Consider the following 141,344-nt stretch of genomic DNA (forward strand, 5'->3'; position numbering starts at 1 on the left):
CTCCCCGCTCCCCCAGTTAATTTCCCTCCGTTGCTGGCGCTGCCTTGTCCCCTCAGCCGCTCGGGTCGCCCCCCTCCGCGATACCCTCTGGCTCTTTGAGCATCAGTTCCCCCAAGGGGCTGGGAGAGGAATACATTAGGAGGCTCCCCTACTCTCTTCTCCTAGCCAGAGAAAGGGAGAAGCGGGAAGGAGGCCCTGCTGAGTTCGGCTCCTGCGCGGGCTCTGCGGTGATAGTCGTCTCCCGAGACTTTTGGCGCCCGGCACTTCGCGAAGAGCCCGGGTGATCCGTGCCGCCCATGTCTGCGGTCCAGACGGGCCGCGAGGGGGCGCCCCGGCTCTCCGGCCCCGCAGCCCCAACCGGGCGCTCCCGCGCTCCCCCTAGTGGCCGCCGGAGCCTCGCTCCGTCCGAGGCTGGTTGGTGGGGCAGCTCACGTGACCGCGCTCCGGGCCAGCGGTTGTTCTCAGCCGCCGCTGTCACCGAGCGAGAGGGAACAAACAAGATGGCAGCTAGAGGCGATCCGGAGTGGGGCTCCAGCATGCGGATGAGTCTTCTCCCTCCACCCGCTGCCGCCGGCTCTGCGGGACTCTCCACCCGCGCGGCGTCCCCAGCGCCACCCTTCCGCCTTCCCTCCTCCCCGCCTCGGCCCCGACAGGACGGCCGGCGGAGCAGGTGCCCTAGCAGCCCGCGGCTCCCGCTGCGAAGCGCTGCGTTGCGGCCGCCGCCCACGTCCGGACCGGACCGGTCGAGGCTCGGCTCGCGGCTCCGCGGCAGCAGCCGGGACCGGTGAGCAGCCGGCCGGGCTGCGGGGGCACTCACGCCGCGGCTGCGCTTGCCGCCGGGCAGCAGTAGCCCGAGAAGCCGCCGCCGTCGCAGCCCTCGCCGGGCGGTTTGAGACGGTCACACACACCCCTTCTCTTCACACCGCTGGCCGCGTGGTTTTAAAAACGAATCAATTTATATCAGTACAAAGCCTGTCTGGTCCTGTGTGCTTTTATTCTTGAGTGCTAATGGGCTCCTGCAACAGTTGCTGGTGAATGGCTGATTAAAAAGCAAAACGGTAAACAAAACAAAACAAACGTGGTAATTCATCCGATTCACAGTAATTTGGGTAAAATCCAAAATAAAAGTACCAAACCATAGGAACACGCATCTTACTAATTTGCTCCCTTTGCTTCGCCTGAGAAATGCAGTCGTGTCACCTGTTGCAGGAGACGTACAGTTGATCATGCAGACATAATTGAAGATGGACCAACTTCTAAGCCCCACAGCGAAAGTACAGGGTAATTTATTAGAAAATGACTTTTTCTTTTTATCCCACTTCAAAGGATAAAAGTCCTTCTTCGATCAGTAACGAATTTCTCCATGGTGACTCCAGTTTTCTCAGGGAAAGTTTCTCTAGGCTGGTGCTGAACTGCATCTGTTTTTAACCACACAATTGCTGCTTTGTATTAAATACATAGTTGCATCTTAACTAAATTGTGAAAAAAAGTATAATTTGTAGTAATAACCTACAAGATTTTAAATATATATTTGTTCATCTGCATTAACTAAATTAGAATCCAGTATTAAGACTTTTTACAACCCTGGCCGGTTGGCTCAGTGGTAGAACATCGCCCGGCGTCTGGAAGTCCCGGGTTTCATTCCCACCCAGGGCACACAAGAGAAGCGCCCATCTGCTTCTCTACCCTTCCCCTTCTCCTTTCTTTCTATCTCTTCCCCTCTCACAGCCAAGGCTCCACTGGAGCAAAGTTGGCCGGGGTGCTGAGGATGGCTCCATGGCCTCCTCCTCAGGCGCTAGAATGGCTCTGATTGCAACGGAGCAAGGCCCTAGATGGGCAGAGCATCGCCCTCTAGTGGACATGCTGGGTGGATCACCGTTGGGCGCGTTCGGGAGTCCGTCTCTCTGCCTCTCTGCTTCTCACTTCAGAAAAATACAAAAAAAAAAAGAGCTTTTATAGTTAAGTTTATAAGGAAATAGAATCTTTTAAAAGGTGTTATGTCACTTGTTTTACTTCTACTACCCTAGGGAAGTGGTTAAATAAATTTAAATATTTTCGTTTTTTTATGCATGCTTACTTACTGGAGGAGTTCAGTATTAAGCCTATTAAGCCAAGTGTAATCCCACGTGGATTGTTCTAACAGCACATGAAAAAGGTAACTTCATTTGCCTGACAGTAAAACATCTGCCTGTCTTTTGAGGGGTGGGGGGTGGAGGGGCTGGCTAGAGAATGAAGAATGAATTGTCAAGTATTGCATGTAGAGGAGACTGTGCCACTTTTCATTTCTTGCCAACCTGATTTTAGGACATCTTTTATAGTTACAGCTTTAACCTTAAGAAATCACACGTGGTCCTCTCTCCAAGAGCCCAGAATTGGAAGACCTGTGGAGACTGAGTTACATTATCCCAGGGCATTTGGGCAGGACAGTTTAGCTAATGTTACTATATTTCCCCATGTATAAGACATTCCCATGTATAAAATGCACTTTAATTTTGGGGCCTGAAATTTGAAAAAAAAAAAGTATTACATAAAGTTGTTGAACTCAAGTTTTATTCATCATAAAATTCATACAACTCCTCATCACTGTCAAAACTCCCATCCATTAGCTCGTCCTCATCTGTGTCTGATGATGAATCACTGTCTTCAACAATGAGCTCAAAAACAAGCATGAAAAAGTGGGACATGCAAGTAAAAAAATCTATAACCGCTGTTTTTTTTTTCTGTTTTTTTTTTCTTTTTTTACAGAGACAGAGAGTCAGAGAGAGAGGGAAGATAGGGACAGACAGGAGCAGAGAGAGATGAGAAGCATCAAGCATCAGTTTTTCATTGCAACACCTTAGTTGTTCATTGATTGCTTTCTCATATGTGCCTTGACTGTGGGCCTTCAGCAGACTGAGTAACCCCGTGCTCATGCCAGTGACCTTGGATCCAAGCTGATGAGCTTTGCTCAAGCCAGATGAGCCCGCGCTGGCAACCTCGGAGTCTCGAACCTGGGTCCTCCACATCCCAGTCTGACGCTCTATCCACTGCGCCACCGCCTGGTCAGGCTGTAACCGCTGTTTTTAAGACACACCCAGTTTTTAGATCCCAAGTTTTTTGAAAAAGGGTGCATCTTATACATGGGGAAATATAGTAGTTTGCTATTCTTTAGAATAGGCTTAAGAATCATTTTTATCCTTTCCATCTCTTTAGGAGGTTTTTTGTTGTTGTTGTTTTGTTTTTGCTTTTGTTTTTACTCAGAAAAGAAATGCCAGATTATGGCTATAACAACAATCTTATTGTGGCACTACCTGTTACTATGGCAGCAAGGATATTTATTTTAATTTTTGTCTGATTGTGGTAAGACAACAGTTAATTCAGGTTTCCAAAATATATTCTGTCTTTAGAATAGATTCAAACCCCACAAAAATCAAAGCCGCTTTCCCTCCTACTCCTACTTGATATTCCTCTTTAGTCAGGAGCACTGAGATATGCTTTGCTCTTTTATTACAAACTGTATTCCAGGGATTTTTAAAGGGAACCCATGCCCAGAGATCTCTGTGGAATTGGAATCAAAATAACAAGCCACTAGACTATTTTGAGAAGTTAAGTTTAATAGGCCAGAGTTGACATGATAGCAAAATTTCTTCAACTCAAAATGAATGAAGTCAATTTGATAAACTCACCAGTCACTCTCTTTCTACCTGATTGCATTCCTTGTTGGCTGCAATGAGGGGAGGTACAGGATGTCCACCCTCGTGGAGCTCCATCGCCCTGGCAGAAAGGACATAGCTAAGAGTCAAAGTGTGATCTTGCCAGCTCATTAGATTCGCTTAGCAGTTTTCTTCCCCAGTGTGAAAGGCACGGTGTAAATAGTTCAGTGAAAACACTGCCACCTAAATCCTGCATCCAGCCTCTCTAAAGCACATCATATTTAAGGTCAGCTGTTCCTGGTGTTTATCTGTATTCCTTTTATTCAGTTACATAATGGTTTATTTTCCCAACAGGCAGGAGCTAACATTAAAAGAGTGATTTAAAAAGCTGACTATCTTGACTACTAATGCAACCTAATTTACCTTCCTGCCCTTTTCAGCGGTCATAGCAGCCTCCATTCCAACCAAAGCTCCCCTCACCATAACCTCGCACACCATGCCCACTCCTACTTCTGTTTGCACCTTTGCCCATCTAAAACCCCCTCACTGGGCTCTGCCTGCGGAGGTCCTATGAACCCCTCAAAAGCGAGCTCAAGTTCACCTTTCCTCGTAAAGCCTTCCCTGAGTACTCCAACCCCCCTGGTCCTCGTCCTTCTCTGGGATTTGTCACCATTGGGGGGGGGGGGGGGAATGGTGAGGCATTCCTCTCCCCTGAGAACTTAAGAATATGGTGAACAATTTTTTAAAAGGTGGCTCCCCAAGTGAGAAATACCAAGGTTAACACATGGCGGCGCAGAGCAGAGATGTGTAGGGACCAAATGGCTTCCTGGTCTCTCAGACCTAGCAACCTTCGGACTGCTCTAGTGTGCCATGTGCCACGGTGGTCTCCCTCTACTGAATGTACTTCCCTGCCCGTGTAGACACAGCCGCTGCCTGTGGAACAGATGTAATTCTCATTGTCAGGTCATGATCTGGCATTCTGATTTTCGATTGATCCTGTGGTATGGATAAGGTGAGACTTTCCCAATAGGAAGAAGTGAGTTCTCTCTTGGTGAGAAGAGAGTCTGATCTCAGCCTAGGAGGCTGGGGACTAGAATAGCATGGGGTCAGCTTGCCAAGGCCTCTGGGAAGAAAGTCATTGGCCCAGACAGAGGGCCATATCCCTCTACATCTCCAGGTGGCATACGGCCTTTTGCTTTTTTGGAATTTTTATAAACTCCTATACTACATTTAATTTCTATGTATCATATAGTTTAACCTTGCATTTGTATCTATGTGGTTTCATTATTTCTCCTCCCCACTGAGATGATAAGCTTTTTGAGGACATAGACCAGGCTGTGTTGTGTTTTGTAGGGGACAGTCATGGTATTCAAAAAAAGAAAGATGAGGCATTTTGTTGATTCCACAATAAGGAGTAATGCAACCTAATATTTATTTGAAGTACCATACAGAGTAAAGCAATAGACTGACCTGTGTGTTCTTAAGACTTTTTAAATGTCACCTTTTACTATTTTACTCAATGGAAGAAAATGAATAAATGGTTATAGAACAGCTAACTAACTGTTTGATATGGAAATAATAGCAGATCTCTGTTTAAACAAACATAGTCACATAATTTTTTTTTTAAATAGCCTGTGAAAGTACTAAAAGAAAAAAGCGGTATTTTTATGATCTGGTGCTGGGAAGGATCTGAACTTGATACCATAGGCAGAACCCTTGGATAGTTTGGACCACCTTGGCTGTGACACTGAAATTCAGTGAAAGCCTCTGACAGGAGTAGCAAGCTAAATCAACAGGAAGAAGACAACCAATCAGAGGGAGAAGAGGGCCAGGGCTGTGAAGAGTTTAAGGCAGTGGATCCCAACCTTTTTTGGGCCACGGACCGGTTTAATGTCAGAAAATATTTTCACGGACCGGCCTTTAGGGTGAGACGGATAAATGCACAAAATAAAATTATGCGACCGGCGTAAAAACTGTGGTATTTTTAAATATAATTGTCGAACTTACGATATTTATTGGGCTAAGTTAAAGGAGGAATAAGCATGTCCTCATTATTCAGGCTGTATTTAAATTTGTTATTCTGACAACATTTCATATTATTTATTCTTTCTCTGCGGACCGGTACCAAATGGCCCACGGACCGGTACTGGTCCGCGGCCTGGGGGTTGGGGACCACTGGTGTAGTGTATGTGTTGACTATCTGTCATTGTATCTGCCAGTATCATCTCATATGCAAATATGTGTTGTCTCTTTCTTCCCAATTCTTCATTTTTCTTATTAAATTGACAAGGTCCTCCTCAACAGTGATGAATAGTAACAGGAATAACAGGCATCCTACTCTTGTTCTGGACCTTAAAAACAAAGCTGCTGTGTGGGTTTCTGGTTCTGGTAGGTACTTTTCTTTTCCTACTTCTAAGAGTTCTTATAAGGGATTACCTGCTGAATGCTCTCTAAAACAGCCAATAAAAGGCATTGCCAGCTGCATGTGAGACCCTAAGTTAGAAACTGTGGAAGAGTCAAAGGACTATTAAACAGAGTTCCTGACCTCAAAAAGCTTATCTCACTTAAAAGGGAACCAAAAGATTTAGAGATAATGGCCATTTGATGAATAATCACGATGTTGTTTTCTTCCAAAACAGATTTATTGTCATAGAAGAGCATCAAAGGAAGGTAAAGAACAAAGCTCAAGGTAAATATTAGGCAGTTTTTTTCTTTTAAAGCTTTTATTTATTGATCTTAGAAGAGAAAGGTGGGGGAAGTGGGAAGCATCAACTCATAGTAGTTGCCTCTTGTATGTGCTTGAACCGGGCAAGCCGGGGGTTTCAAACCTGCAACTTCAGCGTTCCAGGTCGATGCTCTGTCCACTTCGCCACCACAGGTCAGGCTAGTCTGGTAGTTTTTAAAGCAGAATTTTAGAACTAGAGGAGCTTTTTCTTCTGGTAGGCTGTGAAGTGACCTCTGAAAATGGTTTGCTATTCACTTGACTCAAAACCCCACAAAACCATGCAAATCAAGAGGTTCAAATCTTTGGGTTCATTTTAAGAACACTCATGAGAACTGCAGATCCAAAAAGCCACCAAGTAGCTGGAGGATGTCACTTTACAGAAGCAATGTGTGTCATTCCAAAGTTACAATGATGGAGTTGGTAGGTGTGCCCAGGCCAGGAAGTGGGGATGGACACAGGGTCAGTGGCTCAAAAAAAGTGCTAAATTTTTGGTGCACATGCTTAAAAATGCAAAGGGTAATGCAGAGCTTAAGGCTTTAGATCAGGAGTAGTCAACCTTTTAATACTTACCTAGTAGTAAAATTTTCTAACCGCCCACTGGTTCCACAGTAATGGTGATTTATAAAGTAGGGAAGTAACTTTTCTTTATAAAATTTATAAAGCAGAGTTACAGTAAGTTAAAGCATATGATAATAATTACTTACCAAGTACTTTATGTTGGATTTTTGCTGTTTGGCAGAATAAATCTTTTTTTTTAATTTTATTTTATACAGGGACAGAGAGAGGGATAGATAGGGACGGACAGGAATGGAGAAAGATGAGAAGCATCAATCATCAGTTTTTCGTTTTGACACCTTAGTTGTTCATTGATTGCTTTCTCATATGTGCCTTGACCACGGGCCTTCAGCAGACCGAGTAACCCCTTGCTCAAGCCAGCGACCTTGGGTCCAAGCTGGTGAGCTTTTTGCTCAAGCCAGATGAGCCCACGCTCAAGCTGGTGACCTTGGGGTCTTGAACCTGGGTCCTCCACATCCCAGTTTGACGCTCTATCCACAGCGCCACCACCTGGCCAGGCCAGAATAAATCTTTATAAAACAACTTACTATAGTTAAATCTATCTTTTTATTTATACTTTGGTTGCTCTGCTACCGCCCACCATGAAAGCTGGAATGCCCACTAGTGGGCAGTAGGGATCAGGTTGATTACCACTGCTTTAGATGAAGATTCTCTGGTCTTTGAGCACATCCACGTGAACAAAGCTCTCAAGATCTGGAGGAGAACTCACAGAGTTCACAGGCAGAGTAACCCTTACATGAGTTCTCCCTGCCACACTGAGATGACTCATACAGAAAAGAAAGCAGACTGTTCTTAAGCCAGAAGAGGAGGCTGCATAGAAAAGAAGTTATCCCAGAAAAAAACTGAAGAAACAAAAACTTATGGCCTAACAGTAAATTCATCATAAAATAAATGATGATAAAAGTAAAAGAGAGAGAGAGAGAGAGAGAACTAGAGGAGAACTTAGAACTCATCTATTATTTTGTACTGAGGAATCAAATTTGGAAAGAGCACTAATTTACCCTGATGCTTTGCCTGGATTTTGCAAAATTAGCTTCTAGCCAAAGCTGAGATAGAATGAGACTGGCCCAGATGTGTCTGCTGTCACTAGTCCTCTCAGGAGACAAGGCGCGGGGGGAGAGGTCTCCCTCAAGGCTGATGATGAAAGGCAGAATATATGAGTCCTTCCTGTAAAGTAGCAGGAAAGCTTCCCTTATCCTCCTGATCTTTAGGCCCCTGCTTTTTTCTGTTCCCTTTATCCAAGTATCATAGAATTTTAACTGGGAGAGACCTTAGACGGTAGTTTGTCTTTCCCTTTAACAATAAGGAAATGAAGAGAGGAAGGGAAAATATCTTATCCCCTGGTCACACCGCTAGTGAGTGTCAGAAGATGGTTCTTTTCCAGTTGGGGACTTCTCCTTTGATTGTACTGTGCTTGGGCTGTGAGCTACATTTTATGTCACAGCTCAGTACACACACACCATATAGACAGAAATAGTTCTCAGACAAAATTATTATACACTCTGACTTGTTTCTATTCTCTGTGTATTCAAAAAGAATATCATAAAAAAAGAGTATCTTGTATTTTAGTGCTGGCTATGAGCTCTAAGCTGATTTCACAACTCACTCACTCATCAGTGACAGCCTGCAGTATGGAAGTCAGCAAGCTACATAACTTTGCTAGTTGGACTTGGGGATTTAGTTAGAGTGATTTAACTACAGGATAAAGCAACTAGGAAAATAAAAGCACCTTCTCCCCACCTCCCACCCCCAGTGAATGATGCATGGAAGGCTAAATCCACAGGGTCGGAAATAAATGCTTCTGGAGAGAGTAGTCTGCCTCTGCCCGGGGTGGCTGTACATTTCTTTGCGCTGCATGAGGCTCTTGGCCAAAGGTAGGTGAGTGGGGCTGAAAATCCTGCCTGTTCTCCATGCCAGACCACATACAGAGGTCTCCCCAGGGACACTGCGGGCACATTTTAAACAAAGAACTTCTGGAAGCCCAGCATGCAAGGAATCATTCTCAAGGTCCCAGGTCTGTGGTGATTTTGCTAGTGGGTATGGACCCAGGTACCCATTTAATCTTCATAAGACCAAGCTGGACAAGAAATGGCATAAATCAGTGGTCCCCAAACCCTGGGCCGCGGACCAGTACTGGTCCATAGGTCATTTGGTACCGGTCCGCAGAGAAAGAATAAATAACTTACATTATTTCCATTTTATTTATATTTAAGTCTGAACGATGTTTTATTTTTTAAAAATGACCAAATTCCCTCTGTTACATCCATCTAAGACTCACTCTTGACGCTTGTCTCGTAAATTCGACAATTATATTTTAAAATACCACAGTTTTTACACCGGCCGCATAATTTTATTTTGTGCATTTATCCATCCCACCCTAAAGGCCGATCCGTGAAAATATTTTCTGACATTAAACCGGTCCGTGGCCCAAAAAAGGTTGGGGACCACTGGCATAAATGACTAATTGTCGGTATGCATTTTCCTCCAAGGGGCTCTTTTGTCCAATTCTCCGGCAGGAGAGATGCTCACCGGAACGCAATGTGGAGGTAAACTGAGGAGGAAGTACTGTGGCGGAACAAACAGGGGAGACGCAGAGTTCCTCTTTCCCTGTCTGTTTCCTCGGAGGACGTCCTCTGGAGAAGGCAGCCGCTTTGGCTTAGGGATCTGTACAGACCGGTCAGTGCCACACACATAAAGAACATGGCACAGAAGCTGTGTGACAAGGATACGGCTGCTGAGGACGAGCTGTTGATTGGGAACAATTGAGAGTTCTTATCTGAAATGAGGAAATAACAAATAGTTTAATTGTTCCTTTCCATGGTGAATTCTCAATGTTAAGGGTTGCTGCTTCAGACTCAGCTGTTAAGAGTCAGGTGAGTCACAGCACGTGACACTGCCACAGTGGTGGGTTTAAGCCAGTTCACACCAGTTCAGCAGAACCAATACCTAATTTTTTGTTGAGTTCAGTGAACCAGTTTTTAAAATGGCATTTGTAATCAGGGTTCTCGCTAAGGTGGGCGCCTGGGCAGTCACCCAATGTGGGAATCACAACTTTATATTCCTTACTCTTTTTTTAGCATTCATCTGTGCAACAGCATATTCTAAGCACCCTTAGTAATGTTCATTCCATCCAAAGGTGAAAAAAACTGCAAGAGAGGGTGCCATACAGGAAGCAATATAGAAATATCTTAACAGTTTTATTGTTTTTTTTTTCAGGTATTATTTAATAATTTTTTTATAAATATTTTAAAACTCTTATAATCTAGTTTTGTTACCTCTTTTATTATTCTTATTTAAGTATTAAATGCATGAAATAAACTACCTTTTGGTATATATTTTTTTTATACTTAAAATGGCCATTAGGGCAGAGAACCGGGTGGTAAATTATTTGAATCCCACCACTGCACTGCCACCAACGGAGCCCCATTCTCAGGCTACCTGCAAATTTTATTGAACTATGTGTACAATAAATTGTGTTGTTGTTGTTAGTTCATTATGCTGTGATTTTTTTCTAGCTTTATTGAAGTATAATTGAAAAACAATAAAAAGTTAACTCCATTTTTAAAAACAGAGAAACAGCTTCCTACAGCAGAACCTAGAACATTAGCTACTCCAGTATCAAGAGAGAGAACTGCATTAACACAGTGATGGATTCCCATCAGATGGCCAGGAACGGTATCTCTGGGATTCAAGCAAGATAGGATCTCACTCCAGTGCTCAGAAGAGCAGCTAAAGGCAGGAACTGACTGGCCTGGAAAGGAGAGAATTGCCAGAGCTGTAACAATAATAACTAGTCATCTTCAAGTGCTTGCAACAGACCAAAAACTGTCCTGAGGATATTACTTTATTTAATCCTCACATCAGCTGATATCTTCCCCAATTTACAGATGAGGAACTGGGGCTCAGGGACATTGTGGAACTTCCCTGCATTCACACACTCTGACCCCTCTTCCTGAGGCTAAGGGGCCGTGGGTGGTGAGACTTGACTTCTCTTTTCTGATCTGAACATCAAATTCAGTGACCTATGAAAACTACAGATACTGTGGCAGTTGTCTTAGCCTCACACTTACTGGGTTGCCCTAGGCCCAGAAGACAGCCTGGAGTAGAGCTGGGATTCAAACCTAAGCATTCCTGGCTCCAAAGCTCACTTGCTCTGTTACTGAGGGAACTATACCACTTCTCCAACTAGAATCAGGAAGAGCTGGGTGAGAATCCTGCTTCTACCATTTATTAGTTGTGTGGTCTTGGGCCCCAAGTCGCTCCTCTCAAGCCTGTTATCTTATCCACACTAATGGGGATAAGAAAGGCACCTACCTTCCAGGTGATTGGTAAGGACAAATCACTGTTCTTACCTGGCAAACAGTAGAAACTTCTGTTTTCCACGAATGTTAAATCTCTGGCCCTCATCTCCTAGGTCAGGGCAGAGATCGTCATTTTACTAAGTGTTTATTTCTAATCTTCCTGCTCAACCATTAACTGTAGTTGAAGGCACTGAGCACTCACTTCTCTAGCCTAAGACCTGGTGGGGGTGGGGAGCGGTTTTCATTCTCGGAGAGAGAATTAATTACTCCAAGGGAGTCAGGGCCCAACAGTTGATTTTGTAAGTGGAAACGCGCACTGGGACCTCGACCTTCGCGGAGACAGTAGGGACGCTTCCCACAAAGGCCGATGGCGCATAGGAGTCCCGGGCACAGATCAGTGTAGCTTCCAAGAACTGGTCTGTTCCTCAGCCAGCCCTGAGGCCACCCACAAGGACCCCTGGACCTGCCTCCGGCGGGACCTCCGCATCTCTGCTCACACTTGGGTCCCAGCTGACCAATTCCTGAGTCCCTCTGCGTCTGAAGCACCGCGGTACAGCCCCTGCTATTTTTGAGTCCGTTTGAAAGAGAACTGTCACTTCTACGATGGATATCAAATTGATCTGCACAGCCACTGGAGCTTAGTGTTTCCCTGCTGATGGGCGGGTTGCCAAATGCCCAAGGGTCCTCAGGGCGCTTCTTTTTGGTGTAAGCAGTGGTCAAAACATGTGTTTTCCCTGAGAGCCTACAGGGAGCTCCAACCTGGACCTGAGCTCTGCCCGGGGGCTGCGCCCACGCCACCGCGGAGGCTAAAAACACGGTAGGCGTTAGTGTCCCGTTCCACAAGTGGACAACCTTCGCCGGAGGCAGAAGGAGAGCCGCACAGCGACGCAGGCGGTTGCTGGGGCCAGGCGAGGTCGCGAGCCCCGACACCAGAATGTAGTCTGACGCAGACGCAGCGGGCAATGAGGGCCGGACGTGGGCCGCGGCTTTCCGCATCCCGCTCTGGTAACGGGTGCTGAGCCTCCTTAATTCACTTGGGAGCTGGGAACCCCGTCGTTTGGGAGCGCTAGCCCCGCCCCGCCCCGCCCCCGTGCTCCTCGAGCCCCGTGATAGGCTGCGCGGCCGGGGAGGGGCGGGGCCGAGCCTGCGTGATGGCGTCAGGCGCCCTGGGTGCAGCTTGCTGTTGTCAATAACCTGGAGGCCGCAGCGTCCCGGCTGAGTTTCGGGGGCTGCCGTGGCCGGGAGTACGCCCGGTCCCACTCCCCGCACCCTTTGGTGAGTTAGGGTCCGGGCCTGGAGGGCAGCAGAGGGACGGCGGGCTGAGACGCGAACAAGCGACGGGCTGGCAGCCCGCGCCGTGATCCCAAACCCCTGGTTGCTTGACACTACCCTGCTTCGGAGCCCTCACCCTTCCCAGCCCAAACCGCGTGCTCCCGACTTCCCACTCCCACCCTAGCGTCAGGCCTGCAGTGCCACTGCTACTCGTCCTATCCCATCGTCCCCCACTCGTGACCTGACCCTACCCCTTCACCACCGGTCTTGCGTAAATGCAGCCTCACCCTTGACCCCACTCTAAGCCAGTTACAACCCCAGTCTGAGTCACGGCCCTCCGCCACCAACACATCTCATCCTTTGGCATTCCTAAGGCCACACACGAATCTACTTGAGACCCACCATTCTGGTTTGCCTTTTTCTGGATTATCTTTCTTGTCCCAATCTCCCACACCCCGTGGTCAGCTCCCCAAGGTCTGCTCATCCTAAACACCCACCTCTATCCCACTCTCATTCAGGACCCACCACTAAAGTAGATGTGCTTTGAGTTCACCCCTTTCTTCTTGATACCTCTAACCACAGCCCTGTCCCAGGTCTTACAAGTATGTAGCTTCTTGTCCTCACAGACTCAACCCTAACCTCCTAGCTTATCATCTACTTCCTTTCCATCTCCAACCATCCTGAGGATTTTCTCCATCCATAAGTCCTGGTTAAACGGCCTCCAGCTCATGCTGTCCCAGTTCCTACCACTGTCACCCAATCTTATTTAAAACGGGGTCTCTGTATCCTCTCACCTCTGCTGTCCCCACCTCAGCTCTTCACCTCAACCCTGCACCCATTCTTCCTTTGACCCAGTCCCCATTCAGTCTGAGATCTTCGAGTGTCCTGCTAGCCCCACCAGCTGCCCGTCAGCCAAATCTAGGAGCTTTCTCAGAGCAGGGCGGTTAGACACTGGACAGCCTGGCTGGTGCGTGCAGGGCCTCAGATGGTGAATAAGTGTGGAGGAGCAGAGATGCCCTCTTGGGCCAGGGGCTTTTCCTAAGTGTCTGGTCCTCTGTCCCAAGGATTATGATTCCAGCACTCATATTAAATTACTTGTGCTGGCTGCTAGAATGGTAGATATCTTCCAGATGCCTAGAAGGTGAGTAATGGCCACTCGTCCAATGCACTCAGCCTGGGGCAGCAGAAGCCTTCACCCCCCTTTGGCTTCTTTTGGCCGTGAAGAAACTCAGTACCGCTATGCAGGATTGGCTGTGGTTACAGAACCATGTCCCCGTGTCTTGTCCTGGCACTTGGAAAGGACACTCACAGAGCTTTCCTCCGCACCACACCTGATACCAGACCAGTCCCGGCACTGAACACGGGACACTACGGTACCAGAGGTGATGTTACATGTTGTAAAGAGTGTAGGTGAGTGGGTCCTGGGGAGGTGAGGCCTAGGTGGGTATGGAGGCTGTTGCTTCACTTCCTCTTTTGGCCGGGGCTGCCTCATTGACTTTGGCCACCTTAGTTACCTATGAACACAGGGAGCTGAGTTACTGCAGAGTAGCTGAGGTTGAGGGACATTCCTGAGGCATCCAGGCCCCATGCTCAGCACTTATAATCTGGGCTTTTTCAGTGCACATTACTTCCAAATTCTGGTGACCTGGTTTCAGAGGGTTGGCCAGTTGACAGCAATTATAAAGAGCCCCAAACAGGACCATTGCCTTTGCTCGCCATTTGTAGTCTTGTTCCTTTGAAAACTGAATGCCCTTCTTCCTCCAGTATCTCCCCGTTAAGGTGTGATAGATCTGAATGGTTTTCAGCCTGTTGGTAGCTTGGTTTAATGGAAGGAGTCCCCACCTCTGAAGAAGTGTATACATAACTTTCTGTAGTCTATGAACTGGAGATACTGCCCTGAGCCTTATTTTTATTTTATTCATCAGTTCGTTCAGCAAGTATATTTTTGAGCACCACTGTGTGCCATGCACTGTTCTAGGCACTAGAAATGCAATGGTGAATGAGTTGGGCAAAGTATCTGTTTTTATTCACTCAGAGTTTGGCCCCTACTAGAATCCTGACGTATGTGGGACAAGAATACGGGGGAGATGGTCATTATTGGGTGGAAGGAAAGAGGAAGGAAAAAAAAGATAGCCGGTGTACACTGACTTTACAATGTTAGCGAGAAGTTTCTTTCCTTCCAGCTGGTATTCAGTTGCTTCTAACCACACACACCATAGGACATTGGACCAGAAATGCAATTTCCTTGGTGTAGGAGGTACTGTTTACTCACTCATCACTCACATGGCTGAAAGGTCAGCTGCCTTTCTGAATCAGAAGATAACTTTGTCGTTGTTTTCCAGTTGAAAACCATGACTCATCAATTAGTACAGTTGTAGCTGGATGGCTTAAATGCCAGGCTGTTGTCTGAAAAGCCAGGTACAGGATTAAATTCAGGCTGCAGAGAGGAGACTGTTGGGAATGACTGAGAAGTCTCCAAGGAGGGGAGGTTGCTGTTTATTGATGAATGGAGTGTTTTGAAAGTGATGAAGCTGGGTCATCCATTTCTGTTTTTAATGTAAGTCTGGTGTAAGCCATTTTTCTCTTTTCTTTTTCCCTTGGTTTCTGGAGGAAGTGAAATTGGACATATTTAGAGAGCCCGGCAGTGTAACGAAGAAAAACAACCAGAACAATGCTTCCTAATTGTGTGTTAGACTGTTTAAGAAAGGACAGCTCTGAAACTTGGGTAAGGTGGACAGAACCTGGCCTCAGCTGGTTGGGGCTACATATCTGATCAGCAAGATTGTTTCTTGTTGATTTTAAGCCTTATTTGATGAATGGAGTTTCTGAGTGCCTCTGAAGGGTCTGTAAGTAATAAGGTTGCCTGAAACTCATTGAATCAAAGCCCTGAGTCAGTTTGGTCTGGTGAAAAGCACAGGACTTAGAGCAAGGACACCAGAACTCTGTTCCTTACCTGGGGCATATTTGTAGTGAGCCTCAGTCTTCTCTATAAAATCCTCTCCCAGGACTGTTGTAGGAGCTAAAGAGATTACAGAAGCTTGAAGGGCTGTGTCAGGGTGAATCAATACTTAGGGGTAGAGGTAGCTTAGCAGGGTTTGGGGTTTCCTAAAAGGATGAAGTCACCCTTTCTGGTCTGGTAAACTCCACTGGTGCTGTTTGAAGAGCCCTTCGGTGGATTGCTCAAGTTCTCTTTGCTCCCTTCGGCCTACGTCTCCTTGAAGCCACCTCTCTCTTTGGCTTGGTTCTTGGTGTCAGTGAAGAGTGTTGTGAGGACAGGGAATGAAACCAGCCCTATAGGACAGTAGACTGGGGTTGGGGCCAGCAGGAGAGTGATGCAGCGCTGACTCAGTGGTCAGGAGATCCGAAGCCCCGATCCGGTTCCACCAGCGGGTTCTTAGTCACAGGTGGTCAGCTTCCTGCTCCTGGGAGGTATTAGGGAATGCACGCCACAGGTAGGGTCCTTTGCCTTCCTGCGACAGAAGATGTGCCCTGGATTGTGACCCGAACTCCAGAGTTCCTGTCCTATTTTGCGAATTGTCCAGTGGCTTTCTCCTGTATTCCTCTGTGCTGTGGTCCTTTGTGGCTTTTCTTACACTTTGTTTTGGGTGATAGTTACCTGTCTCTTATCTGACCCTCTTTGACCTCTTAATGTCAGTTTACTTTGGTTTTTTAGTCAACTTTTACTTGGCCAGAACACCCACTTGTTCATAAGCTGCCCTCCCTCCAATGAATACACTATTATTTTCAGCTAATTAGTTAATGAGGCCTTCAGAGAGCTCAAGCTGAGCAGTCTGGTCCAGTGCCCAGTGTGCCTCGCTGGTTAACGGCACATTGAGATTAGAACCCGTGTTGTTCCCCTTTGTACTAGTTTCTGTGCTGCTCAAGTTTGACCCTCACCGCCCAGAGGAGAAGCAGATGTGTAGGAAGAGAGTCTCCCCTCTGAAACTGTTTCACTTGTACTTTTCACTGCTGTGCAGTAGAACCTGGACTGGGACAGGAGTCGGGGTGATTGCGACGCCCTGGCCCTGAATGTGACTTGTGAGGCCTGCTTCCTGGTCCCTGCGGGTTCTTTGCACCTACGGCTGCAGCATCCCCTTGCACCCTCGGCTCTGAGTCCAGATCCTCAGCCTTTCTTTTTTTTCTTTTTTTTTTAAATATCCCCTAATTTTTATTTATTTATTTACAGAGACAGAGAGAGTCAGAGAGAGGGATAGACAGGGGCAGACAGACAAGAACGGAGAGATGAGAAGCATCAATCATTAGTTTTTCTTTTATTTATTTATTTATTTATTTATTTATTTATTTTTGTGACAGAGTCAGACAGAGGGACAGATAGTGACAGACAGGAAGGGAGAGAGATGAGAAGCATCAGTTCTTCGTTGTGACACCCTAGTCGTTCACTGATTGATCTCTCATATGTGCCTTGACCAGGGGACTACAGCAGACCAAGTAACCCCCTACTCGAGCCAGAGACCCTGGGTTCAAGCTAGTGAGCCTTGCTCAAACCAGATGAGCCTACGCTCAAGCTGGTGAGCTCAGGGTCTCAAACCTGGCTCCTCGGCGTCCCAGTCCGACGCTCTATCCTCTGCGCCACTGCCTGGTCAGGCAATCATTAGTTTTTCGTTGCACATTGCAACACCTTAGTTGTTCATTGATTGCTTTCTCATGTGTGCCTTGACCACGGGCCTTCAGCAGACTGAGTAACCCCTTGCTCGGGCCAGCAACCTTGGGTCCAAGCTGGTGAGCTTTTGCTCAAACCAGATGAGCCCGCACTCAAGCTGGCAACCTCGGGGTCTCAAACCTGGGTCCTTGGCATGCCAGTCCGATGCTCTATCCACTGCACCACCACCTGGTCAGGCAGATCCTCAGCCTTTCATTTCCTACTTTTTGTGCCAGCAAAACCCCTTTCCGCCCACTCCTTGGGGCGGACCAACCCCTGGCACACAGATCCTCACCTCCCAAGATCGTGCCCTCAGACTTTCTCCCTTCTTTGTTTCCTCCCTTAAAATCCACTCTCAGTTTTCACCTTCGTATTCAAAGGCCTTTTTTCCGTTGCAGTTGGAGTAAAATGGGCTGACCTCCTGCTGCCTGCTTGGGGGTGTGGGGATTGGCTGGGGGTAGTGGGTTGGGAGCTTGCTCATCTGGCTGCCATCTGTCTCAGCAGGTGTCATGTGATTCTCCTGGGGAGCTGCTGCCTGAGTGGAAATGCTCTCAGTGCTGGAGAATGGACTGGACCCCCGGGCTGCCATCCCGGTAGGTGGCCGGGGAGGCCCAAGGGTGGGGAAGGGCTGCACAGGACAGCCACTGCATGGGCACTGTCTGGGAAGAGAGGCCTCAGGAGGAGAAAAAGTTACTGTAGAAGCAAGCTCTGAGGAGGTCCTGCTCTTTCTAGATCATCTTATTGGTGATAAAATGTGAATTTACAGAAAGAAAAAAAAAAAGAAACAAAACAGTTGGGATCTAATATAGGTTCCCTGAAGATTAAGGATTTATCCAGAGAGATATACAAGTGACCAGTAAGTGCATGAAAAGATGCTCACCATCATTAGACAGATAAAATGTAAACCAAAACCATAATGAGGCCCTGGCCAATGCGTCATCCTGAGACATCAACATTGCAGGCTTGATCCTCAGTCAGGGAGAGACCAGTGAATATACAACTGAGGCACAACTAGTGGAACAACAAATGAATGCTTCTTTGTCTCTCTCTCTCTCCTCCTCCTCCTCCTCTCACCCTCCCTCTCTCTCTCCCTTTTCTCCCTTCCCCCTCCCCCTTTCTCTATCTCTCTAAAAGCAAGAAATAATAATACTTTAAAAAAAACATGCCTGACAAGGCAGTGGCACAGTGGATAGAGCATCGGACTGGGATGCAGAGGACCCAGGTTTGAAACCCCAAGATTGCCGACTTGAGTGCGGGCTCATCCAGCTTGAGTGCAGGATCACCAGCCTGAGCGTGGGGCTGCTGGCTTGAGTGTGGGATCATAGACATGACCCCATGGTCACTGGCTTAAGCAAGGGGTCACTCACTCTGCTGTAGCCCCCCCAGTCAAGGCACATATGAGAAAGCAATCAATGAACAACTAAGGTACTGCAACAAAGACTTGATGCTTCTCATCACTCTCCTTCCTCTCTGTCTGTCCTTCTCTCTTGTCTGTCTCTCTCTGTCTCTGTCACAAAAAAACCCAAAAAAAACAAAAAGCATAATGAGATAGTTCTTCACACCCCCTACTATGGCTATAATGGTGACAATAACAAGTGTTGGTGGATCATGGAGAAATTGGCATTGCTGGTGGGGATGTAAAATGGTGCAGCCATTGTGGGAAACAGTTTGATAGTTCCTCAAAAAGTTAAACATAGTGTTACATACTACCCAGCAATTCCACTTCTAAGTATTATACATACCCATGAGAACTGAAAACATGACATATGTTTTCACAAAAATTTGAGCATGAATGTTCATAACAGCATTGTAGCAAAAAGTAGGAACAACCCAAATGCCTATTAATCTATGAATGGATAAATAAAATGTGGTGTATCTGTGCAATGAAATATCATCTGGCATAAAAAGGAATGAAGTACTGCTACATGAAGAATGCTACAACATAGAGGGGCTTGAAAACAAGCTAAAATGAAAGAAGCCAGACACAGAAGGCTGCCTACTGTATGTCTCCGTCTCTGTGAAATGTCCAGAATAGGCAAATCCATAGAGACAGGAAGTAGATTAGGGGTTGCCACGGTTTGGGGCAAAGGAGGGTAAAGGGAGTGACTGCTAATGGGTACAGTATTTCTTTTTAAGGCAACGACAGTGTTCTAAAATTAGTGGCCATGGTTGCACAATTCTGTGACTATACTAAAAACCATTGAACTGTACACTCGAAACCAGCGGACTTTATACTATTGTAAATTATGTCTCATGAAAGCTGTTATAAAAAAGGAACATTTAACTCTTCAAAGACCGTGAGCTGTTTTGTCTAAAAGAAAAAACAAAACAATAAAATATTTATTCAGAATCCTGTCACCTAACAATTCAAACCAGATTTTGTTTTTTGCAATCCCTTCGAGTCCTTTTCCAAACACTTAGGTAGTTTTGACACACATATTATGACAGAACTCTCTTTATATTTCCAGAGGACTTATATATTTTATTATTTATTTATTTATTTATTTATTTATTTTTAGAGATAGAGAAAGAGAATGAGAAAGAGAAAGGCAGGAAGGAGGGGTGGGAAGCATCAACTCCTATGTGCCTTGACCGGGCAAGCCCTGGGCTTTGAACCAGCGACCTCAGCATTCCAGGTTGATGTCCTATCCACTGCACCACCACAGGTCAGGCAGGACTTAAATATTTTATAACTTATTCATTTACAAACATTTATTGAGGAGCCATGCCAGTGTTGAGGACAAGTTTGAATTAAAACCTAGTCCAGTCCTCAAAGAGGACACCTCCTCAGCCCCTGTGCTGTAGGTCAGGAAGTATTATTTCCATTGAACGGGTGCGGAAATTGAGGCTCAGAGCGGTTAGATGAGAGGTCTGCGGTGATCCAGCTGGTGGCTGACAGGGCAGAGACTAACCCTCAGCTGCCAGATCTAGGATCTTTCCGGATGCCGACTGCTCTTGTTTTGTTGATCTTTTCATTGTTCCAAAGCAGCACTTTTTGCCGCTTAGCTCCTTATTTTCGTGTGGAATCTTGGTCACGTAACTAAGGTGGAAAGCTTCACCTCTGTACTAGATGGATTTACCCAAGTCCCATCGCTATGACTATGATGGAGCCAACATTTAAACATTTATATGGTGTCATTTAATTGACATTCGGTTTAAAAAAACAAAACAAAGATACATAAATATCTTTGCACAAAAATGACAGCAGTACCTTTGGATGGGTGTGATTTTCCTTTTCTTCTATATGCTTTGTCTTTATTTTCTATAATTGACACACGCTAGTTTTGCAGAAGGCATATACATACATACAGGTGTGTGCATGTGTAGTTGCGCATGTATTTTGTGACAGAGTTATATTCCAGGGGTCGCCATAGGACCTTCTAAAAGCATGTGTTATGTCTGACCCTGCCTAGGTCATCAAGAAGAAGCTAGTGGGATCCATGAAGGCATTGCAGAAGCAGTACGTGACCTCGGACACCGTGGTCACTAGCGAAGACGGAGATGCCAACGCCATGTGCAGCGCCCTGGAGGCCGTGTTTATCCACGGCCTGCATGCCAAGCACATTCGAGCCAAAGCCGGGGGGAAAAGGAAGAAGAGTACCTACCAGAAGCCTCTGCCTCAGCCTGCCTTCTGGTCCCTCCTGAAAGCTGTCACCCACAAGTGAGATCAGCTGGAGTGGTTTGGCTTTGGGAAGGAGCTCTGGGGTGTGTGACATTGGGCTCTTCATCCCCAGCTGTGTGGGAAAGCAACAGGCACTCTGAGTTCTAGAACAGAGATGGTCGAGGTAGGGGTTATGGTTAGACCAGCCCTCATGAGCCCCTCATTTCTCTGGGACTGCTTCGAGCCCCTGGGCTGGTCACCTTCAGCAGATGCCGTCTTTTTGCCATACCCTGGTGGAGTTCGGTTGTTGCATAGAGGTTATGTGGCCTGCAAAGCCTAAAACCGTTACTATCTGGCCCTTTACAGAAGTTTGCTGACCCCGCCTTAGAGTGTTTGAACATCTGTGTGCTAAGTATTATACTCATCACAAGGTATGGGGGGTTTGTTTTGTAAACAAGTAGAATCCAGATGGAGCGTCTGAATATTCCTCTGAGACACTTGTCTTTGTAGCCCTGACCCTAACTGCCTGGGCTCTGGAGCAAGTAGCAGGCTGCGCCTCCATGGGCTCTTAAATGCCACCTTCAGCTAACGGTGCCTTGTCAGTCTCTAATATTCCTTTCCATGCACCTACTGCCATTGTCCTATCTCAGATTTTGGGTTTTTTGTTGTTTTTTTCCCGAAGTGAGAAGTCGGGGTGAGGCAGGCAGACAGACTCCCGCATGCGGCCGACCAGGATCCACCCAGCACGCCCACCAGGGGGTGATGCTGTGCCCATCTGGGGCATTGCTCCGCTGCAATTGGAGCCATTCTAGTGCCTGAGGCTGAGGCCATGAAGCCATCCTCAGCGCCCGGGCTATCTTTGCTCCAATGGAGCTTTGGCTGCGGGAGGGGAAGAGAGAGACAGAGAGGAGGGAGAGGGGGAAGGGTGGAGAAGCAGATGGGTGCTTCTCCTGTGTGCCCTGGTCGGTAATTGAACCTGGGACTTCCACACACCAGGCCGATGCTCTACTGCTGAGCCAACTGGCTAGGGCCTATCTCAGGTTCTTACCTCACTCTTGGGTAACAATGGCTTTCGAATTGTCCGCCTTATGTCATTCTGTCTTATCATTTACTGAGCTTAAGCTAACTGGAGCCAATCACCAAGTCCTACAGAGCATGGTCTGCCCTCCCATGGGGGAGACGTGAGCAGGGGACTATGATAGTCACAGGAGGGTCATAATCAGGTCGAAGCATTCAGCAACTGAGTTTGGTACACCTGGGGTCTGATCTTATCCACAGCAACCTGACTGCAGGAGTGAGTACCTCTCCTCCACTCCTGGTGGAAGTCTGCCTAGCTGAGGTCGAGTCACTTTCCTGTGACTCAGTTGGGGTCCCAGAATCTGTATCCTGATCAGGTTCCCCAGGTGAGGCACAGCCAGGTGTGGGGACCATCGCCCCGCTCCGCCTTACCTGGCTGTGCCACCAAGTCACCTATCCCTCCTCCCTACTCCTGTTATGGGTCACCTGCTTTTCTAACCTTTATGCCATTTTTTCTGTTAGTTCCATGTGCCTAGAAGCCTAGGAGGTCCTCCTTTCATCTTGAAATCCCTCGCTGCCCGGCTCAGATACGGCCCTCTCTGGCTTCTCTTTGTACTCCAACCCGGAAATGATTACGCAGTCCCCACCCCAGCTCTTCAAGGGCAGCAGGTGTGAAAGCAGTTACCTGGGCAGAGGGCAGGGACCATGTCTTTACCCTGTGTCATCACAGCTCCGAGGACCTTGCACTTAAGGACCCAGCAAACATGTTCTGGATGCAAGCAGATGTTATCCGGTGCCCAAGGGGTAGTTGTAATGAAAACGGCAATTTTCCTTCATGACACCAACCTCAAAACGTTGAGGATTATTGCTTAATATTTCTCAATGCCCCTTAAAATGCTGTTACCTAAGAATTTTTCATGTCTATATATATCTGCAGTCATTGTCATTGGCTCTTGCCAACCAGGGTAGGAAAGGACACTTCAGAGATTCAAAGTCATTTCTTGAAATAATTCTGTTCTCCCCACGCCCAGACACACCATCTCGGAACTGGAGCACCTGGTGTTCGTGAGCACGGACGTGGGCCGCTGCCGGGCCTGGCTGCGGCTGGCCCTCAACGACGGCCTGCTGGAGTGCTACCTGAAGCTGCTGCTGCAGGAGCGGGCCCGCCTGTGCGAGTACTACCAGCCCAGCGCGCTGCTCCGAGACGCCGAGGAGGGCGAGTTCCTGCTCAGCTTCCTGCAGGGCCTCACGTCCCTGTCCTTCGAGCTCTCCTACAAGTCTGCCATCCTAAACGAGTGGACGCTCACCCCACTGGCCCTCTCTGGGCTTTGCCCACTCTCTGAGCTCGACCCTCTCACTACCTCCAGCACCGAACTGCAGCGGAAGGAGTCTCTGGACTCCATTTCCCATTCCTCAGGCTCAGAGGACATCGAAGTCCAGCACTCGGGCCATAAGATCCCACGGAGCAGGCAGCTCACTGCCTCCTCCCTCAGCCTGGACACAGCCAGTTTGTCCCAGCTGTCCTGCAGCCTAAACTCCGATAGCCTCCCACTCCAAGAGAATGGCTCCAAGAGTCCAGATCATTCTGAGGAGCCCATGTCATATGACTCAGATCTGGGGCCAGCAAATGCTGACGATTCAGACCCGTCTCTGCAGGAGTGAGTACCCCTCCTCCACTCCTTCCCTCTCTTCTTTCCCTCTTTTCCTCCCTCCTTCCCTTCCTTCCCATGCCATGTGATTGCTGTCCCTGAGCACGGGACTCTGAGGGCGTAAGGAAAGGCAAAGGAGCACTGTCCCTTCTTCGGGGACTGCAGCTGCTGGGAGCTGGGCCTTGGGGCAGAGTGTGGGCAGTGAGAAGAGTGGATTCAGACAGGGCTCAGCGCTGGTCCAAGCTCCAGCTTTGTCCTGGGTGACTTTTGACAAGTTATTTAATCTCTCTGGGACCCCTTATAAAATATTATTTTCTTCTTTATCTAGAGAAAAGGACACTAATAGTTCAAATCTGTATTTACATCTTCCTTAAAATACAGTGAAACATGATGTATAAGGGTGATTTGCGACCTTACAGAGGACACAACCTGGATGAGGCCTGGAGGAAGTGGTAGACAAATGGGCCAAGCCCACATGTGGCACAGGAGCACATGGAACGATGACATTGACTAGAGAAAGGGACCTGGACAGAGCCTTCTTCGCTGAGGCTTTTTTTTTTTTTTTGTATTTAAGTGAGAAGAGGGGAAATAGTGAGACAGTCAACCGCATGCACCCCAACTGGGGTCCACCCGGCAACCCCCGTCTGGGGTCAATGCTCGAATCAACTAAGCTATTTTTAGTGCCTGAGGCTGACGCTTGGACCAACTGAGCTGTCCTCAGCACCCAAGGTCACCCTTGAACCAACTGAGCCACTGGCTACAGGTTGGGAAGAGGGAGAGAAGAGGGAGAAAGGGGGACAGAGAAGCAAATGGTGGCTTCTCCTGTGTGCCCTGACTGGAATGAATCAAACTCAATCAGGAATATACATTGGCCTTGTCAACAGATGGTATTATCAGATTTTGGATGTTTGCTCATCTAATAGGTAAAAAATGGTAACCTTTTTAAAGCATTTCCTTCCGTTGGATCCATGCTCCATCAGCCTGTACCTCCTTTGTCACTCCTGCTGTTCCCCACCACCTCCTACCTTTGGTTCAGGTCTTTACAGGGCTCCCACCTGGTATGGGAATAATACCCATTTTGGATAGTGTTGATTGGCTTGGAGCAGATCTAGTTTCAGGCCCTCTTCTACCACTTCCAAGTCCAATAATGTCAGGTTCTGTTTTTTCATCTTTAAAATGGAGTTCCCCTCGTAGGACTGTTTGAGGATCAAATCAGATGCTTGTTAGTGCGTCGCATACAACAGAATATCTGGTAGGCACCAGAAACAGCTTCTGAGCACTGAGCACATTAGATAGAATTTTCAAACGTCAAGCAGAAGGATTTAGATAGAACATATTGGGAAGGAGCTGTTCCTGCCCCGGCATTGGCTGGGCCTGTGGTGTGACTTAGGCTCATTCATGTCTCAGTCCTTTGTTGCCTCTCCCTCCTCCAGCAGACCTGCCAGCCTTCTCTTTGTCATGTATCTCGCTTTTATCTTTCATGAGTCTTGTGATTGGAAAATTCCAGCTTAAAGTCATTGAACTAGTGCCCATCCACCCCGTGAGGTTATTATGGGGAACTCAAGGGACGAGGGTCAGGATGCACAGACCAGCACTGCACAGTGATGTGAGAACCCAGCACACACTGAGCCCACAGGGGCACAAGCAGCACACATCCAGCCTTCTTGCAGCTGGGCTTGGCGTTAGTCTGTGAGCATCCACAGAGACCAGCATTTCTTGGAGTGTCTGTTTTGTTTTGTTTTAATTTTTCCATTGATTTTTGAGAGACAAGAAGGGAGAGGGGGAAGGGGAAGAGAAAGAGAGAGAAGCATCAACTCGTTTCATTTGTTCCATTTAGTTGTGCGTGCTTGGAGTGTATGTTTTAAGGGTAAAGATTCGCAACAACACGTAAGAGTTCACTTAAGCTACTTTCTTTATATTACTTAATGTAACTTATAATTATGTAAAAGTTCACTTAAGTTACTTTCTTTATATTACTTAATGTAACTTATAATTAGACATAAATACCTTGTTCTTATAACTCTTACAATGGTAAAATCAAAACATTACAAATTAAAATTAAATAAAGTACAAAACACTAACATTCAGAAGGAAATGTATTGATAAAATATTTTACTGAAACCAAATGGCAGTTTGCCTGTGAATAGAGGATTGACTGTCCTAAGTGGCTTCTTTGTGTTTGCTGGGTCTGAATTACAATTATCACTGAGAAGCGAAGGCAGAAGGCACCTTCTAGTGGTCAGAATGTGGACTCAGGAGACAGACTGTTAAGAGTCTTCTTTAACCCGCTTTTTGACCTTAGGCAAGTTACTCAATCTCTATGGCCTTGATGTCCTCACCTAAAATAGGGTTAAGAATGCTTCAGAGGAGTGCTGAGAAGATTAAATGAGTTAAGGTAGTGCTTAGAGCAGTTTCTGACACATGACAAGTGCCCAATAGGTGGTGTTATTGTCATTTACTGCTGAGTACTCTTTTTTTAAAAAAAAAAAAATTTTATTCAATTTTCAGAGAGGAGAGAGAGAAAGGGGAAGAGTAGGAAGCATCAACTCCCATATGTGCCTTGACCAGGCAAGCCCAAGGTTTTGAACCGGCAACCTCAGTGTTCCAGGTCGACGCTTTATCCCACTGCGCCACCACAGGTCAGGCTGAGTACTCTTGAGAACTGATGACACCAGTTCTCCCACTACTTGCCTCTCTAAGCAGTGCTGCAGATTGGGTTAGTGAGATTTGTCAGGTGTAATCATGAGGCCTTCCCTTGGGGGAAATGACTCTAAGCACATGCAGCCCACCTCTGTGCATTTATTAGTCACCCTTGAGTGCCATGTACCACCAATTCAATAGTCCACGTGTTCAGGAAAACCACAGGCTCAGAACCACTTGGCTGGCCACCCAGTCTCCAGGCCATGCTTTTTGTTTATTTCATACATACCACATAGATACAAATGCATAGAATACACACACTCTTTCGGATTGTTTTCTTTTGTGTGTGTGTGTGTGTGACAGAGACAGTCAGAGAGAGGGACAGATAGGGACAGAAAGACAGGAACAGAGAGAGATGAGAAGCATCAATCATTAGTTTTTCGTTGAGACACCTTAGTTGTTCATTGATTGCTTTCTTATATATGCCTTGATGGGGGGGGGCGGCTACAGCAGACCGAGTAACCCCTTGCTTGATCCAGTGACCTTGGGCTCAAACCAGATGAGCCTGCGCTCAAGCTGGTGACCTCGGAGTCTCGAGAACCTGGGAGATTCCTCCATGTCCCAGTCCGACGCTCTATCCACTGCACCACCACCTGGTTGGGCTCTTTCAGATTGTTTTCTAAGTAAAAGCACAAGGTTTTAAATTTTTTGTGTGTGTGTATTTTTCCAAAGCCAGAAAGGGGGAGGCAGTCAGACAGACTCCCGCATGCGCCCGACTGGGATCCACCCAGCACACCCACCAGGGGGCGATGCTCTGCCCATCTTGGGGCGTCGCTGTGCCGCAATCAGAGCCATTCTAGCACCTGAGGCAGAGGCCACAGAGCGCCATCCTCAGCGCCCGGGCCAACTTTGCTCCAGTGGAGCCTTGGCTGTGGGAGGGGAAGAGAGAGACAGAGAGGAAGGAGAGGGGGAGGGGTGGAGAAGCAGATGGGCGCTTCCCCTGTGTGCCCTTGCCGGGAATTGAACCCGGGACTCCTGCACGCCTGGCCAACGCTCTACCACTGAGCCAACCGGCCAGGGCAGGTTTTAAATTTTTTGAACAGAACATTTTTGAAAACCACTGCCCTGAGCCAGACAGAAGTAAAAAGACTATCAGTTTCCTGGTTTTTTTTCTTTGTTGTATTTTCTTCACATTTTTTCAGAGTTTTCTTTCTTTTGCCTTTCCTTCAAAATCTCATCTTTAGCACTTTTTCCAGTTGAGGTACCTGTCTCTCTTATTCTCATTGGGTCTTGAAGACCAGAACTGGTTCTGATGAAGCTCTGTGAACTTGATTTCACCTTGATCTTGGTTTCGAGTGGGTAGAAGTTCTAATTTATCACATGAGCTTCTTGCTTTTGGGTGGGATTTCTTTCTGCATAAGTTACTCATTCTAACACCCAGTCTACTCTAGCATTCAAATCTTTCCTATAGATTAGGATTCATTTATAACAACCATTTTGGTAATGCTAGTGAGTGTTTCCATAATTCTCCTTTCCTTCCATTATATTCATGTTCCTAGAGGCTAAGCAGTCTTATCGATGATAATAAAAACAGCTACCACAACAAATTAAGGTTAACGTTTATGGAATATTTAACTTGTGCAAGATACTCCACTAAGCATTTTACCTATACTATCTCATTTAATCTTTATGACAGTTATAAAAGTGAGTGCTGTTCCACACCTGTTTTACAGATCAGGGAATTAAATCTATGAACTTTAGGTACCTGTTGTGGGGCACTCGGCAACGTGCTAACCAAGGCCAGGAGGGCTCTGGGTCCCTGCTTTTAATCACACCACCTCCCACGAGCCCATGAGGAGCTGGGACTTCACAGGGGACATTGTTAAAAATCTGTCTCTAGTTCATTTTATAGTGTGGCCCCATTCTGTCACAGTGGTTTGGACACATACAACTGGTTGGCAAATGTACCTTCCTCCTTGGCCTGTGGAAACTGACCCTTTGCTCCAGAATGCACTGTTGCCTGTTCCCCGCAAGTTGCCCTCCTGGGTTTTTATCGGTCTGTTTTTAGAGTGAGGCCATAGAGCAAGAAGTGGCATGCCCTGCCTTCCCCACAACTATTCCACAAACACATTTACACCTTTCTCTGGAAGGTCACCTTTTTGTTTATTGAGATATGATTCACATATCAAATTCACCATTTTAAAGTGTACAGTTCTGTAGTTTTTAGTATATTCACAAGATTGTGCAACATCGCCACCATCTTATTCAAGAACACTTTCATCACCCTGTAGGGAAACCCCTTATCCATCAACCATGGATTGACTGGTTTTGGTCTTGTCATATCAGTGGACTCGTATAATACACGGCCTTTTCTGAGCAGTTTCTTTCACGTAGTAAGTTTTCACATTTTATCCATGTTGTAGCATGTATCACAGCTGAATATTCCATTGTGTATGTTTATACCACCATATGTTTATTTATCAGCCCATGGACAGTTGGGTTGTTTCCCACTTTTTGGCTATTATGAATAATGTTAAGAACATTTGTGTACAAGTTTTTGTGTGAACATATGTTTTTAATTCTCTTGGGTATATACCCATGGGTAGAATTCCTGAGCCATGTGATAATTTTATGTTTAACTTTCTGAGGAATTACCAAACTGTTTTCCATGGAAGCTACACCATTTTATATTTCTACCAGCAGTATATGAGTATTCCAGTTTCTCCACATCTTTGCCAACTCTTGTTATTCTGGTTTTTTAAATTGTAGCCAACCTAGTAAGCATGAAGTAGATCTCAGTGTGGTTTTGATTTGTACTTTACTGCTGTCTAATGATACGGAACATCTTTTTTATGTACTTATTGGCGATTTGTATATCTTTTTTGGAATAATATCTAGTCTTATCCTTTGCCTATTTTTAAGTTGGGTTGTCTTTTTTAATATTTATTTATTTTTAGAGGGAAAGGAAGGGAGGCAGACACAGAGAGTGAGAAACATCTGTTTGTTGTTCCATTTATCCATGTTGTCATTGGTTTATTTTTATATGTGCCCTGACTAGGGATTGAATCCACAACCTCAGCTTGACAAGACGTCGCTGACCAACTGAGCTACCAGGCCAGGGCCTGGGTTATTTATCTTTTTCTTACTGAGCTGTAAGAGTGCTATATATCAGTGGTCCCCAACCCCCGGGCCACGGACCGGTACCGGTCCATGGGCCATTTGGTACCAGTCCGTAGAGAAAGAATAAATAACTTACATTATTTCCATTTTATTTATATTTAAGTCTGAACAATGTTTTACTTTTAAAAAATGACCAGATTCCCTCTGTTATGTCCATCTAAGACTCACTCTTGACACTTTCTCGGACTTACTCTTGACGCTTGTCTCGGTCATGTAACACATTTATTCGTCCCACCCTAAAGGCCGGTCCGTGAAAATATTTTCTGATATTAAACCGGTCTGTGGCCCAAAAAAGGTTGGGGACCACTGCTATATATGCTGGATACTAGACCCTTATTAGCTAGATGATAAGAGTTGCATATAAAATAAGCGTGTATTTTTCCTATTCTATGGGTTGTCTTTTCACTTTATTGTCAGTGTCCTTTGGAAGTATGAAAGCTTTTTATTTTGATGAAGTCCTGTTTTTATTGGCTGTTTATGCTTTAGATGTTATATGTAAGAAACTGTTGCCTGACCCAAAGATACAAAGATTTATACCTACTTCCTTCTAAGAGTTTTATAGTTTTCACTCTTACCTTTGGGTCTTTGATCCATTTTCAGTTAATTTTTTAACATGGTGTGAGATAGGGGTACTACTTCATTCTTATGAATATTCACTTATCCCAGCACCATTTGTGGAAAAGACTGTTCTTTCCCCATTGAAATGTCTTGTCTTGGCACCCATGTTGAAAACCACTTGCCCACAAATGTGTGGTTTGGTCATCCATTGTTGACTAGAATGTCTTGAAATTTTGTTTGGGGTTAAGATGGTATAGATAAGAGCAGAGTTCGGCCAGAAGATGATCAAGTAAAAACTTGAGTTCTAAAAGTTTGGTTTCCATAAACCTCCATTAAGGCAAGTTTGATGTGTCTTCTGGACCCAGTGTAAGTTTTGTGGCAGATGTGTGCAATCTCTTGGGCTCCAGGCAGCTTTGTTGTCATCTGACCTATATTTGTCCATGATGGACTCATCTGAATTCATAAGCAGAAGAGGAGCCAGCAAATAGGTTTACTGCAGAAATGGAACTTGGGTTCTCAGAAGCCTCAGGAGAGGGAGGGTGGAGCAGCCAATAGCCAGTGCACATTGCAGATGGCCCAGAAGTATGTTTTGTATGCGTGTGTGTGCATGCATGTGCGCACACGTGTGTGTGTGTGTGTGTGTGTGTATACAAAGGCAGTAGCATTAGCTTCCTCTGGCCCCAGAAACACCACTTAAGGACAAGAAGAGCTAGTCCCACTGGGAGGAGTGAGCAGGTGCACACCTTATGTATACTTGTATGCACACTCACACACCTTGTGTACACTGATCCCCCGCCGCAACTTCCGGGAACAGGAGCCTTCTCTGACTCCGCAGCCAGTCCAGCTCTGAGATGGAAGTGGACCAGCCTTGCACCTCATCCTAAACCTGCTGCCCAGTTACTGTTCCAGGAACAGAGTGGGTCCTCCCTTCAGCTACGGCTGTGTCTCAGGGGTGTAATCTTGGTGCCTCAGTGCTGTTGGGAAGCCCAGCCCGAGACGCTCTGTTCACAGGACTGTGCCGCGGTTGGCTTGGGGAAGTAATTGCCCATACAACCATTTCTTTGGCCGAGCAAACTCTCCAGGCCCACAGTTAGCCTGTGCAGAAAGTAAAGGTGATCAGTTCCCATTCACATCAAGTCCTTTTTCTCTGCTTTGTGAACTTTTCACCTGAATCCTGGGTAGCACACTCACCTGCCTGCCCCATCAGCCTCAGTCCCAGGTGGGGAGAAACTGATGGGGGATGTCAGGAGGAGGAGGGCTGTGTGTGAGCAAAGGAGTGCAGTGGGCGATGAAGTGTTATTTCTTCTTTTTTTTTATTCAGTGAGCGGAAGCGAGGCAGAGAGACAGACTCCCACATGTGCCCCGACCAGGATCCACCTGGCAAGCCCACTAAGGGGCAATGCTCTGCCCATCTGGGGCCCTTGCTCCCTTGCTCAGCAACCGAGCTCTTCTTCAGCACCTGAGGTGGAGGCCATGGAGCCATCCAGTGCCCCGGGCCAACTCACCCCAATCAAGCCATGACTGCAGGAGGAGAAGAGAGAGAAAGAGAAGTGAGATGGGGAGGGGTGGAGAAGTAGTGGGCACTTCTCCTGTGTTCCTTGACCAGGAATCAAACCTGGGACATCCACACGCCAGGAGGATGCTCTTATTACTGAGCCAACTGGCCAAGGCCTATTGGTCATTTTTAAATCACAAAATGGCAGCTTTCCATTTTTACCACTGCCCCAGTAACTTTGGGTATTCTAGCTCTCAACCTGTCACATAGGCTTCTTTGTTTAAAATTTTCTAGGGTGTTGTCGGAGTTCAGCAAAGCCCAGGTAAACTCTGTGCCAACCAATGGACTGAGCGGAGAAGTGGAGACCCCCACCCTGCAGGACTCGCTCTCCCTCCATGGCCTCTGCCGCGACCCCAGTGCGAACCTGCACCTGGATGTGCCTGCAGGGCCCCTGTCTGCCCAGGCAGCCTCTGGGATGCCGGATGGTGGCCACAAGCAGGAGCCGCTTCCCCAGGCACCGGGCATCCTGGGCTTCCAGCATGTGGGCACTGCCCACGCTGTCACTTCAGGGCGGCCTTCTGACCAGCAGCCTCCTAGTCCTGTGAAAGCAGTCGGCCGAGGGAGCGGCCAGCAGAAGCCGTCGATGGGTGACGGAGCTGGACTGAGCCTCGTGGTATCCTCGCCCACCAGTCCGGTGAGTGGTCTTGGTAAAGTGGCTCAGAGCTGGGCAGGGTTTCCCCACCTGGTGACCCGGGTAGTCTCTGCTTTCTCCCCTTGTCTCCCCCTCTCTGCAAGGTGTTCGTGTTCATAGCATCGTGACGATGGAGCTCATGTGTCTTCGTGTGTAAGTAGTGGATATGAGCCAGGCACTGTGCCGATCACTTCCCATGGGTACCTCCTGTCATCTTCACAATGACCCTGGGAGAAGATAATTCTCATTTGGCCACAGACCCTGTGCTCTTAATAACCATTGCCACTCAACAGCTTAAGGTCTTGGGCAAGACACTTCACCTCGCTGAACCTTGATTTCCTTCTCAGTACTTGTTACTAATACATTAATATTTTTATTTAATACCTTTGAAAATACTCATTTTGCAACATGATCCAGATTTAGAACCGTGCTCTCCAATTTGGCAGCCACTAGCCACATGTGGCGACGGAACACTTAAAATGTGGCTAGTCCACAGTGAGCTAGGTGCTGTAAAACAAACTGGATTTTGAAGGCTTAGTTGCAGAAAAAAGAATGTAAAATTTCTCATTAAGGATTTATTGATTAAATATGAAAATGAAAATATTTTGATACAGTGGGTTAAATAGAATATATTATTAAAATTAAATTCACCTGCTGCTTCTTACATTTTTTCAAACGTGGCTACTAGAACAGTTAAACTGGCATATGTTACTCACATTGTATTGCTGTTGGACAGCGCTGTTCTAGAATTAGCCAGTTCAGTTGGCAGATGACCTGAGGAAGTCCGTCCCGGGAATGTCCCGGAGAGCCGTGGGTGATGAGGCTTGCGCACTGCCGGCCCAGGGGGCAGAGGTCAAAGCCATGAACCCAGGCTCTTTGGCCATTGCAGTTTGTTCTTGTGTCATGTGACGTCGAAGTCAGAATTCACTTGTGTCCCTTCGCACAGGGACACACAAGTCCTGGAGTTGATCCCAGCTGCAGTCTGAGGTTCATGTTGAGACATGGTCTTACTCTTCAGCTCCTTCCATGCGCTTCCTTCCTGTGGCCTGCAGCTTCTAGATCCTATACCTCTGGATGGGACCAGGGCCTGAAACAGACTAAATGAGGCACACACACACACATACACACACCCTTTTTAAAACATTTTTATTGAGATATAATTCACATATCATACAATTCACATAAAGAATATCATTTTTTTTTAGTACATTCACAGGGATTTGCAACTATCACCACAATCTAATTTTTTTTTGTTTTTGTATTTTTCTGAAGTTGGAAATGGGGAGACAGACAGACTCCCGCATGCGCCCAACCAGGATCCACCCGGCATGCCCACCAGGGGGCGATGCTCTGCCCATCTGCGGTGTCACTCTGCTGCAACCAGAGCCATTCTAGCGCCTGAGGCAGAGGCCACAGAGCCATCCTCAGTGCCCGGGCCAACTTTGCTCCAATGGAGCCTTGGCTGCGAGAGGGGAAGAGAGAGACAGAGAGGAAGGAGAGGGGGAGGGGTGGAGAAGCATATGGGTGCTTCTCCTGTGTGTCCTGGCTGGGAATCGAACCCAAGACTCCCTTACGCCAGGCCGACGCTCTACCACTGAGCCAACCGGTCAGGGCCCACAATCTGATTTTTTTTTAATAAATAAATTTTTATTAATTTTAATGGGGTGACATCAATAAATCAGGGTACATATATTCAAAGAAAACAGGTCCAGGTTATCTTGTCATTCAGTTATGTTGCATACCCATCACCTAAAGTCAGATTGTCCTCTGTCACCTTCTATCTAGATTTCTTTGTGCCCTCCCCCTCCCCTCCCCCTCTGCCTCCTTCCCTCCCCCTGCCCCCGTAACCACCACACTCTCCACAATCTGATTTTAAAACCTTTCAACTCCCATAAAAGAAATCCCCTTCCCATTAGCAGGCAGTCTCCAACCCATTCACCTCAGCTACCTTACCCCCCTCAACCCGTGGCAACCACAATCTGCTTTGTCTGTAGATACGCTGTTGTAGACATATAGCATAATAGATACTACGTACCTTTTGCAGTTGGTTTCTTTCACTTAACATGATGCTTTAAGGTTCACCCATTATTGTAGTGTGTATCCCTACTTCCTTCCTTTTTGTTGCTAAGTAGTATTCCATTGTAGATCTCATTGTATGGATATGTCACATGTTATTTATCCCTTCATTAGTTGGTAGTCATTTGGGTTTTCCCCCACTTTATGGCTATTATGAATAATGCTGCAATAAACATTCATGTAAAAGTTTTTGGGTAGACATAAGTTTTTAATTCTCTTGGATACATACCAGAAGTTGAATTTTTGAATCATATGGTAACTCTCTGTTTAACCTTTGGAGGAACTGCCAAACTGTTTTCCAAAGGAGCTGCCCCATTTTATATTCTCACCACCAGTGTATTTCTCCCCATCCTCACCAGCAGGTTTTATTGTCGTTATTATTATTATTGCTATCATAGTAGGTGAGAAGTGGCATCTCATTATGGGTATTTTTATTTTAGGTTTTTTTCTTTTTTAGTGAGAGAGAGAAAAAAAGGCCAAAGGCAGAGGGAGGGACAGACAGGGAGAAAGATGAGAAGCATCAACTCATAGTTGTGGCATCTTAGTTGTTCATTGATTGCTTCTCAGATGTACCCTGAATGGGTTGGGGGGGACTCAGCAGAGTGAGTGACCCCTTGCTCAAGCCAGTGACCTTTGGCTTCAAGCTAGTGACCTTTGAGGTCATGAGGTCTTGTCTGGCAATGATCCCATGCTTAAGCCGGTGAGCCCACGCTCAAGCCAGATGAACCCACGCTCAAGCCGGTGCCCTCAGGGTTCCGAACCTGGGTCCTCTGTGTCCCAGGCTGATGCTCTCTCCACTGTGTCACTACCTGGTCAGGTTCAGTATGGTTTTAATATGTGCATCCCTGATGGCTGATGATGTATGTTGAGCATCTTTTCATAGGCTTATTGTAATTGTTGTATTTTCTTTGGAAAAATATCAATCAGAACCTTTGTCCAAGGTTTTCTGTCTTTTTATTATTGAGTTATATGTTTTTGTTTTTGTTTACTTCCTAATGAATTTATTGAATGACATTGGTTAATAAAGAGTCATAATGGCTTTTTATATATCCCGGATTCTAGACCCTTATTTAATAACTATGTAAATTTCAAATATTTTCTCCCATTCTATGAGTTGCCTTTTTGCTTCCTCAGTGGTACCATTTGCAGCATAAAAGTTTTAAATTTTGCTGTAGTCTAACTTATCTATTTTTCATTTGTGCTTTGGTGCTGTATCTCTATCCATTTCCTAATCAACACCATCATGAATTACTCCTGTGTGTTCTTCTAAAATTTTTATAATTTTAGTCCTTACATTTAGATATGTGATACATTTTGAATTTTTCCCTTTTTTTTTTTTTTTTTTTTTTTTTTTTTTTTTTTGCGAGAGAGACAGGCAAGAAGGTAAAGAGACTCATTCTTTCAGCACTATAGTTGTTCACTGATTGCTTTCTCATATGTGCCTTGACTGGTGGGGGATCTCCAGCCGAGCCAGTGACCCTTGCTCAAGCCAGCAACCTTGGGCTTCAAAGCCAGAGACCTTTGGGCTCCAGCCAGCAACCATGGGGTCATGTCTATGATACCGCACTCAAGCCAGTCAGCCCGTGCTCAAACCAGATGAGCCTGCACTCAGGCTGTCAACTTGGGGGTTTCAAACTTGGGTCCTCAGCATCCTAGGCTGACACTCTATCCACTGCGCCACCGCCTGGTCAGGCTTGAGTTAATTTTTTTTTATTATTACTGAAAGACAGGGAGGCAGAGAGACAGACACTCGCATGCACCCTGACTGGAATCCACCTGGCAAGCCCCCTACTGGGGTGATGCTCTGCCCATCTGGGGCCACTGCTCCTTGCTTGGCAACTGAGCTGTTTTAACACCTGAGTCAAGGTCATGGAGCCATCCTCAGTGCCCAGGGCCAACTTTGCTCAAACCATGTGAGCCATGGCTGCAGGAGGGGGAAAGAGAGAGCAGGGAAAGGGTGGAGAACTCGATGGGTGCTTCTCCTGTGTGCCTTGACTGAGAATCAAACCCGGGACTTCCACACACTGGGCTGACACTCTACCTCTGAGCCATGGGCCAGGACCTTGATTTAATTTTTGTATATGATATAAGGATGAAGTTCACTTACATTCTTTTGCATATGGATATCTAGTTGTACCAGCACTATTTATTGAAAAGACTATTATTTCCCCCCTTTAAAATGTTTTGAGGCCTGACCAGGCAGTGGCGCAGTGGATAGAGCGTCAGACTGGGATGCGGAGGACCCAGGTTTGAGACCCCGAGGTTGCCAGCTTGAGCGTGGGCTCATCTGGCTTGAGCAAAAGCTCACCAGCTTGGACCCAAGGTCACTGGTTCAATCAAGGGGTTACTCGGTCTGCTGAAGGCCCACAGTCAAGGCACATATGAGAAAGCAATCAGGCCCTGGCCGATTGGCTCAGTGGAAGAGCGTTGGCCTGGCGTGCGGGGGACCCGGGTTCGACTCCTGGCCAGGGCACACATAGGAGAAGCGCCCATTTGCTTCTCCACACACCCCCTCCTTCCTCTCTCTCTCTCTCTTCCCCTCCCGCAGCCAAGGCTCCATTGGAGCAAAGATGGCCCGGGCGCTGGGGATGGCTCCTTGGCCTCTGCCCCAGGCGCTAGAGTGGCTCTGGTCTCGGCAGAGCGACGCCCCGGAGGGGCAGAGCATCGCCCCCTGGTGGGCAGAGCGTCGCCCTCTAGTGGGCGTGCCGGGTGGATCCTGGTCGGGCACATGCGGGAGTCTGTCTGACTGTCTCTCCCCGTTTCCAGCTTCAGAAAAATACAAAAAAAAAAAAAAAGAGAAAGCAATCAATGAACAACTAAGATGTCGCATCGAGAAACTGATGATTGATGCTTCTCATCTCTCTCTGTTCCTGTCTGTCTGTCCCTATCTATCCCTCTCTCTGACTCTCTCTCTCTCTGACCCTGTAAAAATAAATAAATAAATAAATAAAATGTTTTGAGGGATGATGTATTTAAAGCACCCAGACCCTTGCTGTACACCTCAGTGAGTAATAATATGTGGTGTACACTCTGCAGTCACCATTCAGGTCAAGCTATAGGATATTTCCAGCCCACCAAAGGAATCCATAGATTCATTTTTCCTGTTGTTGGAATCATACAATATATACTCTTTGGCTTCTTTCACTGAACATTATGTCTGTGAGGTTCATCTGTACATAGAGCATAGGGCTATAGTTTGGTCTTATAGTATTTCATTGTAAGAGGATGTCATAGTGTGTTTCTCCATGCTCCTGCTAACACATTTGGGTTGTTGCCATGTTTGGGGCTATTGTAAAGAAAGTTGCTGTGAATGTTCTTGTACTTGTCTTTTGGTGAGCCTGCATACTCATTTCTGTGGGTATATATTTAGGAGTGGAATTGCTAGGTCATTGGGTAGGCCTTTGTTTAGTGTTAGTAGATACTGCCAAGCAGCTCTCTAACAGTCCTGAACTAAGTTATCCTCACGTTAGTAGTAAATGACCATTGTCGTTTCTCTTCACCCTAGCCAGTGGTGTTGGGACAGGGCAGCTCCACTCCTCAACAAAGCTCTTCTCTGCTCACCAAGTCTTGACCCGCTGGCCTCCTTGCAGCTCCTGGCAGCAAGCCCCCTCCAAGCCCCAGGCATTTCCATCCTCTGTCCCTCTGCTGGTTCCTTCTCCCACTCGCTCCTGTCGTCTCAGCCTTCCCTGACCACCCTGCCTCCAAAGCACCAGTGACTCTCCCAGCCACCTGCTTCGCTTTGTAACACTCATCACTGTGTGAAATTATATTATCTCTTTGTCTACTTATTTGTTTTCTGTCTTCCCGAGTAGAATATTGGCTCCATGATAGGAAAGACCGTATCTTCTCACTTTTGTATTGTCAGCTTCAAGCACTGTACCTGGGGGCGAGTAGGTATCAATGAATAGTTCTCGGACTCTCCAGAGACTCCTGAAATACCAGCTTGTAAGTGTTCACTGAGAAGCGCACCATCAAGTGCAGGGGAGGGCAGGTTGGTCTGCCCAGGGCAGGCTCTGCCTCCTCTCAGGCCTCAGGGGAGTCTGCTGGCCCGGAGGGCTGCTTGGCATTCAAGCCCCTGCTGCCGAGTCCAGTGTGAGTTCTGCAGAGGCTTGTCCCTCCCAGAGCCCTGTCCCTCCCAGGGGAGTTGTGGATCCCTTCATTCTCCATGCAGTAGTCACTGCACATCACTGCGTGGCCTGTCTGCTCACATGGGCCTGGGGGGCCCCCTGCCTGTGCACAGGCTGGGCCGAGGCCCTGCACACTGCCTCGATGGGTCCCATCTTTCTGTGCTTCTGTAATGTAGTGACTGCTGCTTTTTACCACTTTGGGAAGGGGGTTTACTATCAAGTTTTATAACAGCAAGTCAGAAATTCAGTCTTCCTTTAAAATATTTTTAACTCTTTGAATAGTAAGGGTTTTTTTTATGCTCACTGACCCCCGGGAGTAAGTTTTTTTTTTTTTCAAGAATGAAATTAGGCCCTGGCCGGTTGGCTCAGCGGTAGAGCGTCGGCCTGGCGTGCGGGGGACCCGGGTTCAATTCCCGGCCAGGGCACACAGGAGAAGCGCCCATTTGCTTCTCCACCCCCACCCCCTCCTTCCTCTCTATCTCTCTCTCCCCTCCCGCAGCCAAGGCTCCATTGGAGCAAAGATGGCCCGGGCGCTGGGGATGGCTCCTTGGCCTCTGCCCCAGGCGCTAGAGTGGCTCTGGTCTCGGCAGAGCATCGCCCCCTGGTGGGCAGAGCGTGGCCCCTGGTGGGCGTGCCGGGTGGATCCCGGTCGGGCGCATGCGGGAGTCTGTCTGACTGTCTCTCCCCATTTCCAGCTTCAGAAAAATACAAAAAAAAAAAAAAAAAAAAAAAAGAATGAAATTAATTCCAGTTACAGTTTTACTAACTTAAAATCACATTTGTTTGATAACTAATTTATGGAAACAGGAAGAACATACATTTGCCTTTTTCTAATGTTGCCTTACACATTTTTAAAACAAGTCTATCATACTCTGGATGGTCAGAAGGCATGAGGATGTACATGAACGTTTGTGCTCCTCAAAGGGTTAAATAAATTCAGTTGAAAGCACGTGCTCGGTGCAGTGATGGGACAGGACAGTCACAGTGTAGTCATAACTACGCTGTGGGAAGTTCTGGGAAGGAAAATGCAAGGCGTGGCGAGCTCGCCAGGGCACTGTATTTGTGGGATCTGGGGGGAGCTCGCCAGGGCACTGTATTTGTGGGATCTGGGGGGAGCTCGCCAGGGCACTGTATTTGTGGGATCTGGGGGGAGCTCGCCAGGGCACTGTATTTGTGGGATCTGGGGGGAGCTCGCCAGGGCACTGTATTTGTGGGATCTGGGGGTGGTTTGAGTTGGTTTCTCAGCTCAATTTGCAGGGGACAGTCTGAATTCTAACAGTTGACCCTAATTACTGCCCTCAGGGACCACCCTCCTATGGCACGTGGTCCCCTCCTCCAGGTAGGGGTACAGGTAGTCCCTTTGCCTGACATAATGAGGACACACTGGACAAAAAGTGCTTTTTTGAAAGCAGTCCAGAGACCCTGGTATCTCACTCCTCGGCCAGACTCCTCTCTGGGTTTAGCTATTATATAAAGTGTCCTAATGCCTTTTGTAACCCCTAAGGGCATTCCTCTGTCTTGGGTGTCCCTGGTGGCAGGTGCCATTCTTTATCCGTGGTGACTTTTCCCCATTGTTAAAGGGGTAGGCCAGATGTGGGCCTCTGAGTGCGCAGGAGGTCGGGAGGTGGCCTGAAAGTGGAGGGAGAAGGGAGACAGTGGTGCGTTCCTCTCTCCCCCACGGCCCTCCCCACTCTATAACCGGGGACCCTGATGTGGGGCGCCGCCACAGGGCTTAGTCCAGGCCCGTGTTTAGAAGCTCCAGGGACCCAGTGTTCCCACTGTTTTTCCACGTTGCTTAAGAGAACAAAAGGTTTTCCCTGGAGTATGACTTCCGGGTGGCTGACCTGTGGTCACTGGAGCACGTCGGGCCATTTCCTGGTAGCCCCCCTCTCCGCTGCGGACAGAGGAGCCCTCACCAGTGAGCGTACACCGTGTCAGAATCTGCGTCTGTCTCCGGCCTACCAGTTTCCTCACACCACCCTTGTTATCTTATCTTAAGGATGTTGTGGGGAAGTCAAGATTTGTTCTTTCATCTGTTATAACTCTATGCCAGGACAAAGAAAAATGACTGTTCCAAACAGCTTTGTAGGTGCTAGGATGGGGCTAAGTTCAGAATGCCATGGAACCCCAGGGTGGGACAGGGGTTTCCTCACCCAGGCCAGGGATGGGAGGTGGGTGGGCTGGGGACAGGTAAGGAAAGCTTCCAGGAGGGGGTGGTAGGTGACCTCTGAGCTGAGTCGTAGGGATAGTGGTGTCTCCCATTGGTGCCATTAGCAGGGCCTGGGAGGTCACAGTGTCCCAGGTGTGTGTGCTAGGCCCCATGAGGCTACCTAGACAGCTAGGAGGTTGCTCCGGCCCCTTTTCCTTGGGGAGTTCCCCTGAGTCTCGATGACCTATGACTTAGGCAGGCTTTGTTCAGGAGCCTGTGTTGTAAATGACCCCCTGGAGACACCCTCGCTGACATGTTGTCCTATCGCTGGCAGAAGGAAGCACCTGCCAAGTCTGAGGGTTTTCAGAGGAAGCCCTGGAGGCCCAGCTCTGTGAGCCCCCACCCCCATCCCCCAGTTCCTGGCTCAGAACTCTCACTCTTGGCTGAAGGAGTCTAACAGCATCTGAATGAATTAAATTATGTAAACCAATCCTGGGGGAAGCCCCAGTCCTACTCCCCTTCCCTGTCTAGGGGAACAGGGAGGGCAGCCTGGATTTAAGGGTTGGAAATAGCAACAGCAGGTTGAGGTTGGTGGTACTCACAGAACAGCTGGGCCGGTCCCACTCCCTGTGTGACTCATTTCCTGTGTGTAGACAACCGTGTCCTGTGGCCCAGCCAGCTTCCTTACCTCTGCTGTTACACACTTAGGCACAGAAAGGCAGGGAGTGCTTGAAATCATGAAAAAAATAAAGCTAGAATCCATTCTCAAAGCCCCTGACCCCAGACCCACTCCGCTTCCCCCAGCCAGTGAGCAACTTCAGACTCGGAGAGAGAGCAGCCGAGGGAAAGGGTCAGCCCGGCTGCGGGGGCCGGGGGTCCTCCTCGGGAGTGCAGAGCAGAGCAGAGGCAGGGGTGGCCAGTGAGGACTCTCCTTCCTGCTGAGAGGCGTAAAAACAGAAATGTAGTCTCTGCTACAAGTCCAAAATCCACGTTAGCAGGGTTGATTTCTTCCGGGCTCAAGGAGAGTCTGTTCCATGTTTTCTCTTAGTGTCTGGAGCCACCTGCAGTCCTTGGCATTCCTCGGCTTGTACATGCTTGAGTCCCGTTCCACCACATCCCTCTGTGAGTCTGTCTTCACTTGGCATTCTTCTCTCTGTGTGTGTCTTTTCTCCTCTTGCAGGGACACCAGTCACAATGGATGGAGGGCCCACTCTAACCCACTATGAGCTCATCTCAACTAATTGCATTTATAATTAGTTAAATCAGTTAAATTTGAAATTTGGACCAATTTCCAAATTAGGTCACAAAGTAAGGTAGAGAGGATTAGGATTTCAAGATATCTTTGGGGGAGGGACACAAATTTAATTCATAATACCATACAAGAACAAAAATATAAATAAACCAATTTTAAAATGTACAAAGGATTTGAATAGACATTTCTCTAAAGAAGATATGCTGGTGACCAGTAAGCACATGAAATGATGCTCGGTGTCATTAGACATTAGAGAAATGGAAATCAAAATCACAAGGTTGTTCTGCGCACCCGTCAGGAAGGCTTAAGAAAATAAAAAAGAAACAGATAACAAAAGTTGGAGAGGGTGAGGAGAAATTGGAACCCTCATACATGTGTGGCTAGTGGGAATGTAAATGGTGCAGCCACTTAGGAAAACAATTTGGAAGTTTTTCAAAAAGTTAGACCTAGTTGCCACATGACCCATTGATTCCACTCCTAGGTATGTACACAAGAGATTAGATGACACCTCCATGCAAAAATTTGTGCATGAATGTTCACAGCATTATTCGTAATTGCCTAAAAATGGAAAGAAACCCAAATGTCCATGAACTGATGAGTAGATTAACAAAATGTGGTACATTCATGCATTCGATTAATACCTGGTAATGAAAAGGAATGAAGTACTGATCCATGCCACAGCATGGGCGAGCCTTGACCTTGTGCTAAGGGAGAGAAGCCAGGCACAAAAGACCACATATAAGATTCGATTTATACAAAATGTCGGAAATGGGCAAATCTATGAAAACAGAAAGTAGATTGTTGGTTGCCTAGAACCCGAGTTGAGGGGAAATAGGAAGTGATTGCTAATGGGAATGGGGTTTCTTTATGAATAATGAAAATGTTCTAAACTTAGTGGTAATAGTTGCCCAATTCTGTGAATATATGAAAATTACTGAATTGTACACTTGCAATACGTTAATTCTATGATGTGTGAGTCATGTCTCAATGTTTTTTAAAAAGTTAAAAAGCCTATATCTTTACTTCTTTCCCAACAGAAGAGCAAGAGCTGGATCTCGGAAGACGACTTCTACCGGCCTCCCCAAGAGCGACTCCCAGAGAGCCCTCCAGATGGCGCCATAGCTTCTTCCGGAGGGACTCCCGAGGCCAGGCCCAGTCTCCTCAGGCATTTTTCTCAAGGACCAAGGAAAAGCTCCTCCATGGGGGCCTTGGACAAAGCGTGTGCGCCTTCTGCAGGAAGCACAGTGGGCGGGGCAGCCACGGTGCAAGAGCCCAGGAACTTCAGGGTGGTGCACCGCAGGCAGATGGGTAGGTGACAGCAGAGTCCCGGCCTCCCGCAGGGCACCGTGGTTTCAGGAAACGGCTCTCGAGTCCTCTTTCCCAGACCAGTCGGTAGTGTCTTCTCACAAGAGAATCCTCATCCCAAAATGTAATGAGGAACACCCTTGCTGAGTAATTCAAGAAAGCATGGCAGGAAGGGTACGGTATTTCCTCATACAATCTTGAAAACTAATGCCCCAAATTGCCTACAGAATACAAAAGTACTATTTCATATATTGAAATGGAAAATGTTTTCCCAGAAACTACCCCGTAACTCTTTATTATACAGAACTCTTGGGTCTTTCTAGCCCAGAGCAAACTGTGCATCTTGAAGGCCCCTGAGTTGCACGTGCTTCTTCCCAAGGCCTCTGTCTCAGATTATTAATAACTGATCTGGGGGCTTTATCAGACCAGCTGTGTGTTTAGTGCCCTATATGTTCTGTTTATAGTGAGGCCAGCTCTGCCTGTCCTCCCCACCCACTTTTTTTTTTTTTTTACAGAGACAGAGAGTGAGTCAGAGAGGGACAGACAGACCAGGAATGGAGAGAGATGAGAAGCATCAATCATTAGTTTTTCATTGCGCGTTGCAACACCTTAGTTGTTCATTGATTGCTTTCTCATATGTGCCTTGACCGTGGGCCTTCAGCAGACCGAGTGACCCCTTGCTGGAGCCAGTGACCTTGGGTCTAAGCTGTTTGGCTTTTGCTCAAACCAGATGAGTTCGTGCTCAAGCTGGCGACCTCGGGGTCTCGAACCTGGGTCCTCTGCATCCCAGTCCGACGCTCTATCCACTGAGCCACTACCTGGTCAGGCCTACCCACTACTTTTAAGGGCTTGATGCCAACAACTCTCCAATTATCTCCAGCATGGTCCTTGCCGTTGAACTTCAGATTCAGATCTCCATCAGCTCCACACGTGTCTAATAGTTTCTCAATGTTGACATGTCCAAAAGTGACTTTCCGATTCTCCCACTCCAAACCTGCTCCCCTCCTGGTGTTTCTCAGCTCATAAAATGGCCAACTTCATCCTCACAGGTCTTGGGCTAAAAATCTTAGAGTTATCCTTGATTTTCTTTCTTCCACATCATGTACAGAATCTGCCAGCAAATCCTGTTGGCATATCCAGAATCTTCCACGTCTTACCACCTCCACCACCTCATGGGGTGCACTGGCATCCCAGCCTGGTTACTGCAGTAGCCTCCTACCTGCTCTCTCTCTCCCTGCAGTCCTTCCGCACCTGAGCGGAGTGGCTCCCCCATCTAGAATATGTCAGATCATGTGACTCTGCCTGACACTCCGCAGTGGCTGCTGTCTCCCTCAGAGCAAAAGTGGCAGGCTGTGTTCTGTTGGCCGTCATCTTGTCTGCACCTACCACAGGACCTTGGGCTCCAGAGGTTTTTTTTCTTGGGTGATAAAGGGACAGGCCCATTGTCTAAAGTGCTTCTTTCTGCCTCCAGGACTGTCCAACCCGTTCCGGGGTCTCCTGAAGCTGGGCACCGTGGAGCGGCGGGGGGCCATGGGCATCTGGAAGGAGCTCTTCTGCGAGCTCTCCCCACTGGAGTTCCGCCTCTACCTTAACGGCGAGGAGCGCACCTGTGTGGAGAACTGCTCCCTGCTGCGCTGCGAGTCTGTGGGGCCGGCCCACAGCGACGGCCGCTTCGAGCTGGTCTTCTCCGGCAAGAAGCTGACCCTGCGGGCCTCCTCCCAGGATGAGGCCGAGGACTGGCTGGACCGGGTGCGGGAGGCCCTGCAGAAGTGCCGGCCTCAGCAGGAGGACGAGTGGGTGAACATCCAGTACCCAGAGCAGCCCAGTGACCTCCCCGAAGGCCTCCAGGGTGGCCTCCCCTCCCACTCGGACCTGCTCACGGAGCCTGAAACCCTCCAGGGCATGCAGTTCGATTGGTCCTCTGCCCAAGTTCCCGAGCCAGACGCTATTAAAGAATCCCTCTTATACCTGTATGCCGACAGGACCTGGACACCCTTTATTTTCTCCCTGTCCTTGGAATCCCTGAAATGCTTCCGCGTGAGAAACAATGAAAAGATGTTAAGTGACAGCCATGGAGTTGAGACCATCCGAGATATCCTGCCAGACACGAGCCTCGGGGGCCCAGCCTTCTTCAAAATCATCACGGCCAAGGCCATCCTGAAGCTGCAGGCGGGCAATGCCGAGGAGGCCGCCTTGTGGAGGGATCTGGTGCGCAAGGTCTTGGCGTCCTACTTGGAGACGGCCGAGGAGGCAGTGACACTGGGCGGGAGTCTGGATGAAAACTGTCAGGAGGTGCTCAAGTTCACCACCGGGGAGAACGGCTTCCTGCTGCAGTACCTGGTGGCCATCCCCACCGAGAAGGGCCTCGACTCCCAGTGCTGCTTCTGCGCAGGTGCGGACTTGCCCTCCCGCTAGCCGCAGCCTGCCAGCCCCCCTCTGCCTCTGCAGGGGTTTCCTCTTTAGGCTCTGCACCCCTTCCTGTTCCTTCATGAGGGGCCCCATCCCACCCGTGGAATGTTGCAGCAAATGAGGCTGTTTGCAGCCATTTGCAGCAGTTGCAGCAAATAGCATCTGCTCCTCCTGGCAGCCCTGCTTGCGGGAGCTTCTGTCCCTTCCCCCTCCTGCCACCCCCGGTTCAGGGGTGAGACTGTGGGTGGCAGCTCCGCGGTGTGCCTCTCTCAGCTCGGGGAGTTCCAGGGAGCTAAGCTCTTCACTCCCTTCGTTATCATATTACAACATTATCACATTTTAGAGCAGGAGCATGGTACCCTTTCAAATAGTTTTGCACATTTTTACAGGTGCACACAATTCTTTTTAATTACAAAACCGGGCTCATCCTACTCAGCACTGTCCAATACAACTTTCTATGAGGATGAAAATGCCCTAGATCTGTGCTGTTCAATATAATAGCTACAAGCCACATGGGCTACTGAGTATGTAAAATGTGGCTAGTGTGACTAAGGAACTGAATTTTTTATTTTATTTAATTGAAATGGATTTAAATTTAAAAGGACACCACACAGTCTCATGGCCACCGTGTGGACAGCATAGCCATGTATATTCTGCAACTTGTTTTTTGTTTATTTTAACAAGAGAGACACAGGCAAGCAGGAAGGGAGAGAGATGAGAAGCATCAACTTGTAGTTGTGTTGCTTTAGTTGTTCATTGATTGCTTCTCGTACGTGCTAGCCAGTGACTCCTTGCTCAAGCCACCGACCTTGGGCTCCAGCCAGCAACTGTGGGGTCATGTCTATGATCCCGCACTCAAGCCAGCAACCCAGGGGTTTTGAGCCTGGGTCTTTAGCACTCCAGGTCAACGCTCTGTCCACTGTGCCACCACTGGTCATGCTGCAACTTGGGGTTTTTTTTCGAGTTAAAAATTATGGATATTATTATGGATATTATTCTAAGTCAGTATATCTGCTATATCATTATATAATCAAACCTAATTCTTCTATGCTGGGCGCTGATGAGATGCTTTATTTGGATTGTCTTATTTAATCCTCACAACCGCCCTGTAGGGATAGGTATTATTATTTATATTACCTGTTTATAGCTGAGGAAACTGAGTCACCGGGCTAGTAAGAACTTGTCCCAGATTCACACAGCTGGTAAGTGGTGGAGCCAGGTAAGGACCATGTTTGTCCCAGTACCTGTGACCTTCGCCAGGTCCCCACAGGCCCTTCTTCCCAGTTTTCAAGGCAGCTGCACATTCTACGCTGATGTCCCTCTTTAGCTCTCCTCCACCCCCAACCCCAGCCCCGCCTCCCCTCCCAGTACAGCCAGCCATTGCATGGCCCTGGGCCTTCCCGGTGGGCTGTGAGAAGCTCGCCTGCTGCAGGGCCTCAGAGCAACAGATGGGGCTGCAGTGGTTCAGAAGCTGTCCTATCAGGGCAGAGCCCGTGGGGCTGGAGGGGAAAGCCTGCTTCAGGCGTCTGGGAGGAAGTGGTCTGTGGTCAGTGCCCATGGAGGATGGAGGAAGCTAGGCAAAGCAGAGCTTCCTACGGAACACTGCAGGCAGCCCCCCCACCCCTACCCCTGCAAGGCAAGTCACGCTTGGTGTGAATGAATGCTCGCAGTCTCTGATACCCGCCAGCCTGTGGGCGAGACAGGAACTGGGGAGCCTGGGCTTTCTCTCTGTAGGCACAGCTCAGTGGCCAGGTGGACACCACTGTCCTTTGGCTTGTATTTCATAGTTTGCAGGGCACTTTCAAAACCTGTCTTAATTAAATTTTGTAATAACCCCACAGAATAGCCAGTAGTGGCTGAATTGTACAGATACTGAAATGGAACCTGGCACAAATTCGGTGAGGGTCAGGATGAGGCCATAGGTAAGCAGAGCAGCCGGTCTTCCTAGTCCTGAGGCCAGAGAGACTTTCCCCTGGCCCCGTGGGAGGCTGGCATGTGCTCAGGATTTAGGCCAGGCCTTTGCTTTGCCCAGGGCACACTGACGCCCACTCCCTCTGCTCCCTGCTTGGAGGGACCTCCAGCTGAGGGGCTGAAGCTGGGCCCCACATCACTGTCCTGGTATCCAGCAGCTCTGGCTTCAAGCTGGCTCCAGGCAGTGTCCAGACTGCCCTGCCTGCTGCTGCCTTCCTGCCCACTCTCTGTGCCTGGCCCCCTGGCCCCAGCCCCTTCTCTGCTTGCCAAGGCCCTGGCTTAGTTGCTTCTGTTTCCGGGCCCCAGTGAAGGGACAGACCTAGGAGAGGTTGGCATTTGTGAGCAAGCAGTGGGGACACTGAGGAATGCCACTAGGTATAGGAGAATGCACCTCTAGGCCCAACCCAACCCACTTAGCATCCCAGCTGTGCTACCTAACCGCTGTGTGGCAGCAGGTTTCCTAACCTCTCTGGGCATCAGTTCCTTCAGCTGGTGAGGAAACTGTGTGTTTTGTTGTCAAGATTAATTATTAGGGTTGCTTCTAAGTGGTAGCTGTTCTTCTCTTTGTACTCTCCTTTTTTACCCTTATCCTTTCCGTAAATAGCAGCCCCTTTCCACCTTAGCAGCTTCTGTGTTACTCAGGAGCTGACGGGCCGCCACTGCTCACTGTCCCGCCGTCCCTCTCCCCAGGCTGCTCCCGGCAGATCGGCTTCTCGTTTGTACGACCTAAGCTCTGTGCCTTCTCTGGCCTCTATTACTGTGACTTCTGCCACCAAGACGATGCCTCGGTGATTCCAGCCAGGATCATCCACAACTGGGACCTCACCAAGCGCCCGGTAAGTCTTGAGCCCAGCCCGTGGTGACCACACAGGGCTGCTGAATGACAGAGAAACGTGCATTCCTCTTTGCTACTGCTGTTCATCTGTTGGGAAGAGTTTGGCTCTAGGGAGGGTAGGGTCACTCACGATGTGGTCTGTCACACCTTCTGCCCCTAATTCACATGATCAGGGTCCATGCAGCCTTGACATGTGACGTGTCTTCATCAGAACCCAGGGAACATGAACCAACCAAGAAAAAACTTGGTGCTGGTCTGTAGCCCCTGCGCAGAGCTCTGTCAGTGCCTGCCCTGGTCTTCAGGCGGGAGTCTGAGGATGGGTTTCTGCAGCTCCCATTGGCTTTGGGCAGAACGGTTTAAGGCACCAGTAACCAGATGGATGGATGGATGGATGGATGGATGGATGGATGGATGGTTGATGGACGGGCTAACTAGCTGGTTGCACTTCCACTTGGAGCAGTCAGCCTTTCTGTTGTCATCATAAGAACCTGACAACATAAGAAACTAATACAGTTACCAGGAATCAAGACCTCAAATGCTCTAGGCAGGGGTCCCCAAACTTTTTACACAGGGGGCCAGTTCACTGTCCCTCACACCATTGGAGGACTCCCACATACAGTGCTCCTCTCACTGACCACCAATGAGAGAGTTGCCCCTTCTGGAAGTGCGGCGGGGAGCTGGATAAATGGCCTTAGGGGGCCAAATTGTGGCCTGCGGGCTGTAGTTTGGGGACGCCTGCCTAGAGAATGGCAGTTTGGCGCTTTCTTTTATATGTTGGAATTAAAGAGGGAAGGTAATGAAGAGGACATGAAGGTGGGAGAAAGCAAGGCAGGGATTGGGTTACGGGATAGTTAACAGGATTATGTGATGTTTTGAGGGCTGTAACACTTTAGAAGGAAGGGTTTGAAAGGAGGCATCTCAGTGTTAACCTAGATGGGCAGAAACAATAGATAGGGCTTGCTGAAGGCAAAGATAAGCCTTTTACTAAAGAAGTTACAGGCCTGGGGCATGGCTACCCACCTGCCTGGTTAGGGATTTATGATCAGATCATCTTGTGAGGTTACTTACAATTAGATTTAGTGGCCCATTTTTGTCCACACCATGCTTCTGTTTACATACACATCTACTTTTTGTAAACTTGGGGTTATCCTGGACTCATTGCTTTATAACATGCTTTATTTACTTAGTGTTACATCTTCGGTACTTTCTTATGTTCACCAACCACTTTTGACAAAGATGTATCCTAAGACCGTTCAGGTTTTCCTCTTCTCCAGTTGAGCTCACCCACTTTTCTGGCTGTGTTAACATGAGCAATTATTTCATTTCGGCCTCCTCATATGGAAATGGTGATTAATCACTGTCCATTCAGGCTTGTGTGAGGACCAAAGGAGACAATGTCCTCCAGTCACTTGCAATGTGCCCTTCCCCTCTCCTGAGGCCTGTCACACCTTCTGCCCCTAATTCACACGATCAGGGTCCATGCAGCCTTGACATGTGACATGTCTTCATCGGAACCCAGGGAACGTGAGCCTCAGAGTCTGTGCCACCCCAACCTCCACCCCCCTGGGGCGGGAACCCCAAAGATGTTAGCTTTACTTGGCTTCTTTGTTGGTTACCGCATCACCACCCCTACACTCAGCATTAAGTGTTTAACCAATTACATGGAGAAAACTAAACCTCAAAATCACCACAAATGCAAAGAACCCTTTGAACATAAAACACACTCGGTATTTATGACACCTGGATACTTCTGTTGAGCCATTTCCTTATTCATTGCTATAATTCTCTGCCACTTCCTTCTTCCCCCTAGAAAATTGCATTACTTTTCTTGGCATAGCTGAGATTGGGAAATATCCAGCTCTCCTCTCAAAGATCCCTGGTTTGGCCTTGCTGGGTAGCTCAGTTCGTCAGAGCATTTTCCTGATACGCCAACATTGCAGGTTCAGTCCTGGTTGGGGCACATACAAGAATCAACCAATGGATGCGTAAATAAGTGGAACAATAACTTGATGTCTCACCCCGCTCTCTTAGTCTCTCTCTCTCACTCCCCCCCACTCCTCCTCTCTCTCTAAAAATTAACCAATAAATAAAATTTATTGGAAAATAAAAAGGATCACTGGCTTGGAAAAGACAGGGAAATTCAAACTGGAAAGTGCTGGCTCGTGGGGTAGAGGCCTTGTTGCTCACCGTTACCACTCTGGCTGACCCACCGTGTGAGGCCTGCCTGGCACTTGGCAGGATGTGAGGCCAGGGCCGGGGCTGCTGTCTTTGTCTGTCTCCTCCACACCCACAGGATAGAAACAGTCCCTGGGAGCACAGAGCCCCTGCCCATCTGCCGAGCTTGGCAGTCTCAGCACACATTCCTTGTGTCATTTCATCTGAGCCTCACCCAAGGCCTGAGGCTGAGTTGTGGGCAGGGTGGGCCAGGGCTAGGGAACAGCAGCTTGACCCAAGTCACCGGGGTTTTGCCACTGGGCTGCCCATTGGCTGGGGCATGTACCTCTGGCAAATGGGAAAGAAGGAGTTGTCCATTGCTAGGGAGGCGAGAGATACCACTGGAACTGGGAGACAAGAGGCCAGAGGCCTCCCTGGTCCCTCCCCCACTGCTGTTACAGTCTCTTGAGGTCCCTGTTACATTTCCGACCCCGTGGAGGCAGCTGGCCAACAACAGACACTCAGAATCTGGTGGCTGCCCTATTGAGGATGTGCTACATGACGGGAGTTTACATGGATTATTTTTTAATCTCAACTCAATCCCAGGAGACAAGTGCTTTTATTTTGTTCCTTTTTACACATGAGGAAACTGAGTCACAGAGAGGTTAAGGAAGTTTTACAAGGTCCTCCAGCTAGGAAGTAGTAGAGCCAGGACTTAGATCCAACTCTGACCAGAAAGCCCGACTCCTAACTACTGCACAGTAGTTGACAGTGGGGACCATCTCATGTCTTCCATTTGTCTTGTCACAGTGAGGGGATGACTGCAGAAGAGAAGCTTCTGTTAGCTAGTGTGGTAGCCAGGTGTGCAGAGGTGACACCTTGTTTAGACCTGGTCTCCGTTTTGTACTAATGGGTTGGATAAACCACTTAGCTTCTCTGAGCCTCAGTTTCCTCAACAATAAAGTGGGGGTGATGCCACCTTCCCCTTTGGGTTGTTAGGAGGATGAAGAAAGGATCTGCTCAAGGTCCTCAGCCTAGGACCTAGCAAATAGTAGGTGCTCAGAAACTGGCTTTGGCGTTAGGTTTTGGCCTGAGGGCGGGATGTTCACCGTCCTATCAGGTGGGAGAGGCTGAGATTGATCACTGAACTCTGCACAGAGCCCCGGGGGAGCCCTGGGGGAGGCCTGGGTGGCACTGCTGGCAGAGCTGAGAGGACTGGGGAAACCTTTCTAAGCTGTGTCTGATCTGTGGCTTCCTGTGCTTGGAGCCTGACTCAGACCAGTCACCTGGTTCCTGAGTCAGCCCAGAGGACAGTGCCCGTTTCCTTTAGGCAGGAAGCTGGGGGCTGGGAGGAGAGGAAGGAGTAGGAAGGGTCTGTGAAGCCCAGGGGGAGAGGGGCCCCTCCACCCAAGCACGGTCTGGGAGGGGCAGCAGCTGGTACCATAGAGGGACAAGGTTTGGGGGTCAGGTAAACTGGGTTCAACTCTTGGCATTTATGAGCTGTGGTCTCAGGACAAGTCACTTCACCTCTCTGAACCTCAGTCTCTTCATCTGTAAAGTGAAGAAGGTGCCACCACCCTTGGAGGGTGGTTGCAGGGTGCGTGAGCAGGTACTATACTGTCCAGCCCACAGGTGCTCACTGAGTGGCCTTTCTGTTTTGCCTCCGTTGCCTGGTCTTGTCCCCAGATCTGCCGGCAGGCCTTGAAGTTCCTGACACAGATCTGGGCCCATCCCCTCATCAACCTGCAGCTGGTGAACCCGTCTCTGTACGAACACGAGGAGCGGATGCATCTCATCGGGAGGAGCCGGGAGCAGCTGAAGCTTCTGGGGGATTACCTGGGCCTGTGCCGAAGCGGAGCTCTGAAGGAGCTAAGCAAAAGGTGAGACCCTGGACGCGGACACACAGACGCGCTCCGCCATCCTCCCGGAGGAGCGCCAGGGCTGGGCGGAGAGCTGCCCACTGGCCCTGGGAAATTACCACGTGCTTTAGTAGGAGTGGCTTTTATTTGTGCATGTATTCACTCACTAACTCATTTAACAAATATTTACTGAGAACATTCTATGTGCCCAGCATGGGGCTAGGTGTATGGGCTACAACACAGAACGAGGTAGGCCGGGTCCTCCCCTCCTGCAGGGAAGGCAGATGAAGCAGCTACAGCTGGGGCTGAGGGCTGGGAGAGAGCGGTAGGGGGCCCCAGATGTGCAGCCCTCCCCCATTGGTGGAGTGGAGGGAGAGGCGACACTTCCTGGAGGAACTGACGTGTAAGGTGAGACTTGCAGAATGAGTAGGAGTTACAGCGGGAAGAGAAGCAGGAAGGTGTTCCACACAGAAGGAACGATGTGCATGGGCAATGACGGCCTCATTCGTGGACAGCACAGGGAGAACTTTGGAGGAGCAAGGAGCGAAGGGACCTGTGGTGAGAGGAAGGCTGGACAGGCAAATGAGAGCCAGACCACAAAGGCAGGGGTGGTCAACCTTTTTATACCTACCGCCCACTTTTGTATCTCTGTTAGTAGTAAAATTTTCTAACCGCCCACCGGTTCCACAGTAATGGTGATTTATAAAGTAGGGAAGTAACTTTACTTTATAAAATTTATAAAGCAGAGTTACAGCAAGTTAAAGCATATAATAATAATTACTTACCAAGTACTTTATGTTGGATTTTTGCTAAGTTTGGCAGAATAAATCTTTATAAAACAACTTACTATAGTTAAATCTATCTTTTTATTTATACTTTGGTTGCTCTGCTACCGCCCACCATGAAAGTTGGAACGCCCCCTAGTGGGCGGTAGGGACCAGGTTGACCACCACTGCACAAAGGGCTGGTTGCCTGGCTCCTCCCTTCCCCCCGGCCACCCCCCCTCCCCTGGCCGGCCCTCCATCCCATGGCTGCTTTGCTGCCGTCCATGGCAGCAGCCCTCCCGAGAGGGCAAGATTGGGTTGGAACCCTCAGGATGCCCTTCAAGAAATGTCTCGGTCTCGGGGCTTGCACAGGGAGGAAAGGTGAAGCTGGGCTTCATTCAGCATGGACTTAGAGCGTCTTTCCGTGCCTGGCACCCAGGTCACAGCCCAGGCTGTGGTCCCTGTGGGGCCGTGCTGTCCTGAGAGCTTCAGGAGAGCAGGCTGCAGGTGCAGCTGGTGCCTACTGCCCAAGTGGGCTTCACTGCTGAGTTTCTAGTGACTGAGAGCAGCTCACGAGCCCCTCCGCGTTCCTCCTCCAGCACTTCTCCCCCCAGGGCTGGCACAGAGACCCCCTGCCTGACGGGCTGTGCCTCCCCAGTCCCAGCTGCCAGTCTCCCAGATCCACTTGTGCACAGGTCTGTGGGGCCAGGGTGGTGCCCAGGGCAGGTCTCCTGGGCCTCCCAAGGAGGGGCTCCAGCAGAGAGCTCTCTCTTAGGCAGAGGTCCCCTCCACAGTGCCGGGAAGAACAGAGAGCCCTCTGAGGGCTGCCTTGAGGGACCCCTGAAGGCTGCTTCCCTGGGAGGCTGTCTGCCTCCGTCATCAGCGTCCAGCTTGGCTCACTCCCATCCTTTCTGAGAATCTAGGACCCAGGGCCCCTGCACCCCCCCATGACCAGGGTCGTGAACTTCCAGGTCAGGTGGGACCCTGACCCCGGTGTCGAGGAGCCTCTGCAGGCCTGAGGGGCCCAGCTGCCTGCAGAGTGGGCCGGGGTGCGGGCTTCACTCCTTTGTCTCCACTTTGCTGAGCGGTCTGGTCATTAGCCGGACTGACCCATCGGGGCTGACCGGGCCTGAGTACTGGGTAGTCCCGCCTCTCTCCCTGGCTGGCCTCCAGTGGGCCTGCACACCTACTGAGTGCCCGGCCTTCACGAAAGCAGGGCGGTGACTGTGGAAGTCCATTGCAGAAGCAGCACAGGCAGGAGAAAGAGCACGAGAGGGGCCTCTGCGCGGCTCAGACCCGCTGTGTGTCTTAGGGAAGTTGCTTCACTTCTCTGAACCTCAGCTTTCTTGTCTGTAAAAGGGGCGAGTCATCCCTGTGTTCATGTGGCCTTCGAGTTGTGGTGAAAGCTGCGTGAGGGGCTCAGAGTTTGGGAAGGGACATAGGCAGACAGCCCTGGTCACATGGCATGTGCCACCTAACCCAGCCATGGCAGGGCCTGGAGGGCCAGGGGGGCTCCTGGTGGAGATGGCATCTGAGCTGAGCGTTTGTGGAGTTCTTTCTTTTCATTAAGGAAAAAAAAACCCCGCTTTCCTTCTTTACAAAGATAGTATTGAAACAGCATGAAGGAGGACCAGACAGAAAGCCGGGCCTGCCCTCTCCTCACGCTCTCCGGGACTGTCAGAGCGCTCCAGACCTCACTGTCCGCACACAGGAAAACAGCGTTCCCAGTGACCTGGGCTTAGAACACTAAGGAGAACAAAGGGGAGGGAGGGCCCGGCTTTGCGGCTAAGGGGACCAGTAGCATGCAGGGGCTGGGAGTGGGGCTCACCAGCGCCCATGAAGGGCTCAGTGCAGCTGGACCGTGGGCACAGGGGCAGACCTGGAAGGTCCTGTGTGCAACACCAAAGGTGTTTGGGTTGTATTCTACCAGCAGTTGGGAGCCATTAAAGGGTTTTGAGCAAGGGACCGTCACATTCTGATCAAAAGTTTAGAAACCCAATTTGGCAGCAGCAGTAGTAATTGGCCCGGGAGGTGAGGCCTGCACTGAGTCATCCAAGGTAGAGGGTGACAGGACGAGAGGGCTGAGAAGGAACAGACAGGTCTTTCTCTCAGGGGACCCAGCCAGGGGCTGTGGCCGGCAAGGGGAACTCCTCCCTGACTTCACCTCCTACATCAGTTGTCAGGCCTCTCTGAGTGTGACAGGCCCAGGGCACTGCGGCTTACAGGGAAGGCCCTGGGCCTGGCTGGCCCCCGGGGCTTCCGTGACTGTGAACAGAGAGCATATGCCAAAGGTGACTCTCCATCCACATCAGCCCCACCCTTCCTGCCAGCTCAGGGACAGCTTGTGCACCCCCCACCCCCTGTGTTTTCCTGGTGATAAATGGCGGCTTCCTGTTCCCAGAAAGCTGGGATTTTCTTAGGGAGAGCAGCATAGTGAACTGGGCGTCCCGTTGGTGGCATCCTAACCCCACACAGCACAATGTCATCTGCCTGGCTGCTTGGTGGGACTTGCCACCTCCACCAGGATTGGGTTCCCCCTGGCCCACAGCTGAGGCTGTGGAGTGAGCCACAGTCAAGCCCCCATTCCAGACAGCCCAGGGCCTGGCCGCATCCTGCCCCCGGATGTTTGGAGCATCCTGGGCAGGTTTCCAAACTTCCTTAGACTTGGAGCATCTTCCGTAGAACCCCCAGCACCACGCACACAGCAAGGTCAGGCGGGCTTTAGTACCAGGGGCTTTCTGCAGGTGTTTCCTCTCCATCCCTCAGGATATAGCCCCTGGACTCTCCACCATTAGCAGCGGAGAAACCAGAGCCCGGCTGGTGGTTGAGCCTCGTCCTCTGTCTCCCCGCTTCCCCACCCGCCTCTGAAATGGGATCTGCTGTGGTGCTTAGGACAGGTCAGGTCTCACGGGGTTCCTCTCACATGACACTGAAATCAGATGCTTGGATGTCTGTCCCTCGGCTAGACCAGCGGCTACAGGAGGGCAGAAGCCACATCTGTGCATTTCTGTCCCAGCGCTGTCCCTGATATATGATAGCGGCAGCAATGACAACAGCTAACACCTGTAGGCATTCACCGGGTAGATAAGGAGGCAGGCTCTGCCGCTTACTAGCTCCGTGACCACAGGCAAGTTATTTAACCTCTCTGTCCTCCATGTGGTCTTCTAAAGTGAGTATTATAGTGGCGCTGGCCTCCGCGGGCTGTTGTGAGGATTAAATGTGTTTATTTATATATAGATATTTTTTATATATAGATTAAAGCTCTCAGCCCAGTTCCCGGTACCACTGTTAGCTTTCATCATTCTCTTCTTATTTTTTATAGATGTTTATTTTTTTATATATTTAAATTGAAAAAAATATTTTTAGCCTTATTGAAGTATAATTGACAAAATTGCAAGATATTTAGAGTGTACAGTGTGACGATTGTACACATTGTGAAAGGATTTCTCCCGTCTGCTTAATCAACACATTCATTACCTTATTTGCTTATTTATTTATTTATTAATAAGTATTTTGGTAGAACATTTAAGTTCTACTCTTAGCACATTTCAGTTATGCAATACAAGTTTATCAACTATAGTAGGTAACTGTTCATTGTTTACTGTGTGCTAGGCACTGTGCCAGATGCTTTAAGTAAATTATTTAATCCTCAAAACAGCTCCATTTCTCAGGTAAGGAAACCTGAGGCTCGGGGAAGGTAAGTAACCTGCCCAAGGTCTCTACAGCTAGTCAGTCACCTGGAAGCCCAGGTTCCAGCCCAGGCTGGCTGGCTGTTCTCCTAGCCACCACCCCACCCAGGCCCAGGTGGGAGGTGTTCACGCCCGGTTAGCAGTGCTGAAGGAATGGAAACAAACACAGGTTGGCCTGGGCGGGGAACCTTCTAAGGAACCTCTTGTGTTTTCTTTGAAGGCTCAACCACAGGAATTATCTCTTGGAGTCTCCCCACAAGTACAGTGTTGCTGACCTCCAGCAGGTGAGAAAGTCATCCTCCCAGACCTCTCCAGAGGGACCCCATTCCTGGAGAAATCAGAAAGGGAAATGGGGGTGCTCTTACCTAGGTTCACAAAGACAAGACTGCAGTCTTCAGCTTTGCAGGACCTCAGAATGGGTGTCCCGCTGTCCCTTGCTTCCTGGGGCAGTGAGTGAGCCCCGAGCCCCCCTGGAATAAGCGGGCACTACAGCAAAGCCCAGGATCACAGGAGTGAGAGTTTGAGACATTCCTTTCCTCAAGGGAGGGAGCAGTGGGTTTGGCTCTCATCTGTCAATCTCGTTAGCCCCAGTGTGCCCAAGAGCTGGATGCCTGTACTGCTGGCCTGGTTTGGGGAGAATTTCATGCCCAGGTGGAAAGACACCTCCAGTGGAGTAGGAGTTCCTCAGGCAGGTTCCATGAGCAGTAGCAGGCCACGGTTCGCAGATGGCCTTCGCCTCAGCACGGCTCCCTGAAGGGCCTGCGGCTTGTGTTCCCCTATAGATCGCGGATGGGGTGTATGAAGGATTCCTCAAGGCCTTGATCGAATTTGCCTCCCAGCATGTCTACCACTGTGATCTGTGCACCCAGCGCGGCTTCATCTGCCAGATCTGCCATCACCATGACATCATCTTCCCCTTTGAGTTTGACACCACAGTCAGGTATGCAGGGTACCCAGCCAGCCACGCCACCCCCGGCCCTACCCACAGCTGGCCCCAGCATTCTAGGGTGGCAGGCCACACGCTATTGTGTGGGAACACACTTAACATCCCCTCTGCCAGTGCCACGGGGTGGTGAGGTTGTTCAGAGCAGCTGATGCCCTGGGCAGTCATGGCCAGTCCCAGGCCAACTAAGGGGACAAGACAAGACCTCACAGAATGCTGTTGGGGACCTTCCTGGGCCTCAGTTTTGTCATCTATGAATGGGTTGAGGGAGGGCTAAATGAGTTACTGCCCTGGAGTGCGGGTCAAGGACGGACACAAAGTGGCCCCCTGGTGGGTGATACCTGCCACTGCCTCTGCTTCTATCGTGATCATTCTTGTCCCCAGTTATCATTTTCTGAGATGTCTCTAAATGGACAGATTCATCCACCAAACCATCACTCCAGCCCACGTGGGAGTGGGAATCTGAACTGGTGGGAGCACTAACTCTCTCTCAGGAGGTGTTCCCTGGCCTAGACTCAGCCCCTTAGCAGACCTAGGCCTGAACTTTCTAAACTGCAGTGTCTTAAACATAGGCAAGAAGTCATGTAGTGAGTCTCAGCAGCACTTATAAAAAATGAAGAGAGGGAACCAGCATGCATTGCATGGCCTTGGTGAGCTTTGCTACCAGAATCTTTTGTCGCCAGAGGGTGTAGTACTAGCCTGCAGGCCTGACCGTGGGCTCTGGTCAGGAGCAGTGGGCAGCCTCGGGCCCCCGGGGAGGCCTCCGGCCTGTTGGCACAAGCAGCGCTTGCCCCTTTCTCCAGGTGTGATGAATGCAGGACAGTCTTCCACCAGAGCTGCCAGGCCGTGGTGAAGGGCTGCCCCCGCTGTGCCCGCCGGCGCAAGTACCAAGAACAGAATGCTCTCGCCTAACTCAGACTCCTGTCCCCACCTCGGAGGCCTCGGGCGGAAGGTTCGGCTCTGCCATCCGGGCCACATTTGCCATCGGGCTGGGCTACTCTCTGTGTCACAGCTGTCTCCCTTGTCAGGAAGATGCTCTAGGAGAGGGAGCTTTGATGTTGCCCCCATCTGCTCCAGGAGGAGGGGACATCAGCAGGCACTGCCTATCCCTGTCCGGGGTGGGGTGCCAGGAGGACAGCTTTGCACCAGGCAGGCTCCAGCCCACCTCACTGACAGGGCGCCCCTTCAGGGCTGTTCACACACTGTGGAAACAAGACTTAGGGGCGCATTTTCAAATCTACATTCCTGATTAAAAGGTCTAGTTTTTTAAGGTGGGTTTTTTTCCCTTCATATTTCAACAGAAAATATTTTTTTATTCTTAACCCTACACAAATCACCCAAGAACTCCAAGCATTCTCACCCTGAGCAGATGTGCGGGTACCACGGAGGCGGGTCCACAGACAGGTGGGCGGGGCAGAGCCCTTGGCCTCGCCTTCGCTGTTGCCTTGCCTCCCCTCCAGGACCGGACGCTTGCTGCCAACAGCTCAATGCAATGTGCCAAACCGCCCATGAGGCCGGGCGGGGTCAGTCCTAATGACCACCTTCTTCCTCTCCCTCTTTACTCCCTGCTGCTTCCTCCCCACCTAAAAAGCCTGTCGTCTTTCTCTGTGTCAGAGCCCCTGGCTCTTCTGTAGCCTGGATTTTGGTCCCTGCAGGAGAAGCAGAATGACTTGGAACCAGCACTGTCAGCACTTTGCATCTTCCTTGGTCCAGGGAAGGCTCATCATTGCCCGCCGCGCAGCGCCTTGCCCTCCTTACTCCTATCCTACCCAAGCGCAGGGTGCTGCTGCAGACACTCAGGGGACCCGCCCCTGCCTGCCGGAGCCCTGCTGGGGCAGAGATAGGCTGCCCCACGGGAGAGGACCACGAGCCTGGGGGGCAGAGGGGCGGCCTGAGCACACACTGGAGCAATGACCCCGTCCTTCCACAGAGTGTCAGCCATGCCGCTGAGATGTGCAGGGACCTGCGGGAGAGAGGCCATGGAGGGTGCTTCCCCTCGGTTTACAAAGCCATGAATCTGCACAGCTTTGCTGGACTGAACCAGGAGGGCAGTGCCGGAGAGTGGAAGCTTCACTGGGGCACCACTCTCCTGTGAAGGGGTGCTGGGGTGGGGTAGGAGCCTGGAATTGTTTTCAAATGATGTTTAGACCCTTGGGGTTTGGGGGAACCTGGATGTGGTTCCTCTGCTGCCTTCCCCCACCTCTCCTGAACCCAGCCGGCCCCCTCAGCCCTGGGATCCTTTGCACTTAGCTTGAGGTGGGGGGCCTCAGACGGAGAGCCGCCTGTCACTGTCGAGATGAACTTACTCCCACCTCTCCTTTGGGATGATCTGACTGCTGAGTCACCTGCCTAGCCCTGTGGAGCTGGATGAATTGTGCAATAGAACAGAGGAGGTGCTAGGCAGGTGGAGGAGGGGGCTGCCACACAGCCTTTTTATCCTGTCTCGGAAGATGGTACACACCTGAGCCCAGCACATCAAAGCCTCTGGAACTGGAAAGTGGGTTCTCATCCCACCTCTCACAGCAGCACTGATGCTCCACTGCAGACACAGCCTGATTGGAGCCGGAACTGCCCCCCGGGGTGGGCACTGCCACCTAATCCTGGCCCTGTGTCCTCGGGCCTGAGTGCATTCTATATTCCAGAAGGTGCCCCTGGAGGCACTCACCTCAGTCCATCCCACCCCTGCCCTCCCAGAGGTTAGTAGCATTAGAGCTGACTCTACCCTTTACCAAAAGTTGCTGATACTTCCAGATGAGCTGACTTTTACCCCCTCATCTCCAGTGGAAAGCTGATGTGAACCTCAGTAGTGGTCATACTACTTTTAAGGTGTCATTTTATGCAATAAACTGCAGTGTGGGGCCTTGGCCCTAAGAAGTGCTTTGCAATGTACTGAAAGAACTGCTGCTGTGTGATTTTTGAATGATTTTTACAGTAAAGCCCTGATCTTTCTAATCTCTGGTCTGGTTGTTGAATCCTAGTGCTGCCGCTGATGTGGGAAGACCATGGGCTATCTATTACTAGTCTGGTAGGGCCTCCACTTTCCTGTTAGTCCCTAGGCACAGAGGGGAGGGGCAGTGGTTGCTAGCAGGGGGTACCAGTGGGGGGCATGGAGGAGAAGGACAGTAAAAGGTTCAGTATATATTCCACCCTTGCCACTCCAAGGATGCAAGGCCTGGCGGGTGTGTGTGTCTGTCTGTCTGTCAGATTTCAGGGCCTTTGGGAGATTTACTTGTGTACACTCATACATAACTGAAGCTGATGCCTGAAATTCCACCACCATGACTTCTCTGTGCCTTAAATGTCAAAGCACAGACCCCTGACACCGGGAGATGCGAAACCTCAGGGCTGTATTGCCCACTGGATTGAGAGGGAAGAAGTCTCAGGAAGGACAGGGCCCCTGGTTCAGGGTTCGTGGTTTGAGGCCCACAGTGGTTTTACTTGGCTGCAGACCTTCCTCTGAAGTTCCAGAAGAAGCCCAGGGGCCCTGCAGGGAAGTCCACCACTGCCCTCTGTAAGGACAGAGGAAGGAAGCATTAATTCTCTGGGAAATCAGGTCGCAGGAAAACGGGACTGAAAAAGCAGACATCTCCATCTCCAGTTTCTTGTCCTTTCTGCTCAGGAGGGAGCACCCTCTGCACATCCCATAAGCCCAGCTTCCTTCATGGGCCTCACCTTCCTCCAGGGGCAGTAGAGGATGTGGGCTCCAGGAAGACAGCAGGAACCTGGTTTGAGGACTGGGGACAGCAAGCCCACCAGAGCAGGGGCAAGTGACCTCTCTTGCCTTTGGACTCAGCGCCTTCATCCTCAGCAGAGTGCCTCGGGGAACACTAGTTTCTTCCTTCCCCCTCCTGCCTAAGGGAGGTTTGGAGACCTCAATCCAACCCCAAAGAGGAAGATGGCTCATCTCATTATAAAAGTAGTGATAATCATAACTAATATATTGTGTGTTCTTATGATAATGTGATAATGATAGCATTTCATTCTTAGTGCATCTCATTTAATCTTCCCAACAATCCTACGAAGTAGGTGTTACTGTCCCCAGTGTACAGGAAAGGAAACAGATGCAGAGATAAGGTGAGGATCTTGAGCTCAACCCTAGGGCATTGCTCTGACCCTTACTCTAGAGACAGATTGGAGGGTGGCCCTCCTACCGGAGGAGGAGGAGGAGGAGGTGGGGATCAAGCAGTGAAATCTGGCCTGAAATTAGTGAGGAGGCTCCCTGGCCGCCTCATCCCACCATCCCGCTCCTGCTGCCTCCACCTCCCGAAAGACGCCAGGTGTGGCCCAGGATCCCAGAGGTGCAGGGGTAGGGGTGGTGTCTCAGCTCCTGGGGCGCTGGCCCGGCCCAGAGGGGACAGGAAGCCAGGACACCGGGGATTGTCTCTCGCAGCCGCAGCCCAGGAGGAAGTTCTGCCTGGTGCTCTGGGCTGGTGCCTCCCTCGCTATATTGTTGAACAGGAAACCCGGTAGCGCGGGAGCTGGGCGGTGGAGGAGGGAGAGCCGGACGCCGAGCTCACGCGCGCCCTGCCGGGACAAGTGGAGGCCAAGCTAGCGAGTGGACACCCCGAGGTGCCAAACCCGGGCCAGACCCGGCGGGGGATGCTGAGCCGGGGGAGGGGGGGTGGGGGACCGCAGGTGGCGGGTTCTCACCAGGGAGCATCGGGCGGCTGCTCCTCTTCGTACCGCGATACGACTGGAGCTGCGCGGGCCTGGGAGGATGCCGCGTGGGACGGTCCCCTCTCCTCGGAGGACGGGGGAAGAAGGGCAGCCCTCGGTCCGGGGAGAGGAGGGGTCCCGGCGCAGGGCCCCAGCGCCCACACAGGCTCTAGTCGCCAGGGCACAGGAGGCAGGGCACCTCCTGGCGACAGGTCTGTCCTCGCGCTCCCGGGGTCTCCCCACAGTCCTCCCTTTCTCTTTGCTCCCCTCAGGGTCAGTGAAGAATCCGAGGCCCCGTCCCCTCCCTACCCATCCTAAGACGCTGCGCTCGGCGGGCGTCCCTTGCGGGAACCCTGCTCCGAGTTTTACCAAGCCCGGCTGAGTTGCGCCGGGAAAGGGGCTGGGGAGGGCGGCGGTGCGCCCGGAGCGGGTAGTGCCTGCAATGCGGCTGGAAAGGGCTCGTAGCTGGTGATTCAGAGTGCAAGTGGCCTCGCTCGGAATGGGAACGCCCCGGGCAAGCCAGCGAGCCAGGGTCCAGCAGTCCCCGGGACGCAAAGGCCGGCGGACAGCAGATCTGGCCTGGGAGGGTGGAGGCGGGGCAGGGGCGGGACTCTACCTTCCCGAGGCTCTGCGACCCGCCAGCGTCCCTTCAGTTGCTGCCCTCCCGGCCGGTGTCCCTCCCTCATGCTTTCTCCTGCGCCGGAACCAACTTCCACTGTCCCTGCCTACCCAGACAGACTCATTCAGGCTCCCCCTCGCCCCTCCCAGACACAGCTGCTTTGGGGATTGGGGACAGCCCTCCAGAGGTCCCTCTCTCTCTTTGCTTCCCTTGCCAGCTCCTGCTACCCGAAATCTCTCCAGCCTAGCCCTTGAAGCCCGGCCCAACAAGATGGCAGGGGCCTAACCTGCCTCCGTCTGCTGGCTCAGCCCATCCAGCCCATGGGCTCCCGAAGGCCCGCCCTGCCAACGTGAGTGAGCCCGCGGAAGGGGTGTCGAGAAGGGGTATCCTCCCCGGATTTGTCGGCTTAGTTCTGGGCAGCTCACTGACAATGCCTCTAATGCCCAGTGTGCTTAGTGATTTAGTTTACACCCCTTTCCCGATCGAGGAAAGCTTGACAAAATAAAGGAGGGCTATGCACCCCTCAGCGGGACCCTGTTCCGTGGGTCCCTCAGCCTCAACAAGCAGCCAAGCTCCCAGCTACTGATCCTGGGGCCACCATTGTAGGGCAGGAGGTGTGATCAGTGTAAAAGGCTTGGAAGAACTAGCCACTTCCAGAGAAGGCCACCGACTCATGGCTTTGATGGAGGGACACAGGCAGATTGAGAACTAGGTTCTGACACCAGGCTGAGCCAGCCTAGGATGGGTGAGAGCTGTAATGATCACTCCAGGAGAACTTAGGGAACCCCGGAGACAACACACGAGTGGTCACTGACACAAAATGCATTCTCTAGGGGCCACTGTCCTGGGGCAGTGGAGAGATCTCAGGGCAGGTAGACAGGCCGGGAGGGCCGAGTGGAGCCGAGCCTGTCGCAGGAGGGAGGTGGGAGCTGGAGAGCAGGGGTGGTGCGGGCCGGTCTGGGCGGGCCACGCTCCCGAGTTCACCGCTGTGGCAAAGCGGCTGGGGAAGAAAAGAAAAACCGAGAGAACCGGTTCTCTGGCTTTGGCAGTCACGGGCCCTTATGCCAAGCCTCTTGAAATAAGCAGGGTGGAGACACTCCCATGGGTTGAGTGACCGGCAGGGAAGAGGCGCTGTGGACACGCGCTTCCTGAGGTCTAGAGGCAGCAGAACCAGGACGGGGTAGGGACTAAGTGGGCTGTTCTTCCCACTTCACAGTCAGGAAAACTGTGGCCCGGTCAGCTTTAGGCAAATTGTAGCGTCAACTTGATCTTGGGCAATCACCCTATCTCAGCAATTTTAAACTGGTGTGCCGCACAAAATTTTAAAACATACAATACCTATTTAGTCAGGGGCACTGACCACTTTTCCCTTAGATTGTCAATTTTTAAAAATGACAACAGCCAACACAATAGCTGGCTGATGTGAATGAATCAAAATTATACCTTTTTTTCTGTCATATTGGCAAATATATATTTCTTGTTCCACAGAATTTTAATAGTTTATATGTTTCATGAGATGAAAAAGGCTGAAAATTGCTGCTATCTCTTTGAATTAAGGTTTCCCGGGCTGTGAAGTTGAACAGTACTACCCACAATCTTCCCACCAAGGGAATGAAACAAGGCTCAAATCGTAAAATCAACACCACAGAATGAAAGGGTTGCCATAATTCCATCACTGTGTATAAGAATGAGAACCTAAGATCAAAACCCCGAGGTCACCGGCTTGAGCACAGGCTCATAGGCATGACCCCATGGTGGCTGGCTTGAGCCCAAGGTTGCTGGCTTGAGCAAGGGGTCACTCAATCGGCTGGAGCCCCCACCCCACCCCACCCCACCCCGTCAAGGCACATATGAGAAAGCAATCAATGAACTAAGGAGCCACAATGAAGAATTGATGCTTCTCATCTCTCTCCTTTCCTGCCTGTCCCTATCTGTCCCTCTCGCTTAAAAAAATGAATGAGAACCTAAGAGATGATTTTATACAAGTCTCCCGTTTTAGAGATAGGAAAACTGAGGCCAGAACGCATACGATGACTGCCGCATTGGGACTCAAGCCCAGGATCCTTGGCCCTGACCTCCACGCCCCTGCGTGTTGTCCACAGGGGAAGGCCGCTCGCGCGATGGCTGCGGACGTCGAGGGGGACGTGTACGTCCTGGTGGAGCATCCCTTCCAGTACACGGGCAAGGACGGGTGCCATGTCGCCATCCAGCCCAACGAGCGCTATCGTCTGCTGCGCCGCAGCACCGAGCACTGGTGGCATGTGCGGCGGGAGCCCGACGGACGCCCCTTCTACCTGCCCGCGCAGTACGTGCGCGAGTTGCCAGCGATCGGCGACCCTACTACCGCCTCCAGGCCGCCCGCTCCCCACCCGGCCCGGGCAGCCCCGGAACCGCTTGCTTATGACTACCGCTTCGTGAGTGTGCCGGTGCGTGCGGGCCCCGACGGCGTGCCGGCGGAGCCCCGGGGCCGTGCGGGCTCCCTGTGCGGCCCTACGCGGCGCGGCGCGGCGACCCAGCGCAGCAGCCTGACGCCCGGCGCGCCCGCCTGCCTGTACACGCGGCCCGCGGCGCGGGTGAGGCCCGCGCAGTCCCTGGACGACCTGGCGCGCACTGCCGCCGCGCCCCCTGCCGGCCTCCTCGGGAGCGCGGGCCGCTCCAAAGCCTGCAGCGTGGCGGGCTCCTGGGTGTGCCCGCGGCCCCTGGCGCGCAGCGACTCGGAGAACATGTACGAGGCCCTCGAGGATGTGCGCGGACCGCCGCGGGAGGAGCGTCCCGAGCAGGTATGTCGCCGGCAGCCGGAGGCGGCGGTGGGGGTGAGGGGCCTGCGCCCGCACAGGGCCGGGGTGTGAGGAGACCGAGTCGGCTTAGCGTCCGGCTGGACGCGGAGCAGCAGTGCCCGCCGGCCTGGGACCGGCTCCCTCACACCGAGCCTCACTTTCCTAAACCATGAAACGAAGGGTACACGCTCAAGATCTCTTATCTGCAATTCCAAAATGCCAAAGTTCCCTGGAGCCCAAAGGTTTTTCGTAACAACATTGGATTTGAACCGTCTTGAGGCCGTTGGTGCTCTTTATCCCGTTTAGTGAGAATATTCAGCTCTTGCTACAGATGAACTTGATTACAGGGTGCTGGCCCAGGCCTTGCTGGGCGCGTTATGTCATTTATGGCAGCAGGTGTGTGCGCCGTGTTATTCTAAAATCCGAACCATTCAGAAACGCATCTGCTATGAAATGCGGGGTTGTGGACCTGCAGCCGGCTCTACCTGCCTCGCCTTTCTCACAGGAGCTTGCGGGGTACGGAGTGTCAGACAAGATAATGGATATGAAAGTCAGGAAAGTCAAGGGTCTGCTTCCCTTTTTGGCTGTTCCCAATATTTCAGTTCCCTCTTTTAAAAAAAAAAAAAACCGCTTGATAAGTTTGTTTCAGAAAGAAGTCCAGTCACAGTGGGTTTTGTTTTATTTTCGCTTCAGAATCATTATGTTAGTTTAGGAAATCGAAAACAGAGCACGTTTTTTTTTTTAATTTTTATTTATTTATTCATTTTAGAGAGGAGGGGGGAGATAGATAGAGAGAGAGAGATTGAGAGAGAGAGAGAGAGAGAGAGAGAGAGAGAAGGGGGAGGAGCAGGAAGCATCAACTCCCATATGTGCCTTGACCAGGCAAGCCCAGGGTTTTGAACCGGCAACCTCAGTGTTTCTAGGTTGACGCTTTATCCACTGCGCCACCACAGGTCAGGCCAGAGCACGTTTTTAAAACTCTTACATCCTCAGAATTCTGCCCGTGGCCCTAACATCTTGAACTTCAGAAACTTTTCAGGGAAGGGAGAAGAGGGGAGTGAATGCACAGACATCTGCCACCTGCTCTATAATGATGGTCAATTTGCATCCTCTCTCGGGGTCTCAGTTTGTCCTTCAGCCCAAAGAGGGGCGGGGAAGATGGCTGGATGACCCTTGAAGCTAGTAAAGCTGTGGTTTCTTTCTTTGTAGCTGATATAATTTCAATAAACATTGGTCCCTACCAAGTTCCAGTATAGAGTCTGGGATGCCCAGAGGAAGGAGGCACTGTCACCGTCAGCAAGTTCCGGGTCTTCCATCCCATCTGGTTACAGTGCAAAGAGCTCAGGATTTGAGGCTACAGAGACTCGGATTTAACTGCCGAGTCACCTGCCAGCTGAGTCATCCCCCAGCCCCCGGGTCATTGTGTGTAAACATAGGACAATACCTAAGGATTAAGGTTGTTGACAGCCTTCAACGAATGAGACTCGGACGCGCCTGGCGTGTAATAGGCAGTCCACCAAAGACTGGCAGGGGTCCCGCTTAGTATCCTTTAACTTTGGGTCTGCACTTCCCTCGCTCCGGTTTCTTAGAGGGGCAGCCCGCCCCCTTGTGGCCAGCGTGCAGATCAGCATTGAGAGGGTGAGAAAAGGACGCGACCTGACTGGGAGAATGAGGTTGCGGGCTGTGGGGGACGGGAGGGGCAGAAAGGAGGAGACGGAGGGATCCTGGTGCCCGGTGCCCTTGCCGGCCAGCCAGACAGCTTCTCTGGAATAGATGACTGGATGCCGGCGCTTCTTCTCCCGGCGCCCCTCCGTTTCCCGGGCAGATTCCTGAGCCTCCACATTCTCTGTGCTGGTGCTGGTGCTGGTGCTGGTGAGGTATTTGTCTGTACCTCTGAGGTGCGCCCCTTGAGGTGGAGGATTGGCCTTGCCCTTTGAACCCCCGCGTCCCACCTGGAGCCTGACCTGGAGCGTGTGCAAGACTGGGAAGGAGGGGGTGCACTTCCCTCCCCCATGAGCCCAGACTCTGCAGGTCTGCCCAAGGGACCCCACAGAGCCCAGGACCAGGGTGGAAGAAGGAGGGGGAGAAGACCCCCAAATCCGGTACTTTCTGAGAAATCACCCCAGCAGCCACCTGCTAGGTGGTATCTTTGCCCAGTGGTATGTTGGGGAGGGGGGTCCTCAGGGAGGAACTAGGGCGTCTGCCAGAGGCCTGCATATTGGCAAAGAGGCTCTGCCTGCTCCCACTTCTGGCCCAAATTCACTGTGTGACCTCAGCACGTTGCTTAGCGTCTCTGGTTCTCTTCTCTCCAGTGTGATGGGTGTATACCACACTCCTGGTGAGGGGTCTTTATCCAAGTGTCAGCTGAGGGTCTCCCTGACAGCCAGCCCATCCCCAGCAAACTCCAGGGGTGGGGAGTTGGTTCTCCCATGGGAAGGAAATTTCACTCTGCTCTTAGCTGCTCAAAGGTAGCATTTAGAGAAGGAATTTCCTGAAAGGTGAGTCTACCTGTTTTCTTCTTGGAGGAGACAGGAGAAGCAGGTCCTACCCTTCCCCTCCATTCACCATTCTCTAAGCATGAATTGACTGAACACCTGGCAAACACCAGGTGAGCCTTGAGATCTGAAGGTGACTGAGGCACAGCCTGGTCTCGGAGGCCCCACCATCTGGGGCAGAATAACAGGAGGGGACAGATGCCCTACTCCACCATGCCACAGGCCGTCTGTGACCTAGCTACACTCGGGTTCCTGGGCAGAGGTGGAGGTGTGAGATGTGGCACCTTTGGGCCTTGCAGCCCCACTCTTACCCTGTGCAGCCAGGCTCAGGAATGGGGGTTCGGGTGGGGAGTGGGGAGGACCTGGGCAGGCAGGGCTCATGCGCTCTCACCAAGAATTTGGGCTTTATCCTGCAACACTTAGAAGACTCTCAGCAGAAAAGGAAGTGGGTTTGAGAAAAGACCCCAGTAGCAGGTGCTTTGAGGATGGAGGACCTTCATGGTCTCCTGGATACTCCGTGGTAACAGGAGATTTGGGAGGTAGACTCAGCAAGATGTGGTAGCCCACCGGCTGAGGGCAATCAGTTTGAGCACCAGCCTCCCAGTTGGCACACTGCAGGGGTGGGGGGCAATGCGGAGGAGCGGAGTGGAGGAACGAGGCTAACCCCCTGCGGCCCTGCGGGGCTGGGTCCAGGAGGCAGCTGGAGAGCTGGGCTGCTGCTCAGAAGGTCTTCAGTGTGTGACGTTGGCACCATGGGTGTGGAGTGTGGACATGTCTCAGCAGTGCCTGAGACAGCCCTGGGGCCACCACTTTTGGGTGACAGACAAACAGAGGAGAGAGTTGGAGAGCAAGAGGAATAAACCATCAAGGAACAATGAGGAAAAGCAGGAGAGTGCTGGCCCCAAAGCTGGGAAGTGTCCAGAAGAAAGGGGGAAGTTACATAAAGGCCATTAAACATTTATCGGAAGTAGCCACCAGAAGTCAGTGGTCATCTTATGAGGAACTGGTCAAGCTGAAGTCAGAGGGTCAGGAGAAAGAAGTGAGCACGTGGACTAAGAGTATAGACAACTCTCAGAAGCTTGGCAGGGAAGGGAGGCTCTGTGTGGTCAGAGGCCGGTGTAGGTAGAGGGCAGAGACTCCCCCGAACCTAAGTGAATGGGCAGCAGCTGGGAGAGGGGAGACTGAGGATGGTGAGGAGGTGGTTGGTGAGATGGGGACCCTGGGAGAGGGGGTGAGGCAGGGACCTAGAGCAGAGGGGGAGGAAGGTCAAGATTGTGAAGATGGCGGTGACATGGGATCTTTGGGAGAGGGTGGGAAACAGCATCCAGTCAATGGATCACTGGGCAAGGGGAGAGGGGTGTGGCGGGCAGGACACTCGGCAGAGGCAGGGACTCCCCTACGCAGAAGAGAGGAGCCCCTACACTATCCAGCATTTTACATCCTGTCAGTCACCAGTCACCCAGCTAGAACGTAATGAATACCCAGTGTATGCTGGTCACCGTGCTGGACACTGGGGACACAAAGGATGGTGAGATACAGTATGGTCCTGTGAGCTCTCACTCAAAGGCTCATCCTCGCAGCAGCTGGGAAGGCAGACAGACACAGGTACTGCATTTGTACAAGTGCAAATAGAAGTTCAGAGAGATTCGGTGCCCGGTTGGAAATCATACAGCCAGGAGGTGACAGCATTCAGGTCAGTTCCAGGTCTCCTGACCCCAAACCCCACTCTGGCCACCATGCTCAGTCAGCCGGGTGGCCTTCCAGCTTGGCCATGCTATTCCACTCAGCAAGGACAGTACAAGCCAAAGGCAAAGAGGCGTTCATTTTTCTGAGTGCACTGAGATGCCCATCCCTGTCATGGGCATGGGCGGCAGGGAAGGAGGCATGAATTCTAAACGCTCACCTTGCTGTCTGCAGCTGAGCGAGTAGCAGGAGTATGAGAGGTCCCAGGAGGGACCAGGTGCACCTGCTTCTGAGGAGGGAGACATGGAGGGCGGGTGAGGTAAGCCCGAGCGCACTCCCTGCCCCTCCCAGGAGGTAGTCCAGGAGCCCAGGGAAGCCTGGGGAGGAAGGGGCCTGAGACTCCTCCTCTGTGGCTTGGGGCCCACCCCTGGCCTAGGGGCCCCGCTGACGGGGATTTCTAGATGAGGTCGCCATCCCCGCCCAAGCAGGCCGTCTGGACTGTAGCCCGCCCCTGCTGCCCTGGCATTGGCCACAGGGAGGAAAGAGTTACAGCCCTGGCCTCTGAGGCTTCTTATGCAAACAGCCCAGGAGGCACCTCACCTGAGTAGGCAGCCTGGACTGGAAGGAGCCCCAGGGCCCTGGTTTCTCTCTCCTCTGCCAGGAACTGTGAGTGACCCTTCAACTCCAAATGGAGTGGGACCCTGGGGAAGAGGGCCGTTTTCTCACTCTCCTTCCGCCCTGGCTCCCACCAGTTTTCCCACTGTCTCCCCTTCCGCCCTGGCTCCCACCAGTCTTTCCCTGCACCGTACTAGAACCCACCCAGTGACCACTGTGAGGTGCCCTGCCTGGATCCTAGGCCTCGCACCCAGTCTCTGGGACAAACTCCAAGGGCAGTCAAGGCAGCTATGATTAGAACAAAAGAACCGGCCTTGGACAGAGCTACCTGGATCCTCCTTTGGGGCCAGGCAGGCAGCCTTTAGGAAGGGGGGCTGGTAAGAGCAGGGAGCTGAGGCCAAGAGGAAGGTCCAGTGAGTCCCCTTGACTGTACTCCCTCTTCTCTACAACTCTCCCCACCCCCCACACCCAGTGAGGAGCGACCTGGGGTGGCCCAACCTGTTTGTTCACACTTGACCTGACCTTTCCCCCCATGATTCACCTGCAGCCCCAAGCTGACCTAGGATCTCCACTGTCCAGCCAGTGTCCTGGCTTGTGAAAGAGCAGGTTGTTGGGTAGACCTCTCCCAGCCTTACCCCACATTCCTGGCCATGAAGAGCGCTCCCCACCCACAGTTCACAAGGCAAAAAGGAGCAACCTGTCACCCTACAGGCTGGTGGCAGCCCCTCTGTCCCTTGGGCAGTCTCTTTCAAGCCTGGGCCTCATTTCACCTGCAGTCTCTGCTTCCCTTCAGCCCCCGGGCCTCCTGAGATGGGCCCAGGCTGAGCCCACCCGCCTCCCCACTTCCTTCCTGAGCTCCAGCCCCTGGCATCCCTCTAAATTTATTTTCTCTGTCCTTCCTGGATCTGGATCCAGTAGTGGGAGGACCTGGGCAATCAATCAGTGCTGGATGTCGGCCCCCGTGGCTGCTCAGGGCCAGGGCCTGGCCATGGAGAAGCCCGTCATCATGCCTGGTAGCTGATGGTCAGAATGTGCTCAGGATTCCATGCCGGAGTGTTGGGAAATGAGTGTTGATGTTGGCTGGTGGAAAGGGGAACGGGGCTACCAAGGCTGGGTCCCAGGAACACGGGGGTTCTTACTAAAATTCGGAGACTCTGTTTCCAGACTGAACAAGGATGGTGATGTTGAGGGGATTTCCAGAACCGCTAGGCAGAGTGAGCCCTGCCAGATCCCTGTGTCCAGGCCGGGCGCTGGGATCTCGTGGGTGCTGGTCCTGCCTGAGGCATGCAGGCAGGTGGGGCAGGGGTCCCTGCCTAAGCCTCCGTGTCTGTTCTGGGGGCTAGCTAAAGTCGGGCCCAAGAGAGGAAGCTAGGTGCCAGAGGGGACCTGCCTCCAGATGTTCTCAGCCATCATCCTCCCTCTCCTACACAACTGGACGACTCTTCGCCTTGTCGGAATTTGTAAATTGCTATTCTCCTTACAAAAATAGCTTAACCCCATTACAAGTATTTGGCTAATGGGGGGCACTTTCGATCTAATGACTATTATTAGCATTTTGGTTTCTTTTCATTCTGCTTTCCTACGTGTTGGGAGTTTTACAGACATAGGGACATGGTGGTGTGCCAACAATTATGCTGTAATTTTTCCCTTCCTGTATTCATTGAATCTATAAAGGGCAGGTGTTGTAATGGGCATGGGGAGGCAATAAAAAGTAAGGCATGGCCTCTTCCCGCAGATAGCTTACTGCCCAGGAGGAGATACTGGCAAGCACACAGATAGTTATGGTCTGGTGTGGTGACTGCTCCTACAAGGTACTGTGGCGGGTGGAGGGGGTCGTTTGGAGGATCCCACTCACCAGAGGGAAACCTCGGACCACCTCCTGGCCAGGAAGGTGATATCAGAGCTGAATTTCTTTGTGACCAAGTTAATAATTTTTCTGAGTCTTTCATGGAAAAGTTCTTATTTTCTAGCTAACCCTCCTATGGATCAAATCTAGTTTATTGATTGTATTATTCAAACTTGCATTTCTTTTGCATACTTTTTATTTTTATTTTTTGTCCTTTATTTTAATTCTGATAGAGGTTTATTAAATCTCCCTCAAGTTTTCTTTATAAAGTTCTTCTTGTACTTTTAATAGTTTTCGCTTTTTTAAAAAATTATTTATTTATTGCTTTTCTTTTAAAGGTAGACAGTGATCATGTGAATGGGTGGAGATAGAGATCCTTTTTAGGGAAATGGAATTCCATGTAGAGAGGCCAAGACTAAGCTAAACTTTGAGACTTCAAACAGTTTAAAATCACTGGGGATGCCTGACCTGTGGTGGCGCCGTGGATAAACCATCAACCTGGAATGCTGAGGTTGCCGGTTCGAAACCCTGTGCTTCCCTGGTCAAAGCACATATGGGAGTTGATGTTTTCTCCTCCTCTCCTTCCTCTCTCTCTCTCTTTCTCTCTACTCTCTCTCTAAAAATGAATTAATAAAAAAATTAAAAATAAAATCACTGAGGACCTAGAGGGGACTGGCAGGGATGAGTCTAGCTTGTAGGAAGAGATCAGATGACTAAGAAGTACTATGCCCATGCTTAGGAACTGAGCCATAATTCCATATGTAACAGGCCCTAAAGAGAGGTTTTCAATGTCAGCAGATGGTTGATGATCGTTGGCGCCAATTCAACACCAACAGGAATCCCCAATTTGGGGTGTGGTGACGAAGGGAGCTTTGTTATTCAGTGTACACAGGTCAGTAGTGCTACAGTACAGTGCAGAGGAGGAAACAGCAGGGCTGTAGAGCAGCTCTGCGGCCGGCAGGCCAGGCAGTCTCGGCCCCACAGTTCTGCTCCGCTCCTGCTGGTCTGCGTCACCTTCTCCGAGAGACATCCTGGCTGTTTGAGCCTGGGAGCAGCAGTCCTCATCTTCCCTGGAAAGGGAAAGTGCGCTCCCGTGTTTGCTTTTATTTTTTTTCTTCTTTTTCTTTTTCTGAAGCTGGAAACGGGGAGAGACAGTCAGACAGACTCCCGCATGCGCCTGACCGGGATCCACCCGGCACGCCCACCAGGGGCGAGGCTCTGCCCCTCCGGGGCGTCGCTCTGCCGCGACCAGAGCCACTCTAGCACCTGGGGCAGAGGCCAAGGAACCATCCCCAGCGCCCAGGCCATCTTTGCTCCAATGGAGCCTCGGCTGCAGGAGGGGAAGAGAGAGACAGAGAGGAAGGGGGGGGGGTGGAGAAGCAAATGGGCGCTTCTCCTATGTGCCCTGGCCGGGAATCGAACCCGGGTCCCCCGCATGGCAGGCCGACGCTCTACCGCTGAGCCAACCGGCCAGGGCCCCGTGTTTGCTTTTAATACTTAACAACGATGTTGTTAGGAGCATCCAGATTTTGACTGTTCTGTCATCACAAATTGTACCTTTGTGTCATTACTTTGTGTCATTAACCTAAAATTCCACCTTTCTGTTATTAATATGGTGGCTACTCTCATTTTTTATTTCCTTTCATTTTATTTTTTTGCACTTGCTGGTATCTCTTAGTATATCCTTTTATTTTCAGCCATTACCACTTTTTTATAAAGTGTGTTTCTTATATATATCAAATGACTATATATATTTTTTTTCTTTTCTTTTTTTAAGTGAGAGGAGGGGAGATAGAGAGACAGACTCCCACATGTGCCCCAACCAGATCCACCTGGCAACCACCAGCAACCCCTGTTTGAGGCGGATACTTGAATCAGCAGAGCTGTCCCCAGCTCTGGGGGTCCAACACTTGAACCAATTGAGCCAATGGCTGTGAGAGGGGAAGAGAGAGAGAGAAGGGAGAGAAGGAAGAGAGAAATAGATGGTTGCTTCTCCTGTGTGTCCTGACAGGGGATCGAACCCAGGACATCAGCACACTGGGCTGATGCTCTATCCACTGAACCAACTGGTCAGGGCCTCAAATGACTATATTTTTAAATCCTAGCTGACTCTGTCTTTTAATGGAGTAATTCAATCTGTTCACATATAGTTTAACAACTGATACACTTACTTGATTTTATTACGGTTTATTTTACATTTATTCGTTTTGCTTGTAGTTTTCTTTTTTCCTTCAGTCCGGTTGCTATTGATTCTCTTTTTCTCATGCTGTTACTCTGTCTTCCTGTTAGACATTCCATTTCATTCATGGCTTCTGCTTTCCCCTGGACTCCTAACCAAACACTTTCTATAGGCTGTGCAGAGATGGGGGGTTTTCCCTCAGCACTCCCATCCAAAACCCCGTTAGCCTGTTGGTACGGGTCTTTTTGCAGCTTAGAGAAATCTATGTGGTGTGTGATTTTGTTGCATGTTGTGTTTCTTTCACTTTTTCTTTCATTTGCCTGTTCGTTCTCCTGACCAGATCCTCCCAGTTTCTTATCTTCCCCTTCTTTATTTCTGTTTCGATGTACTTTTTCCCTGAGGCTTAAGATATTTCTTCTGCTTGCTCTTCTAGGCCACAGATCTGAGTCTCAGGAGTGCCCAGCCTCTCCTTAAATTAGTAGTCCATGACACATTTTAAGTTCTAACACAGTCACTTTTTCCCCTTTGGTGCTTTACTTGAATCTCCTTATGAGTTCTTATATTTTGTTCAAGTTGTAATTATATTTTCCAGTCTCTCTCTTGCTGATAGCCTCAAAAAATTTTAAAACTAGGTAATATATGGTTTTGAAAAAATCAAAACAATATTTTAATATATATATGTATATATAAATTCTCAAACACTCCATGGCTTTTATGCTTCTCTCCATCAACTCCAAAGTCTCAGCTTTTATTAATTCTTCCTCTATTCTTTCAGATTTTCTTTACACAAATACAAACTAGTATGATTATATTTGGTTACTTGATTTTCTGTCTGCTTTACATGATGGTAGTAGGCAGTATGCATGGCCCTACATTTATTTATTTATTTATTTATTTATTTATTTATTTATTTATTTAGTGAGAGGAAGGGTGACAGTGAGACAGACTCCTTCAGGCGCCCCAACCGGGATTTACCCAACAACCCCAGTCTGGGGCCGATGATTGATGCTCAGATCAACCGAGCTATCCTCAACACCTTGAACCTCTCAAGCCACTGGCTGCCAGAGGGGAAGAGAGAGAGAGAGAAGGGGGGGGGAGAGGAAGAGAAGCAGATGGTCGCTTCTCATGTGTGCCCTGACTGGGGATTGAACCCAGGACTTCCACACGCCAAGCTAATTCTCTATCCACCAAGCCAACTGACTGGGGCGGTCCTACATCTTGTTTATCTTTTGCCTTTTTGGTTTAACAACGTATCTTAGAGATTACACAAGAGAACATTCATCTCCTTCCTTATAGCTAAGTGGTTTTCCATTGTCAAGATGTATTACAATTCATTTAACAGATCCATTGTTAATGAACACTTGATTTATGTCCAATCTTTGGCTATTACAATCAATGTTAGAAAATATATTATCTTAAGGTAGCTTGAATATGCATTTTCATGTCTTTAAAGACTGCTTTTCTTTTTCTGTGAATGTTTTGTTCCTACTGTCTACCCATTTTTCTATTGAGTTATTGGTCTTTTCCTTATTGATTTTTTTTGGACATTTTTTTATATTAAGGTAAATAGCCCTTTGTCTGTGACATGAATTGTAATCTCTCTGCCAAGCTTGTCTTTTGACTCTGTTAATGGTATTTTTTAGCCACACTAGTTTTTTTAAAAATACATTTATATAATGAAATGTTTAAATTTTGTCCTTGTGACAAAGGCCTTTTTTTCCCCTTTTTCTTTTTTATTTATTCATTTTAGAGAGGAGAGAGAGAGAGAGAGAGAGAGAGAGAGAGGAGAGAGAGACAGGGGGGAGGAGCTGGAAGCATCAACTCCCATATGTGCCTGACCAGGCAAGCCTAGGGTTTCGAACCGGCGACCTCAGCATTTCCAGGTCGACGCTTTATCCACTGCGCCACCACAGGTCAGACAAAGGCCTTTTTAAAAAATATACAATTTTACTTATGTTTCCCTCTGAGTATTTTTGTTTTCAAATGTTTAATTGATTTTAGAGAGGAAGGGAGAGGGAGAGAGACAGAAATATCCATCTGCTCCTGTATGTGCCCTTACCGGGGATTGAACTGGCAGCCTCTGTGTTTCGGGATGATGCTCCAACCAAACAAGCTATCTGGCCACAGGGTACCCTCTGAGTATTTCTATGACTTCACTTTTCAAAATTTTTTATTTACTAATTTTAGAGGGAGGGGATGTGGGGGAGAGAGAGAGAGAGAAATAATTGATTTTTCATTCCACTTATTTGTGCATCTACTGGTCGAGCCTTGTATGTGCCCCGACCGGAAATTGGACCTGCAACTTTGGCATTTTGGGAACAATGTTCTAACCATCTGAACTACCCAGCCAGGGCATATGGCTTTACTTTTAAAATCTAAATCTTTGGTCCGTTGTGGAGGGGAGTGGTATAGCTGAGTGGGACAGAGTGAGAGGTAGGCCCATCCTTAATGATTTTTTCTGGATGACCATTCAGTTGTCCTGTCACTTTTTATTGACAGATTCCTCTTTCCACCATGATTAGTGAGGACGTCTTTTAGCACGTCATGGGTCTCAGCCTTATTAGGGGCTCATAGCAGTGGCTGGTTTGGTGGTTCTGTTTGTCCCCTCTCTCCAGCCACTGGGCTGTCAGAGGAGTGGACTTTATATGTGTTTGCTCACTGGGACTGGGGTTGGGCTGTTGGAGTACCCACTTGGTGAGGGGCTCTAGAGCAGAGAAGGGGCGGTGGTCTCTACCAATGGGCCTGTGGGGCTAAGCTGGCCTGCGGGCTAAGACACCAGCAGGAATAGTGCCTGGCCCACCTCCTCGTTGCGCTCCCAGCATTAACGGCAGAGAGTTTAGCCCACCTACTTGGCCCCCCATCAGCTCCTCAGGGCAAGGGGTCTGGTACAAGGGATCCTGCCTACCTACCCCCTGCAGTCCCATGGCGGGCCCAATCTGCCCTGGGTTTCTAGGTGTGCCTGCCAGTCCTGCCCACCCAGCCACCCCAGCCCCTGCTTAGCTGGGGTGTAGAGCATAGCAATTGGGAGAAGAGAAACAGGGCATGTTTAAACTGCCATCCATGTTCCCAGAACCCCTGGCCCCAGAGCTGCATCTTAAAGGTAGAGAAATACTTAGTCTATGACAGGTCGGGGTAGGAGAGAACTGGAAGGGCCAGTCTGTCTCCAGATAAGAAATAATAAATCCCTTGCAGAGTAGTAACACTGAGGATGCGAAATAGTTAAAAAAAAAAAAAAAAACGAAGAAGAAAGAAAAAAAAAGTTTAAGGGTTTTTTATTTATTTTTTATTTTGAAAATTTTTAAACATACAAAAATGCTTAAAAATTATTAAAATGAATACAACTATACCTATTACCTAGATTTAACAATTACTATTTGCATTGGTTGTTCTTTTTTCCCTAAGAAATAATAAATCTAGACTTCATATTTCATCCCTAAAAACTTCAGCATGCATTTCTTAAAAATTACATTTTTCTCCATAACCACATTATCATTATTATGTCTAACAAAATTAACTTTTTTTTTTTTTTTTACAGAGACAGAGAGAGGGATAGACAGACAGGAACGGAGAGAGATGAGAAGCATCAATCATCAGTTTCTCGTTGCGACACCTTAGTTGTTCATTGATTGCTTTCTCATATGTGTCTTGACCGGGGGGCTACAGCAGACCGAGCAACCCCTTGCTCGAGCCAGCGACCTTGGGTCCAAGCTGGTGAGCTTTGCTCAAACCAGATGAGCCCGTGATCAAGCTGACAACCTCGGGGTCTCGAACCTGGGTCCTCCGCATCCCAGTCCGACGCTCTATCCACTGCGCCACCGCCTGGTCAGGCAACATTAACTTCTTGATATCATCTAAGATCGAATGAGGGTCCAGTCAAAGACCATGCATTCATTTGGTTGTCTCTGAAATCTCTCCTGCCAACCCCTCCCTTTCCTTCTTCCCAGACAGGGACTGGTGAAAGAGACCAGACCAGTTGCCCTGTAGACTGTCTATTTTAGATCAGAATGTTTGCTTCCTTGTGGCAACATTCCCGTGTTCCTCTAACCCCTGTGTTACCCGAGGACTGGTAGGTCCGAGAGGCTTAGGCAGGTGAGGTCACCAGGGTTCAGGGACAGATGATCCAAGGGAAGCAGGAATCAGGGGTGACTTTAGGTCTCTCTGAGCCACAGAGGTGATACCGAGATGGGGAATCGGAGGGGCTGAAGACGAACTCGGCCCGAGGCAGGCAGCTGCTCACTGTGTGCAGGACAGATAGGTGGGCAGCTGGGTTTCTGAACCCGGAGAGGCAGTGGTGCGTTGTCAACCTGATGAGGGCGGCTGGGCTTTCCCAGGGCAGTGGAGCCAGGAGCAAAGACGAGACTCCAGAGCGAGACTCCAGAGCGTCGTGGACATGGGCCGGGGAAGAGACGCGTGGGCCCCGAGCACTGAGGAGCGGCAGGCAGAGAGAGAGAAAGCTGACCCAGGGGCCCTGCCGAGGCAGTGTAGGAGGGAGTGGATTGTGAGGACTAAGTGCCAGAGAGGAATCAGGCCAGGCAAGGACCAAAAATGTCATCAAGGAAGTTGTGGGAGACCGAAGCGTGGGCCGGGTGTTTGAGCGAGTGGACGGCGAGACAGTGGGGCACACACGCTCTTTCAAGAAGTTGTCTTTGAGAAAGAGGAAGGGAAAGCTGGGTCCAGGGGCACACTTTCTCTTTTCAAGAGGCAGAGAACTTGAACTTGAAATGCCTCTTCAGATAGAAGAGGTGGGAGATGTGAGGCGAGGCAGCTTCTGAGCCAGTGAGAGGCGACGAGGTGCCCCAGGCCCGGGAGGTTGGCCGGGACAGGAGGACCCTGCAGCCTCCATTAGGGGGAGGAGAAGGAATGGGGGGTGCAGAGGCAGACATGTTTGAGGGAGTGAGCAGAAGGTGCCCACCACCACCACATCTTCCCACCCCGCGAGGCTGGCTTCTAACCACAGCCTCTGCTGGCTGCAGCTTCCTTGACAGCATTTCTGACTCCTCCTGGCCCCACAGCAGGGGACCTCCCCAGTCTGCCAGCCTGACTCAGAGCACAGGGGCCGTGAGCCGTGAAGGGGCTCCACCCTAGGACCCACCCTCCCCGGAGGAGCAGGCCCAGCAGGCAGCCCTGTGAAGTCACGGAAAGGCTGGGGCAGAGGCCGGAGCCAAGGATGCACAGTCAAAACCCAAAACCGAAAAAGCAGAGGAGTACAGCCAGCCCTGCTCAGTGACCCACGTGCTGGTGGGTGTGGGAACTCAGGCCCCCACCCCGCTCACCTCTTTCCCAAAAACCAGCCCTACAACGGGGGAGAGAAGGACAGCCCATTCTATGGATAAAGAAACTGAGGCCCAGAGATTCAAGAGGTTGTCCAGAGAGACACTGAGGCAGACACAAGAAGCCAGGTCTCTGGACTCCTGCTCCATTCTTTTTTTTCCTTTTAATGGAATGCTGCTTCTGCCCCAAACCCAAAAGAAGAGCCTCCCCCCAGGCCAGCATGGCGGGACTCTCATGCTACATGTATGCGATAGCATCACACTGAGCCGCCTGGGCCTTAACACAACCTGCACGGCCCAGGCCCCGTGAAGACCGGGGACATCAGACTCGCAGGCTTGTGTGGCTCCCCTAGTATCCAAGGCTTGCGGACCTGGATCCTGTGGGCGACCCCTAGCCTCCCCACTGCAGGTGCAGACGTCACTAGAGGTGGGGTGGATACTGCGTGAGGCCTGGGTTCTGTTCTGGAGAAGGCATGGTCAGGAGGGACGGACACTGGAACAGTTCTATGCCCTTGGCTAAGCTCCCAGCATCAAAGCTCACAATTCATTCCCCCTCTCCCTCTACCCAGCCCAGATGGCATGGAGCAGGCTCAGCATCAGCAAAGGAGGTCCTGTCTCTTCCTCAGCTCCCCGAGCTAGTCCCTGGGCCCCAGGTGAGGGTTTTGTGGGTATTTCTTTTGCCTCTGGCCCCAGAGAGCTGAGAGGATTTTCTGGTTGCACCTGCTCCGATTGCCCTGACACTCCAGTGAGGGTTTTGGAGAGAGGTGAGGACAGCGGCTGGAGAGAGGAATGATGTGCAGCAGGCTTGTTCGTCCCCTCCCCTGCTGTGTGTGTACCTCTCAAGACTTAGGGTGTGGTTGAAGGAAGAGGACCCCCCTGGGGAGCGACTGTGGTCACTGCCTCCTCTTGCTGGGGGAGGGGAAGGTCAGGCAGGAGGCCTGAGGAGCCAGCCTCAGTGACCAAGAGCCAGCTAGAGCTGTGAGGGTTTTGCTCAGTCGCTCTAGTGGGGCCAGAGTCCTTAGGGAGACCCTGGGAAGGCAGGCCAGGCCTCTTACTGGGGAAAAGCAGCAAGTAGGGTTCTAGTTGCCTTTTGTGTGGTCCCAGCCCCCTACACTGTCACTCCTGGTCCCTGCCACATGAAGACCCTGCTTCCCAATCCCAAGTGCAAGGCAGAGCTAAAGGCCTGGGTTCCCCCATCCCAACCCCTCCCTGGTGGCTTGGAGTTTCTGACTGCTTTGGAATTTATAGCTCTTCCCATCTCTTAGGCTTGGCTCTATCAATCTTGTTGACCTGTTGTGTGTGTGTGTGTGTGTGTGCGCGCGCGCGCGCGCGCGCTCTGGCCCTCAGGGTGGGGCATTGTGGGGTGTCATGTGTATGACAAGTGGGAGGACTCTAGGCCTCTTGGGAAGGGATTAGTCTGCCTCTGAGGTTCTGGAGTTCTGAGTCAAGGCACAGGGAGCTTTCGAGGGTAGGGTAGAGCATAAACCCCAGCCTTACTCTGGATGTGGTCCCCAAAGTGTCCCATACCCCAAACCCATACTATGCCTGGTTTACTTGGGTGTTCTTGCCCTGAGCCCATAGTGAGCTCAGTGAGGGGAGGAGAGGCCTGGGGGACACTGGCAGGGAAGAAGAGAGAGCCAGGTGTAGCGGCAGGAAGATCACTGAAATGGAAGACTAAGAGATGAGGAGTCTGGGATCTGGGTGGTTGGGTGGGAGTCAGAACCTCACCTGGAAGCTGGACAGCCCATGTGGGAGGGCCTTAGGGATGGCAGGTGGGTGGGCAGGGTGTTGCCTGGCACTTGGGACGAGGGCAGAAAGGGCTCTGGCTTCTCACTAAGGACATGCTGTGTCCACTGTGCACAGCCAGGTCTGCATACCCACCTGCAGGAGAGGCCAGGAGGAGGCTCTATGGTAGGTTTCAGGAGCTGGTTCCCGTCCCTCTTCTCTGGGTCCTTGGACGATGGGGAAGGGGCACAGGCAAACTTGTTTATGTATGTGGACATGCAGCAGAGGTGGACACATGCCTCTTGGTGACCAAGGCCGAAGGAGGCAGACCCAGGCGGTCAGGCGGGTAGATGGTGATGCGGTCAAAATCTTTCCTGTCCTCCACGTGGCTGGAGGAATCCAGAGACTGGTTTCTTCTGATACCACATCTGCCCATACCCCTTCCTCTTTGAGCCACCCACCCACACACAAGCTTCCTCTTTCCCGTCACACCCTCCCTGGGCCTTGAGAGAGTTGACAGCCACTCATTGTCCTGTCCACACCAGTTCAGGCCCCAGCATCCAGCTGCCCCCATGCTTGTCCCCTCTGTGCAGCCTACCCCTCCCCCACCCATTGCTTGAAAGCCATCCTCCATGGCGCCTGTTCAGTGGATGTGTCTGGGCCTGGCATTCAGAGCTCACTGGTAATCAGAGCACTGAATGGAGCAGCCGGTAGTGTCCCTGGACACATAAAGATCACCCTGATCTGAGCGATCGCCCCATACCCCCCCTCCGCCCTGTCTCAGGCAGCACTTCCGCAGCCCTGACAGGAAACGGGCTGGAGGCTCAGCCTCCCACCATCTCGAGACAACTTCTTGTTTCCCTGTTACCCTGTGCCAGCCCCGGGGTTGTGCCCCGTTGCTCCACCCCCAAAGCCTTCCCAGGGCTCCATCCCAGCAGCTGAGAGGGGACAGGATGGTGGACGTGATTGCTAAGCTGACCAGGAGGCAGAGTCGGGCCCTTCGGGTTCAGGTAGGGGACCTTGGCACTAAGAACTGAACTTGGCATCTGATGGCATAGCAGAGGGGCCTATGGGGTCAAGGAGCCAGCAGGGACCTGCATCCCTGGCCCGGTCAGGAGCTGGGGGCTGGGGTTTGGAGCAGGGAGTCTCAGGAAGCGTGGGAATCCTCCCTTCTTTCCTCTTTCCTTCTCTGAGGCCTTGCCTCCCATTCAAAGGAGGCTGAGAGGCGGTGATCATCAGCTCGGAGAAGAGAGGCCGCCTGCCTGTCACCTGCTTGTGGGCAGTTGAAGATAAGAGGAGTGCTAGGGGCCGGGAACTGAGTGTGGTGAGAGCCGGGCCCCTTGGGCTGCGTGCTCTGGCCTGAGGTGGGAGGACACTTCCTCTTTCCCACTAGGTGTCCCCTGTGTCTCTATCATGACAGGTCGGGGCCCCCAAAACCCTTGGGGCCCTAGTTAGACCCCTGTCGATGGGCTGGGTCTGGGTCTTGTCTGGGCCCCCAGGAGTTGGGGTGGGGGTGGCAGGCCCTGCTCTAACCTCGGCAGCTCACCCTTGAAGGCCAGAGGCTGGGAGAGACTGGCCCCACCTGGCTTCCAGAAGCTGGTCTAACCCAGGCAGAGGCTCTGCCACGGAAGGAAAATACCTCTGTCTTAGCCCTGGGGGGACTCTGTAGAGAATTCTAGAGTCTGAAGGGTCCTGCTGTAGTCCAGCTCCCTCACAGGACTGCCACATCCCTAACAGGGTGGGACTTTGCTTGCTCAGCTCCAGTGAAGACCCCTCACTACCTCCTGGAGGGGCCCCAGTCCAGAGAATGTGCCTCTTTCAAAGGGGCATTACCTTGCCCTGATTAAACCTCCGATCTGAAGTCTGGAGCCCCCCCCCCCCCCCACCGTGTGATTCTGCATCTTCTCTTCCTCGTGACAACCCTGTCATGCTGGCGGCCTGAACTTCAACCTCCCAGATCTCCTCTGTACCTGCTGGGAGTGTTCCTTGTGCAAGATTCCCACCAACCCAGCCAGCCTGGAGCTCCCAATGAACTCAGAGCCAAGGCCAGCAGCCTGGCTGGGTGGAAATCCCTGCTGCAAAGAGCCTGGCTCCTTCTTGGCTGGTCCACTGCTCATGCGGCCTTTCAGCCCCTGACCCAGGGATGCCTCAGTGGGGTGCCTAGGAGGTGTGTCTGGTCATCCACCTTTCCCTACAGCCTCCATCTTGTCGTCCCAAGGAGTCTCCTGTTCCTGTGTTTGAACCCTCATTTTCAGGAATATCTTTTTTTTTTTTTTTAAGAATTTATTTTTATTTATTTATTCATTTTAGAGAGGAGGGAGGGAGAGGAAGAGAGAGAGAGAGAGAGAGAGAGAAAGGGGAGAGGAGCAGGAAGCATCAACTCCCATATGTGCCTTGACCAGACAAGTGCAGGGTTTTGAACCGGCAACCTCAATGTTCCCAGGTCGACGCTTTATCCACTGCGCCAGAGGTCAGGCTTCAGGAATTTCTTGCTCATAGCTAACCCCACTCTCTCCTGTAGTGCTAGGTGTGTTTGTTTATCTGTTGCTGAAGTCTGGCATGGAAATGACTTGTGTATTCAAACAGTAAGTGCTTTTTGTGGATCTGCATTAGACCACCTGTTGGAGGTGATTGGTGTCAATGACATCCTGAATCTTGCTCTCAAGAAACTCTCGCCTGTTAGGGCCCGAGAAAATAGGCAGATGGGTGGACAATGAACTTACCACCAAGGCAGAATGCTGTCAGGCCCTAACGGAGCAGAGTGACAGCAGGTTAGACTTTTCTCTGGAGGGAGAAGGCTGCACCCAGGCAAGGCCTGTGAGCAGAGCTCCAGCGGAGGAGCAGGATTTGGATAAGCAGGGGGTGAGCGCAGGGAGTTCCAGGCTGAGGCATGGCTGGAGCAAAGGCACAGAGGGAGGAAGATGCCTTTGTGTTTGGGGCTAGTGTGGTTGGGATACAGGATGCCACAGGAGGGCTGTAGTGGGTGGAAGGAAAGGAGAAGTGGGGTGCAGGGTCCTTCCAGCCATGCAGGAGCTTGGGGGGGTGAGGGAGAGGAGTGATGAACTGACCGGCTGGTGTGCCCCGCTCTCCCTGCCCCCTGCATACCTGGGACCTGATGCCCTGTGTAAGATGGCCACACCCCTTCTTTGGCAGTGATTTTGTTGCTTTGCCAGCAGCCATCATCACTGACGTGCTGTGCATTTCACTTACCGCCCTGCCTCCTCCCCTCTCCCACCATTGGCACACAGGAGCGGCTGCCAGGGCGGGGATCCGCATCCATTTCTTCGCTGCTGCATTCCCATGCCTAAAACAGTGCCTGGTGCAGAGCAGGCACATCTCTGTTGGACAAATGAGTATTTCTATAGACACCCGCCTAAGGTGCAGGGAGAGGCCATCATGAGCCAGAGGTGCTTCCCCTCTTGAGGAATTTACAGCTCAGTGAAGGTGTCACCGCAACAGAGAAATTTCTGTGATTTAAAAAAAAAAAAAAAGCCTGACCAGGCAGTGGTGCAGTGGATAGAGTGTTGGACTGGGACGCAGAGGACCCAGGTTCGAGACCCCGAGGTCGCCAGCTTGAGCACGGGCTCATCTGGTTTGAGCAAAAGCCCGCCAGCTTGGACCCAAGGTTGCTGGCTTGAGCAAGGGGTTACTCGGTCTGCTGAAGGCCCACAGTCAAGGCACATATGAGAAAGCAATCAATGAACAACTAAGGAGCCGCAGCGAGGAACTGATATTTCTTGCTCTCTCCCTTCCTGTCTGTCTGTCCCTATCTGTCCCTCTCTCTGACTCTGTCTCTGTCACCAAAAAAAAAAAAAAAAAAAAAAAAAAAGTTTATTGTACAAAATGTAGAGGCTGCAGAAAAGTTTAAAGAAAAAAACTAGCCCTGGCTGGTTAGCTCAGTTGGCTAGAGCATCAGCCTGATATTTCAAGGTTGCAGGTTCGACCCTCAGTCAGGACACATACAAGAAACAACCAATGACTGCATAAGTCAATGGAACAACAAATCAATGTTTCTTACTCCCTAAAACCAATAAATAAGAAATTAAAAAAAAAACTAAACAAAATAAACCTAATCCCTGTAATTACACTGCCCAGAAGTGACCCCTGTTAGCATTTTGGAGGGTTTCTTAAATCACAATACTGTATTGGAATTATGCTAAATTTACCATCTTGAAATCTTTTTTTTTTTTTTTTTTTTTTTTTTTTTTTTTAAAGTTACAGAGGGATAGATAGGGACAGATAGACGGAACAGAGAGAGATGAGAAGCATCAATCATTAGTTTTTCATTGTGACACCTTAGTTGTTCATTGACTGCGTTCTCATATGTGCCTTGACTGCGGGCCTTCAGCAGACTGAGTAACCCCTTGCCAGTAACCTTGGGTCCAAGCTGGTGAGCTTTTACTCAAACCAGATGAGCCCGCACTCAAGCTGGCAACCTTGGGGTCTTGAACCTGGGTCCTCCACATCCCAGTCCGATGCTCTATCCACTGCGCCACCGCCTGGTCAGGCACCATCTTGAAATCTTGTTTTCCCTTGTAACATTCTGTATGCTGGGTTTGATAGTATAGCTATCTATCCCTCTGGTGGGCTGAGGGCTAAGGCTGTGGTGGGTACACAAGAGAAATCTTCAGAAAGGTCTTGAACTTGACACATGAGCTGAGTCCTAAAGGACTGGGCGTCAGCCAGGTGACAAAGGGGTGGGGATGGGCCTGGGCAAGCTGTGAATGAGCTGAGGCCTGTAGGAGACACAGCAGAGAGTGGCGGTGCTACTGGAGCTTAAAGTTCAAGTTAAGGAGCAAGGAGTGGCAGGAAATAAGGTGGAAGACAAGCAGGTAATGGGCAGCCTCTGGTTAAAGCCTTAGACTTTGCCCTGAAGTCCGCAGGGAGCCTTGAAGGTGTTGAGCCTAGCTAGGCTAATATTCTGTATGACTGAATCCTCTGGCCCACCTGACTTTCCTTTGGGGAGAGTGTGGGGAGGAGGGGAGCCCCTCCCTCCCCTCTGGCTGTCTGCCTTTTCCTTGTCTGGAGTTGATTCAGAGGCCTGTAAACCCCATACCCAGGAAGTTCTAGCCCCAAATCCAGAGGCGGTACTGATTCTGGTCCCAGAGCTTTCCCGGCCAGGAAGAAATGGGGGGGGGGCTCTGTTGGGGGCTGTAGAATGCGGGGGGGGGGCTGGCTCCCTGTGACCTGAATGCCGACAGAGAAGGGGTGGGTCCTAGGCCATTACTCCGCTCCTGCCCAACCTTTGATTCACCCCTGTGAGTGCAGAGGTGAACCACAGCTGGGAGAATGTGGTTATCAATATTTTATTAATAAATAATTCATAACTGCCCCACGCACCTGGAGCATTTCATACGTCACATACCGCTTCGAAGGACATTTCTTTCCTCATTCTCTCTTCACTACAAAATCCAGAACAGCAGGGCAGGTATTTTGCAGCGGGGGGAACTGAGGCAGGGAGGTATGGTGACTTGCTGAAGGTCGCCCAGGTGGCAAGTGGCGGACTACGTGAACCGGGAGCTGACCTGTCTTCTTCTTTCTGGCACAGGTGGACGAAGCCCCAGAGCCGGTGTATGCGAACATAGAGAGACAGCCTCCGGCCACTTCACCTGGCGCCACCGCGGCTCTTCGTCCCGGCCAGGTGTGGGAAACGCACACGGACGCGGACACCGGGCGGCCCTACTACTACAACCCAGACACAGGTGTGACCACCTGGGAGTCGCCTTTCGAGGCTGCTGAAGGTGCCACCAGCCCAGCCACCTCCCCGTCCTCGGTGGGCAGCCGCGAGAGCCTCGAAACAGAGTGGGGCCAGTACTGGGATGAGGACAGCCGCAGGGTGTTCTTCTACAACCCGCTGACGGGCGACACAGTCTGGGAGGACGAGGACGAGGAGGAGCTGAAGATGCAGCCTGGCCTGAGGCCCGGCAGCGCCAAGGACCAGAGGGTGAGGGGCGGGACCTGGCCTAAGTGGGCGGGGCTGGCTCTTAGGACCTCTGGCCCCGCCTCCTTCTCCCCTGGGCACTTGGGGTGAGAGGTGGGGCCACGTCTGAAGGAGCCGGGCCTGGCCAGTGGTGGGTGGGTCTGCTCTGAGGGCCTCTGATCCAGCCTTCTTACTCCCTACAGCCTCCCACCCCCGAGACGGACTACCCTGAGTTACTGACCAGTTACCCCGAGGAGGACTATTCCCCTTCAGGCTGCTTCAGTGAGCCCCGGCCCGCCTCTCCCTTGGCCACGCCCCCAGGCTGGTCTTGCCTTGTGGACCAGGAAGGGCAGACGGTCTACACGAACCACTTTACCCAAGAGCAGGTAGGAGCAACAGACAGGTGGACCCAGACAGCCTCGGGGACACGCCTCCAACCCTTCCTTCGTCATGAGTAGCTCTCCTTAACACTAAACTGCAGCTCCTGCTGGGCTCTGAGCCAGCCCAGCACACTGCCTCACCAGCGCCTGTCCTTCCAGACTCCTCGGGTCTATGTTGTGCACTGGTTAGAGGGAACCTTTTCCTCCCCTCTCACGAAGCCAGATGGCAGCCCTGACCTTTCCTCTCCCCGCAGTGGGTGAAGCTGGAGGATCAACATGGAAAGCCCTACTTCTACAACCCAAACGATGACTCTGTTCGGTGGGATCTGCCCCAGGTAACCAACTGGGAAGGGATAGTCCTGGGGAGACAGGAGGGGGTTATATATGACAGTGTCTTCCTCCCCAGGTCCCAGTTCCTGCTCCTCGAAGCATCCGCCAGTCCAGCCAGGACAGCGAGACTCCAGCCCAGGCCAGCCCCCCTGAGGAGAAAGTAAGGGAAGGGGTGTGTAAGCTCGGGCATGACCCCACAGAAGAGATAGAGGAGTTCTGGCGATCCTGGGGTCTGAAACTGGACCAGCGTGTCTCCCACATAAGCCCCAGCACTAGCTGGGGCTGAATGAACAAGGATAGGGTCATCCTAGGCCCAGAGTTGGGTGAGGTTGGGAGCTGGGGGAAATCTCTGCTGCTGCTGCTACTGTGGGAGCACGTACCCCACCACCAGCAGCAGCAAAGGGGGTTCAGTGGAGATCAGGCCCAGCCTGGGGGGCATTGCTGGCTGATGGAGACTCACCGTGGCTCACCCCCTTAACTGCCTCCTCTTTCCCCTTCTCTCTCTAAGATCAAGACCCTGGAAAAGGCAGGTGTGCTCCATCGCACCAAGACGGTGGACAAGGGAAAGCGGGTCCGGTGAGAGCCTGTCCGCACCCCCGCAGTGCAGGGTGGGCCTTTGGGACCACGCTCACTGAGCACTTCCCCTATGCCAGGCTCTGTTAATCCTCACGACAACTTTATAAGAGGTCCTCTGAGGACACTGAGGTACAGAGAGATAAAGGGAGTCCACCTCTAACAGTTGGATGTCACAAGCTATATGTTGTTAAGCTCTGTGACCTGCTCCTGGAGGTGGGAAAGGGGCTTCAGCCCGGGCCCAATCCAAGCCCCACCACCCCCCACTTCTCCACGCCCCCTAGGAAGAAGCACTGGAGTGCCTCCTGGACAGTGCTGGAAGGCGGGGTCCTGACATTCTTCAAGGACTCGAAGTCCTCAGCTGCAGTTGGTCTGGTGAGGCCCAGGCCCCACGGCAGGGGTCGCCCCATCTGCTCCTGACTCCTTTGGTCTTTACCTGACTTGGCTTGTCAAAGGCCAGGTTTGAGGCAGTGGAACGTGAATGTCCAGGCAGCTAGGCCTTTGGCAGGGGGTGACAACAACAGATTTGCTTTGGGACAAACACTTGCAGCTACCCTGGGCATGAGGAGCTGTCTTTGAGGGCAGACAGCTCCAGCCTGCTGAGCAGGCAGCTGGGGACTGGGCTCCCAGCTTGCAGGGATGGGGGCTGCACACCTTTCCTTTCCTCTCCCGGGTGGGCAGGCAGCAAAGGACCAGACAGCTCACAGGCTCTGTGGACCCCACAGCTGTGACCCATCCTGTCTCGAGAGCCGGGGGAGCCTGGTGGACTGGAGCCAGCATGCCGCAGCAGGCCTGTTTGAACTGAAGGCTCCCTCTCCTGTCTTCCCTCTCCCACAGAGGCAGCAGCCTTCCAAGCTCTCTACCCCTGAGTACACGGTGGAGCTGAAAGGGGCCTCGCTCGCCTGGGCCCCCAAAGACAAATCCAGCAAGAAGAACGTGCTGGAGGTGAGTTGTGGGGGTGGGGAGAAGGAGGAGGGGCTTACTGATGGCCTGGGAGTCTAACTAGGCAGGCCCTAAGAAGGCAGGCCTGGGGAGAGTTGGGCTGGAAATCTTAGAGCTCGAAACCAAAGTGGCCCCCACCTTCGAGATCCATCCACAGTATCTCTGGCATCATGGGTTCTGTCGTTACCTCTCCAGGAGCTGAATTCACCAAGCCTTGGCCCTGGAGGGTGATGAGAAGTAGGGGTCTCTGGGGAACTAAACTTGTCATGATAGAAAGGCAGCAGAACAGGAGACTCCCGCCCCTGGCCACTCACTCTGATAGGCCGGGAAACCTGGGCTGGCAGGTGGGACTTCCAATTGGACTGGGCTCCCAGTGAATAAACCAGGGCAATGGACACATTTTTCAGTCTCCCCCAGCAGATAGAGGGGGTCCAGGTGGGATCCTGGCAAGGACCCTCACAGTGTCACCCCTATCACTGTCCTTGTGTTGTCTTGTTTTTAAATTACGTTTTTACTATCACCTCCATCCCCAAAAGTTTTGAGGCAGTTCACTACAAAAACTTGTAAGGTGAGCTGATAAAATCCACTGAAAAGGCAGGACCAAGCAAAACGAGTTAGAGAAGTGGGTCAAAGTGGAGAGGGATTAGGGGGCAGATAAAGGAGAGGTGTTACGTTTGTCGCTGCTGAAAAATATTAGCTCGGAGTCTCCTGGTAGCCAAAGCAAAAAGAGAAGGGCAATCAGTTACATGGCTTTTATTAACTGGTTGTGGGGGTGGGGAACCTCAGATTTTAAAGGTGAAATCAAAGCTTTTTTCTAAGCCTTAGCTCTTGAAGAAATTTTTAGTGTGCAGCTCCATTCTAGTTTAGTAAGGGACTCTTGGGTCTGCTTCAGGTGGCATTATGAAGGCCCAAAGCATGACCTTATATCTCAGTTCAGAAAAGGTAATTCTGCAAGGAGCTTGAGGGTGTAGTTTACTGATGACTCACCAAGCTTTATTCAGTTCTAGAACCGCAATATCCACAGAGCTGGGTTGGAGAACTGGTTCCATCTCATGAGCTACTCTGATCAGTAGGTCTGGAATCTTCTCCAGGCTTAGCAGGATAGAATGCTGTGATCAACTAGCAATGTCTGCCATGGGTGTCAAATTGAGAAGGGACCCCACTTGGCTAGGCATGTTCCTTCCCTGACCCAGAGGTACATCCTTCAACCTGTGCTCTATAAATATCACCTCTCCGGTGGGGTTTTTGATGAAACTTTCAGAGTAAACATTTCTGAGTATCTTTCCTGGCAGGATTGGAAGGCAGATGGTACTCTTGGAAGCTACTCAAGCTGAGGGGAAGGCTGACAGTCTTGAGTGGAAGTCGAAGAGCCCCCTGCTTCCCAGTGGGCAGATGTCTGTCCTCCCTCCACTCGGGCGGCCTGCAGGCAATGCTAGGATGTTTTCAAGAGACTCTCCCCAATTCTGTATCAGGCCCAGGTTAGCTGGGCCTGGCAAAATTACATGCCAGCCCTTCCTAGTCACCCAGAGCCACAGAAAACTTCAGTAACAGTCTTCAAAAACAGCTGGTTTGGGCAGCTTAGCTTGCCTACCCATTTGACAAGCTGAATGTTTTGTGAAATATATTGCTATACAGCTTAACCTTCTGTATGAAACTTTCGAATATGAATTGATTAGGTGTTGAGAGAGCTGTTTTAGAAGTACCGTTCGGCCATTTTCTGGAATAACCGAGGCAGGGTTATGTCATTTTTTAAAAAAAAAATTTTTTTAAATTCATTTTAGAGAGGAGAGGGAGGGAGAGAGAGAGAGAGAGAGAGAGGAGAGAGAAGGGGGAGGAGCTGGAAGCATCAACTCCCATATGTGCCTTGACCAGGCAAGCCCAGGGTTTCAAACCGGCGACCTCAGCATTTCCAGGTCGACGCTTTATCCACTACACCACCACAGGTCAAGCCAGGGTTATGTCATTTTAAAATTGTGCCATGCTATCTTCCTGCTGAAGGTTCTCTAGTCTTTATAGGAATGGGTGTGGTTGGAACATGCAGGTTTTCTTTTCTTTTTAAAATTTTTTAAAAGCTATTTAAATAGCATTGACGTCTAAATTGAAAAGGTGGGCAGTCAAAGACAGCCTTGATTCTGGAAGTTGGACTCCTTGTCTGAGACAGTGTCTGCTGACTCTGACTCTCACTGGCCCCACGTTCGGTGGGAGCTGCTGAAACCAAACATTCACATTAACCTTGAATGCTTGGTCCTCAGAGCCTCAGGCTGATGAGCGATTTACTCAAGGTGCTAACTGCCTTATACTGTTCTTTGGAGGTTTGTTAGGGGATAAGGACACTCAATAGAAGGCAATTTGAAGGCAGCCTAGGCTGTTGGTATCTGCTTATTCCTCAATATTATAAAAGAGTGGCTTTGGAAATCCAGACTTTGGGGCTCTTAAGGAAGATTATGGCCGGTGGTCAGGACGGAGCATTCAGGACACTTACAGGGTAGTGCTTCCTGCAGCTCACAGAGCTCGCCAAACCGTGTGTGCATTTCCTGGGAGTGAATAAGGGGGTTGCTACTCCCAACCTGCAAGTCAGAAAGGGTTTTGAGTGGTCAGAACGTTTCCCCCTTGAGCATGTTTAATTTACGCTTCTTGATGAAGTGGGCTGTAAGAGCATGTGTTACCCAGGCTGGAGGGAAGGACAGGGGGAGACTCGTGGCTGTGAAAGGGGAACAACACTGCTAGGTCCCGAGTGTGTGTATTGGGGGGGGGCTCCTTTTTCTCCGAGATCAGCCATGCTCTGTTATTAGAGCTTTTCACCTAGTATTTTCTTCGCTCTTGATTCTAGTGACCAGGGGCCTCCACAGGAAGTTTCTTTCCCTGATCTTATTTTTTTTCCCCCTGCATGCTCTGGGTGAGGCCTGCCATGTTCTGCAGCTCATAGGGAAGTGGGATGGGACAGGGGAAGGTGCACTGGATGATTGAGCCATGCAGATCTGCTTCACTCAGATCCTCCCTCCATCATTCACTAGCTGTGTGTCCACAAGAAAATTGCTAAACTCACTGAACCTTAGTTTGCTTATCTGTAACACAGAGATGCTGTCATCTACTAATTTTTTTTTTTTTTTTTTGTATTTTTCTGAAGCTAGAAACGGGGAGAGACAGTCAGACAGACTCCCACATGCACCGACCGGGATCCACCTGGCACACCCACCAGGGGGTGACGCTCTGCCCACCAGGGGGCGATGCTCTGCCCCTCTGGGGCGTCGCTCTGTTGTGACCAGAGTCACTCTAGCACCTGGGGCAGAGGCCAAGGAGCCATCCCCAGCGCCCGGGCCATCTTTACTCCAATGGAGCCTCGGCTGCGGGAGGGGAAGAGAGAGACAGAGAGGAAGGAGAGGGGGAGGGGTGGAGAAGCAGATGGGCGCTTCTCCTGTGTGCCCTGGCCGGGAATCGAACCCAGGACTTCTGCACACCAGGCCGACGCTCTACCACTGAGCCAACCGGCCAGGGCCCATATACTACTTTTAATGAGGTGCAACACCTTGGCCTACAAGGAGGCCCTTCCTCGATTAGTCTGATCTGAGGGCAGGGACAGACCCAGGGAACCAGAGATGACTGAGTGACTTGTGTCTTTCCAGCTGCGAAGCCGAGATGGCTCAGAGTACCTGATCCAGCACGACTCAGAGGCCATCATCAGCACCTGGCACAAGGCCATTGCCCAGGGCATCCAGGAACTGGTAGGCAGAGCCTGGAGCCTCCAGGGCTGGTAGGGAAGGGATGGTCTGCCATTATGCAAGGTATTTGTGCCCACTGGGAGTGGGGTCCCCTACTCAGCAACGTGGCACCAGTGGGTAGTTCCCTCCCTGCAGAAGCAGCCACCACCATGGCTGGGTGGTAGGAGGGCTGCTGAAGAAACAGCCTTTGGCCCTGCATGCAGACTCTCCAGGTAGGGTGGAGGCACATCTTAAAGGAATGTCCCATTCCAAGGCAGACAGAGGAAAAAGAAAATCTGAGAAACAGCCTCAGGCTGAATGACAGGCTGAAACTAGAAGATAAAATTTTAAAGGGTTGAAGAGTCTACCATTTTTTTAAGTTCAAAATATCAATTGCATAAGTAGAGATGGGACAGGCCCTTTCTGACAGCTGTTCACCTAGAAACAACCTGAGGCTTTCTGACCCTTCATTCTCTAGGACCTAACGCTAGGTACAGCATTGGGCTGTATTACTAGAGGTAGGAATCCAGAGTCAGGGAGGTGATGCTGGTGTGGTTTTTGGCTCAGGCCCCAGTTGGAACTGTAAGCTCAAAACTGGGAGTCACATACTGAGGAATGCTGGCCTAATGGAGTGTGGAAATTTTCCTCAGATTTGCTGAGGAAAATGTGAGAAAAGGGCGGGCAGAAACTGGGAGAAGGGTAGGGCAGAACAGGATGACTGTCTCCCAACACCTGAAGAGCTCTGTGCAGCTAAGGAAGATGAATATTCTGAGGTTCCCTGGTGAAGGTGAGGGGAGTTACCTGGTTAAGGGAAGCAAGAACTGCAGGGTAGGGGGTCACCAGGCCTGCTGGGAGGGTACACCCCACCCCAGAAGGACCCCCAACTGGCCCCAGGCTCTGCCTCTGAGGCTTTGCTATGCTAGTCTGCAGACCTGCCCCCGGAGGAGGAAAACGAGTACAGCAGCGTGGAGTTCGGGTCCAGTGAGCGCCTGGGAAGCTGGCGGGAGGATGAGGCTCGGCCTGGAGCAGGTGTGTGCAGAAATGTGGTAGTGGTGATGGTGGGGGTGGGCGGAGGAATGCAGGCAGCGGAGAGAATCTTTTGGTGGGGATTGGCCACCGGGATGGAGCCTGCTGGGCCACCTGGCGGCACCGACGGACTCACCCCCGAATTCCCTGCGGCAGCCGCGCCCGCCCTGAGCCCTGGGGCCCAGGAGAGCGACTTGAGCAAGGTCCGGCACAAGCTCCGCAAGTTCCTGCTCAGGCGGCCCACACTGCAGTCGCTGCGGGAGAAGGGCTACATCAAAGGTATCCGAGGGACCCAGAGAGCCGGACGCGGGTGGCTCAGGCGAGGGCGGCGCTGACGAGCCTCTTCCCCCAGACCAGGTGTTCGGCTGCGCGCTGGCCGCGCTGTGTGAGCGCGAGAGGAGCCCGGTGCCGCGCTTCGTGCAGCAGTGCATCCGCACCGTCGAGGCCCGCGGTACGGCGGGCTGGGCGGGCCTCCCGGGCCCCGTGATGGAGACCTCTGGGTGGGCGCAGGGTCAAGAAGAAAAGACCGGGAGTTCCTGAGTAGGAATCATAGCTGGGGCTTTAGCCTCCTCCCACCAGACCCGGAGTCAGCGCCTCCCTCTCCCCAGGGCTGGACATCGACGGGCTGTACCGCATCAGTGGAAACCTGGCCACTATCCAGAAGCTGCGTTATAAGGTGGACCACGGTGAGGCTCGTTCCCAGCCCCTGCCTCCGGGCCTGAAGGCTGGAGGGGTGCTGACCTCCTCTTCCTCCCGACCCCCTTGCCGCAGATGAGCGTCTCGACCTGGACGACGGACGCTGGGAGGACGTTCACGTTATCACCGGAGCCCTGAAGCTCTTCTTTCGAGAGCTACCAGAGCCTCTCTTCCCTTTCTCGCACTTCCGCCAGTTCATCGCGGCCATCAGTGAGTGCCCAGAAGGTTGGGTGGATGGAGTACCGGTGCAACTAGCTTGCCTCAGGCAGGAACCCCCCCACACACACACACACAAACACACACTGGGAGTTAGCCCCGTCCGTTCCCGTTCCCCTCGCTGAGCCCACTCTTCCCTTCCCCAGAGCTGCAGGATCAGGACCAGCGCAGTCGCTGTGTGCGGGACCTGGTCCGCACACTGCCCGCCCCCAACCACGACACTCTGCGAGTACTCTTCCAGCACCTGTGCCGGTGAGCAGAGGGGCTACGGGAGGGAGGCGGGCACACTCCCCCAGCTCTGGGCCCTCATTGCACCCCATCCCACCCCCGCTGCAGGGTGATTGAGCACGGCGAACAGAACCGCATGTCCGTGCAGAGCGTGGCCATTGTGTTCGGGCCCACGCTGCTCCGGCCCGAGACAGAGGAAACCAGCATGCCCATGACCATGGTGTTCCAGAACCAGGTGGTGGAGCTCATCCTGCAGCAGTGCTCAGACATCTTCCCGCCGCACTGACCCCACTGCCGACACTGCGGACCTGGGACTGGGGGTGGCGATGTTGGACTCTATTTCTGAGACCTTCCACCTCTCACCGGTCCGCAGGCTGCTGGGAATTCTGCACCCCTCAGTTCTGAGGGTATGGTGACCCTTGGTGGGCAGTTCACAAAAATGTGACTTTTCCCTCACCTGTTCTGTTTTGGGGTTAATTGGGTTCTGTTCTTTGTTACAGCGCCACCTACTGTGCGTGTGCGAGAATGTGGGTGGGGCAGTGAGGGTTGTTTTCTGGGATGGCCCAAGTCCCCTGCGGAGAAGAGGAATTTGGCTGCGCCTGACTTGAGGCCTTAACAGAGACCCTGTGGGACCCTGGGCACTGTGCTCATCCTGAAACAACTTCCTGGCTGCGAAACAGGACTGACCTGGGTCTCTAACCTACCTTTCCTCAGGCCTCACAGATGGAACTCCTGCCCAGCCCTCTAACTAGCTGGCTGTGGACCATTTTCATCCACTTTCCTGTTTGGGGTTCCGAGAATCTGTCCTCCTTGACCCACTTGTGTTCTGTGCAAGGGTTCTTCCTTTTCACTAAATGTGTATGTACCTGGTACCTGGCACCTGACATGCACTATTTCCACACACAATCCCATTTTACAGATGAGAAAACTGAGGCTTGTAGAGGCAAAGAGACTTGTTCAGGGTCCAATGGGTGATCTGACTCCCCAGCTCCGACTCCTCTTACTAGAACACAGCCTCGTGGGAGGGTAAATCGATCCTTTCAGCAACCACCCGACCACAGCATGGGCTTATGGGTAAAACAAAAGACAGTAAACTAGGTGGGTTCTGTCTGGGGCTAGGGAGATATCTGAAGGTGAAGAGGGAACCTGCCCAGCTGTTCTTCCCTGGGGGGAAGGGACATTGCACTAGCAGGAACCCCTACCCCCTCTTGGCACCTGGCTGTCAAGTATGCCTACTTGGGACCCACCTTGTCAGGCGAAGCTGGGAGAGGCCTGTGGGGTTGGGGGAAGGAGAGCGTAACCTCAATAAAGGAAGTATGGTCCCTGGGGTCAGCAGCCCCCTTTCCCTCCTCACACACAAACCACCTCGGTTTATGGGTCCACCCTGCCCCATCCACCGTTCACTTATTCAACAAGCAATAATATCTAATATTTATTAACGTTTGCACCATGCCAAGCATTTTACCTGGATTACCTGTTTGTTTCTCACAGCCAGTATTTATTATCTGCTCTTCTGTGCTGGGCACTGTGCTCTGGAGCAGGGGTACTACACATTGCCTCCCTGGTGGAGCTATGGTCTGGTGGGTGAGGCTGACCCAAACCCATCCCTAATGCCAGCAGGGCTTGGGCAAGAGTACAAATGGAGGCCACATACATCGATATACTGTAAAGTTATAAATCAGCTAACAACTGTTCAATAAAATATGTTCTATTCTCCTACTTGGACAAATACGCTTTCATATTGACCTGGAAGGCCAGGTTATAAAGTAAACTTTGACTCTTCTGAGTTCCGTGCCCAAATATGGTGGCACAAGAAGAGCTGGCTCTGCTCTCAGCCTACTCCCTGCTTCTTCCTACCTGCAGATCCAACTGCCCCGAGGAGAGTTTCCATGCACATATGTGGACACTCCGGTCCATGAGTGCAGACTGATGTACCCGTGGCAACCTGTGGTTTCTTGGCCACTCCACCTGGTCCACCCTGAGGGGATGGGCCTGGGGCCACTGAAGCAGGAGATTCTGGGGTCCCACAAATCAAGTGTATGGTCTAAAGGAAAGGGCCTAGGCTCTAACAGAGCCCCACTGATGCCTTATCCTTTGGGGAGAGGCAGAGTAGGAGGACCCATGGCAGGGCAGGGACCCCCGCAACCAAGTCTGAGGTTTGGAACTGGATACATATTAAATACCTGATTACTTGGTTAACTATGTTTATATGAGAGCTAAGAAAAAGCACAGGGCCCTGGCCAGTTGGCTCAGCGGTAGAGCGTGGGCCTGGCGGGCGGGGGACCGGGGTTCGATTCCCAGCCAGGGTGCATAGGAGAAGCGCCCATTTGCTTCTCCACCCCCACCCCCTCCTTCCTCTCTGTCTCTCTCTTCCCCTCCAGCAGCCAAGGCTCCATTGGATCAAAGATGGCCCGGGCGCTGGGGATGGCTCCTTGGCCTCTGCCCCAGGCGCTGGAGTGGCTCTGGTCACGGCAGAGCGATGCCCCGGAGGGGCAGGGCATCGCCCCCTGGTGGGCGTGCCGGGTGGATCCCAGTCGGGCGCATGCAGGAGTCTGTCTATCTCTCCCGGTTTCCAGCGTCGGAAAAATACAAAAAAAAAAAAAAAAGAAAGAAAGAAAAAGCACAGGGTCCTCTGCAGCGGTGTCACTGGAGTGTGACTGTCCCCCAGGGACCTGAGATGCCTCTGCAGAAGCTACTTTGAGCCAAGCACTAAATAGTGAAGAAGAATGAACAGGTGAGGAATTAGAGGAAGAGTATATAGTCAGAGGGAACAGCATGAGCAAAGGTTGTCAGGCAGGAGGCTTGTGGGGAGAGATCTAAGGCCACTGTGATTAGAGCTCAGAAATTCAGTGGGCATGGGTGTGAGGTGCTATGGGAGAGGCTGACAGGGGACAGAGTGTGGAAGGCCTCGTGTACCACAATAAATGGGGTCCTGTGGCAGCCACTCATCATCAGGACAACAGGCAGGAGGATCCCTGGGCAGGGATGTCTTGGGAAGTGTCAGCTCAGTATTAGGATATTTACGCTTACTGCAGAGACTTCTTACAATGATAGAAGGAGACGTGTATATGGTCCAGAACGTGGTGCAGGAACGTTTATAAAGGCCTAGCTTTCATTCTCGGGCCTCAGGATAGTCCGAGATCCTGGGATGAAACAAGCTGTGTGGTGGGACCAGTGGGAGCCAGGTGTGAAAGTGTCCCGGAGGAGCCCCCAGGGTACAGCCAGAGTACCTGGTAGGCAGAACAGCACACTGGACTGTGACTGTTCCCCAGAGCTCCAGAGCAGCCTTTTTTCAAGACTTTGGGCTGAGTCCCAGTAGTGCTAAGGGTGGGGTACTTAGTCCATTTTGGCACCAGAACATCAAAGATGGACAAAATCCCCCCTCAGGCCAACATGGGAGAATACCCACTGGGATTACCAGGGAGGCCCTGCCAGGTGGGATTGGGGCTGTGATGTCCAGTCCCTCATCCCACCCCATCCCTAGGGAATATTCTTCTGTTGCCAGCCTCCAGAAGAGGGTTAGTTTATTAAGGAAGTTGGCAGATTTCCTTTCATGGACTCACCCTCTGCAGCCCACTGGGTACCATTAAGTAGACATGAGCAGGTGGATGATATGGCTAGGTGTGCTTTTTTATTCTTTTCACAAACTTTTTATTGTGAAAGAATTATTGACTCACCAGAAGTTGCATAGCAGACGACATAATACTGAATATAGAGAACTAAAAAAATCCACTAAAAAACTACTAGAACTGATAAGTGAATTCAGTAAAGTGGCAGGATACAAAATAAATATCCAAAAATCAGTTACATTTTTATACACTAGTAATGAATATCAGAAAGGGAAACTAAGAAAACAATCCCATTTACAATTGCATCAAAAGATACCCAGGAATAAATGTAACCAAAGATGTAAAAGACTTGTATTTGGAAAATTATAAGACACTGAAGAAAAAAACTGAAAAAAGATACAAATAAGTGGAAGCATATACTGTGTTCATGGATAGAAAAAATTGACATCATTAAAATATTTATACTACCCAAAGCAATCTGTAGATTCAAAGCAATTCTTACCATCATATATTTTACAGAACTAGAAAAAATATTCCAAAAATTTATATGGAAACACAATAAATCCTGAATAGCCACAGCAGTCTTTTTTTTTTTTTTTTTTTTTTTTTTTTTTTTTTTTTTTTGTATTTTTCTGAAGCTGGAAACGGGGAGAGACAGTCAGACAGACTCCCGCATGCGCCTGACCGGGATCCACCCGGCACGCCCACCAGGGGCGATGCTCTGCCCACCAGGGGGCGATGTTCTGCCCCTCTGGGGCGTCGCTCTGCCGCGATCAGAGCCACTCTAGCACCTGGGGCAGAGGCCAAGGAGCCATCCCCAGCGCCCGGGCCATCTTTGCTCCAATGGAGCCTTGGCTGTGGGAGGGGAAGAGAGAGACAGAGAGGAAGGAGGGGGTGGGGGTAGAGAAGCAAATGGGCGCTTCTCCTATGTGCCCTGGCCGGGAATCGAACCCGGGTCCCCCGCACGCCAGGCTGACGCTCTACCGCTGAGCCAACCGGCCAGGGCCACAGCAGTCTTGAGAAAGAAGAACAGGCCCTGGTTGGTTTGCTCAGTGGTAGAGCATTGACCTGGCATGTAGATGTCCTGGATTTGATTTCCAGTCAGGACACACAGGAGAAGTGACCATCTTCTTCACCCCTCCCCCTCTCACTTCTCTCTCTGTCTCTGTCTCTCTCTCTCTCTCTATCTTTCTCTCTATCTCTCCCTCTCTCTATCTCTCCCTTACGCAGTCATGGCTCTATTGGTTTGAGCCTATCAGCCCCAGGCAATGTGGATGGTTCTGTGGAGCCTCTGCCTCAGGTGCTAAAAGTAACTCCCTTGCGAGCATGGCCCCAGATGGGCAAAGTATCAGCCCCAGATAAGGGTTGCCAGGTGAATCCTGGTCAGGGCGCATGGAAGAGTCTGTCTACCTCCCCTTCTCTCACTTGGAAAAAGAAAAAAAAATAGAGAAAGAAAAACAAGTTGTAAGAATCATGCTACCTGTTATCAAAGTTTACTATAAGGCCATAGTAATCAAAACAGCATGGTACTGTCATTAAAGCAGACCTACAGACCAATGGAACGGAATAGAGAGTCCAGAAATAAACCTATGCTTTTATGGTCAATTAATATTTGACAGAAGAGCCAAGAACATATAATGGTCTGTGCAATAAATTATGTTGGGGAAAATGGACAAGTTCACTCACAAAAAAATGAAATTAGATCATCTTCTTACACTATGAACAAGAATAAGCTCAACATGGGTTAAAGACTTAAATGTAAACTCAAAACCATAGAAACCCTAAAAGAAAGCATAAGCAGTAAAATCAGACAAGGGAAGCAAAAGAAAAAATATACAAATGCAACTACATCAAACTAAAAAGTTTTTTTTCCTTTTTATTGAATTTATTGGGCTGACACTAGTTAACAAAATGATACAGGTTCAAACTAAAACGTTTTTGCATAGCAAAGGAAACCATCAACAAAATGAAAAGACAACCCACTGAATGGGAGAACATAGTCACCAATGATACAGCTGATAAAAGGTTAATATCCCAAATTTATAAAGAACTTACACAACTCAACACCAAAAAACCCCCCAAGCCATTTAATTAACAATTGGGCAAAAGAGCTGAATAAACACTTCTCCAAAAAGGACATTCAGATGGCCAATAGACATATGAAAAGATGCTGAACATCACTAATCATCAGAGAAATGCAAATTAGAACCAGAATGAGATATCTCACACCTGTCAGAATGACTATCATCAATAAATCAATAAACAACAAGTATTGGCAAGGATGTGGAGAAAAGAAAATCCTCATGCACTGTTGGTAGAAATGCAGATTGGCGCAGCCGCTGTGAAAAACAGTATGGCCCCGGCCAGTTGGCTCAACGGTAGAGTATCAACCTGGCGCATGGAAGTCCTGGGTTTGATTCTCCATCAGGGCACACAGGAGAGAGAACCATCTGCTTCTCCACTCCTCCCCTCTTCTCTCTCTCTATCTCTTCCCCCTAACTCAAACAGCCATGGCTCCATTGGTTCCAGTGCATTGGCCCCAGGAGCTGAGGATGGCTCCATGGAGCCTCCACCTCAGGTACTAAAAATAGCTGGGTTGGGAGCATAGCCCTAGATGGGCAGAGCATTGGCCCCAGACGGAGTTGCCAGGTGTATCCCAGGCAGCGCACATATGGAAGTCTGTCTCTCTATCTCCCCTCCTCTCACTTGGAAGAAGAAACAAAAAAAGAAAAGAAGAAAAGAAAAACAGTATGGAGTTTCCACAAAAAATTAAAAATGGGCCCAACCTGTGGTGGCACAATAAATAAAGCGTTGACCTCGAACACTGAGGTTGTTGGTTCAAAACCCCAGGCTTGCCTGGTCAAGGCACATATGGGAGTTGATGCTTCCTGTTCCTCCACCCTTCTCTCTCTCTCCCTCCTCTCTAAAATTAATAAATAAATAAAAATTTTAAAAAAAATTAAAAAGAGAACTACCTTATGACCCAGAAGTTCCACTTCTGGGAATCTAGCCGGAGAAACCCAGAACGCTGACTCAGAAGCCTACATGCTCCCCTATGTTCAATGCTGCGTTATTTACAGTAGCTAATTTTAGAAGCAGCCCAAGTGCCCACCAGTACACGAGTGGATAAAAACACTGTGGTACATTTACACAATGTAATACTACTCCGCTGTAGTATTCTTACCCTTTGCAACAGCATGGATGGACCTGGAGAGCATTATGCTAAGTGAAATAAACCAGTCTGAGGAAGACAAGTACCATATGATTTCACCTATATGTGGAATCTAATGAACAAAATAAATGAACACTCAAAATAGAAACAGACTCATAGATACAGAGAACAGATTGGCAGATGTTAGCGGGGAGAGAGTTCGGGACCTGGGTGGAAAAGGTGAAGGGATTAAGCACAAAGAGAGAAAACTCATAGACACAGACAACAGTGTGATGATGACCAGAGGGGAAGGGGGTGGGGGAGGAAGAAGAGGGTAAAGGGGGAATAAATAATGACAGAGGGACTTTGGATGGTGAACACACAATACAGTGTACAGATGATATATTATAGAACTGTATACCTGAAACCTATATAATTTTATTAACCAATGTCACTCCAATAAATTCAATTTAAAAATTTTAAAAGAAGTTGCATAAATAGTACAGAGAGGTCCGTGTACCCATCATTAGCCTCTCCCAGTGTTGACAGCTTACAAAACTGTACTGCATTTCACACCTGAAACTGCACCCCAATAAATTCAATTCAACAAATTAAAATTTTTTTGAATTTTATTTTATTTTTATTTTTTTTACAGAGATAGAGACAGAAAGAGGGATAGACAGGGACAGAGAGACAGAAATGGAGAGATGAGAAGCATCAATCATCAGTTTTTCGTTGTTCATTGATTGCTTTCTCATATGTGCCTTGACTGCAGGCCTTCAGCAGACCGAGTAACCCCTTGCTCGAGCCAGCGACCTTGGGTCCAAGCTCGTGAGCTTTTGCTCAAACCAGATGAGCCCGCGCTCAAGCTGGCGACCTCAGGGTCTAGAACCTGGATCCTCGGCATCCCAGTCCGACACTCTATCCACTGCACCACCGCCTGGTCAGGCAACAAATTAAAATTTTAAGAAAATGTATTGCATTATAAAAACCAGGAATGTAACAGCACTATACAATTAACTAGACTTCAGACCTTACTTGATTTCACCTTTTTTTGCATGCACTCATTCTTTTGTATTAAATTCTATGTTTTTCTGTTTAATTCTATGACATTTTATCATATGTATACACATATAACCACCAGAGCAATCAATATAGAGAATTGTTTTATCACCTTAAAAGAAATCCCCCCTTAGGCCCTGGCCCAGGGGTCCCAAAACTTTTTACACAGGGGGCCAGTTCACTGTCCCTCAAACCGTTGGAAGGCTGCCACATACAGTGCTCCTCTCACTGACCACCAATGAAAGAGGTGCCCCTTCCCAAAGTGCAGCAGGGGGCCGGATAAATGGCCTCAGGGGACTGCATGCGGCCTGCGGGGCCCGTAGTTTGGGGACGCCTGCAGCCTGGCCTGTGGGCTCAGCCGTAGAGCATCCATCAGGAGTGGATATGCCGGGTTTGTTTCCCCGTCAGGGCACACAGGAGAAGTGCCCATCTGCTTCTCCAACTCTCCCTCTCTTGCTTCTCTCTCTCTCTCTCTCTCTCTCTTCTCCTCTCCTCCTGTAGCCATGGCTCGATTAGAGCAAGTTGGCCCTGGGTGCTGAGGATGGCTACAGGGCCTCGGCCTCACATGCTAAAAAATGACTCTGGTTGCAATGGAGCAAGATTCCCAGATGGGCAGAGCATCGATCTCTAGTGGGCTTGCTGGATGGATCCCGGTCCAGGCGCATGTGGGAGTCTGTCTCTGCCTCCCCTCCTCTCTCTAAAGGAAAGGAAAGAAAAAAAGAAAAAGAAAGAAACCCCACCTGGCCTGTGGTGGCGACCTGGAGCACTGAGATTGCTAATTCAAAACCCTGGGCTTACCCAGTCAAGGCACAAACAACAAGCAACCAATGAACACCTTAAGCAACTACTTCTCATTCCCCTACCCTTCTCTCTCTCTGTAAAATCAATAAATAAAATCTTAAAGAAAAAAAAGAAACCCCTTATGCTACCCCGTTACAGCCACACCCTCTTTCCCCTTCCCTAATGCCTGGCAACCTTGTCTGCTCTCCTTCTCTTTGTGTCATTTCGAGAACATATATAGATGAAATCACAAAATATGTACCACTTGAGATTGGCTTTCAGCACTCAGCACTATGCCCTTAAGACCCACTCAAATCATTGTGGGTAGCACTAGTTCATTACTTACTATTACTAAGTAGTATTCATTCCACAGATACACTTTTTAAAAGATTCTCCCAGCTGTGAGGGGAGGAGAGAGAGGGAAAGACCATTTAGGAATCCAGGTAAATATCGCAAGCCAGATCTCCACCCAGCCTGGCCTCTGCATTTCCTCCCTCCTTATTACTCAAAGTGGCCGCAGATGTGTTCAGGCCACAGGGACCAAGGGATTGAATTGTTGATGCAGAGATGCCAGTAGGGGGTGCCAGAGGTCTTTTTTCCAAGGGATGATTCTCAACTGAATTGCAGAGTGGCTTCCAGGGAGCTTTTGGCCCTCTGTGTGTGTGAACCAAGAGAACCCAGGAGTCTTGCCCCCCTCCAGAGCCCAGCCCCAAAGTTTCAGTGCAGATCTGAGTTCCAAGGCTAGGGGATGAGGCTGATGATGTGTAGTGGAGGAGGAGGCAAGGTGAGGCCGGGGCGGGAGTAGGTGAGCTGGCGTGTTGCAGAGTGAGAGTGCTCCAGCCCTCCGCTGGTCCAGGGCTTCCGTTCAGAGTGTGTCTCTGAGCTCAGCCGTCAGGCTGGGCCTTGGCACTTCTGCCCTGCCCATCCTTCCTTACCCCTGATAATTGCCCTCAGCTCCTTACCCACATCTCCCAAGAGAATGCTCCCAAGACTCTGGAGCGTATGCTAACCCCTCTGTTTCCATAGTCTATAATATCTGTTTCTCACGTGCCTCCCTGCTCCACCACACCCTCCTGCGTGAGCCCACCCGCTGATTCAGGGCTTATCCAGCAGGCGCGGGATGTGTGGAGCTGGCATTTGTGAAGCATGCAGAGTGGGCACTCCCTGGGCGTGGGTGCCTGCTAATCTGAGCTCCGGGAAGAGAAGCTCGCTACGGCGTTTCCAGGTGGAACAGTGCGGAGTGGCAGGCTCTTCTGGAAACCCACGCTGGCCCCATCGCCTTCTGAACTCAGCCCACTCTCTTGCCATCATCTTAATCCGGTCCCAGCCTCTTTGTTCCCCAGGTGTGTGTAGATGTGTGGCTGCCCGGCTGCCAGGACATGCCCAGCAGCTTCCCACCTCCACACCCTTACTCAAGCCCTTTCAGCTCTGTTCCCTGTTCTGTAGCTCCATGTCCACTCCTCCAAGAAACCTTCCCAGGGCCTGAACAGAGTAAGTGGGAGAGAGACAGATGAGAAGCATCAACTGATAGTTGCAGCACCTTAGCTGTTCATTAACTGCTTTTTCATATGTGCCTTGGCGGGGAGGATGGGGCTGAGCCAGTGACCCCTTGCTCCAGCTGAGCCAGTGACCCCTTGCTAAAGCCAGTGACCTTGGACTCAAGCCAGCAACCATGGGGTCATGTTGACAATCTCACACTCAAGCCGGCAACTTCACGCTCAAGCTGGCAAACCCGTGCTTGAGCCAGCAACCTCCGGTTTTGAACCTGGGTTCTCAGCATCCCAAGCTGACTCTCTGTCCACTGTGCCACTCCCTGATCAGGCAATAGAATCTTTATCATGCAGCCTTGCCCAAGAATTTGTATTGTACACACGTGCCTTGCTAGACACTTATTCATCAATTATTCCCTAGAGCTTTATTCCGAGTTTGAATAAATGAATGAACATGTCAATTGACAGATCTTTGAAACTTGCTTCCTGTGACCTGCTTCTGCCCTCTACCCCCTCTGATTAGTCCTGGGTGCTTTTCTTTATTACTTTGCTGCCTCTAAACACTGGCATTCCACCCTGCCCTCTGCCAACTCACTCTGCTCCTCACCCAAGGCAAGCTCACCTACAGTGACAGCTTTAGATGCTGCCCTTACTCTGAAGGGCTCAAATCCTCCTCGCAGCCCAGAGTCTAGAGCCCTAAGTCCTATGCATTCCTTCCTTGTCCTTATGTGTCTTCCCAACTATCTGTCTGAACAGTAAGCTCCATTAGAGCAGGAATTTTATCTGTATGATCGACTGCTGCACCCCTGGCGCCCGTACATGCTCAGTAAACATTTGCGAAATGAATGAATAGGAGATTCTCCCTCTGAGGTCTTGTGAACAGTTCAAATTCAACACATCTCTAATCAATGTCTTTATCTCTTCCCTCTCCACAATTTGTTTCTCCAATCTTTGCTGCCTTTCTCCTTTCAGTCCTTCAATCTAGAAATTTCACAGTCACCCCAGACATCACCTTTCTCTCTTTCTCTCTCTTTTTTATTTTTATTTTTCAAGAGAGAGAGAGACAGGAAGGGAGAGAAATGAGAAGCATCAACTGGTAGCTGTAGCACTTTAGTTGTTCATTGGTGGCTTTCTCATATGTGCCTTGACCAGGGGGCTTCAGCTGAGCCAGTGGTGACCCCTTGCTCAAGCCAGAGACCTTGGGTTCAAGCTGGCAACCATGGGGTCATGTCTATGATCCTATGTGCAAGCAGTGACCCCGCACTCAAGCTGATGACCCCAGGATTTTGAACTTGGTTTCTCAGTATCCCAGGTTGACACTATCCACTGCGCCATCACCTGGTCTGGTATCTTCTACTCTCTTAACGTTATCACTCAGCCATTACTTTGCCCAGATTCTACCTCCTATATTTCCAAGTCCCATACCCTCTCCAGTTCCTAGCACAACCCTAGTTTAGTCCCTTAACAGCACCTAGACCTGCTTAACTGCTCTTAACTTGGGTTCTTTACCTCTATTTTTGCTCTTATCCACACGGCCAACGGAATGATTTTTCTAAAGCATCAATCTCATTATGTTGACCCCTAGTTAAAACCCTCACTGCACCCATGTCCCTTACAGTTGTTTCCCAAAGTATATACCTCACAGTGGGTGGCACAGGACATAATTATAGGAGAATCAAGTACAAAGGGTGGGAGAGGGTGTCTGTGAAAATTATGACAATTAACAAAAAAATTGCAAAATGAGAGTTATTTCTTTTATGATTTTTCCAGCCTCTGAAAGACATCGAGGAAAAAGGCTCCATGTCATGCTAAAATGTCTTTAACTCTTCCTTTTCACTTGCTAATCTCTTCACAGGAATCAGGACTCGAGCCATTGCTGCCAGCCAGGATATTTAGCTAGAATGCAACCACACTGTCTTATTTTGATTTTGTTCCTACTATCTGTGGTATGTGATACTGATTTTTTAGTTATACTAATAATGGTCCATGAAATAAATTTATTTGGCAAAAGATATTGCAAATCATATATCTATCAAAGGAAAAACATCCAGAATATATGAAGAACTCTTACTTAACGGTATGAAAAGTCAATAGAATTTTAAAATTCAAATAGAAAAATGAGCAAAAAACTTAAACAGTTCATGAAAAGAGCATATGTATATATATATATACATACACATATATATGTATATATATGCCATATATATGTATATATATATGGCAGTAAACAGATGAAAAGTACTCAACTACATCAGGCTTTAGAGAAATGTGAATTAAAACCACAATCTAATAATATTGCCGTATATCCACCAGGACTACAGTGAAAAAGACTTCCAATATCAAATGTATGCAAGGATGTGGAGTAACTGAAGCTCTGATTCACTGGTAATGACAGTGTAAATTATAACAACTATTTTGGGAAACTAGCCATATTTACTGAAGCTAAGCATAGTCATTCTACCCTCTGACCCAGGAATTCAACTCCTGAGTATAATTTTAACAGAAATGAATACATGCATTCACCAAGAGTCATGCATAAGAACATTCATAGCAGCTTTCTTTATGATAACCAAAAATGGAAAACAATCTCTATGTCAGCAGTGGAATGGATAAATACATGATAGTATGTTCACATAATGGAATACTGTATCAAAGTGAGAATGAATAAATTAAACTATACAAGTGTTGAGCCAGACATAAAAAAAAAAGTCTTTTTCCATTTATATGAAGTTCAAAAGCAAACAAAACTAATCTATGCAGTTACAACTCAATGGCCAGTTACCTATGGGGCTGCGTACCTGGGAGGAGGCTCGGTGTTAGCTGCTGAGGAGCTCAGAATGTTATGTTTTGACCTGGGTGAAAAATTACAGTTTGTTACATGAGTGAAAATTATTTGATTTGTGTACTTCTTCGTATGTGTATTACATATCAAGAAGAAATTAGTTAAAGTTTTTTTAAAAAGTGAAACATTTAGCCTGACCAGGCGGTGGTGCAGTGGATAGAGCGTCGGACTGGGATATGTAAGGACCCAGGTTCGAGACCCCAAGGTCACCAGCTTGAGCGCGGGCTCATCTGGTTTGAGCAAAAGCTCACCAGCTTGGACCCAAAGTTGTTGGCTTGAGCAAGGGGTTACTCGGTCTGCTGAATGCCCACAGTCAAGGCACATATGAGAAAGCAATCAATGAACAACTAAGGTGTCGCAATGTGCAACGAGAAACTAATGATTGATGCTTCTCATCTCTCCGTTCCTGTCTGTCCCTGTCTATCCTTCTCTCTGACTCTCTCTCTGTCTCTGTGAGAAAAAAAAAGTGAAACATTTAAAGACAAGCATTAAGAAAACAAAAGTCTGAGAACACAACAGATTTTCTCTCTCTCTTTTAATGACAAATCTCTTGAAGGTGGAATGTGAATAGCATGTGTTCAGGGCACTCTGCCCTCTACAGTCAAGCCCAAATAGCCATCCCTGGTTCCTCAGATCCTGCATCATGTCACAGGGCAGTTCATGTGATGGTTAGAAGTACAGATTTGAGAATCTGATAAACCTGAGTTTGATCCTGAGCTTGGGGAGGCTAGGTAACTTTTCTCAGAGACAAGTTACCTAGCCTCCCCAAACATCAGCTTCTTTATCTATAAGTCACCTCAAAGGAGGCACTGGCCAGTTAGCTCAGTTGGTTAAGAGTGTCAACCCGAAACAACAAGGTTGTGGGTTCGATCCCCAGTCAGGGCACACACAGGAAGCAGCCAATGAGTGCATGACTGAGTGGAGCAACAAATGAATGCTTCCCTTTCACCACCCTTTCTGGTCTTTCTGAAAATAAAAAAGAAATTAAGCTCTGGCCAGATAGCTTAGCTCCGTTGGAGCGTCTTCCCAGAACACGGAGGTTGCCAGTTCGATTCCCCAGCCAGGGCACATACAGGAGGAGCTCCATGTTCTTGTCTTTCTCTCCCTGCCTCTCTAATAATAATAATATTAATAATAATAATAAATCACCTCAAAGGTGATGGGCTTGATTAGTGGAATGAAATGGCCCAGTGTTGACAAATAAAGACACACCCAGCTGCCATCTTGCCGCCTAAACAAGCCCTGCTTGTTCATACTTTCTGCACTCCAAGTGTCTGTGCAGTTTGTTCCCCTGGAATGCCCTTCCACCTGGCGATCACATTCTTCATCCTTCAGTGCCCAGCGTAAGCGCCTCCTCCTATAAGATGCCTCACCTCTCATGAGGTTAGCTCCACCCACTCTGCTCCACACCCCTCATGGGAGGTTAGCCCCACCTACTCTGTGCCATCCACCCATGAACACATACTGTTTACATGGTTTGCTAGTCCTTTAGGGGTTGGCATTTGCTTATAGAAGAAGGCTCTCAATATATACCTGCCAAATGAAAAAATGACCAGCTCATTAAATGTTTCTAATTTCTCTGCAGTTTCTTGGAAGAGGAGAGAAGGTTCCTTTTGCATGTTCATGCAGCCCTGCGTTAGGGACTTCGTCCACCTCTATGGAAACTAGCACCATGAGATGTGTTGTGGGTGAGTGGTTATCACCATGATGTCAGCCTCAAAGGTTAGGGATGTCCCTAAGCCATCCCAGTTCCCTTTGTCACCCTGTACGGATAGGTCACCCTGAGAGAGCCTCCAACATCTACTTAACCTTCTGGTAGTTTAACAGGTTCCCTAAGCCAAGCACTTGCTGAGTGAGATAAGGATACTTTGTTTTAAACTTTTGTAAGTTATTGGTAAAGCAGGGAGGAGATGGGGCAACTTGTTCAGATATGACTTCACATGTGATTGAATCCATGACACCCGGCCCTGGCCGGTTTGCTCAGTGGTAGAGCATCGGCCTGGCATGCAGAAGTCCCGGGTTCGATTTCCGGCCAGGGCACACAGGAGAAGCGCCCATCTGCTTCTCCACCCTTCCCCCTCTCCTTCCTCTCTGTCTCTCTTCCCCTTCCGCAGCCGAGGCTCCACTGGAGCAAAGATGGCCCAGGCGCGGGGGATGGCTCCTTGGCCTCTGCCCCAGGCGCTAGAGTGACTCTGGTCGCAACAGAACGACGCCCCGGAGGGGCAGAGCATCGCCCCCTGGTGGGCAGAGTGTCGCCCCCTGGTGGGTGTGCCGGGTGGATCCCGGTCAGGCACATGCGGGAGTCTGTCTGACTGTCTCTCCCCGTTTCTAGCTTCAGAAAAAATACAAAAAAAAAAAAAGAATCCATGACACCCTTGGTGGTTTAGAAATCAGGACATATTTTCTTAACAAGACAAATGCGATAGAATCCCATTTGAATCCTGCACCAAAATCTGGTGCCAAATAGCACACCACTTCACCCCATCCTCTTGCACCCTGTGTTCTCCCCAAATATGCAAGCACCTACACAGCACTGAGGCTCTGCCCCTGCCAGTCCCTCAGCCCAAAATATGGGACTTCAACTTTTCAGCCTGCAGAGTTCAACCCAAGGGTATAATTGCTAAGTACTGGCCTCCTGCTGGCCAGGTTAAGAGATGGAAAAAACAGGAATCCCAACCTTCCATCTCCTATGTGGAGACAGTTACAGATGCAAATTCCTAGTACAAGGTGGTGAGTGTGACTGGGGAGGGGAAGTCAGAGAAGGGGCACTGATTTGGAGAGGGGAGGTTAGGGATGGCTTCCAGGAAGAGGTTAATAGTTTGCTGATCATTTGCTCTCTGTCCCACCCATAGATTATAAGGTCCTTGAGAGCAAGAACCTCACTCCTGTCCTCAGCTGTTTTCCCAATGCCTAAACGTCTGGGACAGTGAAATGTCAGGCTCAAAGTAGGTGTTCAGCGAACATCCGTGAAGGAATCAGATAATGTCTGAACTAAGTTGTGAGGGATGAATGGATAGTTGGCCTTCCTGGAGGCATTCTAAGAGGGAGATACCTCATGAACAAAGGGCTGGTGGTGAGAAACATCAGGACATGTGAAGAGAATGAGATGAGACAGGCAGGGACTGAAAGGGACAAGGCAGGCAGGGTAGGACAATGGATGCCTCCTTTTCCCCATCTTCTTCCTCTAAAGAGGCCCCACCGCCCCCTGGCATCTTGTCTACGCTTCCTTCACACACTAAATCCTGCCTCCTGCCATACAAGTTTATTCATCAGCACTTACTGAGCACCTATTATGTGCTAGGTGTGGTGATGAAGCAAAACACCTCCCATGTGCACCACGGGCCAGTTTCCAGGGTGACTTTCCACCCAGTGTCACACTCATCCACAGAGCAACCCTAGAGAAAGAAACACATTCATTCACTAAGTCATACATGCAACAAATGTATAGTGAGTGTTTAATATGGGCCAGCTGCTAGGAATGTAAAGCAAGCAAGACGAACAAGGCCCCCTTCATTGGGGGGTGAGGAAGAGGAAACTCATGAACAAACAGACAAGGTAATCTTAGATTATAAATCATTTGAAAGTCATGACAAGCAGGGTGATGTGACGAGAAGTGACCTGGAGTAATGGCAGGCTGCACTGGATGTGTGGTAGGGAAGGATCTCTGAGAAGATGACGTCTAAGAAGCCACCAGCCATGGAAAGAGCATGGCAGGCCCAGTGTGCAGCAAGTGCAAAGGTGCTGGGGTGGGACAGTGCCCAGGGCTCTAGAGGAGCAGAAGGGCTCACAGCTGAAGAGCTGAAATATTCAATGGGGATGAAGTGGAGGGTGGAATGAATGAGGCAGAAGAGGAAGCCAGCAGCCAGATTATGAAAGAGTTATAGACATTAGGATAAATTCTACAGTGAGATGCATTAAAAGGTTTAAGAGGTGAGCTGATACATTCTGACTAATGTTTTTTTTTGTTTGTTTGTTTGTTTTTTTTACTGTTTTTTTTTCTTTTTTTCTTTTTTTTTAGAGAGAGGAGACAGAGAGGGAGAGAGAGGAGAGAGAGACAGAGAGAAGGGGGGAGGAGCTGGAAGCATCAACTCCCATATGTGCCTTGACCAGGCAAGCCCAGGGTTTCGAACCAGCGACCTCAGCATTTCCAGGTCGACGCTTTATCCACTGTGCCACCACAGGTCAGGCATGACTAATGTTTTAACAAGACCACTGGGTCGAGGTGGAGGCAGAGATGGGGAGCATCTGCCTTGACTTCTGTGGGGGTAAAACTGTCAGAACCGACCACGGGAAGCCTTGTTTTCTGTTCCAAACCACATTTTCCCCGTCTCAGAAAGTGGCACCACTGCACCACCTATGGCCCCAGCCAGAAATTCCTAAGTCCTTCCTGAGTCCTTTCTCCCTTTCTCCCCCCGTGCCTGATCAGTTCTGCGCATGTTCACACCAGGGAAATAACAGTTTCCAGGCAGGGCTGAGTGCCATGGAAGTGAGGGTGCCGCAGGCCCCCTGGCTACGGGATGTCTCAGCAGCTTCCTGCTTCTCTGGTGCAGGTGGGAGAAAGTGTAGAGTTGGCTTCAGCCACAGTGAGGCTCTGCCAGGCAGGAATGACAAGAGGAGCAGGGGACAAGAGTTGAAGTTGTTGCAGGAGAATCATCAAGATGGTAGACCGTAGACTCCAGGGTGGGAAGGAGAGAAGGGAAAGGGGGGCGGGGTGATGGTAGGTGAGACAGGGGGGAATCACTGGGTGGGGGGTTCAGAAGGAGCCCATCTGGGAGAACATGATTGGTCGGGGTGGGAAGGGATGGGACTGTCAGCAGTGAGGACAAAGGCTAGGGTGTGACCCTGAGAGTGGGCAGCTGGGCAGGGTGGAGAAAGTCATGTCTGGAGGCAATGAGGTCAGGATGCTGATGGGACATTGTGTGGATCATTGAGAATGAGGCCGGGTGGACGGCAGGCAATGAGCGCCCCCAGCACGCAGGGGAGTGGCTGGGAGGTGGTGGCCCCAGCACTGGCCGGGGCATGGATGGCATAGCTGGTCTGTGTGTGCTCAAAGGAGCCAGGGTGCTGGAGGAGGAGGAACAGTTTGGAAGCTGCACTGAGAACGAGGAGGATACCTCTTCCACCTCCTGGCCCTGAGGTGCCTCTTCTTGAAAGGGCTGCTGGGAAGTCTCCACCAGGTCCAGGAGGTGAAGGGAGGCCCTGTGGATACCAAGGCCCCAGGAAGGGCTGCAGAGGAGTCAAGAGAGAGGCCTGGACAAGGAGGTGGGCCAAGCTGAGGCCATACTGGACAGACTTCCCAACCAGCTGGGGAGGACGGGAGGCAAAGCGGAGGAGGTGGAGACCATAGGCTGTGGGGTAGAGGGCACAGTGGAGGGAGGAAGGGTCCCAGGGAAGGTGAGAAGTTAGCCAGCTTTTAGTACAGGTTAACTAGCTTTTCTAGAACTGTCTTGAATCCCCAAACCACCGGAACTGAGGCTTCTAGCCTGGCAGTCTGTCCAGGCAGCAGCAGAATTACCTCCCCCAGCCCACTCCCTCCTTCCCTCCTTCTGGAAGGTGTTTCCCCCTCACTTGGAGCCCAGAAACCGGGCAGTAGGTGAGGGGCGCAGGGAGGGCAGGCCCCATCTCCCCACCCCACTCCTTTGCAGTTATAATCTCTGCAGGCACCAGAAAGGCACTACCTAATGGCACAGAAATGCCCTTCAACCATGAGAAGGGTTGGTGGGGAGCCAGGGGCGCTGGATTACGCATGCATGTGAGCGAGAAGAAAAGTCACCTCACAACATTTCTTCCATACTTCATCGTCACCCTATTCTATAAGGTTGGCTTAGCTTCGAGGAGAGAAGACATAGGCCTCACTTCTCAATGGGTAGACTGCCAAAGAATTGGTGGACGTATTTTAGAACTGCCACACCCAGCTAAGAGTGGTGGTATCAGAAGGTGAACTTGGGATATCTGATAGCAGAGTCCACACATTAGGCCATAGAGCTTCACATGATGCCAGGCTGCCAGGAAGGACAGGGAAGCGTCTTCACTGAGGCAGTAGGTGTGGGCATGGAGAGGGGACAGAGAGGAGAGACACATGAAGGCAAAAGCTCTGTCCTGTCCCTTTTGGACACCCCAGCCTGAGCATACAGAGGACTGGGCGCTGCTAGGCTGGCTGGCTGGCTGGCCTAGGGGCTGGGGTGCGCATGCCCAGGGAGTCCCTCCTCCAGGATTGGGGACCTGAGTCAGTACCTGGCCTTGGGCAGAAGGGAGGAGGGGTCCTACACTCAGTGAGCCTGGATGGGTCACAGGCCAAACTCCTTGGGTTCCTGCAAGGAGCTGGTGAGGGAGCATTAGGCATGGCAGACTGTAGCCACCACAGCGAAACTTGGGAAGTGAAACGTTTTCAAGGCCAACTTTCTCACTTGTTGTTTGAGGTTAGCTTTCGTGGCTCCCTGCTCTGAGCTGCAGGCAAGACCTGAAGGCCTCCATCAGGGGTGTAAAAACACACCGAAACTTGCCTAGGGGATGTGGGAGAAGGGGTGCTGTGGACTCCTAGGTGACCTTTTCGGGATTCCCAGTTGGGGGAAGGGCAGTGAAGTCACAGGGTCCTTCTCCTTTAATGCCACTGTGGGCGGTGGAGGGGGGGTAGGCAGGGACTCTGGCCTGGGAGTGAGTCTGGGCTTTGGTGGCAGTTTCACCAGGAAAAGATCTGTGTGATCTTCAGAAGTCACTTCCCTCTCAAGTGCTCAGTTTCCTCATCCATCAAATGTCAGGTCAGTTGATATTTAAGGAGCTCTGCTCTCCTGACATCATCAGCTGATTGCCCTAGCCGAGAGAGAGAGAGAGAGAGAGAGAGAGAGAGAGAGAGAGAGAGACACACACGCCATTTACCCCAAACCCATTCTCCTAGCCCCATCCAGAGCCTGCTCACTGGACAAACACAGAAAGATGTTCCTAAAGGTGAAGGCGTGGCCTGACCTGTGATTGCAAAGTGGATAGAGCACTGACCTGGAATGCTGAGGTTGTGGAATCGAAACCCTGGGTTTACCTGGTCAAGGCACATACGACAAGCAACGAATGAACAGCTAGAATAAAGCAACTACTTCTTGTCCCTACCCCCTTTTCCTCTCTGTAAAATCAATAAATAAAATCTTTTTAAAAAATCCTAATCTGAAAGTCTTAAATAAAAAATAAAATAAAGATGAGGGCACAGATTCAACCCAGACCCACCTAGATCTCAGGCTGGGTCTTCAACTAGACCCGCCACTTCCCAGCTCGTTCCACTCACAGGGAGGATGAGGAGAGAGCATGAATAGCTTAGGGTGGGCCAACACCACTGCAGGGACACCGCTGGACACATCAACCCTCCTTCCCCAGGGACCAGGAACATGCTCGCCAAGCCCTTCTCCATCAGCACCACCATCCAGCCACCCACCAGCGGGACCCTGAGGGTGGGAGTGTGACAGAGGAACGCAAAATCTGAGGCTTAGGCACTCGCCCCAGACCAGCTCAGGCTCCCATCACAGACTGTCCTTGTGGCTAGGACTTCTCCTCCGGGCTTGTCACAATGGTTATTGATCCATTTGGGTAATTGGTGGTTGATACTCATCTTCCTTGACAGACTGGAAGCTTCATGAGGGCAGAGGCCAGGTCTGGTTCACTGCTTTATCCCCAAAGCTTGGAACCCTGACTTGCATACAGTAGGTGCCCAATAAATAACTGTTAAGTGAATGAATCAATGTATGTACAAATAAATACCTTTCAGGCGGTTTTAATCTAGTAGGGAAGATTAAGCACATACAAATACTATAATAAAAAGCCTCCTGTTTTTTGTTTTTTGGATTTTTTTTTCTTAAATGAGAAGCAGGAAGATAGAGAGACAGACTCCTGCATACGCCCTAACAGGGATCCAGCTAGCAAGCCCTCTACCCGGCGATGCTCTGCCCATCTGGGGCCGTTGCTCTGTTGCTTGGCAACTGAGCTATTTTAGTGCCTAAGGTGAGGCCATGGAGCCATCCTTAGTGCCCAGGGCCAATTTCCTCCAACAGAGCCATGGCTGCAGGAGGGAAAGAGAGAGATAAAAAGAGAGAGAAGGGAGAAGGGGAGGGGTGGAAAAGTAGATGGTCATTTCTCCTGTGTGCCCTGACTGGGAATTGAACCTGGGACAACCACATACTGGGCTGATACTCTACCACTGAGCCAACTGGCCAGGACCAAATAGCCTCCCATTTTATCTAACATTTCTTATTACTATACCAGCTATCATATACTGGGGACTAACTCTGTGCCAGGATATAGTTTCCAGATTTAGCAAATAAAAATACAGAACACTCAGTTACATTTGAATTTCAGATAAACAATGAATAATGTTTTAGTGTTAATATATTTCATACGATATCAGTGCCCTGCATTTTATCTGGCAGGCCACATTCTCCAATCCTCACTCCAACCTTATGGGAAGGGTATTAGTATTACGCCCCTTTACAGATGAGGGAACTGAGGCATAGAGAGATAAGTAACTTTCCCACGTGTGGAAAATGGCCATACCGAGGCTGGGTCCTGGGTAGCTGGAGCCTCGGTCAGCCTGTGGTCACTGTACTCTTGCCTCTCAACTAAGTGCTCAAAGTGGTGGGCACTGGGCTAGGCTCTGGGACTCAATAGGGAAAGGTCATTTGCCAAGAAGGGCAATGACTTTGACTGGGTAAACAAGAAAAACTTTCCAGAAGAGGGTCAGGAGAGGGGATGGGACAGAGAGGGAGGCGGATTCTTGTGGAAGGCAGGTTAGGGAGACCTCCAACTCACTTAGTAGGCTCACCAGCCCGTTCCCAGCTCTGAGTGGCCTTCCTGAGTCCTGACTCGGCTAGTACAATGGATGCAAAACAGAGCCACAATAATTTCCCTAAAATCCTGAGGGCCAGCTGGGTGTGGAAATTCAGAATTTTTCAGATTTTAGAAAGAAAGTCAGGATGTGAATTGTATGTGGTACGCCACCTCCTGGGACAGCCTCCCGGAAGCAGGCGTGTACATTGCTGCTGAAAAACATATGAGGGGCACACTCAACGGGACAAACTGTGCACCTGAAACTTGTATGGTTTTGTGAACCAATGCCATCCCAATAAATTCAATTAATAACAAAAAAATTAAGACTGTAACTTAGTCTCTGGGGAGCAGTTCAGGTCAGATTTTACCATCTGTACCTTTAGTTTCCAGGCATCTGGGGATTCTGGAATTGGGGATAAGGTGCTGTGGATCCGTTCTAAGCCCTGCGGATCACTGCGCAGAGGAGGTTTTTGTCCCAAGGCTTCCCTGCCTTCCTTCCCCACGTGCTGGGGACCAGGGAGGAGAGCGGCAAAGCAGTTTCCAAACAGGAAAGCCAGCGAGCGTCTGGGGGCCCCAGGATGAGGCCAGGCGTGCGTTCCTGGGCTGCCTGGGCTGCGAGTCAGAGTCATGGGCTGGGCAGCAGGCAGCTCCAGGAATGTGTCCGGGCCAACGGGATGGGCGGCCAGCAGGGAAGGGGAGGGCTGCGCCGGCCCCGCTCAGGACGAAGAAAGACCCTTTCAGCGGACTTCTGCCAGGACTTCTGCCAGTCCCCAGCGGCTGGATGGCTGGACGTTGTCCTGCCAGCAGCATGGGAATGGAGGGGGGCAGGGCGGGGAAGACACCCTGGGACCAACATTCCCTTGGAAACCACGCAGGGGCTTCTGAAGGAGATGTGGGAGGAGATAGCACAGCTTCCATTCCTATTGATTTGTATTCTATCCTTGGAAATTTTAATTCAATTTACTATCTTTTCAAATAATAGCACATTCATGTGCTTTAAAAATGTAAAGATGTAAGGATCTAGAAGAGACATGTCTATCCCTGTATTTATTCATAGCAACATTCTTCACAATAGCAAAAAGGTGGAAGTGAAGGTGTCCATGGAGGGAGGATTAGATAAACAAAATGTGGTATAGAGACTGGAATATTATTTCCTAAAAACTGAAAAAGAAGGAAGCCCTGACACAGGCTACAATATGGATGAACTTTGAGGACACTTACGCTGTGTGAAAGAAGTCAAAGCCCAAGAGGCAAATACTGTATGATTCCATTTGTATAAGGTGTCCAGAGTGGTCAGGCCCAGCGGTGGTTGCCAGGGGTTGGGGGAGCAGGAACAGGTGCAGAGTTCGGTGATTGCCCCGATTGCGAGAGCTCTGTGTCCCCAGGGATGTGTCTGAAAGACAATGCGAGGCTCCGGAAGACTTCCAGGCACTTTGGCTGGCATCTGGAGAAGGGCCCGTGGTGTCTGGGCCTTGGCCTCTGGAAGCTGTCTGCTGGGAGTGGAGACAGAGGTTCTGTGCCAAAGGCGAGAGGCTTGGGAAACCAGCAGGCAGGAGAAGCCTGAGGCCTGGTGGAGGAAACACCAGAGCAAGAGGCCAGGCCTGGAGGCCCCTGCTGGTCAGGGAGCACATGAAGATCCCAGGACTCTCCTGTCTGCTGCTGGTAGCTTGTCTTTGGCAGTCGTTCTTACTCTGGGGGCTACACTGTTCATAAAACCAGGTGTCTGAGGGACACTACCTTATCAATAGCTAACTGAATGGAAGGTAATGTATAAAGAACCCTCCTCTGCTGTGTTAGCCTAGATAGTCTGCTGCGGTAACATATGAATCTCCAAGGCTCAGTGGCCTAACACAACAGAATGCATTTCTCATTCACCCAAAGCAGCTACACGTTGGGCAACTCTTCATGTCAGCTGTCCTTTGTATCATGACCCAGTGATCCAAGCTGCTGACTTCTAGTGGCTCCTCCATTTCAAGCCATGGCTTTTATAGTCACCTCTAAAGGAAAAGAGAGAACAAGAAGGGTAGACTCTACTGCTTAAATGCTTTACTCCAAATATGATACATGTCACTTCTGTTCACAGCCCATTGGTCAGAATTAGTCACGTGGCCTCAACATGCCTGCAACGAAGGCTGGAAGGGCGCATGGCTATTCAGCGAGCATTCGGGGCCTCTGCCACACAAGGTGTCCCAGGGTAGAGGGAGATGTAGCAGATTTTGAACTTGGAGATCTAGATTCAAACCCAAGCTCTTCTATTCATTAGCTATGCGACCTTGGGCAAGTTGATTATCTGAGCCTTACTTTCCTCATCTGCAAAATGGGGATAAAATATCAGCCCTACCTCATTAGGGAAGATTAATCAGATAACACTCATGAAATGTGCTTAGTGATGCTTGGCACAGGGTAAGCACTCATAAAGGGGCACTATTTGATTAGTCTCATTTTGTGTTTTAAAAAAAAGCCAAAGATACTCAACCTACAATTGATACTCAACCAAAGATACTCAACCTACATATTTCTCCATGTATAAGACGTGCCTTAATTTTGGGGCCCAAAATTTGAAAAGAAATGTATTACATAAAGTTATTGAACTCAAGTTTTATTCATCATAAAACTCATACAACTCCTCATCACTGTCAAAACTCCCATCCTTAGCTTGTCCTCACCTGTGTCTGATGATGAATCACTGCCTTCAACAATGAGCCCAAAAACAAGCGTGAAAAAGCAGGAAATGCAAGTAAAAAAAACTACAACCACTGTATAAGACACACCCAGTTTTTAGACCCCAAATTTTTTGGGAAAGGATGCATCTTGTACATGGGGAAATATGGTAGTTGAGACATCAGCAAATCTGGCATCTGACTGACAGCTCCACCTTCTACAGCTGTTCTTCCTCTCCTCTCTGCTCCCCTCCATCCCCTTCAGAAGGGTGCACAGGGTGTGGGAAGTCTGCCCCTCTGCCAGGCACGTTTATCTGAAGGCTTAATGTTAACTGTGGGGAGAAGTCTTGGTCTTCAGTTAAAGGAATGACAAACCTTACAAGCAGATGAGGAAGGGGGAGACCTGCTCCCAAACATTGCTTCAGTTCATGTTTATGGCAAATAAGGTGCCCAGAGAACGGAAAAACCTCAGCAAATGACTATTAAGGTCCCTGAATAGCTCCTTGGAAGAGGTTACATTTTGGCAAGGATGTAGAAGCAGGGGAACTTGAGGTGGCTGAGTAAGGTGGAAAGCAACTTCAGAAATAAAGGAGACTATGAGAACCCCAGGTTGGGGACAACCCAACCTGTCACACAACTGGTTAAAACTCAGCAGGACTCAGTGGCAGGGGCAGCAAAACCTAAGCTCTCCTATCCAGGGCCAAATAGCTGCTGGGAAACAGCTGCTGAGCCAGGGGCCACATTTCCCAGGCCCCCTTACATCTAGACGTGGTTCCCTGACAGGTTCTTGCCAGTGAAATCGAGTAAAATATGTGTGGCATCTCTGTGCCAACGGTGATGCCTTCCGCAGGATTTCTTTCCTCTCCCGCTAGATGAATGTGCCAAGGATGACGGTTAGGCCAGGTGATGGTAGAGCCTCTAAGGCAGAAAGCCTGGTCTCTAAGTAGCTGTACGGAGGAAAGCCACCTGCAAACCAGGAACAGCTGCTCTGAACTGGTACATGAAGGATGAAAAGAATATATTTGGGGGTTTACTTGTTATGGCAACTGGCATTGTCTTAAAGCATAGTAAATACATCTTTCTTTGAGGGGGCTTTGGAAGCACCAGGGGAAGTAGAGAGGAATAGCAGTGCCCATGAGGCTGTCACCTCCTCCCCTGGCCCGGTTGCCTAGCAACAGGGAGCTTCCCAACCTTCCTCCCTTCCCTCCCCTCACCAACCTTCCTGATGAAACAGGGATGGGCTCAGGATGGGTGGTGTTTGGGATTGTCCAGTTTTCTGCCTCTTGAGAATCTTTCCTCAGAGTATGAGTGGGAAGTTTTGGTCCTTGTGGGAGGTGTGGGCAGCTGACTGTGTAATTGGGTGGGGCAAAATGGTGAACCAAGGCAGGAGAAACCATGGAGGGAAGCAGTCGATGGGGGAAAGCAGAAAGCCAGCCCAGGAGTTTGGCTGTGATATTTTTAGCAGGTTAAATCCCAGGAGTTCCAGCCCCCATCTCCTTCCCACAGGCTAAGCCAGCTGAGGACCAGAGGCCATGGCAGCTTCTCATAGAGAGGGCAGAATATACCACCCACACCGCCGAGGCCGGCTTACTTGTTCACAGAGGGCCACAGTGGCAGCAGCCCCACCAGAGGGCTGGTTGAATAATGCAGCTCTGGGGGTTGGGGAGGAGGGGCACAGGGGTACTTTCCCAGGGCCCTTTGGCACTGCCCAGCCGTCCCTTCCCGGAAGAGTGTTGCGGAAGGACATCCCTTCTCGGGAACAGAACAGAGAAAGGAAGTCGGTCTTCCAGACCACATTGTGCATCTAAGCTCCCTCCCATCACCGGGCCACATGATAACTGACCCTCTCAGACCCTCTACAATTGCCTGTAAGTAAATGGTACCTTCCTCTCCCCCTCCCCACATGAGGGATCTTTTGATGGACCATCTTCTTGTCACTGTTCTGGCTTTCAGCTCTGCTGCCAGCAATAAAAAAGAAAATTAGAAAAATTGCTATTTGCAATAGCATTAAAAAAAAACACATGAAATACTTAGAAAAAAATTTCACAAAATATGTATAAAGCCTCTGCACTAAAGACTACAAAATATTGCTGAGAGAAATTCAAGAAGACCTAGGGAAATGGAGAGATATAATCATGGGTTGGAAGACTCAGTTTTTTTTTTTGTTTGTTTGTTTTTTAATAAATTTTTATTAATGGTAATGGGATGACATTAATAAATCAGGGTACATATATTCAAAGAAAACATGTCTAGGTTATTTTGTCATCAAATTATGTTGCAAACCCCTCGCCCAAAGTCAGATTGTCCTCCGTCACCCTCTATCTAGTTCTCTGTGCCCCTCCCCCTCCCCCTAACTCTCTCCCTCCCTCCCTCCCATGTCCTCCCTCCCCCCCCACCCTTGGTAACCACCACACTCTTGTCCATGTCTCTTAGTCTCATTTTTATGTTCCACCAATGTATGGAATCATGTAGTTCTTGTTTTTTTCTGATTTACTTATTTCACTCCTTATAATGTTATCAAGATCCCACCATTTTGCTGTAAATGATCTGATGTCATCATTTCTTATGGCTGAGTAGTATTCCATAGTGTATATGTGCCACATCTTCTTTATCCAGTCTTCTATTGAAGGGCTTTTTGGTTGTTTCCATGGAAAGACTCAGTTTTGTTGTCATGTCAGTTCTCTCTACATGATCTTTGGATGCAACTCAATTTCTATTATAATCCCAGTAGATGCTTTTGTAGACCTTGATATGTTGAGTCTAAAATTTTATGGAAATGCAAAGGACCTAGAATATCCAAAGCCTCTCGAAAAAGAAGAACAAAAATGGAGAATTTACCTTACCTGATTCTAGGACTTATTCTAAGGCTCCAGCAATCAAGACCTTGTATCACTATCTACAGGATAAACACATAGACCAATGGAGTAGATTAGAGAGGCCAGATAGCTCAGTTGGTTAAAGCATCGTCCAGAAGCGCAGGTGTCACTGGCTCAATTCCTAGTCAGGACACATACAGGAGCAGCTCGATGTTTCTGTCTCCATCTCTCTCTCTCCTTCCTCTCTCACTGAAATCAATAAACAAAAAATTTAAAACTAATTAAAGTCACCAAAGCAATCCAATGGGAAAATGAAAGTCATTTCTACAAATGGTGCTAAAACAACTGAATATCCATACAGAAAAAAAAATTAACATTAATCCCCTTGTCACACCATTCACAAAAGTTGATTTGAAATGGATCATAGACCTCAGTCAAAAGCTAAAACCATAAAGTTTCTAGAAGAAAACAGGAGAATATCTTTGGGACCAGGAGATAGGCAGCTCTCTTAAATAGATAATAGAAAACAATAACTATTTCAAAAAGATTGATAAACTTAACTTCATAAAAATTGAAAACTTCTGCTCATCAAAATGCAACATTAAGAAAATTATAGCCTGACCAGGTGGTGGCACAGTGGATAGAGCGTCGGACTGGGATATGGAAGGACCCAGGTTCGAGACCTCGAGGTCGCCAGCTTGAGTGCAGGCTCATCTGGTTTGAGCAAAAGTTCACCAGCTTGGACCCACGCTCGCTGGCTTGAGCAAGGGGTTACTCAGTCTGCTGAAGGCCCGTGGTCAAGGCACATATGAGAAAGCAATCAATGAACAACTAAGGTGTCGCAATGTGCAACGAGAAACTAATGATTGATGCTTCTCATCTCTCTTTGTTCCTGTGTGTCCGTCCCTGTCTATCCCTCTCTCTGACTCTCTCTCTCTGTCTTTGTAAAAAATAAAAATTTAAAAAAACCCAAAATTAAAAAAAAAAAAAAAATTATAGCAAGCCTCAGACTGGAAGGAAATATTTGTAAAACATATCTCACAAAGGACTTATACACGGAATATATAATATAAAGAACCCCTACAAGTCAAGAGTAAAAAGAATGTAATTTTTAAAATAGGCAAAAGAGTTGAATAAAAACTTTGCAAAGGAAGATATACAGATGGTAAAGAATCACAATTTTTTTAAAAAGTGCTTAACAACATTAGCCATCAAGAAAAAACAAAAACAAAATAAAACCAAAAAGAGACACAAACATACACCCACCAGAACAGCTAAAATTAATGACTGACAACATCAAACGTTGGCCAGGATGTAGAGCAATCAGAACTCTCCCACGTTGTTAGTAAGACTATTAAATGGTACAACCATTTTTGAGGACAATCTGGTAGTTTCTTAAAACAAAAGCTATCTATGAATCATCAGTTGCACTTCTCAGTATTTACTTAAGAGAAATGAAAGCATATGCCCACAAAAAGACTCATGCAAGAATGTTCACAGCTGCTTTATTCATAATCACTAAACCTAGAAACAGCTCCACTGACTATAATAGAAGAATAAGTAATTCTTTTGGTATAATCGCATAATGGAATATTACTTAGCAATCAAAGGAATTAACTGCTAATACATGTGACATCATGAAGAAATCTCTCACTATGTTAAGAGAAAAAAAGCTAAACACAAGGGAGTACATATAATATGATTTTATTTATATGGAGTTTGATTTTTTTTTTCTTTCTGAAGTTGGAAACGGGGAGAGACAGTCAGACAGACTCCCGCATGCGCCCGACCGGGATCTACCCGGCATGCCCACTAGGGGTGGCTCTGCCCACCAGGGAGCGATGCTCTGCCCCTCCGGGGCGTTGCTCTGCCGCGACCAGAGCCACTCTAGCGCCTGGGGCAGAGGCCAAGGAGCCATCCCCAGCGCCCGGGCCATCTTTGCTCCAATGGAGCCTTGGCTGCGGGAGGGGAAGAGAGAGACAGAGAGGAAGGAGGGCGGTAGAGAAGCAAATGGGCGCTTCTCCTATGTGCCCTGGCCGGGAATCGGACCTGGGTCCCCCGCATGCCAGGCCGACGCTCTACCGCTGAGCCAATCCGCCAGGGCTATATGGAGTTTTAGAACAGGCAAAATGAATCTCTGGTGAGAGATCAGAGCAGCGGTTGCCTGGGTGAGGGAAGGAAGAGGCTGACTGGGAAGGAGTGGGAGAAACTTTCTCGGGCAGTGGCAATTACTAGATCTTGACAGGCACTCGAATTTTACAAGTACAGGCATTTGTCAAAATTCATAATGTATAATTAAGATCTATGTGTTTCCTGTTTGTAAATTTTACCTAAAAAGATAAACAAACATTGAACTCTCATTAATTATACACATCTTTAAGTATTCAGGGGTAAAATATACTGATGCCTGCAAGTTTTTTTGAAATGGTTCAAAAAAATAAAATATGGAACGATAGGTGAATGGGGTGGATGGATGGAGAGACAGAGAGATATACAGTTATATGATTAAGCAAATAAAATAAAATATTAACTATAGAATCTAGGTGCTAGGTATAGGAGTGCTCATGTACAATTCTGTCAAATTTTCTTTTTTTATTTTAAAACATTTTATTTTTAAATTATAGTTTACATTCAATATTTTGTATTATCAAATTTTCTGTATGTATGAAATTTTTCATATTAAAATTTTTTGGGGAGAAAGGCAAACAAATCTTCGTCAGCAAGTCTTGACTATTTTCTTTCCTTCTACGAGACTAGTGAGACTATCCCACCAAGCCCCCACTCACTTGTTCACTGAATGACTTTCTGTTGATCCATCATCGCTCGGACACTTGTCCCAAGTTGCCCAGCCCCTCTCCTGGTCCTTCCAAACCTTCCTCCTAGGCTCTCTGTAACTCCTATCCTACAATGCCCTCATCCTCTTCTGGAAATTCACCACCACCTCCTGGTCTAACTGAAAACGAAGCAAGTGTCTCAGACATTGCCTCCCGCTCAAAAAGCTATTTTTCTCTCTCATATTCCAAGTACCTCAGAGCCCAGAGGTCAGAATGAGTGGGTGTTTTCCTTGCTTTCTTCTGCTTCTTCCAAGTCATTTCTCTTCCTTTCTCGCTCAAAAACCCCAGATCCGCCTTGGCCGGTTGGCTCAGTGGTAGAGTGTCGGCCTGGCGTGCAGGAGTCCTGGGTTCAATTCCCGGCCAGGGCACACGGGAGAGGCGCCCATCTGCTTCTCCACCCCTCCCCCTCTCCTTCCTCTCTGTCTCTCTCTTCTTCTTCCGCAGCCAAGGCTCCAATGGAGCAAAGTTGGCCCGGGTGCTGAGGATGGCTCTGTGGCCTCTGCCTCAGGTGGTAGACTGGCTCTGGTTGTGACAGAGCAACGCCCCAGATGGGCAGAGCATCGCCCCTGGTGGGCGTGCCGGGGGGATCCCGGTCGGGCGCATGCAGGAATCTGTCTGATTGCCTCCCCGTTTCCAACTTCAGAAAAATAAAAAAAAATTAAAAAATTTAAAACCCAGATCCTTAGAAGGTCACACCAACTGGCTAAACCCCAATGCCTCTCCCAGGGCACCCACCTGGCTCCAGACTGTCCTCCTAGTTCATTTTAAACTCTGGCTCCAGGCACGGTCTCCACTCCACCTCCACGATGAGCTCAACATTCTTGTGAACTCACCGCCCACACGGATGACCCTTCAATACTCTGGACTCCCAGGTACTTCAGCTCCTCACCTCCAAAATTCTTTTCCTCCTTGTCAACTCGGCCACCTATTCCCATAGCACATTCCAGACTTTGTCCTACCTGTGCCACATCGATGTCAGGCATCCCACCCTTGAACACCATCACCCCTCCCGCCGCGCCAATGCTCTGGGACCCTCCAATTCCATCACCTCCCTACGGTTCCTCCCCAGCCCCTCCCTTAGTCCCTTAGTCCCTTCCTGTCTTCCCACCCAAACACCCTACTTCCTTTCCTGCTGTAGTTTTCCCCACAGCATTTATCACCTTCTAATGTCAGTAAAACTTACTCATTCATTTTATTAGTTGACTCTTCACTCAGGAGAATGTATGATCCACAAGGAGAAGTGTTTTTGTCTATTTTATTCACTGCTGTAACCTCAGCCCCTAGAACAGTGCCATGGCATGCAGTAGGTGTTCAATAAATGCTGAGCGAGAGAGAAAAGAAAGAAAGAGAGAGAGAGAAAGGAAGAAAGAAAGAGAGAGAGAGAGAAAGAAAGAAGGGAGGGAGGAAAGAAGGAAGGAAGGAGGAAAGGAAGGGAGGGAGGGAGGGAGGGAGGGAGGGAGGGAGGGAGGAAGGTATGAGAGACAACTTCAGTTAGAAACTAGAAGCAATCCCTTAAGAGTACCCGCACCTTCCCACGTCCCCATCTGTACCATGTTCTCCTTCTCCTGTGACAATTGGAAGAGATCCCTGCTCCCCACAAGACCATTTGCTCCATATTGGCTGTAGATGCCACCTCCTCTCATCTTCGCAGGAACTGGGCCCCTGGGGTGTTCTACCCTCTCTGCCATCCTCAACTTCTCTTTCTGAATCAGATCATTTCACTTACCTCTCTATCTCCCATCTTCTCAAGTTCCTCTTTTGACCCCACACACACATCCAACTACTGTGTCATTCCTTTGCTTACTTTGCCTCAATTCCCGTTCATTTTCAACCCACTTTCAGCAGCCATATTGGCCCAGGAAGTGGCCCTTAGGATGGGAAAATATTTATCTTACTAGAACAAAACAGAAAGGTATAGAGCTTGGGTTCTTTGTGATCCCGGACAACCTAACTCCAAACTTCTGTTTTGGTCTGAAAGAAATAAATTTATCTTCTTTAAGTATTTTGGGTTATTCTCATATTAGATCCTAAATGATTGGTCTTATCTCTCCTACTAGACTGTAAGAAACTGAGGCAATAGCTATGTTTCTTTTCTTCAAAGTGTTTTGCAGAACATGGATTCTAAATAAATGTTTCTTGAAATAAATGAGATCTTGAAAATTGCTCAGAGGCATCGACACAGAAGAACACCTTGAGTATCAGCCTAAGGTTTGAGGCCAGGGCTCCTTTGCTATGTCAACAAGTGTGGTCAGGGGTGGGATGACCAAGGCAAGGGAAAACATGCCGAGGAAGTTAGAGGAAGCGAGAGGCACGTAATGATTCATGTTTGGTTTTGTTCTGTTTGTGTCAAGGCTGATGAACTTTATCACTCAGAGGGTATAACTGGAGCTCCATCTCTAGGTTTCTTTTCTTTTTGTAACAGCTTTATTGAGATATAATCTGCATACCGCACATTTCACCCATTAAAGCGAGTGTTCGATGGTTTTTAATATTCACAGTTGTGCAGCCATCAACACAATCAATTTTACATCTTCCTCATCTGAAAAAGAAACTTCATAACCTTTAGCAGTTGTTCCTCATTGCTCCACTGCCACCCCAGCCTCAAACAACCACTAATCTACTTTCTGTCCCTACAGATTTACTTTTCTGGAAACTTTATGTAAATAGGATCTTTTGTGCGTGTGTCTGACTCCTTTCACTTAGCGTATGTTTGCAAGGTTCATCTATAGCATGAATGAGTACTTTATTGCTTTTCACTGCTGAATAATATTCCATTGTGTGACAATACCACATTTTATTCATCTCTTCATCAGCTCGTGGACAGGTGGGCTGTTTCCACTTTTGGACTATTATGAATAATACTGCAATGAACATATATAAGTTTCTGTGTGTGTGTGCATATATTCTTAATTCTCTTGGATACATATCTAGGAGTGAAATTGCTATATCATATGGCAACCCTGTGTTTAAACTTTTGAGGAATTAATCCTTCTGCCTTGCAGCTGCTATGTGTGTTACCATCAGTCAGAGGTCTGTCAGGGCCTTAATTAGGATTAGATGAGTTGTTTTTTTTATCATTTTCCAAGCAGCTGCACCATTTGTACTCAAACCAGTAGTTTATTTTTCCACATCCTCACCAATACTTATTATTGTCTGATTATTATTATTATAACTATCCTAGTAAATAAAAAATGGTATCTCATTATGGTTTTGATGTGTGTTTCCCTTATGACTAATGATGTTAAGCATCTTTTTATGTTTATTGGCCGTTTGTATATCTTTCAGGGGGAAATGTCTATTTAGATCCTTTGTTTCTAAATTGGGCTATTGGTTTTTTTCATTATTGAATTGTAAGAGTTCTTTATATATTCTGGATACTAGGCCTTATCTGACACATGATTTGCAAATATTTTCTCTCGTTCCATGGATTGTCTTTTTCTTTCTTTCTTTCTTTCTTTCTTTCTTTCTTTCTTTCCTTTTGTTCTTTCTTTTCCTTCCTTCCTTCCTCCCTCCCTCCCTCCCACCCTCCCTCCCTTCTTTCCTTCCTTCCTTCCTTCCTTCCTTCCTTCCTTCCTTCCTTCCTTCCTTCCTTCCTTCCTTCCTTCCTTCCTTCCTTCCATTCTTCCTTCCAACAGAGACAGACAGGAAGGGAGAGAGACAAGAAACATCAACGCAGTTGCATCACTTAAGTTGTTCATTGATTGCCTCTCATACATGCCTTGACCGGGGGTTCCAGCCAAGCCAGTGACCCCTTGCTCAAGTCAGCGACCTTGGGCTCAAGCCAGTGACCTCGGCATCATGTCTATAATCCCACGCTCAAGCCAGTGACCTCAGGGTTTGGAAACTGGGTCTTCAGTGTCCCAGGCCAACACTCTACCCACTGCACCATCACTGGTCAGGCTTTCATTTTCTTGTTTTTCTTTTAGTGAGAGAGACAGAAATGGGGGGGGGGCAGGCAGGAAGGGAGAGAGATGAGAAGCATGAAGTCTTTGTTGCAGCACCTTAGTAGTTCACTGCTTTCTCATATGTGCCTTGACTGGAGATCAGGGGGTTCCAGTCTAGCCAGCAATCTCTTGCTCAAGCCAGCAACCTTGGATTTCAAGACAATGACCTTTGGGCTCAAGCCAGCGACCAAGGAGTCATATCTATCACCTCATGCTCAAGCTGGTGAGCCCTCACTCAAGCCAGTGACTTCGGGGCTTTGAACCTGAATCCTCTGCATCTCAGGCCCACACTCCATCCTATGCTGGTCAGGCAGGCTTTCACTTTCTTGATGGTGTCCTTTAAAGCAGTGGTCCCCAGCCCCCGGGCCACGGACCAGTACCAGTCCATGGGCCATTTGGTACCGGTCCGCAGAGAAAGAATAAATAACTTACATTATTTCCGTTTTATTTATATTTAAGTCTGAACGATGTTTTATTTTTTTAAAAATGACCAGATTCCCTCTATTACATCTGTCTAAGACTCACTCTTGACGCTTGTCTCGGTCACATGATACATTTATCCATCCCACCCTAAAGGCCGGTCCGTGAAAATATTTTCTGACATTAAACCGGTCCGTGGCCCAAAAAAGGTTGGGGTCCACTGCTTTAAAGCATAAAAGCTTTAAATTTTGAGGAGGTCCAATTTCTCTATTTTATCTTTTGTTGCTTGTGCCTTTAGTGTCATATTTAAGAAATCATTGCCTAATCTAAATCACAAATTTACCCCTATGTTATATTACTTTCTAAGAATTTACATTTCGGTCTTTCATCTATTTTGAATTAATTTTTGCATATACTGCAGTGTGAGGTAAGGATCCAATTTCATTCTTTTGTATATGGATATTCAATTGTTCTAACACCATTTGTTGAAATTCTTTCCTCATTGAATTGTTTTGGCATCCAGGCCAAAAATCAATTGACCCTAAATGTAAGGGTTTATTTCTGGACTCTCAATTCTGTTCCAGTGATATTTATGTCTATCCTTATGCATCACACTGTCTTGATTACTTTATTACTGTAGCTTTGCAGCAAGTTTTTAAATTGGGAAGTGTGAGTCCTCCAACTTATTTCTTTTTCAAAATATGTTTTACTACTATGGATCCCTTGAGTTTTCATATGTATTTTAGAATCAGCTTATCAATTTCTGGAAATAAGAGGGTTTAAAGTATAAAGTCTTGCCTGACCTGTGGTGGCGCAGTGGATAAAGCGTCGACCTGGAAATGCTGAGGTCGCTGGTTCGAAACCCTGGGCTTGCCTGGTCAAGGCACATATGGGAGTTGATGCTTCCTGCTCCTCCCCCGCTTTTCTCCTTTCTGTCTCTCCTCTCTAAAATGAATAAATAAAATATTTTAAAAATAATAATAAATAAAGTATAAAGTCTTCAAGAATACAAAGTTTTCACTTCTTTTATTAAATTTATTCCTAAGGGTTTTATTTTTTTAGATGCTACTGTAAATTAAATTATTTTCAGGCCCGACCAGGCGGTGGTGCAGTGGATAGAGTGTCAGACTGGGATGCAGAGGACCCGGGTTCAAGACCCCGAGGTCGCCAGCTTGAGTGCGGGCTCATCTGGTTTGAGCAAAAAAAAAGCCCACCAGCTTGAACCCAAGGTTGCTGGCTCCAGCGAGGGGTTACTCGGTCTGCTGAAGGCCCGCGGTCAAAGGCACATATGAGAAAGCAATCAATGAATAACTAAGGTGTTACAACACGCAATGAAAAACTAATGATTGATGCTTCTCATCTCTCTCCATTTCTGTCTGTCTGTCCCTGTCTATCCCTCTCTCTGACTCACTCACTGTCTCTGTAAAAAAATAAATTAAAAAAAATTATTTTCAAGTTGTTCATTGCAAGTATAGAAAAGTACAACTGATTTTTTATATCCTGCAACCTCACTGTATTTGCTTGCTTATTAGTTCTAATAGTTTCTTAATGGATTCCTTAGGATTTTCTTGCTAAATTTAGAAAGAAACAGACAGACAGACAAGAAGGGAGAGAGATGAGAAGCATCAACCTGTAGTTGTGGTTCCATAGTTGTCCATTGATTGCTTTCTCATACGTGCCTTGATGGTGGGGGGGGGGGGCTTAGCTGAGCCAGTGACTCCCTGCTCAAGTTGGTGAGCCCATGCTCAAGCTGGCAACCTCGGGGTTTCAAACCTGGGTCCTCAGCATCGCAGGTGGATGCTCTATCCACTGTGCCACCGCCTGGTCAGGCTTCCTTAGGATTTTCTATATAAAATGTCATGTCCTCTGAGCTACATAGTTTTACTGCTTTCTTTCCAATCTGGATGCTTTTTATTTTATTTTTCTTTCCTAATTGCTCTGGCTAGATCCTCCAATTCTATGTTTCGTTTTGTCTAAAAAAACAGCTTTATTAGGGTATAATTTATACATAAAAAACAGCAGATACTTTATGTATATAATTTGACGAATTTGTACATATACATATACCTGTGAAACCATATACTATCACTTCCAAAACGTTTCTTCACACTTTTTTAGTTTGTTTTTGGTTTTGATGGTAAGAGCAGTTAACATAAGATCAACCCTCTTAAAAAATTTTTAAGGTGCCCAATACAGTATTGTTAGCCATAATCACTACGTTGTACAGAAGATCTCTAGAATTTATTCATCTTGCATAACTGAAACTTTATACCCATTGAACAACTACCCATTTTTCCTTCTCCCAGCCACCAGCAATTGTCATTCTGCTCTTTGCTGAGTACAATACTGTATTAAATAAAGGTGACAAGAGTAGATATCCCTGTTTTCTTTCTTCCTGGTCTTAGAGGAAAATTATTCTGTCTGTCACCATTAAATGTGTTAACTGTGGCTAAATGCCCTTAATCAAATTGAGGAAGTTCTTTACTATTCTTAGTTGGAGTGTTTTTGGCATAACAAGATGTTGGATTTTGTTAAATGTTTCTTTCATATTTATTGAGATAATGATAGGGTTTTTGCTTTTTATTATGTTGATATGGTATATTATATTCATAGATTTTTTTTTTGGCTTGACCAGGTGGTGGTGCAGCAGATAGATCGTCAGCCTGGGATGTTGAGGACCTAGGTTCAAAACCCCAAAGTCACCAGCTTGAGCACAGGCTCATCCAGCTTGAGCACGAGGTCACTGGCTTGAGCATGGGGTCATAGACATGACCCATGGTTGCTGACTTGAGTCTAAGGTCCTTGGTTTGAGCCCAAGGTTGCTGGCTTGAGCAAGGGGTCACTCGCTCTGCTGGAGCCCCCTCCCCACATCAAGGCACGTATGAGAAAGCAATCGATAAACAACTAAGATGTTGCAACAAAGAATTGATGCTTCTCATCTCTCTCCTTTCCTATCTGTCTGTCTGTCTGTCTCTCTCACTCGCTAAAAAGAAAAAAGAAAAAGATTTTTGGATACCAAATCAACTTTGCATTTCGGGGACAAATCAACAAATCTTACTTGGTCATAGTGTATAATCCTTTTGATACATTGCTGGATTTGGTTTGCTAGTATTTTGTTGAGAAGTTTTGCATTTCTAGTCACTACATATTTATTGGTCTGTAGTTTTCTCTTCTTGTGAAGACTTTGCCTGGTTTTGTTTATCAGGGTAATATGGCCTCACAAAATGAATTAGGAAGTGACAAGATTTCTTTTTGACTAATACTTTGGTCAAGTTTATGTCTTTTTTTTTTTTTTTACAGAGACAGAGAGAGAGTCAGAGAGAGGGATAGATAGAGACAGACAGACAGGAATGGAGAGAGATGAGAAGCATCAATCATTAGTTTTTCGTTGCGCATTGCGACACCTTAGTTGTTCATTGATTGCTTTCTCATATGTGCCTTGACCCCGAGCCTTCAGCAAACCGAGTAGCCCCTTGCTCAAGCCAGCGACCTTAGGTCCAAGCTGGTGAGCTTTTGCTCAAACCAGATGAGCCCGTGCTCAAGCTGGCGACCTCGGGGTCTCGAACCTGGGTCCTCCGCATCCCAGTCTGATGCTCTATCCACTGTGCCACCGCCTGGTCAGGCAAGTTTATGTCTTTATATTTACAACATTCTGAGAAAAAGCCAAGGCTTGGGAAGATTTATCTGGAGTTCTCAGCTTGAGCATGCATCACATATTGATACTGGGAGCTTGTTCAAAGCAGAGTCCTGGCTCCTGGCTCCAGAGACTCTGACTCAGAAAGTCCGCAGCAGGTCTGGGGCTTTATATCTGACAAGTACCCCCAAAAGATTCTGAGATAAGGGTCCTCCCATTACACTTTAACAAACATTGATAAACTTGCCTGAGCTGACCCAGCTAAGTAGACACAGATGATGGGCTAGAAAAGTAATGTTTCTGCATGCAGGAGTCTCAGAGCCTTCAGGGTGCATATGTCCATTGTAAATATCTAACGGGGAAGCTAGAGTATGCAACGTTTCCCAAACATACTTGTCCACAAAATCTTTTCTTTTTGGACGAGCACTGCACAGGATTGATGTTTCACAGAACACTTTGGGAAACACTTCCCCCATTACTCAAATGTCCCAGTCAAGTCTCACGGGGCTTGGTTCCAAGCACTCACTCCTCTGGCCTGCAGCTGCTTCTGTGTATGTGTGGCCATCAGTCAGAGGTCAGTCCGGGCCTCAATTAGGGTTAGATGAGTTAGGCATTTGCCTCAAGAGCAAAATTTCAGGAGGTGCCAAAAAAGCCTCAGTAATCAAGATAAGTTATTAGTTGGAGGTTGGGTCTACCAGATGGCCCATCAGGCAGCCAGTGGGATATGAGAGCCTAAGGATTATTATGAGAGGAACTCAGAACCAGAACCCATTGTCCAGTTGGGGTCCAGTCCCAGGGCAGCAGGTTAGTCAAGCCGGGTCTGTTGTCTGACTTCCAAGGACTGTGAACCCCTCCAGAATATGGGTATTTCTGCACCTCTCAGCCCCCAGCCTGAATTCACAGTGTCTGGAACACAGAATTGTTCAATTCTTTCTCAGGGAGAGGACAGAGATAATGTCAGGTTTACTTATCTCCCAACTCTGATTTAAGGATCTGACCTAGTGTTAGGCAAAAGGAGACTCAGCTAATGCATATTTTGAAGTCATTGACTGGATTTCATCTAGAAAGTTCTCCTGGGGCATCTGAGCAGTCTTCATGAGGTTGCCTTGCTTTTTGTTTTGTTTGTTTGTCTGTTTGTTTTTTTGTATTTATCTGAAGCTGGAAATGGGGAGAGACAATCAGACAGACTCCCGCATGCGCCCAACCGGGATCCACCCGGCACGCCCACCAGGGGGCGATGCTCTGCCCCTCCAGGGCGTCGCTCTGTTGCGCCCAGAGCCACTCCAGCGCCTGGGGCAGAGGCCAAGGAGCCATCCCCAGCGCCCGGGCCATCTTTGCTCCAATGGAGCCTCACTGCAGGAGGGGAAGAGAGAGACAGAGAGGAAGGAGAGGGGGAGGGGTGGAGAAGCAGATGGGTGCTTCTCCTGTGTGCCCTGGCCGGGAATCGAACCCGAGACTTCTGCACGCCAGGCCGACGCTCTACCACTGAGCCAACCAGCCAGGGCTGCCTTGCTTTTTGAATGTGATCCCATCTCTGAATTGGCGCAAAGGGGGATAGGTGCCAGAGAGTTTCTGGAAAAAGTCTGTTCTTTCCCGAATACCCTTTCTCTCTGTGTCCAACGAAGTTTGACCTCAAATGTGCAAGTTCTAACATTTGAAAAAGTTGGACATGGGCCTGATTGGGCTGGCGCTAGATGGTTGTGATTTGTGCAACCGTCGGGACTGGATTGGGCTTCATAACTGGGAGGCCCACAGCCCTGACCTTGGAATAAAATCTGAAAGCCAAAAGCGGTTGCCCAGAGATACCTTCCTGGGCCCACCCTTCGGGCTGGTCCCAAGACATTCCCTTACCTCACCCCTACTCACCCCCGTATCTCTCATGAATAGTGCTTTATAAAGTTCCTGTCTCTTTCTTGGAATTTCCATTTTCTTTCTTCCAATAACTATAAAATCTCGTCAATTAATTAGAGACCACAGGAACAATAACATAGTTCCCTTTAAATAGCTTCTATTAAAAAAGTATTACAGTGGCTCCACAGTGACCTACTCAAAAGAGGAAGTATTTTTACTCTTAGGCAACATCTAACTGCCGACAAGCTTCCAGCTGATTATAGAAGATTCTTGTGTATGCAGTAAAAAGCTGATCCCCCACGACCTCTACTTGTCAACACCTCATAAATTTACTTTGAGTTGTTTCATAACCTTAAAAGTACAGTGGTGTCTTCTGGGAATTAAGCTTTATAATAACTCAGTTGTGTTAAACAAGTAAATTTTAGAAAGCAGAGCAAGCTAGAGTCCAGGGGAGCTGCATGGATGCGCAGGTTTTAGGATGGCTGGCAGGCTGGTGCTTGGGGCTTGTGGAATTGGTCCCAGCTCTGGGATGCTGGCTGTCAAAGGAATGTCATTTTATGGAGGGGGAACTGAGACTCAGGATGGGGGCGAGGGGCAAATTGTCCATATTGACAGAGTGGCAAATCTGAGGTTAGGACATGGGTCTCCAGACCCCAGGGCCTAGCTCCCTTTCCCTTCCCACTCCCAGGACCCAGCCCCTCTGCTCTAATCCCCTTCTGGCTAGGAAGGCAGACAAGAATCTGACAGCTGACTGATGAGGCACATGTGGGAAAGAGATTCAGCTATGTCTCTGTTCAATTGTTCTTTGCTCTTTAAGTCATTTCTCTTTTATGTGCCATGAAAGCTTTTGTGCTGTGTCAAATAAATTTCAGGCAGGTAGAAAGAAAGTGGTGAGAAGTTAGGAGGCCCCTGAAGTCACATCTGGAGTAGTTGTCACCCTTGGCCGCCCTGTAGAATTACCTGGGTTATTTAAAAGCCCTGATGTCCAAGCCACACCCCAGAATAATTATATAATTACATCAGTATTTCTGGGACTGAATTCAGGCATTAGGATTTTTTTTTAATTTTTAAAATATACTGACTGATTAGAGAAGAGGTAGAGAGGGAGAAAAACAACAATTTTTGTTGTTCTATGTATTTATGCGTTGACTGGTTGCTTCTTGTACGTGCCTTGACCAGGGATCAAACTTGCAATCTGGTGTATCATTACAATGCTCTACCCCTGGTCGGCAAACTGCAGCTCGCGAGCCATATGCGGCTCTTTGGCCCCTTGAGTGTGGTTCTCCCACAAAATACCACATACAGGCACTACCTCAATTAGAATGTACCTACCTATATAGTTTAAGTTTAAAAAATTTAGCTCTCGGCCCTGGCCGGTTGGCTCAGCAGTAGAGCCTCGGCCTGGCGTGCGGGGGACCCAGGTTCAATTCCCGGCCAGGGCACATAGGAGAAGCGCCCATTTGCTTCTCCACCCCCCCTCCTTTCTCTCTGTCTCTCTCTTTCCCCTCCCGCAGCCAAGGCTCCATTGGAGCAAAGATGGCCCGGGCGCTGGGGATGGCTCCTTGGCCTCTGCCTCAGGCGCTAGAGTGGCTCTGGTAGCGGCAGAGCGACGCCCCGGAGGGGCAGAGCATCGTCCCCTGGTGGGCAGAGCTTCGCCCCTGGTGGGCGTGCCGGGTGGATCCCGGTCGGGTGCATGCGGGAGTCTGTCTGACTGTCTCTCCCCGTTTCCAGCTTCAGAAAAATACAAAAAAAAAAAAAAAATTTAGCTCTCAAAAGAAATTTCAATCGTTGTACTGTTGATATTTGGCTCTGTTGACTAATGAGTTTGCCAACCACTGCTCTAACCAACTAAACTACCTGACCAGGGCTCAGGCATTAGGATTTTTTTTAAACTCCCCTTTGATTTCAATACACAGCCAAGTCTGGGAATCATGACAGTAATACCATTCTAAATCAGACAAAGCCAACAAGGGGTGGAACCGCTTAGGTTGTGGTGATGAATGTCCACTGTTTACACAAAGTTGTGGGATCTTGTGCAATAGGTCCTGGGCCCTCACCCTCACCCATTCCTGTCACCAGAGGGAATTCTCATCACAGCAGCGGCGTTTGCTGAGTGCGTGCTCTGCCCCACCAGGTGTTTCTGAGCATTGCCTCATTTTCTCCACAGTTGCCCAGTGAGCCAGGTACAATTATTATCTGCACTTTGAAGAGGGCAAACCTGAGATGGAACACAAACCCCAGTCCATGAGACCCCTAAGCTGTCTTCTAGTACATGTTTGATGAAGTCATTATTATGGATTACTACAGTATGCTTCAGTGAAGCAATGACTTCAACATATATTTCCTGGGTGCCTCCTGTGGGCTGGGCACTGGGCGTGGAGTGGTGAGCAGGACAGGACAAGGTCCCACCCTCAGGGAGCTTACAACCAAGTGGGGCTCTATTCAAAGACTCTTCTTAATCATTCATGCACATAAAAGGGTCATTTCCAGACACAGAAGGCTGTAAAGGAGGCCAACAGGAGGCTGGGATGGGGAGTAACGGCAGCAAGACCTGCTTCAACCAGAGTGGCGGAAGTGAGAAAGCCAGACTGGAGGACACACCAGCCAGGTCTCAGGGGTGGGGGTGGGCGTGGGGGTGGGTTGGAGTGGGTGATGGCTCACCCTGCTGGGCTGGGGAGGGGTCTGGGTAGGCTGCCAGCCTCTCCCTCTGTTGGGTGAGCCCGAGGATTTCAGGCAGAGCAGTGACATGATTAGATTTGGGTCATTAAAAGACTACTTCCCAGCCTGGCCGGTTTGCTCAGTGGTAGAGCGTCGGCCCGGCATGCGGGAGTCCCAGGTTTGATTCCCGCCAGGGCACATAGGAGAAGCACCCATCTGCTTCTCCACCCCTCCCCTTCTCCTTTCTCTCTATCTCTCTCTTCCCCTCCCAAGCCAAGGCTCCATTGGAACAAACTTGGCCTGGGTGCTGAAGATAGCTCCATGGCCTTTGCCTCAGGTGCTAGAATGGCTATGATTGCAGTGCAATCGGAGCAACGCCCCAGAGGGGCCAAGCATCACCCCCTGGCGGGCATGCCAGGTGGATTCCTGTCGGGGGCATGCGGGAATCTGTCTACCTTTTCCCTGCTTCTCACTTCGGAAAAATACCAAAAAAAAAGACTACTTTCCATCTTGGAATTTAAAAAAGACCGCCTCTCAGCAAGAGAATTCACTGTTAGTCTCAGCACCAACTAGCTGGGTGACTTTTCTTCCTTACCCTTCCTTTCATCCTCCTCTGGCAAAGGAGATGCTAGGCCAGTGGCTTCTCAGACCACCAGCACAGGGACTCATGGGTACAGGGCTGAGGAGCACTTTGTTACCCAATCCCAGCTCAGATTATTAGGAAATACCAAAATAATGAGAGCCTAAAGTGGCCTAATTCAGCCAGAGGAGCTGAAATGTTTTAATCAGAAACATCACAAATATAAAAATCTTAACCCAAGCCATCCCCGCCAGCTGGAAATTCAGTCTCCTTCAAGGTTTTCAAAAAGACTTCTCTAGACACTACATAGGAGTTACTTTTTGTGCTTAAACAATATTTGTGGGCTGGGACTTCTTCCTCAGGGTTTCTTCAGTGAAGTCTAACATGAATACCAGCTTTCAGTATATTTCTATTTGTGAGATTATGTATATTTAAAAATAGTAAATTGCCTGACCAGGCGGTGGCACAGTGAATAGAGCATCGGACTGGGATGTGGAAGGACCCAGGTTCGAGACCCCGAGGTCACCAGCTTGGGTGCAGGCTCATCTGGTTTGAGTAAAAGTTCACCAGCTTGGACCCAAGGTCACTGGCTTGAGCAAGGGGTTACTCGGTCTGCTGAAGGCCCACGGTCAAGGCACATATAAGAAAGCAATCAATGAACAACTAAGGTGTCACCACGAAAAACTGATGATTGATGCTTCTCATCTCTCTCTGTTCCTGTCTGTCTGTCCCTATCTATCCCTCTCTCTGATTCTCTCTCTCTGTCTCTGTTAAAAAAAAGAAAAAAAAAAAGAAATAGTAAATTGCCTGACCAGGCGGTGGCGCAGTGGATAGAGCATCAGACTGGGATGCGGAAGGACCCAGGTTCGAGATCCCGAGGTTGCCAGCTTGAGTGCAGGCTCATCTGGTTTGAGCAAAGCTCACCAGCTTGGACCCAAGGTCACTGGCTTGAGCAAGGGGTTACTCGGTCTGCTGAAGGCCCGCGGTCAAGGCACATATGAGAAAGCAATCAATGAAGAACTAAGGTGTCTCAACGAAAAACTGATGATTGATGCTTCTCATCTCCATTCCTGTCTGTGTGTCCCTGTCTGTCCCTCTCTCTGACTCTCTCTCTGTCTCTGTAAAAACAATAAATAAAAATAGTAAATTGTTTCCCAATAAAACGTTTAAAATTAAAGATGACTCTAAACTCTGACATAAAATAGTGGCTGTTCTCTTAAGCCACATTCTTCCCTGAGCTCTGCACCCAGGAGACGCCCACACTCTGTGGCCAGGAAAGAAACGGCTTGTGAGGAGAAGCAGGAAGGTAGAGAGGGGAGTGCAGGGCACCCAGCAGGGCACAGACAGAGTCCAACCCTCAGGGACGTCTGTGGGGAACGGTAGAGACCTGCTGCACTATGACTCCCCTGCCAACATATCCCAGCAACGTCCTCAGCCCTTCCACAATCACTGCAGTCCTTGTCACCTGCCCTATCACAAGAGCCAACCCTGGTTGACATGAACATCTTGGGGTTTCAGATCTAAACTCTTGTCCCAACTCTGTCCCTTTGAGCTGTGTGACCTTGGACAAGGAGCCTAACCACACTGATGGTATCTTCTCAGAGCCAGCAGGGTGAAAAATCACTTACGACACTCCTACACAACCTGTGGTGGCACAGTGGATACAGCATCAACTTGGAATGTTGAAGGCACCGGTTCAAAACCCCAGGCTTGCCCAGTCAAGGGACATACGAGAAGCAACTACTATGAGTTGATGTTCCTGCTCCTCTCTCTAAAATAAATAAATAAATAAATAAATAAATAAATAAATAAATAAATAAGATACTCCTCATGGGGGTGTTGTGAAGACCGATGAAGTGATGGGTGGTTTGTGAGCCGGACCCACATGATTTATTAGCTCATTGGTGCCTTGGATCTGACTCCGAAGGGTCCAAGAGAGACAGACGAGGGAGTACAAAAATATTAAAGATGTAGGAACTGTGGAGATGTCCCCAAACACCACGGTTGGTACCTGGCAGCTGCTGTGGTCTCCAGGGCTCTGAGGCTCACATAGGCTGTGAAAACAAGAGGGACCCTTCAGGACAGGCTCTGGGTTAGACTATTTTTATAGGATCATCACCAGGAGACAGATGCTTTCATTCCACAAGAGAGGAAGCTGAGGCTCAGTGCGGTTGTATTTCTAGAATGAGCCAGGCTTTCCCCTCGAATGTCTGGTGCTAATCCTCGTGCTAGATGGCCATGGGTGCGGGACACGGCCCCTGTGGGACGGGAAAGCGCTGGGAGCTTCCTCCGCAAAGCAGGCTTATCCTTTAGGCACAGGGTTCATGAAAGTTTTAGGGGCCCATGCAAATGTTTTTATTTTAATTTCCTTTAAAATCAGAAGATAAATTGAATAAATTAATAATGACTATATAATCATGAATCCAGTGTGGATTATATTCATCTTTATATCAATGCAGCTGTATAATATACTTTTAAATACTTTTTATGAAGGAAGGAGTCCACAAGCAAAAGTCTTATGTGGCTGTGGTGCCCCAGAATTCTGTCCCCACACAGGAGAGAAAGGCCAGGAGTTCCTCCTCCCGACCGCCCACCTTGCTGATTCCTATTGGCCCCTGGGGGGTGCGGCAAGGCCAGGCCAGAGCAGACCCAGCCTATGAAGTCAAACTCCTTGGCAAGGTGGCGAGGCCCAGGCCACCTTGGCTTGGCCTGCAGAGCCCCTACCCCGCAGCCTGGCCCGTGTCCTGCCCCCGAGCCCCCCACCATCGCAGTGTCCTCACAGCCCAGGACTGAGGAAGGGTGTGCTCCGATTCCTGGCAGAGCCCAGCTTCCTGTTTTTCTCCA

At 49.5% G+C, this 141,344-nt stretch overlaps 2 protein-coding genes, 1 long non-coding RNA gene and 1 other non-coding gene across 12 annotated transcripts; 2 read left to right on the forward strand and 2 right to left on the reverse strand.

Moving 5' to 3' along the window:
* The first annotated feature begins 12,371 nt into the window (after nucleotides 1–12,371).
* Nucleotides 12,372–58,800, forward strand: PLEKHM1 (pleckstrin homology and RUN domain containing M1). Of its 4 annotated transcripts, none has more exons than XM_066263387.1 (12): nucleotides 12,372–12,509; nucleotides 17,668–17,759; nucleotides 20,580–20,827; nucleotides 22,816–23,442; nucleotides 31,601–32,000; nucleotides 42,639–42,909; nucleotides 44,378–45,298; nucleotides 47,977–48,122; nucleotides 51,962–52,155; nucleotides 56,808–56,871; nucleotides 57,370–57,527; nucleotides 58,334–58,800. In XM_066263387.1, the coding sequence occupies exons 2-12, from the start codon at nucleotides 17,712–17,714 to the stop codon at nucleotides 58,440–58,442; spliced, it is 3,186 nt and encodes a 1,061-aa protein (XP_066119484.1). In that variant the 5' UTR covers nucleotides 12,372–12,509; nucleotides 17,668–17,711; the 3' UTR covers nucleotides 58,443–58,800. The 4 variants fall into 4 exon arrangements, with proteins under 4 accessions (XP_066119484.1, XP_066119483.1, XP_066119485.1 ...); XM_066263386.1 differs by having other exon boundaries at nucleotides 12,378–12,509; nucleotides 17,671–17,759; XM_066263388.1 differs by lacking the exon at nucleotides 12,372–12,509 and adding an exon at nucleotides 14,910–15,063 and having other exon boundaries at nucleotides 17,671–17,759.
* Nucleotides 58,801–59,184: 384 nt separating this feature from the next.
* Nucleotides 59,185–62,735, reverse strand: LOC136326864 (uncharacterized). Of its 2 annotated transcripts, XR_010729532.1 has the most exons (3): nucleotides 62,181–62,319; nucleotides 61,203–62,054; nucleotides 59,185–61,039 (listed from the first exon to the last, which is right to left on the reverse strand). It is a non-coding gene; the product is annotated as an uncharacterized lncRNA (long non-coding RNA). The 2 variants fall into 2 exon arrangements; XR_010729531.1 differs by having other exon boundaries at nucleotides 59,185–62,054; nucleotides 62,181–62,735.
* Nucleotides 62,736–62,931: 196 nt separating this feature from the next.
* ARHGAP27 (Rho GTPase activating protein 27) lies at nucleotides 62,932–97,123 on the forward strand. 5 transcript variants are annotated; one of them, XR_010729530.1, is made up of 18 exons: nucleotides 63,027–63,154; nucleotides 64,908–65,585; nucleotides 86,944–87,339; nucleotides 87,519–87,701; nucleotides 87,950–88,030; nucleotides 88,102–88,185; nucleotides 88,534–88,601; nucleotides 88,883–88,973; nucleotides 89,436–89,543; nucleotides 93,164–93,262; nucleotides 94,162–94,267; nucleotides 94,421–94,543; nucleotides 94,617–94,715; nucleotides 94,873–94,950; nucleotides 95,036–95,170; nucleotides 95,323–95,428; nucleotides 95,513–95,811; nucleotides 95,905–97,123. XR_010729530.1 is itself a non-coding variant. In XM_066263390.1 (17 exons), exons 2-17 carry the CDS (start codon nucleotides 64,926–64,928, stop codon nucleotides 95,688–95,690), a joined length of 2,595 nt encoding a protein of 864 aa, XP_066119487.1. In that variant the 5' UTR covers nucleotides 62,932–63,154; nucleotides 64,908–64,925; the 3' UTR covers nucleotides 95,691–97,123. The 5 variants fall into 5 exon arrangements, 4 of the variants coding, with proteins under 4 accessions (XP_066119487.1, XP_066119490.1, XP_066119488.1 ...); XM_066263390.1 differs by having other exon boundaries at nucleotides 62,932–63,154; nucleotides 95,513–97,123; XM_066263393.1 differs by lacking the exons at nucleotides 63,027–63,154; nucleotides 64,908–65,585 and adding an exon at nucleotides 67,101–67,220 and having other exon boundaries at nucleotides 95,513–97,123.
* TRNAG-GCC (transfer RNA glycine (anticodon GCC)) lies at nucleotides 73,623–73,698 on the reverse strand. Its single transcript has one exon. It is a non-coding gene; the product is annotated as a tRNA-Gly (tRNA).
* Nucleotides 97,124–141,344: the final 44,221 nt, after the last annotated feature.

The sequence above is a fragment of the Saccopteryx bilineata genome, chromosome 2, assembly GCF_036850765.1.
Source record: "Saccopteryx bilineata isolate mSacBil1 chromosome 2, mSacBil1_pri_phased_curated, whole genome shotgun sequence".
NCBI classification, from domain to species: Eukaryota; Metazoa; Chordata; class Mammalia; order Chiroptera; family Emballonuridae; genus Saccopteryx; species Saccopteryx bilineata.

Excerpts from the sequence above, each read along its gene's own strand:
- PLEKHM1 (XM_066263387.1), top strand. The coding sequence starts at position 17,712 with ATGCTCTCAGTGCTGGAGAATGGACTGGACCCCCGGGCTGCCATCCCG. Across the intron at positions 32,001-42,638 it reads TATCCTCGCCCACCAGTCCG|AAGAGCAAGAGCTGGATCTC; the intron begins GTGAGTGGTCTT and ends CTTTCCCAACAG. Across the intron at positions 57,528-58,333 it reads GAGTTTGACACCACAGTCAG|GTGTGATGAATGCAGGACAG; the intron begins GTATGCAGGGTA and ends CCCTTTCTCCAG.
- ARHGAP27 (XM_066263390.1), top strand. The coding sequence starts at position 64,926 with ATGGCTGCGGACGTCGAGGGGGACGTGTACGTCCTGGTGGAGCATCCC. Across the intron at positions 65,586-86,943 it reads GGGAGGAGCGTCCCGAGCAG|GTGGACGAAGCCCCAGAGCC; the intron begins GTATGTCGCCGG and ends TTTCTGGCACAG. Across the intron at positions 95,429-95,512 it reads CTCTTCCAGCACCTGTGCCG|GGTGATTGAGCACGGCGAAC; the intron begins GTGAGCAGAGGG and ends CCCCCGCTGCAG.